This window comes from Sander vitreus, chromosome 6 (assembly GCF_031162955.1).
Source record: "Sander vitreus isolate 19-12246 chromosome 6, sanVit1, whole genome shotgun sequence".
In the NCBI taxonomy this organism is placed as follows: domain Eukaryota; kingdom Metazoa; phylum Chordata; class Actinopteri; order Perciformes; family Percidae; genus Sander; species Sander vitreus.
In genome coordinates, this window is record NC_135860.1 from 33,823,940 (window position 1) to 33,958,067 (window position 134,128).

A 134,128-nucleotide genomic window follows, 5' to 3' on the forward strand; every position below is an offset into this window, starting at 1 on the left:
TGTTGATGTGAGCACACTCTAAATTTTAATAATAAAGAAAAATTATGCTATTTATTATTTCTTCTAACTCAAATTTATTGGCCTTGGCTCATTTTCTGTGAAGAACATAAAAAATAACTTATTTTCAATGACTGCACATGGTACAACCCCTTACACATAACTATTACATATGAGTTGTTCGGGTCTACTGGACCCGAGTGTAATAATTGTAGGTGCTATGAAACTTTACTGTGTCCTCCTCCTAACTGGGCCTGCTGTGTGTGTGTGTGTGTGTGTGTGTGTGTGTGTGTGTGTGTGTGTGTGTGTGCGTCTGTATGTGGGCGTGTCTGATTGTAGGTGTCTGTATGTGGGAATGTTGTCTTTCTGCACCTGCTATTCCCAAAAAAAGTTACAAAATTGTTACATTTCAAGCACTTTCACCTGTTCTGATTAAGTTCTAAGAAATAAGCACCAATAATGATCAAAAATCTTGTTTCTATTTTTTACCTTTTTAATAATTGAATTTCCTTGTTTTCTCATAAAAAAAACGAAAATGATCATATGATCCTAAATGTGATCTCACAGGGGTAAACGGCAAATATGAACCATAAATGATGTATATATCATTGGTAATTGAGCTAAATCTGTTAAGTATTAAGGCCGTGTAACAAAAATATGAACACCACACAAGGGTTAAGGCTTCCAAACTGGATTTTGTTTCGATGTTCTTATCTCTGTTAGGAGCACAGCGATCTCACAATCACTGATCGTGTTTTTTCCCCATTTTTTCATTTCATGATTGGTCATCAAGGGCGTCTTTACAAGGCTGCTATATTCATTGATTGATTAACATGGACCTTATTACGACAAATATTGGACGACCTTGGGAGGAGCGTGAGGCTTGTGCACGACCGCATAAGGTAACGCACGTCTGTATTTATAACGAGAAGTGTGCGCCACAAGGTGTTATAAATCAGAATTTTGTTTTTGCGTACGAAAATTCTGACTTTCAGGCGCACGAAATCTTTCAGAATAGAATCTACGCACAGTTTTATAAATGAGACCCCAGGATTGAATTTAAAATTCTTCTCCTGACCTACAAAGCTCTTAATGGTCAGGCACCGTCATATCTTAATGAGCTCATAGTACATTATTGCCCCACTAGAGCACTGCGCTCCCAGAATGCAGAGTTACTTGTGGTTCCTAGTCTCTAAAAGTAGAATGGGAGGCAGAGTTACTTGTGGTTCCTAGTCTCTAAAAGTAGAATGGGAGCCAGAGCCTTTAGCTACCAGGCTCCTTCCTGTGGAACCAGCTCCCAGTTTGGGTTGAGGAGCTAGATACCGTGTCCACATTTAAGAGTAAACTTAAAACTCTCCTCTTTCATAAAGCTTATAGTTAGGGAGTGAGGAATTGCAGCGTTCGCCTAGACCCTCAGGGGAGGGTGTATAACTACAGACAAGGCACCCTTCCTTTTCTCTGTTTCTCTTCATATGTGTCCGATTCATCCATTTTTCTTGGATTGGGGTGGCACCTAAATCATGGTTGCAGCTACCGTGATCTTGCTCGACGCCCCGCTACACCCTGCTATGCCCCGCAACGCCCTACTATGCCCTGCCACACCCTACCATGCCCTGCTGTGCCCTACTATGCTCCGCAACGCCCTGCTGCGCCCTACTACGCCCCACAATGCCCTGCTATGCCCTACTATGCCCCGCATAGCCCGCTATGCCCTGAACTGCTACAAATATTATTTCTAGTCATAGTTCCACTATCTTTATTGTTACTATGTATTGTTAACTGCCACTGTTCATCACTCCAACTGCCAAAATTATTAATAATCATATTTCTCTATATCTGTATATCTGTATTAGTGTCTGTGTGGGTCAGTCCGAGGTTTCTGCCTAAGGGAAGTTTTTCCTCACCACTCGAGGTTTCTGCCTAAAAGGAAGTTTCCATTCTGGTGACCAGGCTGGAGAGTTTTGACTCCATCAAAAATATTGAGCAGCGAATTTCCGTCAGATCTTCTAGCTCAGCCGAAATGTTCTCAAGAGCTGCAAATATTTTACCAATGTCTGCCTGCATGTATATATATATATATATATATATATATATATACACACACACACACACACACAAACACACACACACAGTTGTGTTCAGAATAATAGCAGTGTGTTTAAAAAAGTGAATAATGCTCAAAATCCTTAGAATAGCTTTTACTTCCATAATATCAATGCATTGGGAACACTGCACATTCAATTCCAAATCAAAACATGACCAAAATTGATCAAGTTTGTGTTATACCTTTACAGAAAGTGAAGAAAAAGGAATATTAGGCTGTTAAAAAAAAATAGCAGTATTTGCATTTTTCTTTACAAACTCAAACATTTACTGTATGAACTGAAAAAAAGGGTTTGCTTTACTTTGAATCACTGCAGTAATATTTAGTTGCATAACCATTATTTCTGAGAACTGCTTCACATCTGTGTTGCATGGAGTCGACCAACTTCTGGCACCTGTGAACAGGTATTCCAGCTCAGGACGATTGAACTACATTCCACAGTCCCTCTGCATTACTGGGTTTTGCCTCAGAAACAGCTTTTTTGATGTCACCCCACAAGTTTTCTATGGAATTGAGGTCTGGGGATTGGGCTGGCCACTCCATAACGTCAATCTTGTTCATCTGGAACCAAGACTTTGCTCGCTTACTGGTGTGTTTTGGGTCATTGTCTTGTTGAAAGACCCATTGCAAAGGCATTTCCTCTTCAGCATAAGGCAACATGACCTCTTCAAGTATTTTGATGTATTGAAACTGATCCATGATCCCTGGTATGCGATAAATAGGCCCACCATTTTTGCACCACTATGCTTTACTGTCTTCACAGTGTACTGTGGCTTGAATTCAGTGCATGGGGGTCGTTGGACAAACTGTCTGCCGCCCCTAGACCCAATAAGAACAATTTTGCTCTCATCAGTCCACAGAATGTTATGCCATTTCTCCTTTAGCCAGTCAATGTGTTCTTTGGCAAATTTCAACCTATTCAATACATGCCTTTTTTTCAGCAATGGGACTTTGCGGGGGCTTCTAGCTGATAGCTTTGCTTCACATAACCTTCTTCTGATCGTAACAGTACTCACAGGTAACTTTAAGTCTTCTTTGATTTTCCTGGAGCTGATCATTGGTTGAGCCTTTGCCATTTTGGCTATTCTTCGATCCATTTGAATGGTAGTTGACAGTTTTTTCCCACGTCGTTCAGGCTTTGGATGCCATTTCAAGGCATTTGAAATAATTTTGGCTGAGCAGCTTATACTTTTCTGCACTTCTTTATATGTTTTCCCTTCTCCAATCAACTTTTTAATCAAAGTCCGCTGTTCCTCAGAGCAATGTCTGGAACGATCCATTTCGCTGAGTATTTCAGTGTGAAATGCACTATAACCAGCATGCACAACATTTGCTTCCTTCCTTCCTTCAATATGGGCCATAATTGACACCTGTTTCTTCACAGAATCAATCACCTCACTAATTGAACACAACACTGCTATTATTTTGAACATGCCCCTTTCAATTACAGATTCAATTACACATGAATGAGCAGCATGCATGTCATGACTGTTGGGTCTGTTGGTTTTCTATGACTCTACAACACTTACTAATAAATTATTTGCCATGTAGAAATATCACTTCTACCAAAAAATTGATTTATGAGGTTAGTGATGTTGGACTGCTATTATTTTGAACACAACTGTATATATTAGGGCTGTCAGCATTAACGCGTTAATTGCGATGTGATTAAGGGCCGAGCATAACTCGATACTTTTTTTTAATTGCATTAATCGCATTCCGCCATTTATTAATTTATTTTACACTTCACTCGGCTTTGCATCGTGCCTAACAGGCTACTATTTTGACCCTTTGCAGCACCGTTACTTATCATCAAGCTGCCACTTCCTCGTAACACATCCTGCTGCAGGCTGCAGGCATGATGGAGAAAGACAGCAGCAATAACTCTGAATGGAGCTTTTTATTTTCCAAAACTCACGGACGGCTCGTAGACAAGTCAAAAGCACGTCAAGCTTGAGCTACCACCTACGGAGCTAAGCATATAGTTCAGTTAACGTTATGCTACCTGCTAGCATGCTACCCACTCAGACAAAGCAGTATTTTGGAGAGTGCTACTGCCGACCTGTGGATGTAACCAAATCCCAAAAAATTACTACAGCTCTTGCGAAACGGGTGGCAACTAACTGCAGACCTGTCAGCATCGTAGAGGACTCGGGTCTTAAAGACGTACTACGGTTGGCATTTTCTGACCCGTCTCATTGCCGTCGAGGGGGACAGCAGCCCCACACACAGTCTGTATGACACGGAGAAAGCAGCCACAGTGGAACTGCTGCAAGGTGCTGCAAATGCTGTCTCATTAACCGGTGATCACTGGACGTCAGTGAGTAATCAAAATTATTTAGGAGTTACTAAACACTATATTGACTCTGGTAAGGATAGGGATTTTTTGTTTTTTAGTTAGGTACTTGGAGGAATTGTGCAATAATGACAGATTCACAAATTTTTCTTTTGTTTACACAGTAAATAATTACAAATCTTAAAATCAAGTTCATAAAGTAACTTTCTTTGCATTCATTTCATTCCCAATCAAGATACACTGGTAAGAATTGCTTTCGATTGTTAATATGTACTTAAAAACTGTAGAATTTTAATAATGTGATAAAATATGCGATTCACTATAGAAATTCAGCGATTAATCGCGATTAAAAAAATTAATCGTTTGACAGCCCTAGTATATATATATATATATATATATATATATACACACACACACACAATATGCATTCCTATTCCTCCACTTTGTTCTTGTTTTTGCAGTTAGATACACAACACATGTGTTGTTGTTGTCTCACTTAATGTTTAATAAAAAGAATACTATTTCATTAATTCATCCAAGTGTAATGATGAGTTGTTATTCTTTAATATATTTGATACTTTGTGTATGGCTTAGTCTTAAAATTATCATGGTTGTGCCTCATCAGAAGAAGTGGGCTGGACACTAAATGCTGAATGGACTGTTGCTACTTTGCGATTGAGAAAGCAGAGTAGCAGAGTAGCAAATGAATGTTCTGTGACACTTCGCAATTGCTGCTGTCAGTCTCATAGAAGAACATGACATTTGTTGAGGGGAGGGTCACCCAATATTTTTTAGTCTAGGAGGGGTGGGGGGGATCACACAACTTTTGTATTCATGAAACAGCTAAATTTCAAAGTGGCTTGTTTGGTGCATATTTTTCTATGTAGCTCTCGGTCCCGGCCCCTGCTACCATTGTTTAAAAAATGAGTGGAATAATTATGTTTGGCATGACCAGACATTTTATAAATATTTTAAATAACACAAAACAACTAAATGGTGGTAGGTTATACATCTGATTTCATATACTTATTTAGTAAAAAAAATATTACCTGGCTGACGATGGGAGCAGCAGGACGCAAAAAACTAAAATTACTGTTGCACTAGTCTGGACATCTTGCTGTGCCAACGTTGCAATAAAGGTTTTCTGGTAACACTGGTAATTGATGCATTATTTACCATTAGTTGATGCCTTAACTAACTGTTAATCACAGTTAACTAAGGTGTCTATTATACCATTAGTTAATGCAGTATTAAGCCTTGACTAACTGTTAAAAACAGTTAACTAAGGTGTCTATTATATCATTAGTTAATGCAGTAATAAGCCTTGACTAACTGTTAGTAACAGTTAACTAAGGCGTCTATTTACCATTTGTTAATGCCTTGACTGTTAATAACAGTTAACTAAGATGTCTATTTTACCATTAGTTAATGCAGTAACAAGCCTTGACTAACTGTTAATAACAGTTAAATAATGTGTCTATTTTACCATTAGTTAATGCAGTAACAAGCCTTGACTAACTGTTTTTATTCTACTTCGTTTAAGAATGCTTGACTCTGATTGGCTGGGAGGGGGGCATTAACCCGGTAGGTTGCCCGCTGACTGAGCACAGCGTCATCAAATAGTATATCAATACGCCGCTTGTATTTTTTTTTTCTATCACAGAAATTTCAGACATGAGGTCCATTGTAAAAATAAACCTTGTTTAAAAAAGTTTCTAAAATGTGTTGGAAATCTATCGGAGAGTCAGTCGATACATAGTTTTGCAAAGAGATACAATGTAGCAACTACGTTATTAAACTAACGTTAGTGATCAGATGCAGCCTTGTGTGGTTGCTATAGAAACTAATTAACGTTAGCTACAGTTGAGCTAACGTTATTCGCCGTAGTTCTAAACATTACAGCATTTTAAAAATGTACGAATTCATTGTCAATTTTAATATATATATTTGGAGTAGGGAAGACATTTGAGGACTGGTTAAAGAGCGACGAGGACGACGGAATGACAAAAGAAAAAGACAAGGCCCAGGGTACCTGTTTCTGAGATCTGACAGATGAGGAGCTGCGTACAATTGAAGACGGGGCCCTTGAATCAAACACGAAAAAGGCAACTGCCTTTACTATCAGCCACCAGTAGGATAGACTGACAGTGACAACTGACCATTATTTGGAATAAGGAATGTATGTTTGATTGATCGCAATTAAAGCTGACTTGATACAATGTAGCAACTACGTTAAACTAGTGATTAGATGCAGCCTTGTGTGGTTGCTATAGAAACTAATTAGCTACAGCTGAGCTATTCACGTAGTTCTAAAGGGGACTACTTTTTGAGGGAGATGAACTCAAACAGAGTATACATTTAATAAGCATGCAATAGGAATAAGAAAAAGCAAAATTAATTATTAAAGTATTTGAATTGTTTTATTATGTTGGCAAGCAAGAAGTAGAATAAACGGGATAATCACCTCAAGGCAGGGCAATAAACAGTTTGACATGCCCGGCTTGTGGAAGGTAAGCCGTCCAAAAGCCGGCCATATCAAACTGTTTATTGCCCTGCCTTGAAGTGATTATCCCTTGCATAACAGTTAAATAAGGTGTATATTTTAACATTAGGTAATGTACTAAAAAGCCTAAACTGGAAATAAACGCTAACTAAAGTGCCTAAGTAAACCCTTAGATGATGTTAATTAAGGTATTTTCTAATATTACTAGGTAGTTGATAAAGATGTTTGATAGCATGTATGTCTTAAGGTTCATAAGCCAAGCCATGTCATTATGAAAAAACTGTTTTCATTGTTTACTTATGGGTTATGGTTGTCCACATACCTTTGTCCACTATATTTGTCCATCCTCCAACATATGACTTACTTTTGGTAGAGGGTGAGATCAGTGAAAAGACTCCATAGTCTCCATACAGAGGTTTGCTTCTTCCTTTGTTTTCATGTAGACATTAACTTAAAGCCCAAGCTATATAAATTATTGTGCTTGCTATATAAGCATTACTTAACCTTAAATGGTCACTTGATTAATGTATAATAATACTGAATAAGCATTACTAAACCATAATTAAACAGTTATTAATGCTGTTTGGTAGCCTTATTGTAAAGTTGAGAACATATGCACGTTAACTATCACTTAATTTATGTATAATAATACTGAAGAAGCATTACTAAACCATAATTAAACAGTTATTAATGCTGTTTGGTAGCCTTATTGTAAAGTTGAGAACATGTGCACCTTAACTTACACTTAATACATGTATAATAATACTGACTAAGCAATCACTAAACCGTAATTAAACAGTTATTAATGCTGTTTGATAGCCTTAATGTAAAGTTGAAAACATATGCACCTTAAATATCACTTTCCTGTATGGACATTACACTGGACATTTTCCCGCTCTTGTCATCTTCACTGTCATGTCTTCTGGATAGTTTTCCTCCCTTGAAACCTAACAAACCAAGTGGGATATATAAATGTCTTTTAAATGCATGCAAAAGCCTCGGATGCAAGGATTGATCGTTCACTAGATCAACGTCAGATCTTTACACGTTGTACACTCAAATGACAACAAAACATGATAGGGCACCCTTAATGGTAATGGTATACACTCTACCAAGTGAGTGGTGAGCTACCTTGACGATCATGATTATCCATTATGTAGATCAGTGGTTCTCAAACTTTTTTCAATAATGTACCCCTTTTGAATTGTTTCTTTAAGCCAAGTACCCCCTGACCAGCGCTAATCATTTTTGGTAGAAAAAAAAGTGTATATAAACAGGAACAGTACAGCACTGTCAGCGATAGATTTACTAAACAACAGCCTTGTAATTGAAAAAAAACATTTAAATTTAAATGCTAATGAGAAATGAGACAAAAACTGTAAAAAAGCCAAAAACTGTAAAAAAGATGGTAGAAAGAAGGAAGGAAGGCAAGAATAGGGCAAAATAGTATCAAAAACTTCAAAAACAGTGACATAAGAAGAAAAAAGCGAGAAACTTGTAAAAAGTAGAAGGAAGGAAGGCAAGATTAGGTCTAAAGAAGGCAACACAAATGTCACATTTTTGGTAGGAAAAAAAAAATACTACATGAAGAGGAACAATGTTCTGGACAACAGCCTTGTTATTAAACATTTTGTTAAATATCTCACGTACCCCCTGCAGTCCTGCAAAGTACCCCTAGGGGTACACGTACCCCCATTTGAGAAACACTGATCTAGATTGTGTCCAGAATGTTAATGCATTGATGCATCTGACAGCCAACAATCACATCATTCAATTGTTTGTTTGTATAGATCACAGTATACTATGGACCATAAATAATCAATATCATCCCCGGCTGAAAGATGGTCTTCATGGTTGGATGGTTTATTCACTCTCTCTATGCAGAAATCAACCTAAATTAAAGGCCTAATAAAATATTAAATTCTCTTCTTCTGTCACATCCAATATACCATAGTAATTGCATTTCTATCTCTCAAGTTACACCGTTTCATGTAGCTAAACAGGCTTTAGCGTGGTAATTAACTGCAGGCTAATATGTTGACATGCTAGCTTTACTTGCTCATCTCCAAATCCGTAAAACTCTTAAACAGCATATTATAAAGTGACTGAAACACTGACAAACCTTGTGCCCTTATCAGCCAGATGATAAACAAGATAAGCATACACCATGCTTTCTTTGGCAGAGTATCTGTCACTGCCCGTTGTGAGTCGAGTGCAGATGTGAGTCGCGCATGCTCAGATTTAAACGGTTTACAGCACAACGTGTCATACCGGATGTTAGCTGAGTCAGACCCACTCACTCATTTTGGTCTTTTGTCACGCACTCCCGCCACATATTGTATTTTTCCCGCGGAAAAAATATTTTATAATATATTTAATATGCCGCAGCGCCCAACATTTCTCTGGTGCGCCGCTCTCACTATGGAACCGGCAGGAATCAAGAGCGTCTACCCTGGAGTTCTTAGTTGAGCCTGCCACTTATCAGCCAATCAAAAAAAAGAAAGGGGCTACACAATAGCCAATCAGAAAATAGCACTATTGTATCTGGGTAAGATTTAACGCAACAACCAATGAAAGAAAAAGCATAGAGCAGCGTACAGACACTTCCCTAAACGTTCGCTCATTCAGAGACCAGAGACCCAAATGGGGCTCTATGTCTGTCAGAAGGTCTGAGATCTACTGCATCAGCAGAGCAATCACGTATGGCACAGCAGACTATGGTGCAGGTAGATTATTTTCTGAAATATAGTGATTATTATAACTTTATTTTTCTCAAAATATCACGACTGCTCCAAATCTCAGAGAACACAGATATATTTTGAGTGTGCACAAAGTTTTGAACATGAGCAGAAGTCTTGCTCAAACTTAACAATATTACAATACAGGGGTTTATTAATAAATTAAAATGAATTAATGTATGTATGATTAATGTATCATTGAGGTGAATAATTGTCATATGCACATTTAACGCTCAGATGCCTAAGGTCATTTTTACAGTTCATTGTCCTTCTGGTTTTATTTTCTAAAAAAGCTTGTAAAACATCAACCCTGTTGTCTACAGTCAATTTATGAACATCATTTTTTTCAGGAAAAACTGGGCTATTAGAATATTTGTGCTGCAGTGAGGTCACTTGAATGTAAAAAAAAAGGTTTTATGACCTTAAAGACAAATAAATAAATAAAACGGAACATGAATCTCACAGATATGTAGGCCTATTGATATCACACACATATCAATAAAAGCTAAGCCAATCTCCTGTCTAAATCAGTTCCCATATGTATTAGGAGTCACACTGTGAAGAAATAAACATTATAACTTATACAGTTGACAAAATATATACATATTTTCAAAAAAAGTCCAGACGCTTTTGCCCTCATGACATTCACTTATGCCAATAATCAAATAATAATGTCATATTTATTGAAATCACACACACAGCAATGTTCTAAAACAGTTCTCCTATATATTTGGAGTCATGCAGTGCAAAAATAAACATAATGAACATTATAACTCATGTAAAAGGACAAACTATTTACATTTATTCAAAAAAGGCCCAAATGTGTGCCACATCTCAAAACATTCTTCTCTGTAGAACGGTAATAGACTGGAGTGACCTATCTTGCTACTCTATAGCCTTTGTTCTCGCTCGGATTCGCTGGAGTGATCTATCTTTCCACTCCATAAACTCTTTGTATGACGGACCTGCCTTCCCATTGGTTGAAAGACGTCAACACAATCTCGCAAAGCATCATGGGATATTCAAAATGGCAGCTAGCATCGAGCTAGCGGCAAAAATGACGGAAAATTGATAAATTATGGACATCAAGTGGATAAATCTTGGATATAAGCGTTTAGATTTATTGCTGAACAACTCCGAAAAGAGGCACAACTTCCAGGCTGGATAGAAAACCTTCTGTAAAGGCTACAAAGACACCAAAGACACCCCCGTGATGGCTAACTCCTTAGCTTTTAGCAGGAAAAATCGGTAAGTGGCTAAATTAAACCATTATAAAATTATCTAAATATTAATCAGAGGTGCCGTTTCGTACGGTACCGTATCGTGGACGATCCCTTAGGGCCTTTAAGGAGGTTACTTCCTCAACAAAAGATGCAAAAGAGAAGGGAAGAGTAAATGATGCTATGATATGAATAAATAGTTGAAAAAGGACATAGACAACATATCAAATGTTGAAAATGTCAAATTTTACTATTCTATGGGAAATGTAAGCACATTTTGAATTTAATGCCAGCAACACGTCTCAAAAAAAAGCTGAGATGGATTCAACGAAAGGCTGGAAAAGTTATGATAAAGACAACAAAAGAAGAGACACAGTCTCTCTCTTTATACGTTCAATTCTGTATAGTTATAATGCATAAATGTTGCATCTTATGTTTGTCTGATTCAGAAAGAGAACTCCGGCTCTACCAGATGCTGGAAGAGATCAAGGGTCAAGTCAGGCAGAATACGCTCCTCCTTCAGGCCATACTGAGAAGAGAGAATGCAGCTGAAGTTGTAACAGAGGAGTTTCAGTTTCCATTAAGGAGCATGACAGGCATAAAAGATCTGGAGGATAGGCTGTCAAATAGAGACACACAACGTTCTCTGGAAAATTCTAATGATGTTCTGTAACTTCACTTAAAATAATACTAACATATATAGAGACCTAGACCTGATTTACTGCTGCTTAACACATGATTTGTTTTCATAGACAAAATATCTTACTAGCTTGGGTGGAACATCTGCCAAAGACATTGTCCACATGAGGGAATTAATTACCAATGAGTTGGCCAACAATTTTAATTGGCAAGGGAGAGGACAGAAGAGCCCCTTTTCTACACTCTTGCTGGCAAAAGTTGTCATAGGTGATATGTTTTAAAAAACATTCAAACATTCAAAACTTAGACATAACTTTGAAATAGCAAAAGAGGCAACAACCCCTTACAGTCTCACATAATGTGTCATTGAATGAAATACAATGCAAGTCAATGGAAGAATGCCAATTAATCAACTAATCATACAGAACTCTACAAAATACACCTCAGATGATCTGTCAGCTAACCCTTTCTCTGTTTAATTTAATTTCATGCTGACAGATGCAGCCAAAAAACAAAGAGCAAAAGTGGTGAAAGCCGAGGAAAAAATAAAAACCTGGCTGAAGTATAGTGGAGACCGAAATGGAGGAAGGAAAAAAAAAGAGCAACAGAAAAAGGTACACAAGGCCTTTAGTAAGGCCAAGTAATGGTGATGTTTTTTTTAAGGCTGATCAAATACCTTTGCAAATGGTTGTAGTTTTAAGTAATTTACATTTTGATAATTTTTTTCTTTAATACAGAAAAGCAGATGCCTCCCCCTCATGCAGATTCCAGCAGCTGTGAAAGTGAATGTAAGTGTCTTCCAATGATTGTTTTCTTCTTCCTCTGTCTAACCCACCATTAAACAGAAGTGTATTTCATCTTCACTAGGCATATAGCCTTATCTTCACTGCATGAAGATGTATAAAAAATCTGCTACCCCAACATGTCCAAACTTTTTTTGAAAATGTCTTGCTGGCATCAAATTCAAAATGGACGTTAAAATGTACCATGAAATACACTGTTAGACTTGTTATTGTAGATATGCGGAGTCACTGTAACTACCCCATTACAGTACCATAAGTGTACATGTTTTTTAAAGTATGATGCCCTTACCGCAGTTCCATTGTACAGTATGATACTGTAACTTGTATGAAAAATGTGGTGTGGTTGTTTACCACAGACCTGAAGTTGTTGGGCATTTGGTTGGGGAGGGGAAGGAGGAACAGTCTTGTTTAGAAGCATTTGTGAAGGATGATGGAGGGGCCGTGCTTGCTGATCCACATCTGCTGGGAGCCTTCAATCCAAACAAGAGTATTTATGCTCTGGTGGGGTGGTCCGTACTGGAGAGAAATGTTCATGAGTTTATCTCATCTAAACTATTAACAGACTAACAACTTGCAAAAACATAGAATATGACAGTATACATTTCTTTGGAGCAGGCAGGGTATGTAGCTGCACTGTTCATTGTACTGTCTGTGTAATAATTTTTCTGATGTGTGAACAACACAAGAAAATGCTTACCTAGTTTGATGTCTTCCACTCAAATTCGGTGAGCCGTTGGAGGAAGGTGGTGACTTGGGCGATGTTTTGAAGTTGGATGTGGTTCTGAAATAATACTTACTATGAACATTATTTACCAAACTAAATGTTATTGCCACCAGCATATAACAATAAACAATACTAAGAATTACATTAATTTCTCAGTAATAATTAACATAGATATATGTTACATTTTAACATATTGCTCAGTAACAAACTAAGAATAAGCCACATTTATTACAGCACACATATCCTTGATGGAGCAAACAGTGTAATACACTTTTAATAACTCCATAATAGGCTCCACAGTAGGCGCCACAGTGCTAGTCCGTTTATTGGTGATTGCACGTTACTAGCAAATTTCCCTAACACAACCTGAATATTAACACATGGCTGCACAAATAATATTAAAAAATATGCACATCTATCAGCTATGCAATAAGAAACACAGCAACAGCAATATTATATCTATAATATATCTCTCTCCAAATAAATGTCATGTCGTAACACGGACGAAACTTCCGAATCCACATAGTAGCCGAACACTTATTGAAATATGAATAAACGTAGTTTTAACATTTACACAGATAACGAGGCAGTACAACCCATTACAGTTTAGCAAGCTACAGAATAGTTTAAACTTACGTTCTGGGCAACACACATCACTTCAACAAGTCCGAAAACGGGGAAAAAAAAGATGAAGAAAAGTCCGTTTTACAGCTGCTGCAGTCTGTGCCTGTCTCCTGTTTGAGCGCGAGTGATTGGCAGGAGATCAAAGCGATGACTCTCGTCACTGATTGGTCAATCATCTCAGGAGAGCGAGCAAGTGTTACTATGGCCTTTTTTTTTACACTGGTTGTTATTATACATATGAGATAATGAAAATTAATATTTTTAAGTGCATGCATGGGGTTATAAAACACAATAACAAGATTAAAAAAAAAAGCCATGCATTAGTATGCAGGGAACCAGTTTGATGTAGGTAACTGTTATATTGTTAGAATAACACAGATGTATTACAAATTAATCACATAATAGATAGATAGCTAACAACAACATTATGTTGTCAAGAAAAACTTAAAGCCATATAAAAGAGTCCTTTAATCACTTGTTTAACGATCGGTCAAATTTAAAGTTAAGCGGCTAGGGAAATAAATACATTTTACTTTTCCCCCATAAACCATGGTAGCTATACACTCAACTCCTAACACCATATTCTTTGAGTTACACCATCTTTAGCTTAGGTCTCAAACTAAATAAAAAAAAACATACAGTAAATCACTGTAAATCAAATGTTAATACCCATAATGCAATGCATATTACAGTAATGAACTTGAACGTCTTCATCATCAGAGCCACACGCCATCTAATTTGCTTCAAATCCGCAAGAAACTGCAGAATACGAAGAGAATCTGTTAGGTTCAGGGAAGTCGAGGACCCAAAGGCAGAGAGCAGGCAGGCAGGCAGGAGAAAGTTTGAGGAGGAACATTTATTAGTCCATAAAACAAAGTACAAATAAACAAAGGGAGTCCTGAAAGCGGAAGGCAAAAACTAATCAGAGTGAAGAAAACAAAAACTGGGAATCCAAAAAACAAAAACTGGGAATCCAAAAAACAAAGCAGAAAACAAACTATAAACTTGAGAACAAAGAAAATCCAGGGAGCAAAAAAATCAGACACGAACTGACACTGAGAGACACGACAGGCGCGAGGAAACACAAAAACACACACAATGATCTGACACCAGACAGGGGGAAGACAAAGACTACACTGTGTATTTCACAGCGTAACGAGGAAACACAAGACAGGTGACACAAGGGCTGGGAAACAGGTGAAACACAAAAGGCAGGAAAACACAAGACAAAGTAAGACAAGACAGGAAACCAAAACTATCAAAATAAAACAGGAACTAAGCAAAATACAGAACAGAAACAGACTACCAAAATAAGATAAAACACACCAAACCCATAACAGAATCTGCCCAATTTCTCAGTTTTCAGCGGGGTTTTTTGGCCTTCCGCATTTTCTTTGCCGCCTTTTTAGTCACTTTTTGGTTTCCTTGTTGTTGATTTCTTTGACTTTATGTGAAGGTAAGGTTGGTAAAACCTATTTAAGTTTAAGTTTACAGATTTACTATTTATGAAATTGGCAGATGGTTAAAACAGGCTATATTTTTAAATTTGTTAGAAGATCTGCTGACAGTCTAAAAAAATGGTTGACCCAACGTTAAGTTGGCAAAAGTTTGGTAAGGTAATTTTTTAGGTTGGCAGAAGGACTGCTGGTTGTCTAATGACATGGTTGGCCCAATGTTGGCCCAATGTTGTTTTAGTGGTTTTTAAGTTGGCAGAAGGTCTGCTTGCCATCTAATGACATGGTTGGCCCAACGTTGGCCCAACGGACAAAATTACGTTGGGCCAACGTCAGCACCCAACATTGGCCCAACACAACAGCAGACGTTGGGCCAACGTTGGCCCAACTTCTGTTTGCTACCTGGGTAGTAGCTAGTAGCACGACATAATGATTAAATCTCCTTGGTTGTCTAAATACATCCATCATTTATTTAGATAAGCATATAAACGATCAGGAACAACAAAAATACAATGTTTAACGTTAGTGAATATTTTAGACAATAAAACGGCGAGTTCATGAGTTCACCACTTGTAAGAGACACGAGAGAGGAGCTCATGAACGAGCATGTTGCTACCGGTTGCTATGACAACACAACCAAACTGTTGCTGGTGCGCATGTCCATCGTGACGTCATGGGCCAGTCAACGCGGAAGACCCGAGCTCCATGTTTGCTTTATGCGCTTTTGAGCACTCTCATTGGAATGTACGTTGTTCTCGCCAAACACTGTATCCAGTTCTCTTAATACATCCATGGGAAAAACTGATCAGAAAATATAACGAAAATGTAACGGAACGTTGTAGAAATGTAGTGGAGCAGAAAGTATAGATAATTGCTGCAAAATGTAACAAAGTAAAAGTCAAAGTATGCACTATTGATTGGACTTAAGTAAAGTACAGATACGTGAAAAATGTACTTAAGTACAGTAACGAAGTATTTGTACTTCGTTACATTCCACCACTGCTTGCCATGGTCTCTCATTGTGTGCTGTCGCATGTTAGCAGTCTTGTATAAAGTAATTGAAAGCCATAATTCAGTAAAAGTACAAGTATCTTACCAGAAAATGGCTTTGGTAGAAGTAAAAGTTTCCTTTTAGAATATTACTTGAGTAAAAGTCTATCTGATATATCTGAAGTATCTGATATTTACTGTACTTAAGTATCAAAAGTCATTTTCTGATATTAAATGTACTTAAGTATTAGAAGTAAAAGTAAAAAAAACTTTGATTGTGAACTTATGGCCAAAGGTGTGTAACGTTAGCTTCATCACCACTGTCGTCGGGGTGATCATCGTCTGTTACCATGGCGGCAGAGCCTGCACCAGATGCTTCCATGACAATATCAGTCATTATGTCTCCTCCTCTTCTTCTTTAGTTTTGGCCTATGTTTTTATTTTTTATTTTTTTTGCCGCTTGGCAACAAACAGGCATTAGGTCACCAACTGGAATGGAGGGTGCATTATCTTGGCAAATTAGGAGCAATGATTTGCCAAACCTGCTTTTTTCCAGTGTTAACAAATTTGTTCTGATTTTATTTTGTAGTAATGAGTAACTAAGATGCTTAGGGGAAATGTAGTGGAGTAAAAATCTACATTTTATTTAGAAACTGTAGTGGAGTAAAAGTTTCCGGAAATATAAATAATTAAGTACAGATACGTGAAAATTCTACTTAAGTACAGTAGTGAAGTATTTATGCTTCGTTCCATTACAACACTGCATGTTAGTGTTGCTTTGTCTTTTGTTTGCTTGTAATCTTACCTGTTGGTGGGAGCTTTTAGTTGTGATTTTGTGCATGTGTGAGTAACCAATAAACTAATTTTATTGAAATGAAATTCATGTCTTCTGTTTTTTTTAAATTCAGTGATTTATTTCATTGAGGGGATGTAAGCTCACAACAAAACAAACCACTACCCCACTAACACAGAACATTTAGGGAATGTTGGGGAACGTTAGTTTCTGGTACCCTAAAGGTTAGTTCGAACGAAACCAAAAACTAACGTTTAGGGAACGTTCCCTCATGGTTATAATGTTCCCTAAACGTTAAGGGAACCAACCAAATGAAACGTTCTCCTGTAGTTGCACAGTATCTCCACACAACGTTCCCATTTGGTTGTTTTAGGATGTTCTGAGTGCGGTTTTGAAAATGTTTATTTAAACCAGCTCCATTTAAGTTTTTGAAGTAGCATATAAAAGGTTTGCTGTAACTTGATTTAGATTCACTCAAAAATGATTGGTCTTATAAAATCTAAGTAAGATAAACAACATAGCAAGAGAATATATTTATTTTTAGGCTGATAACAATTTTGTTAAAAACAATACTTTTGTGCTTGATTTTGTCTTTTTAACTGTATTAGGCGAAAATACTTAAAACAAGACTCTATCAATAGAACGATTTTTCTTTCATTTCACTTATAACTAACAAGTGGTTCAGTTCAGTGTACAAATCCAACTGTTACACCCCCACGCCAGTAGGGGGAAGACAGTGCCTCTGCTTTCAGGTGACCGATTGATGGTATGGATGTAACGTCATTAGCGTTTCCCAAAACTGCCGGGGCTATCGGCTCAAGCTAAATAATGGAGCTAGTTAGCTAGGTAGCTAGGTAGCTGGAGCCAGGCTAACCTAGCACGACATAATGATTACACCTCCTTGGTTGTCTAAATACATCTATCGTTTATTTAGATAATGGTAATGGTAAGACCTCTTAAGTACAGACTACTTTATTTACACAATTCAAATATTCTTTTTGCAATCAGTACAAATTGTATGGTCTTTTATTTCAGATGAATCCGTTCCACAAGCAAGAAAGCATTCCAGGACAGAGCGTGTGTCCGGAAGCCCTGTCCGTAAGTTAACATTTATGCATGCGTTTAAGAAACCAGAGTCATATTTCCTACCATGGAACTACTGACACTCAACCTGGTGCATATCACGTGACTGTTCTGATGTGTTTGTCTCTTCCTGCCTTTTTTTAGGTCAGCAGACATGCCTCCACCACCTGCATGTTTTTTTAGCGATGTCTAATGTAACAGCATAGGTTCATTTTTTGCAATGGCATGTGCAAGAAACCTACCATAAATGAACTGACTAATATTCATATCTACTTTCTTTTTAGATGAGTCAACACCACACAGGAAACCAGCCAGTCGCCCAGAGCTGGATGGGTCTATTGTGACGCAAGCTCGGCCTGCCACTTCATCTTGGGACCCGGTTGAAGGTACAGTGGCTTTGATTTTTCCATTTTCAATTCAATACAATTTCATGACAAGGAACTTGAGAGTAACTTAACTTTTTTGTTGTTGTAAACAGCAGAACTCATCACGCAGGAGACGGAAGACTCACTTAAGTTGTTCACATATGCAAGTATATAATAATATAATGTATTACAACTAAAACTAACACCATTCATTTTTCCATAGCCTTGATGAGAAGCTGGATGAGCTGCTCATGCTCTTAAGGAGCTCCCAGTCACCTCCCTCTGCTCCAGTTGATGACATGTTGCTGTCGGCCTGCTCGACAGTCACCGAGCTGCATGAGTTCCGACAGGAGTCTCTGTCAACAAAATGGTAATTAAGTGGCCATAGTCCTGCCCTACCCTGCCCTAAGAATAACACTATATAATTGCATAAATTCAAATTTGTATTTCTGTATGTTTTACAGCAACTTTTCCTGACAACTGTTGGAGGTTTCGACCGGAGGTACTGCCATCCGTCGCATGCTACAGCGAGTGCCAACCAATGACGTTCTAAAACCGTATAGCCTGCGGGGCAGAAAGGCAAAGAAGGCCTTCCAGGACCTGACAATCTGCAGGGTTATAAAAGGCAGGTGTTATTTTATTGTTCACATCATTATTATGCTTAGCTTGGCTGATAAGAGGGTTTTAATTTGACTTGTAACTTTGCTTCATTTTGACTTCTACTCTTGCGGCCTCCCAGAAAAACTTCCCCGTGCTGACTGCAGCAGATGTGGAGGACCCCACAGTGCCCCCCCCTCACAATATCCTAACAGCCCAGTGTCAAAGGTGGACTCCAAGGCCGGATTTACCACCGGGCCGTTTGGGCCGGTGCCCGGGGCGCCTGCAGTGATGGTAGCGAGGAGGAGTTTAGCACAACATCCAGCCTTGCTATTTCAGATCATAGACTGTATATTAACAGTCTATGTTTCAGATGAACAATTAGAACAACATCACCACCGAGCATCAGCAGCGCGACATGACAGAGAACCACAGCCCGACTGGAGTGACAGACACCTGTTTAAATGCCCCCCCATATATATATATATATCTACTACTTTTTCCACTTATTAAAACCGCTGATTATTATAGATGCCCTGATCGGCGCCAAAGCCTTCCGAATCTGCATCCACCGACCCACCTAAATATTTTTTCTGATTTAGCTAGAGCCCAGCACCTCTGCTCTGTCCCCGTATGATATGTTACTTTTTAAATCATGTAACGTTGCTGTATTAATGATAAGCCTAGACCGCATATCTCGTCATACAAATGAACAGTCCAGTTCATTTGTATGACGAGATACGCGGTCTAGGCTTATCAATGCATAATATGTGGGAGTCATTCTCTAGCTGAGGGTAGGCTACTTTCACTTCACATAATATTTTAAAAGTAGCCTATATCTTTTGTCTTTTTCCATCAGTTTACTGCAGAGAATCGGTGAAGCATAGCTTTGTTGTTTTTAATATTTTTAGAACCTTCCGTTGATTAAATCACTTAGGCCTATTCACAAGATGTTATTATGTTTTTTTATTTGAATGTTATCACAGAATGTTGGTCTTACCAGTGAAGAATTAGTTTGCTGTGTCAGACAGAACACTAAGGGCATGTATCATTGCAATATGGTCATTCATATCAGACAATCAGACAGCGAGCAGGCATCTCTGCAACGCCAAAATCACCTAACTGCACATATTTAATACGGGTTTTGTCACCACCATATATAATATTTTTTGCAGATAATGTAATATAAATAAAGTAGGTGATACTTATTTCTCGAAAATGTAAAGTGTGCAAATAAACAAACATAAAAATCATAAGATAATACTGATACTGATACAGATACAGATTTTAAGGTGGAAGAAGGCAGTTCTGGTGATTTTAATGACATGCCTTTCGAAGAAGAGGTTGCTGTCAAAAATAACTCCTGATGTTGCGGATGTGTGAGGAGGGAGACAGAGTGAAGCTATAGATGGTGAAGCATCCTGATGGTGTGGATGTGTGAGGAGGGAGACAGAGTGGAGCTATAGATGGTGAAGCAAAAGTTGTGCGTGGTTATGAAGAGGAAGGACCGATGATGATTGTGTCTAATTTGTCACAGTTAAGTTTGAGAAAGTTGGTTTGCATCCATGATTTAATTTCACTAAGGCCAATGGTCAAAGTGGAGTGGAGTGAGTTGCCGTGGTGATGGATTTGGTGGAGATGTAGAGCTGAACAACATCGGTGACGGTGTTACATTGTCAGGTGTCATTATATTTCAGGAAATTATGACATAGAATAAAATAGTTGCCACAAGTACAGCTTTCCCTTTAAGTCCTGACAACTCATTTTAATGATGTACCACTCTGCCCCCTTTCTCACTGTCCTCGCCATCTCCTAGTACCCAGCTCACTGTCGTCGCCGTCTCCTAGTACTCAGCTCCCTGTCCTCTCCGTCTCCTAGTACCCAGCTCCCTGTCCTCGCCGTCTCCTAGTACCCAGCTCACTGTCCTCTCCGTCTCCTAGTACCCAGCTCACTGTCCTTGCCGTCTCCTAATACCCAGCTCACTGTCCTCGCCGTCTCCTAGTACCCAGCTCACTGTCCTTGCTGTCTCCTAGTACCCTAATGCTGTTCTGACGAAACTCAGTGCCATCTTCCTCAGTGCTTGAACTTTGAGAACAAAATGTCACGCTGAGAATGATTTGTATAGGCCTATATAAGTTATACTCTTTATAGTTATACATCTGATTACAATATTACAAACACAGCTCTGTTACACTTTAGGCTAGTGGATCGTTGCTCGTCTGTTTCTCCGTGAAGCGGAGAGACAGTGAGAGAGAGTAAAATAGGTGCTCAACAATCAGCTGTTTTTCCAAAGTCAGCTCTTTAGATAAAATTGTGGTCACCACTAAGTTTTTTCTTGTCTTTGTTTTTGGTGTAATTTACGTGTGTCGGGTTCGCTCTGTGGAAGGGATGAGTAGACTGGATGTTTTCTGTTGAGATTAGCATTGATGTTGTGCTATTGTGGGAAGCTAGTTTGATTTTGACAGCCTGTACAGACATGACTATAGTTATTCTTAGTTATGTTATTAGGCTGTATTTTCATAGATTTTAATCTGCTTTATTGCAATACATTCTGTTGATTTTGTTCTGTGATAGTTTCCATTTTGTCTTTTGTTTTATAGATATTTATAGATTTCCTTTGCTGTCACAGTTAACATCACAAGAAAGGGAGTTGGAGAAAGTGGTTTTGTTTTAAACTAAAGAAAAACCCACAGCTTCCTTTTACTGTTTCTAAAACTTAAGATGCTGTGTGAGTTTGGGCCATGAGTTCTGGGAGGAGGGGGGGGGCCTCCAAGATTTTGTGCCCAGGGGCCTCTGCATTCTAAATCCGTGCCTGGTGGACTCACTCAAGTTTCTGGGCTCCATCATTTCCCAGGACCTGAAGTGGGAGTCCAACATCAACGCCATCCTTAAAAAGGCTCAGCAGAGCATGTACTTCCTACGGAAACTGCGGAATCATGGCCTACCATAAGAGCTATTGGCCATCTTCTACACTGCTGCTATCCTCCTGCCTCCTCCCCTCTGGCAGGTGCTACAGATCCCTGCACAGAAAAACAACCAGACAAGAACAGCTTCTTTCCCACTGCCATCACTCTCCTGAACTGCTGATAAGTGAGTCATCCCCACTTTGGCCATTCACCTACACATTACATACTTTATCATTCCAATATGCATCTTGCACACTACATTTGCACTCTACATCCCACTCTATTGTTTTTTTTTCTTATTTGTATAGTTTCTGATTGTTATAATTTTTTTAGGCCTTTTATATTTTTTGTATTTTGTTAATTTTATATTAAAGTTTTAAATCCCATCAAGTTTGCCTGTTGCCTGTTCATTCATTCCTGCCAATATATAATAATTAATCCCTGCTCATGCACAGACAGTTTAAACTAATAATAAAATTGATACCACAGTCGTTAGTTATTTAAAGGTTATGGGAATGTAAAAAATAACATTAGGGGAACGTTCTCTAAAGGTTACAACTGTAGGGGAACGTTTTCTAAAGGTTACAACGGTAGGGGAACGTTCTCTAAAGGTTACAACAGTAGGGGAACGTTAGGGGAACGTTCCCGAAAGGTTGCAACGTTAGGGGAACGTTAGGGGAATGTTCTCTAAAGGTTGCAACGGTAGGGGAACGTTCTCTAAAGGTTACAACGGTAGTGGAACGTTAGGGGAACGTTCCCGAAAGGTTGCAACGTTAGGGGAACGTTAGGGGAATGTTCTCTAAAGGTTGCAACGCTAGACGAACGTTCTGGAAACGTTATGAGAACGGTCGATGTAACCAAAGACTAACGTTCCCTAAACACCAAGAAAACTTCCCATGGGAACCTTGTTACCTGGGTAGTAAATTGGTAATTAAGCTAATCTTCATCCAAACGAGGCCATTCAAATCCTTTGTAGGCACCTTCTTGGAAGTGATGTCGGATGGCTGAAACCAGGCAGGACGGTATCGGCTTCCGTATGTGCCTCCCCAGAATACCATATGCCCAACGTACAACCTGCCTATAAGCTGTATACCTGTATTGCCAAGGGATAGGGATATAGCAGAAAAGTTATATGTTTTATTAGATTAAAAAGTGATGAATGAAATAACTCAATTGTAAACATACTCGTGTGTGCTGGCTTCAAGAGGACCGTGATCCTGCCTGAAATGAGAGTATGCTATTTGCAAAACAAACGGGTTCAGGCAACATGCTTCAAAACCAGGATGCTGCATGAGGCACATCAGATCTACCAGTCGCGGGTCAAGCTCTTCCCACTAAACTCCAAAACGCGTTCACCTCAAGGCAGCACATACTTTCAACTGCTGATTCCATTGGGTGGCATAGCCCACACAAACACCTGTCAAACACAGCCATAGAGACATCAACCTCTCTTTTTCTTTCTGACAATGAGCATCGCTAGTTGCGTTTTAGCACAGGCAATATCGCGTTCTGTCAGCAGATGCCGGCAAAGCGCCATTGTGCCTGTGCAGTGTGTGCATCTCTACAGCTCTGATTAGGACTACTAACATCATGTAAGTAAATAATGTCTTCAGTCGTTGTCCCTCCTTGCTATTCTACATGATGGTAAGATTTTGAAAAGACTTTGGCTTGTTCCCTAATGTTATCCGGGTTAAGTTAGCACCAGGCTAGCCTAGACTAGCTCTAGCTACTCACCAGGACACCTGGCCAACCCTCCACTCATTTCATCTCATCTCCAGTTTCTTCTCTAACCAGTTAGGCTGTGGTCCATTAAGAATTTAATGGTTTCCCACCTCCTCAGTCTCCCAGTCATTCTCTATAGTGTAGCCATAGACAGTAGGAATTTAGCGGAGTATGGGTTACTATGGGTTGCTATTCCCTCATATGACGTCATCACCCAGTTACCGTAAAAAACATGCTACTTTTGCAGAAACCCCAATAAATGTTATTTTAACGCATTTTAAGACAGAAATGTTTAAATATATACATATTGAGCACTTTATTTACACATTAATTGGTTATGGTGGTTAACCTGCACTTTACACTTTAAATATGACCCTGTGGCCTATGTGTCATAGCGTGGAATGATTGATGTCTGTGACAGTGTATATGTGTATACTCGCTATCACAATGCTGTGGTCATTTTTTATTTAAAGGGAATATTACGGTGTACAGGAGCATACATACTATAATCCATTTTTCTTATTTGTTTTAAAGAAAAAACATCGGGTTTCAATAAACTTGTGAAGGGAGGCAGCCATGTTGGCCTTGGACCTTGGGCAGCAGGCCAGGCTGACATATTTAAAAGGCAGCAAAACTTCCTCTGGGTTTCATGCAACCCACCCATTATACAGCCCTGGAAGTACAGTAGTTTTTTGTATGGTTGATATGCAAAATACACACATAAATATGTATGAGGAATATAAACCTCAACTATTCAAAACATCCTCTAAAAATATTTGAATAAAGGGATAGCCTAATACATGCAATCACTTATTTTTTTATTTGTTATTTCTAGCCTTAGACATTTAGACAAGTTTGTAGGTATCCATTTATTGACAAGAAAATTATTTTTGTTTGATCAGTTTCAGATTGACTTAAAGTCATAATATTACACACTCCGGTACAGTAGGTGGCGGCATTCACCTTAACGTTGGTTTGTAGACCGCCAATAATCTAAAGAAGAAGAAGAAGAAGAAGAAGAAGAAGAAGAAGAAGAAGAAGAAGAAGAAGAAGAAGAAGAAATAATCAAGCAGCAACATCCGAGAAAGCCACCAAAAGATGCTCGTCTTTCAGGTGAGATTGAGCTAATGATAATTAATATGAAGTGAAGGCAGAGAGACGTTCCCCTAACGTCTACAACTTTACAGTTTAAGGTAAGACACTGACAGAAATGTGCTAACGGGTCATGCTAACAGGTCAGTAAATGGCTGTTAGCGTAAGCTGAAATGGACTGACGTTAGCTAACGTAGCTAAATAGCGTTATTTGTCCTGCTTTTAGATGCAGTCAGGTTAGCTAACGTAGCTAAATAACGTTATTTGTCCTGCTTTGAGATGCATTACCTAACAGAAAAGCAACAGCAGACACTCAGATCTTCCTGGTCAAATCAGCCGACGCTGAAATTGTAGTGCACTCATATACTGGTAGCCTACTTTTGGTAAATGCATTTAACCCCCAATTTCCACAGGTTGCGGAACGCCTCCGGAACGGCGGCGGTGTCAATAGGTTTCCATTAAAGTCAATGTGTCTATTTCCACTGACTGCGTCCCAGCTCCGGTGGTCCAGTCCCTACTGGTTTCCACACTAACTGGTTTCCGTATGTTGTGTTTACCTAACAACAGCAGCAGTTGTTGCTGCCTCTATCGCCAGATTCGTCACATAATCACAAACACATTACTGGCGAGATCTACTGCGGCGAATATGATGGAATAAGTGGGCACTACATCAGAGCCACATACAAAAAAAGAAATTTAAGAAAATATAATGATTGCAAGATTGTGTTGAGGCGATTTCGATTTCACAAGGGCAAAAACATATATATAACAGCAGCTCTACGCTGTGAGCTACAAAGCTCATGGATCGTCTGCTTTCCAGTCATGTATTAATTAACTACGCCAGCACCTAGGTAACATGTTGTCTTAGTTGATCTGAAACAACTGGTTACCTGGGTTTAGTTTTGAAAATACCCGAACGTATTTATCACGTTTCTTTCTTCGTGGCTACGGCTATATTGACCACTGTAGCCTACATTACAGCCCCCACAAATGTTTTTTTAAATAGTGACGGTCTAACTCAGATAAAACTGTAAACATACAGTACGAGCCGAGCGAGCCACTGAGCCAGGAAAAAGTTGAATACAAGTGTTAATATTACACCCACAAGTTCTGAAGGCATGGGCGTAATGATTTACAGTAAAGCTTCATTTATAGGCCTATACTGAATAGTAAAACATACCTCTGTTTGCAAAACGTGCTTGCCATTTTGTGTTATTTGAGCTTCTGTGTCTATCGAATGATTCTATCCAAAGCGATAGTTCTAATCATAGACTGTTAATATTTACAGTCTATGGTTCTAATCAAACTCCAACACAGCATATATAACGTTATTTAAATGATTTAAGGAGCATTGAGCTCAGGCGATATGTTTCTCTCTGGGTTCAATAAGTGTGCCCCACCGCCTAAGCCCAGGGTAACAAGTTGTTTTAGCTTTCAATGTGGCTCAGTGTTAGCTTGTCCGAGTTATATCGTCACTGTTTAAGAGTATTTATAGTCATATGTGTAATGTTGTAGGGGCTGTAATGTAGTGGTAATATAGCCGTAGTCACGAGAAAAGAATCATGATAAATACGATCGTGTATTTTCTAAGAGTAATGGTTTTATACAGTCTGTGGGAGTAACCAGTTGTTTCAGATAAAACCAAAACAAACTGTTACCTGGATGCTGACGTAGTTCAGTAATGCCTACTGGAAACAAAAGTCAACAGCATTCGAGTAGCTCGGTGGTCTGCTCCAGAGCAGATACGCAGACCCCCAATTTCCACTGGATGCGGAACGGTGGCGGAGTCATTAGGTTTCCATTAAAGTCAATGTGTGTATTTCCACTGACTGCAGAACGGCTGCGTTCCGACTGCGTCCCCAGCTCCGGCGGTCCGCAGCCCTCCGGAGCAGATATGCAGAACTTCTATTTTTGCCCGACGCCAGAGAGCTCGGCAGCAATTTAGCACACGGCAGACAGTGTGGGACAGGAAGTCGAGCACAGAAACAAAATAAACATCCGGTTAATTTTCAAAATAATATACACCTTGCTCACGGCGGATCATATTTCCCTACACTACACCTTGAAAACACAGCACAGAGTTGTTTCCCTCTACTCCTCTGAATGGAAACAAACTGTTGTTGGTTTTGTGGTTCTATTCTACGTGAATTCGCGAGATCTTGTGGATCTCGTGACTACAGCTGTCAGTCATGGCCGCAGCTGTGCCGGTCCGCAGACGTTCTGCATTCAGTGGAAATCCGGAGTAAACGGCGCAGATCGACGGTCTTGGCATAGTTAGCGACAACAAAAACATGGGATGACTTCCGGTTTTCAAAATAAGGTGCTAAGAAAGTTTATATATAAAGTACACATACAAATAAGATTTTTTGGATTAATATAAAATTATTACTGTATACATTTTTAGATTTTACAAAGTAATTGTCCCACATTTCTACTGTAAAAATGACAGTAACGTTAATACAGTGTGTTGGGGGGAATACAACGTCTACTGCAGTGGGGAGTCAGAGGACCTCAGCGTTCGCTAACGTTGGCTTATTGTCTCATCTGGGGTCTGAAACAGTAAGTTCATCAAAGTCAGTGTGCCTAACGCTATTTTTCCGATAAACTGTAGCTGTCATATTTCACGGGACCCACGTGAATGCGGTTTTCATGTTGTTCAGCCTCAGAGGGGGAGAGAGCAGAGCTGTTCGCCTGAGATCAGAGCAGACTGCTCTGCAGAGCCGTGTATAATTACGACTTTATGACATTTCATAAACAGCTAATGGAGCGGCGGTGCGCATTCATTATATATTATCTTTACTAACCAAAGTGGAACTAATTGTGACACCTCCATAATGCATGGCCGTTATTTTCCGCCACCATCCTCGGGCCGGGCCGGGCCGGTCCCTTGATCAAGCATTTGTGTTTTTTTTCATCATTACTTTATTAGCCTAATTGGGTGGGGAGAAAGCTATGCCATAATCAGAAATATTATCTATATAGGCTATATTTAGGCCAAAGTAACAAATGTGTCCAAAAAGTTACACAAGTTGGACTACAGTTACAAAATGCAACACGTGTCATGCGCGGAGTCTCCTCCTCTCGCACACATCACACCGGGCCTGCTGGGCTGTATGGTGTGGCTTAAGTGCAACATGGAGCTTGAGGATGTAAAGGAGAAACAGGAGAATTAGCCTACCTTTGAGCAAGTTTGGAGGAAAGTCAGAGGTATTGAACCATTTTAAACAAGTCGTGGGCAGTGACAATATGCGTCGGCTTTGTCGAGTGCATTAGGCTAAGTGCAGCACGCTGTTTGCCTATGACAGCAAATAAAACGGGGACATGGATGATGAACAGACACATGAAGCAGGCTCGCCGTGGCAGAAAAGATGATAGTCAGCCTTCAACGTCCTCTTTTGTTACTTCTCCAAGCATGAGGGCGAAGCAAGCCCTCACAGAGAAATCGTTTTCTCCTCGATTCCGATTCTTTGAGGGGTGGAGTTGAAACGGGTCACATGCTTATTTCACAAATAAGAGGAACGTTTTATTTTGAGTCAATGGTGGTTTGCAGTTTTACCAGGCTTTTTCAATGTAAAATAAAGCCCCGCTAGTTCACCGCTTACTGTGCTCCAAGGCTGCAACACAACAAGTGCCTGGCCGGTACGGAAACTAAAACGTGCGCATGTTAAATTGGGAAGTAACGATCGGATTTGAAACCAAATCCTCTAAACGATTCCAATAAAGAAACGATTCCGATGGAATTGAAATTTTTGAAACAATTCCAAGTAGGAATCGGTTCTCGATGCTCAACCCTACAGAGAAATGCGTTAAGTTCAAACAACTCTGAATTGTAGTTGAGAACGTCAGTTATAACGGCCCACGGATTAAAGTGTCAGGTTGAAATCGGGCTCATAATTCCAGTTAATGTGTCGGGCCGGGCCGGGCCGGTCTCGGACACAACGTGCACAGGCTCGGGTTGGGCCGGGCTTGATTGTTTTTTTGGGCCAGAGCTAATCTCTAAGTCTACATCTAAACTAAGCTGCGCAGTGCAGGGAACAACTCTGATTGGCTCATGGAGGCACGTGATCAGACAGTGGTTTATGGAGCTTTGGAAGAAAAATGTATAGTTGAAATTTGATACAGAGCGTTCTATGAACGGAATGAAGCATTTTAAATATCACTCGATCACGTGAATTTGATCGTGGGAAGCCAAAATCGTGATTAAAATTGGATTAATTGTGCAGCCCTATTAGTAGCCCTTGAATAAAAACAGTGAAGTCTTGCAAACTTGATTTTATAGATTTGACTTGGTGTTGAATTACATATTAACAATAAAATAATCTCCCTTTAAACACTTTTGTTCTGAAGTAATTAAATAGTGTAAGGTAAAGCCTTTCTACAATATGATTGCTGCAGTACAAAAGAACAGCAATGGTTAGTCGTGGGATGGTATTAGTTCATCAGGAAAAGAGAACACTCACTATACTACCTTTTACTTTGCTGTTTGCATCTTGTTGTACATTAAAAACCAATAGGGCATGATTGCAAAAGGGGTGCTATCTATAGGTAGATGTGAACAGTTTGACTTGGCCTGAAAAAAGTTACGATTTTTTATTTAACCCACATTGCAATGTAACAAATACCACAGGATGAGAATTTACTTGTGGTGCGGGATGTGACGGCACAGCTTGTGATGGCTGCGTTCAGTAATAAACTAGTCACACATGACGTAACAAGATAACTTAGAAAGAAATAACTATTTACATATTAAACAAAACAGACTAGAAGATGATACAGAAGAAGTGTAGCTGTGATTTATCAACAAAATCTGGTTGGTTTGTTTATTTTGTTAAATTTATGGTTCAGCAGATAAAATGCCTGATTAACGTTTCCCAAAGCTAAAATGTTTTATTAACAACTTAACCTTAAAACCATACTATGATCCATACAGAAAGTTACATGTTATTATACATCTCAATCCTGTGCGCACCTCAGAACTCCTGTTAAATCATATTATACTAAGGCTATCCAAAGTTAATTCTTGTTCATTTTGGTTGTTATAGTTAATTTTTTGTGTTTTAATCTGTGTTTTGGGCATCCTAATAACATTAAACACTCATTAAGATCTCATCTGAACATATTTCTGTCATTAAAACAACTCAAAGGCTGAAACGATTCCTCGAATAACTTGAATAATTTGATTACAAAAAATCCTCGAAGCAAAATTCTTTGCCTCGAAACTTCGTTAAATCAATGTAATTATGGTACACAGCTCACTGTGTTTCCGCACGGAGGATTATTACTAGTGCGCAACAGGTTGACGCTTCTGTGGACACAAGACTTGACGGCCCAGATTACAAATGAAGGAAGACGAAAATAGCGAGGGTCTAAGAGACAGGCGAGAGAAAACAACAGAAAGTTTGGGATCATTTTCAGGGTTTCCCGCAGCACTTTGCAGTTTGGGCGGCCCGGCTAAGCTGGGGAACCCTTAACTAGGTCGTAAAAAAATCAGCGCGAACAGCGCTTTCAGGGCACCTCGAATGGGCGCCACACGGCCGAAATGAGAGAGAGAAAGAGAAAAAGAGACATGGGCCATCGCTGTCCGGAGGATAATTAGCCAGTTGATATTGCGCGTGTGTGTCCATGAGAACTGTAGGTCGTATAACTTATGTTTTGGGTTTATTTAAGCCTGTTATTGTATTAGTCTATAGTTCTTGCAAATTTAAAGTAAGTTAGCTGGTGATTTTGTTGTTTGAGTTCTTCACCTGCTAGCTAGGTTGCACGTGCCTGTTGATTTGATATAATGGCGATTGTTGAACGCCCTTGTTCACGTTTGTATTTTATGTGCATTATTTACATAGCCTGTAGCGATGCTAGATGACCTTTGCACATTTTGACAATGTTGGTTTGCACTTTCTTTTGCACTTTAGTGTTGTATAGTTTGTTATACATGTTTGTTGAAATAGTTTCAGTTGTTAAGGACAAATATTTTTAACCATTTGTATAGTGTTGTATAGTTTGTATGGTGTTTGTAGGATAGCTTGTAGCGATGCTAGATGTCAGCTCTGCCATAAGCAGTGACCTTTGCACATTTTGAATGTTGTTTTGCACTTTCTTATTTATTATAATATATTATTTCAATGTTATATTTAGTGTTTAATAAATAATTGTTAAATGTTGTACAGAGTCTGTAGTCTATCGCACAAAGAAAACCCACCCCAAAATTTAGATACAGATAACGCTGCCATGCTAATACACGCTAACTGCTAACGTAGGACCTATGACATATGCCAGAAACGGCAAGTTAGACTTCCTCATAATGGAAACATGCAATTAAATTTTGGCAAAACACCCCGTAGCCTGAATTGTTGGATTGGGACACAGTGTTCTCTACAGGTCGCTTTGCAATGTATGTAACGTTATGTTATTGTGGCTAACGTTACCATCGCCAGCTTCAAGGTTATGATATGTTGGACAGTAAGGTGATTCCCACTTTCTTACAAACTGGCATGCAACCATAATGTGTACAAGCTGTATAATGGGTCTGGAAGTAGTAGTACCGACAATCTTCCCCCTGCTGAAATTGTTTCCCCGCTTCTGTTCAGCAGGCGTAGCCGGCAGACAGTGACTGTGCCCTGGGTACAGACGACCGTGAGGTCGCAGTCTTTTTAGCGGCTATTGTTGTTGTTACGGTTAGTCAATAAATGGTGACAGTCAGCTGGGTACAGAGCACAGGCTTTTATAACCATTAACATAGCAGCATCTAGCAACTCCGCTGCGCTGTGGAGTAATGTCTGGCAATGCGAGACTAGCATCAAGCTAACATTGATATTGTGTGACATTGGGTTTAGCATTCTCAACTGGTACCTCCTGTGAACTTCGACGCTGGGGAGCAGGGCCCGGGGGAGACGACTCTTCAGTGGAATAATCGGTAGAATACTTGATTACTAAAATAATCGATAGCTGCAGCCCTATCTGGATTGCAGTTTAAAACTTTAACAGCACACTTACTAAAATGTTGAGTTTTATTTGGGCTTGAGTGCATAAATAACATTACAGTTAATGGGTATGGATAGAACTATAACTGGAGGCTTGGTTAGCAATTTTTAGCTCCGGTTAGCGGTTAACTCCAAATATAGATCAGCTCCAGTGGACGCACTGGAGAGGTTGAACAATCGGACTCAGTGGTGCCCAATCAACCTGGGCAAGGTGCCCAATTATAACCTATATATGGGAAACACTGCACTATTTTGATGATGAGGGAGCTGATATTCAGCTCCCACTTAAGGTCCTGGGAGATGATGGTGCCCAGGAAGCGATGGGACTCCACAGTGTTGACTAGAGCTGTCAATCTTCCTCTATATTAACATTAAAATGTAATTTGTTATTTTTTATAATATTCAAATAATATATATATATATATATATATATATATATATATATATATATATATATATACACACACACACTACTCAGGCTTTTTTAGTGATTTATAAACCTGTTTCTTGCAGATTGTCACGTTACTGAGAATACAGCTATTAGAAGGTAATATATGAAGTTGAAGCTAACTCTGACAGCTGTAGGGCAGCTAACATAAATATTACCTGTCTCCATGAAGCTCCCAGCTAAGCTACTATAACTTGCGACGCAGTTAGGAAACCAGAACGAGCTAACTAATGATAACGGAAGCATTTTGGCTTGGTGGATGTTATTTTTAAAATCATGTTAAAACTTTTTCCCATCCTTTCTCCGATTCACTCCCCCTGTACTAACATTAACTTGGTACGTAACGTTAGCTCCGTGATCCTAAGACCTCACAATGCCTTTCTCACTCCCACTAACTCTGATGTTCATCAGATGTGACATGACAAAAGCATTTCGTTTTCACATGCGGGTAGGCCAAGGCAAGAAAAGGGAGAGTAGCTAACGATGAGCCAACATATTTATAAAAAAAAAAAAATCACATTCGAATAGTAATTTCAGCATTCGATAGTAATCGATAGTCTTTTTTACTATTCGAATTATATTCGACTTTCAGAATTTGTTTCAACAGCCATAGTGTTGACTGTGGAGTTACCCAGGGTGATGGGGGCGGGTGGGGCTGCATCCTTCCTAAAATCCACTACCATCTCCACTGTCTTCAGAGCATTTAGCTCCAAGTTGTTCTGACTGCACCAGGTCACCAAGTGGTCAATCTCCCACCTGTAGGTGGACTCATCTCTGGTGGGGATAAGTGGTGTCGTCCGTGAACTTCAGGAGAGATTTTTTTAAGTTAAGTTAAGTTATAAGCCGCCAATTCTAGGTAATTAGTGGGAAACACTGAGGTGTTAGGACTGTTAGTCTGGCAAAACAAAAACATTTCAAGAAATCACTTTGGGCTCTGGAAAACTGGGATGGACATTTTTTTTCTGACAAGTTTTTAATGCATAAAATGCGTTCCCCCTTCTCTAGAGAACCCAACCTTTAACTTGCTTTTAAACTGCCACCTTTTTGCTCATCTTCTTCAGTATTCGGTGACTGAGACTGAGTCCTAAAGGCACAGTGGAATCCGGTAGCAGCAGCAGCAGGCATCTAGCTTAGATGAAGGATGAAGAGCCCGGTGCACAGATGCAGGGATGTGGAGCACGGGCGTGGGCAGGGCATGGCTGGGGCCAACTGCCTACAGGCCGAGCAGCGCATCCCCATCTCCAAAGACGTCATCACTTCCTCCTCTGCCTCCGCTATGTGGTTCATCAGGGACATCTGTGGCATTGTGTGCGCCGTCATCACTTGGCTGCTGTTGTTGTATGCAGAGTTTGTAGTGCTGTTTGTGATGCTGCTGCCCTCCAAGAATCTGATGTACAGCATTGTAAACGGGACCCTGTTCAACATTCTGGCCTTCCTTGCCCTTGCCTCACACCTCAGGGCTATGTGCACTGACCCTGTAAGTGGCACTTGTTTGGTGTTATTTATACACACAAATTAAAAAGTTAAGTGACAGACTGTCATGCTTTTAACTGTCAATGGCATGCAGACAAGTTTGGGGTCTTTATCTTTATATAATTTAATAAAATTATAAAAGTACTTCATTATAATGATTAATGAGCTGCAAATTATGCTGAAGTTATCTACTGTGTGTTCATGTTACTAGGGGGCAGTGCCAAAAGGGAATGCTACTAAGGAATACATAGAAAGTCTTCAGCTGAAACCAGGGCAGGTGGTCTACAAATGTCCCAAGTGCTGCAGCATCAAGCCTGACCGAGCACACCACTGCAGGTAGGGCATGACATTCTCACTGCCCTATTAGGGCATTCACAAACCCAATTCCTGCTTACAGCTGCAGTGTTTTGATAAGGGTTGGGTATAGGGCTGCACAATTTGAAGAAAAATATGTTGCGATTTATAATACTGCATTTACGATCGCGATATAATGGTATCATGAGTCTACTTGCTTGATTATCAAGGAAAATGCACAAAATACTAACATTTTGAAATGTTTATTTCTCAACTTAAACATACAAAGTTAAATGAGCATGTGCAATACTTTTGTAAAATATTAAGTTATTTAAAAATGTATATAACAAAAAGCAGTCTTTTCAAAATAGACATTTTTGCTCTGCTCAACAGTACAAATTAAATAAATAGAACAATAATATGTATATAGAAAAATACAAATTAATATTTAAACAATACATTTTGTATGCACTTTTAAACAATGACTTTTAAAATGGGAGTAATATAACTAGTGATTAAGTTACAAAATGTACTTTGTTCAGCCTCTTCTTAAAGTCTGAATGCTTGAAACCCTCTACACTTCTGATACTCACATGACCATACGCGACACATACTACTGCCTTAACAGACTGACTGGTCATATCTTTTTTGGACGTTTTTATGACGGTATAGCGCTTAAAGGGGTGATAGAATGATTATATAGTGTATTTCACACTGTTCCTTAAGGTCTCCTAATAGGGTATGTAACATTGGTTAGGCTGAAAATTGCTTGAATGCTATTTTATGGGTCCTTAACTACCCTGTGAATATGACCCTATTTGTAAGAGCTTTTCTTCCAAATATGGTATGCTCATGAATATTTAGATGAGCTGATTGGTTTGAGCCAATGACATACACATCCATTGGAGACTAGACAGCAGGTCTAATATTTCAGACACTGCAAAGTTATACATTGTTTGTCTGCTATTTCGTTATTAAATTCACTTCTGAGACTTCTTTATGCGAGAAATCAACAATATAAAGCTCAAATATGGGCCGTTTTACGAAAATTGATGGCTAATTGCAAATTTGGTAAGACGTGTCGGACTTTAGGAGCTCCACACAGTCTGACGAGAAAACGGCAACCTCCATACCCAGTGTTACTGGACTACCGGGGCTCCGCGGAACTGGCTGGCTGCTAGCTGCCGGCATAACTATATTTACAGTTTGAATTTCGTCACGCCACTTATATAACATCTACCCCAAGGTCTTATAAAGCTAACAATGGTGTCCGATTTCAATTTAATGCATTTTTGTGAACATTAGCTAGGGATTTCGTTAACTGCTACTGTGCCTTCAATCCTATGGGTAAAGATAGCTGCAGGCCCTTGAGCTCCATCAGGGCCTCTGCGTTTTGTAGTCCAGTAACCCAGAAACGGTGACTTTGCGCGGGTATGGAGCGCCGCAGGCTTCCCTTCGTGACGGAGATCCAGCTAGCTCACAGCGAGCCGGAGTCTATGAAGTAGGACACTCCGAGCGGCGAGGCAGCACCGGCCGCTGTCACGTAGCCTGCTGAGCTCCTGCTGAACTGCGACGCAGTCGGACAAAATTTGCAATTAGCCATCAATTTTCGTAAAACGGCCCATATTTGACCTCTACATAGTTGATTTCTCGCATAAAAAGTCTCAGAAGTGAATTTAGTAATTAAATAGCGGACCTCTGGAGATCTGCATGACCTAGCTAGATTCAGAAGACTAAGCTGACCTCAGGTCAGTGGTGTAGCCTATGCAAATGTTGGGGCATAACAAAGACTAGGAGTTGAGATGCTTACGTCAACTTTTAGCTCTGTTGAGATTCGCCCGTTTTCAGCAGCAGTTTCAAAATGTGAGATTTGCATAGTAAAGGGGTATCAATGGGATTTTGAGCTTCTATGTATGTCCTATTTACCCACCGAACTGTCGTTATTCAACTATGACAAGGTAAAATTGATTTTGCATTCTATCACCCCTTTAATACATCCATGGGGTAGAGTAATTCAGAGGGCAGATTCAATGTAGATTTAGTCGACATTCCACTTCCGGGATTGCTCCGTTGCCGTTTACACTTTTTTTGGCCGGATGTCCGTTACCATACTCTTTCTTTGTGTTGGAATTTTAGACTCCGGTCGATTTATGAGGTCTACGGTTAACTGCTCCTCAGATTTCTGCAGGGTAAATCGAGACAGCTAGCTAGACTATCTGTCCAATCTGAGTTTTCTGTTGCACAACTAAAACTGAATTTACAAGTTCCCTCTCGAGGCTATTTTGCATCGGCACGGTGGCTCTGTCCGGCGCTTAGTGATGATTGTGATTGGTTTAAAGACATGACAATAAACCAGAGCACGTTTTTCTCCCATCCCAGAATGCTGTATGGAGTAGCCAGACCCTCCTCCGCAGCGCTGTGGAGGAAGGTCTGGCAAAGCATGACTAACGTAGATTATTATTTTTTTTTTAACCTTTTATTTATCCAGGTAAGTCGATTGAGAACACTTTTTTTTTTTTTTTTAAACAATACTTTAAGTTTTTCACATATAGAAAACATACAAACAACAATGACCACAGCAATACAAATAATGTATAAGTTTACTATACAACAAAACAATCAAAAAACAAATTAAATAATTGTACAAATAAAACAAAAGTAAATAAAAACAAATAACTGAAAAAGCAGCAGCAGATGATTCTTCAAGTTAGTGCAACATTCTCATCCTCCAAAAATTCCAAAAAAGGTTTCCACACTTCAACAAACGTTTCCCTCTTTCCAGTGCAAGGTATGTTGCAATCTCCTTCAGCCACAACTTTACAGAGGGCAACTGTATATTTTTCCAGAAAAGAGCGATCAGTCTTCTAGCTTGAAGGAGCCCAAAATCAATCAACACTGATTGTTTAGAATTGACGACCAAATTTTCATGGTATATACCCAAGAGACAAAGTTTTGCTTGCAGGGGAACAGTCTTAGCCACCATATGGGAAATGGCCCCCATCACACTCTGCCAAAATAGTTGTACTTTTGAGCATTCCCAAACACAGTGGAACAGTGTTCCTTTTTCCTCTAAACACTTACAACAAATATCTGGAATATTAGGATAGATTTTATTCAGCTTTACTAGGTTGATATAAGTTCGCATTAGCCATTTATATTGGAGCAATTTCAATCTTGTATTAATTGTATTTTGCTGTGCCTTTTAAGCATTCCACTTCCCAGTCTTCTTCAGGTATATTCTCTCCAATATCGACTTTCCATGCTTCTAATCTGTCTTTGGAGGATTCCTTTTCATAAAATACCAAAGTCCCATAAAACAAAGACACTAGACCCCTTTTAGCCAGATTTGTAATGATAGGTTTTCAAGATGTGTCAAAGATGGTTCAGACATTAGATCTTTATTTATTGGTGATATAAAATGTCCATCCATCCATCTTATCCGCTTATTCGGGGTCGGGTCGCGGGGGTAGCAGCTCCAGCAGGGGACCCCAAACTTCCCTTTCCCGGGCCACATTAACCAGCTCCGACTGGGGGATCCCGAGGCGTTCCCAGGCCAGGTTAGAGATATAATCCCTCCACCTAGTCCTGGGTCTCCCCCGAGGCCTCCTCCTAGCTGGACGTGCCTGGGACACCTCCCTAGGGAGGCGCCCAGGGGGCATCCTTACCAGATGCCCGAACCACCTCAACTGGCTCCTTTCGACGCAAAGGAGCAGCGGCTCTACTCCGAGCTCCTCACGGATAACTGAGCTTCTCACCCTATCTCTAAGGGAGACGCCAGCTACCCTCCTGAGGAAACCCATTTCGGCCGCTTGTACCCTGGATCTTGTTCTTTCGGTCATGACCCAGCCTTCATGACCATAGGTGAGGGTAGGAACAAAAACTGACCAGTAGATTGAGAGCTTTGCCTTCTGGCTCAGCTCTCTTTTCGTCACAACGCTGCGATAAATTGAATGTAATACCGCACCTGCTGTGCCGATTCTCCGACCAATCTCCCGTTCCATTGTCCCCTCACTCGCGAACAAGACCCCAAGGTACTTGAACTCCTTCACTTGGGGTAAGGACTCATTCCCTACGTGGAGAAGGCACTCCATCGGTTTCCTGCTAAGAACCATGGCCTCCGATTTAGAGGTGCTGATCCTCATCCCAGCCGCTTCACACTCGGCTGCGAACCGATCCAGTGAGTGCTGAAGGTCACAGGCCGATGATGCCATCAGGACCACATCATCTGCAAAAAGCAGCGATGAGATCCCCAGCCCACCAAACTGCAACCCCTCTCCACCCCGACTACGCCTCGATATCCTGTCCATAAATACTACAAACAGGATTGGTGACAAAGCGCAGCCCTGGCAGAGGCCAACTCTCACTTGAAACAAGTCCGACTTACTGCCGAGAACCCGGACACAGCTCTCGCTTTGGTAGTACAGAGATTCGATGGCCCTGAGAAGGGACCCCCTCACCCCGTACTCCCGCAGCACCTCCCACAGTATCTCCCGGGGCACCCGGTCATACGCCTTCTCCAGATCCACAAAACACATGTAGACTGGTTGGGCATACCCCCATGCTCCCTCCAGGATCCTTGCGAGAGTAAAGATCTGGTTCGTTGTTCCACGACCAGGACGGAATCCGCATTGTTCCTCTTCAACCTGAGATTTGACTGTCGGCCGAACCCTGTGATACCCCTGTAATTGGCACACACCCTCTGGTCCCCCTTTTTAAAAAGGGGAACCACCACCCTGGTCTGCCACTCCTTAGGCACCGTCCCAGACTTCCACGCAATGTTGAAGAGGCGTGTCAACCAAGACAACCCCTCCACACCCAGAGCTTTAAGCATTTCTGGACGGATCTCATCAATTCCTGGGGCTTTGCCACTGTGGAGTTGTTTAACTACCTCAGCAACCTCCACCAGGGAAACTGATGCCAATCCCTCCTCATCCTCCAGCTCTGCCTCTACCATAGAGGGCGTATTAGTCGGATTTAGGAGTTCCTCAAAGTGCTCCTTCCACTGCCCTATTACCTCCTCAGTTGAGGTCAACAGCGTCCCATCCTTACTGTACACAGCTTGGATGGTTCCCCGCTTCCCCCTCCTGAGGTGGCGAACGGTTTTCCAGAAGTACCTTGGTGCCGACCGAAAGTCCTTCTCCATGTCTTCTCCGAACTTCTCCCACACACGCTGCTTTGCCTCTTTCACGGCAGAGGCTGCAGCACTTCGGGCCCTTCGGTACCTTGCAACTGCCTCCGGAGTCGTCTGGGATAACCTATCCCGGAAAGACTCCTTCTTCAGTCGGACGGCTTCCCTGACCACCGGTGTCCACCACGGTGTTCGTGGGTTACCGCCCCTTGAGGCACCTAAGACCCTAAGACCACAGCTCCTCACCGCAGCTTCAGCAATGGAAACTTTGAACATTGTCCACTCGGGTTCAATGCCCCCAGCCTCCACAGGGATGCACGAAAAGTTCCGCCGGAGACAGGGGCCTCCTCCAGACGTTCCCAATTTACCCGCACTACCCGTTTGGACTTACCAGGTCTGTCCAGAGTCTTCCCCCACCCCCTGACCCAACTCACCACCAGATGGTGATCGGTTGACAGCTCCGCCCCTCTCTTCACCCGAGTGTCCAAAACATACGGCCTCAGATCAGATGAAACGATTATAAAATCGATCATTGACCTTTGGCCTAGGGTGCTCTGGTACCAAGTACACTTATGAGCATCCCTATGTTCGAACATGGTGTTCGTTATAGACAATCCATGACTAGCACAGAAGTCCAACAACAAACAACCACTCTGGTTTAGATCAGGGAGGCTGTTCCTCCCAATCACGCCTCTCCATGTGTCTCCATCATTACTCACGTGCGCGTTGAAGTCCCCCAGCAGAACTATGGAGTCCTCGACTGGAGCCCCATGCAGGACTCCACTCAAGGTCTCCAAGAAGGCCGAATACTCCGAACTCTTGTTTGGTGCATATGCACAAACAACAGTCAGTTTTCCCCCCCACAACCCGCAGGTGTAGGGAGGCGACCCTCTCGTCCACCGGGTTAAACTCCAACGTAGCGGCGCTCAGCCGGGGGCTTGTGAGTATCCCCGCACCCGCCCGGCGCCTCACACCCTGGGCAACTCCGGAGAAGAAAAGAGTCCAACCCCTATCCAGGAGTATGGTTCCAGAACCAAGATTGTGCGTAGAGGTAAGCCCCACCAGATCTAACCGGTAGCGCTCCACCTCCCGCACACGTTCCGGCTCCTTCCCCCACAGAGAGGTGACATTCCACGTCCCCAGAGCCAGCCTCTGCTGCCCAGGTCTGGTCCGTCGAGGCCCCTGACCTTCACTGCCACCCATGTGGCAGCGCACCCGACCCCAGCGGTTCCTCCCACAGGTGGTGGGCCCATGGGATGGAGAGATGTCCGCCACGTAGCTTTTTCGGGCTGTGCCCGGCCGGGCTCCGTGGCAAGCCCGGCCACCAGACGCTCGCTGACGAGCCCTCCATCTGGGCCTGGCTCCAGACGGGGGCCCCGGGCTTCCTCCGGGCAGGGTCACTTCATCCCTTCCTCGATGTTTCATAGGATTTTTGAACCATTCTTTGTCTGGCCCCTCACCTGAGACCACTTTGCCTTGGGAGACCCTACCAGGAGCACAAAGCTCCAGACAACACAGCCCTCAGGTTCATAGGGACACACAAACCTCTCCACCACGATAAGGTGATGGTTCCCGGAGAAGGATATGAAATATTTCAGTTGTAAATATTTGAAAACATTTTTTTTTGATATACCATATTCCTTAAATATTTGCTCAAAGGTAAGTAGTTTGTCATCTCTGTATAGGTTCCCTACACATTGCACACCTTTGGTTGCCCAAAGCTTGAAACCACCATCACTTCTAGCTGGTATAAAATCATTGTTTCCCCATATAGGAGAAAAACAAGATAAAGCAGGGATGTCGCCAATATGCTGGTATACGGTTCATTTTTATTTAAAAATAACAGTGATGATTTAGAGAAATTTATTTTATATCCAGAGAACTCTCCAAATTGTTGAATTAATATGATTAGATTTGGAATACTGTCCTTAAGCCTGGTCAGAAAAAGGATGATGTCATCGGCATACAAAGATATCCTATGTTCTTGCTCACCTATCTGGATGCCCGTGAGGCCAACATGGGCTCTGACAGCCATAGCGAGAGGTTCAATAGCATAGTAAATAGCATTGGTGATAATGGACAGCCTTGTCGGGTTGAACGCTGTAAGTTGAACAGTTTTGAGACAACACTATTGGTCAGAATCTCTGCTATTGGGTTTATGTAGAGAACACAAATCCATCTAAGAAATCCTCTACAAATCCGAATCGTGGTAGCAATTTAAAAAGGTAGTGCCATTCTATTCTGTCAAATGCCTGTTGGGCATCTAATGACAGTACTGCTGTGTCCTTACCGCCAGCTTTTTCTTGTAATATATTAAGGACTCTTCTGATGTTATGGAAACCTTGGCGATTTCGTACAAACACAGTTGATCATTATGTATGAGTTTAGGAAGGTGTGGATCTAATCTTCTTGCTAGCATTTTACAAAGTATTTTAGTGTCACTACACATCAGACTGATTGGCCTAAACGACGAGCACTCTGTGGATGGTTTGCCTGGTTTTTGGATGAGGGTTATTAGAGCTAATGTCATAGTGGGTAGAAGAGTTCTTTCCAGGAAGCATTCTTTAAACATATTTAGAAGTGGCTCTACTAATATTAGTTTTTAAATGTTTTATAAAATTCTATGGGCAACCCATCCAGCCCAGGTGCCTTACCACTATTCATATTATGGATGGCTTCTGACAACTCTGTTGGCTGTTATATTCCTATCCAATTAATATTTTATGTCATAAGATAATAACTGAAGCTGATCAAGAAATGTTTCCTGCACATCTGGGTCTTGGTTGCATTCTGATCTATATAAGGATTCATGAAAATCTTTGAAGCATGTATTTATTTCCAGCGGGTCTATCGTTAAATTCCCTTGCGGTGTCCTAATACTATTTATTGCTTGGTCAGTTTGTTGTTTTTTGATTCTCCAGGCTAAGAGTTTACCAGCCTTCTCTCCTTGATCATGGTAGGCTTGCTTCAACCAAATTAAACTTTTGGCACTTTCATCTGTGGACATTTTATTATATTTAGCTCTTAATATAAGTATTTTTTTGTTTTAAATCATCATCTTTTACATACAGGTTATTTTCCAACATTTTGATTTGTTTTTCCAAATTTACCATTTCCAATTTATAGTGTTATGTTTTATAGCTGGTGTAACTAATCTCTCCCCTGGCGAATGCCTTAAATGCTTCCCATCTGGTACAAGCACTAGTTTCATCAGTATTTAGTGCAAAGAAGCTGTTCATTTTAGAGTCAATAGTGTCAACAAAAACTTGATCTTGCAGCCATCTCGCCTGGAATCTCCAATTAGGTGGGCTATGGACAATTTTGTCGATTTGGATTTTGAGTGATACAGCAGCATGGTCACTTATCACGATACCATTATACCAGCATTTGCTAACCTTGGGTAAGAGTTCCCTGGAAATAATGAAATAGTCTATGCGGGAATGTGATTTGTGTGTACTTGAATAACAGGAGTAATAATTTTTATCAGGATTCCGTTCTCTCCAGACATCAACTAGATTAAGATCCTCTATAAACTGTTTCAGTAGTTCTCTAGTTTGTGTTTTACCCGTGTCACAACCCGTTGAACGATCTATTGTTGGATTTAAAGCACCCCTCCTAAAATAAAAAATCTGTTCATGGTAGACATTTAAGTCAAGAAAAATATTCCTAAAGAAACTGGCAAATACTAACTAGATAGGGGTGGGCGATATATATCATCTACGATTTATATCGTCATTGTTGTGTTAACGATGTGCAAATTGACATTATCAAGTATTTAAATTACTTAGAAAAAAACACTTCCAAACACGCATTGGAACGCTACACATTCACTAATGTCAACAAAGATGGCGGCGCGCGTTGTGCACTAGCACTAGCTCTCTTGTCGGTGTATATTTATACAAGTACAGCCACACTGAACTAATCAATATAGGACTATGATACAACACAGGTGTTACGAGAGCCTTCCAGGTGGCTCATAACATCCCGGCGGACATAGCATACATGAAAATCACTTACCTTTCGATGAAATTCGCCGTTTTGAAACCAAAATAGGTGACCTATGTGAATTGTGTAGATTCGATGAGAAAATGTTTAGGAGGGGGGTAAGTACCAGAGATTCAGTGAACTGCGAACAGGTGCACGTGCCAGAAGGGAGCGCGAGTGCATGGAAATATTAGCGCGAAGGGCCTTGCATCACCAGTTTCTTTCTCTGGGAAGGTAGGGGAATGCCATTACCTGATTGGTTTACAAGCAGTTTGCACCATCAATAAATAAAAAGTCCACATGGGATTTGTTTTGATGCGCTGGATTTAACCAATCATCGAACTTCCACCTACCAATGAAACGAGTTCTAGCCATTCAGATGCAAAGTATGGCGGGTCTTTGCCGAAATGCGAGTGTGCAGTGCCGATGTGGTCTCTGTGGTAACGCGGCTAAAAAAAAAATGGAGGCAAAGTTTATCAAACTTGGTAAGATACAGCTTTAGTTGAGAAAGTAGTTAAAAACAAATGGCGCTGGGCATGAATAGAGGACAAGAGGAAAAGGGTGGAGACAGGATGCTGTTTAGCACTGACCGACCGTGATACAAACAATATGTGTGTACACGTTCATAGCGGAACATGATTTGTCATTAACGATTGCCACTGTGTAAAAGCTATCTGAAGCCCAAACTGCCTTGACAAAGCTGTCTGTTTGTAATCAGCATGGCATTATTTAAACATTAACTTAACTAATGTTGAATTAAAAATTAAATTAACTTGTCCCAGAGTTTAGACATCTAGCTATATGAAAAGCTAAACAATGCGACATTTTCAATAAATGTAAATAAAGCAGCTAATATCAACATGGACAAAATCATGAATGTACTAATTCGCTTTTTTGATGACCTGGCCAAAGTAACCCATCTAGAAAGTTTTGTTTTCACAATCAATCATTGTAGGATTATGATATTATTGCAATATGTAAATCTACATTGACTCTTAATTTAACATATGGTTGGAAGAAGTAAAAATGTATCCAAAACCTTTTAGTTTTTAAAAATTATGACTTGTATTATTGTGTAATGTCAGAAGGACTTTAACTGTTTTGCCAGTCAAATTCACTTTAATGAGTGCATATTAAAATATTACTGTGTTTTTTTTTACTTTAAGCCCTGCTCATGGAAGTTAAGTTTTTCCAGCTCTCCCCAGGTTGGCAAAAATTGCATCTCAAAATGCATCAGATTGATGCTCTAAAATATGGAATATTTAAAATTTTCTTCCAGCCAAGTAGGACTATCAAAACCTGGCCTGACACTCCCCTATCCCAGCTCCAGGACTGCTTCCAATAAGGACATGGTTGTGTGCAATATGTTACAGAACAGAGCCCTTTGTTTATTGTTATGATTTCATCTTGCTTGTGTGCTGCACAATTTACATTACAACAGAGGTGTACAACTGAATGTTTACTCAGAGTTCAATATTCCTACACTTGTTCAATTAGTATTTTGTATGTCTTTAAATAGTTTTTACTTGAATACTTACATTTTAAAGAAAATAAATAAGAACTGTTTTCATTCAACATTGTGCCCATTATTATCATCAGTGATTAAGTAACTGGGACTTTTAAAAACACGTTTAAAGGATATCGTCTAGAGGTCGACAGATAAGGGTTTTCTGAAAACTTTTTTATGAAAAAATAAAGTTTAGTGCACTTAGCAGCATTTATTAAACTTCTGAGAATACAAATCTGCAAGCTTCACAGATAGTGACAGTTATTAATCTCAACACTATTTCCTCCTAACTCCTGTTGAATCACATAAGACTAGGGCTCTCTAAAGTCAGTTCTTGTTCACCTTGTTTGTTAGATCATTGTTCATTTGTTGAAGTGTTTTATCTGTGTTTTGGGGACCCTACTGTTACATGTCCTGTTGCACTCATTAGGCTCTTATCTGAGCAGATTTCTGTCATTCAAACAACTCTTAGTTGTAATTTAAAACTCATCCAGCCAATTTAATAAAATTAAGGGTTTTATCCGTGCTCGAGTCCATAGATGCAGTTAATGGATACAGGCACGGAGAACTGAAGGCTCTGTTAGCAACGATTAGCTCCGTTAGCGGTTAGCTCCAGTTAGCTCCATTATAGGAGTGGATGAGACTGCCACGGACAGGGCTAACAAACACTCTTATAAATGACATTCAGGGAGCTTCCACAGTAGTGTGGCCACAGTGTTTTGTATGGTTTTATTAGTACAATTAATCCCAAGGCAAGAACACCAGCAGCATGCTACTACTAACGGTAGCGTCTGAGCCTGAAGTGACTGCATGAGACACACGGCAAGACTTCACAAGGGGAGGGGCTGGAGGCAGCTGGTCTGGGTGCGCTGTAAAAAATGTTGCCTATTCATGTTTTTAAAACTAGGCTGCCAACAGATGCGCCTCGGCTTGATATGCTGGGATATTGGCCGATGCCGATTTATGTTAAAAAATAATCGGTCGACCTCCAATATCGTCCAATTATCGTTATCGTCAAAATCGCCAAAAATATTGAGATTATTTTTTGTCCATATCGCCCACCCTTACTAACTAGGTTCCATGTCATTGATAGGATATTGCATTGGACGATAACGTATCTTCCACCTGAGTCTCGGACAGTTTTAACAATCTGCAATGGTATTGTCCGGTGAATAAGGATAAGCACTCCCCTTGCATAATTATTATAACATGCATATATTACTTGGCTAGGGCATCTGCTCTGTACATGCTTTTAAGTCTGCAGTTGTCAGGTGGGTTTCCTGCAAAAATATAATTTTAGATTTGAGATGTCTAATCCTACTTGTGGAGTGGGGAATAACTTGCCAGACGCGCTTTCAGTTCACGATTAGGCTACAGATTTATTTTGCACTAACACAAACAAGGTTCTGCTTCCAATACATTCCATAATTGTGTTACTGGCATACGAAATTGTGTCCAAAGTCATAAACAGCATAGAAAGGCGTAAAACAAGCGTGAAAACAGTGGTCAGCAAAAAATGAGACTTCCCCCTTTCACCCCCTCTCTTAGTCACCAAACCCGAACAGGTGAACAGATATTACTTTGCTTCCTCCGCCCCCACCAGATGCCTTGATTACCAAAAATGTCCTTTCAAAATAATAGAACTGTACCTGGCTCTTACACTACTCATATCTTGTTTTAACTTTGTAATTTTCCAAAGCCCCCTGACATTCCAACTCGTTATTTTTATGTTAGAGGAGTTAAAGTTATGATACATACTTGTTTTTACAAAAAAAGAATAGAAGGCTGCTGCAAAAAAACAAAACCAAAACCAACACCAACAACAACAACAACACCAACACATACACATACCTGGGGGGGACTTGAACAACATCCTCCCACAACAGTGTGAACCCTTGAACCCATCTAATCCCCCTCCTCCCTCCCTCCATCTCCCTCCAAAACCTGTAACACTTGTAGGACTAAACGCTGAGCCACATAACTGAGGAGCAGCTTGTAATCCTAACCCAGGCAAACCACAAATGATGTCCACAAACCATGCAGTCAAAAAGATCACATAACAATATCCCTAACTGAATGGTTATTAAATTAAACTATAGTACCCTCGTGCACTATATCTATAAATGAAAATAGTTGAATGACATCTTGTTAAAAGTTAGTCAGGTCGGATAACCATAATCAAATAAACAAAAGGTTACCCAGGCTCCTTATGTGATGTATGATCTTATGTCTACTGTATAAAGTAAGGTAAGCTGTTCCCTCTTCCCCCTCTCTGACTCCAAACATTCGTAGATTCTTCCGCCGGCTGCGATTTTTGCAAAGTCTTCAACTTTGGATTCAAGGTATGTGATCCGTCCTGAAGCTTTACTGAAGTCCACCGTGATGGTCTCCAACTTGTCTTCTGTTGACATGATGCTTGTTTCGGCTTCCTCCATCCGTGCAGTATTGGATGCTACATCTCGCTTCACCTCATTCATATTATTTTCTAGAACCTCAACGGAGTTGGCCATCTTGCAGAGCCGTCCGTCTATTCTGTCCAGTCCAACCAAATCCACTGAACTCCACACAAAGTGTCTTTAGCTCTGTTAGCATAGCGCCAGTTTGGGCTATGCTAGCCTCCTCCTCGTTCTCTGTTGTTGGCTCGTTTTTCTGCTTTTGCGAACATCTTGCACGCTTGAAAATATCACTCTCCTTGTTCAACACGGTTTTTGACATGGTTGCTGTTGAACTAGTAAATATAACTCGGGATTTATATTAAATTCTGCAAGGCTGTGTGGCTCAAGTTATGCCGCCATCTTGGTCTAAGCCCACCGGAAGACCCCCCACATTCACACAGTTACACATTCATACCATAAATTGCATTAATGAGAGCGAGAATAGCAGGCGCTGAAGAGAGACATCAGTGCCTGAGTGGTAAAGCAAGAGAAGAGAGGGGGCGCTGCTGAGCGGTGTCTGAGTTAGTTGTGTGAGAGAAAAGCGAGAGGATAAAGAAACGGCAAAGATGATGTAAAGTGAATTAACAGTGAACAATAAAAACACCAAGCTTTTTAAGACATGGTGCCTTAATACTGTTGGTAAAGTGAAGGGTGTTACAACGTGGAGACTGCTGTGCACACAGTGTCACACACACAGCATGTTATATTCTTCACTCTTTCATGTTAATAGAAATAACAATGATAACCCGGACTACGACGGAATATTAACCATATTAACCAACAGCATGTGTTTACAGTAGCATGGCTATCAACAACGAGGCCCACAAGTTACCCACAATCCATCGGGTGTATCACACTACGGATCCCACAGTAGCCCAAAATACACATCTCTTCCCCTCTTACAGTAGTAGTAGTAGTAGTAGTAGTAGTAGTAGTAGTAGTTTAAAATGCTTACTGCAGTCCAAAATTTAAGATACTGAAGAGTCGTCTCCCCCAGCCCCTCCTCCCCAGCGTCGAAGTTCACAGGAGGTACCAGTTGAGAATGCTAAACCCAATGTCAATGTAGCTTGATGCTAGTCTCACATTGCCAGACATTACTCCACAGCGCAGCAGAGTTGCCACATGCTGCTATGTTAATGGTTGTGCTCTGTACTCAGCTGACTGTCACCATTTATTGACTAACCGTAACAACAACAACAACAGCCGCTAAAAAGACTGCGACCTCGCGGTCGTCTGTACCCAGGGCACAGTCACTGTCTGCCGGCTACGCCTGCTGAACAGAAGCGGGGGAACAATTTCAGCAGGGGGGAGATTGTCGGTACTACTACTTCCAGACCCATTATACAGCTTGTACACATTATGGTTGCATGCCAGTTTGTAAGAAAGTGGGAATCATCTTACTGTCCAACATATCATAACCTTGAAGCTGGCGATGGTAATGTTAGCCACAATAACATAATGTTACATACATTGCAAAGCGACCTGTAGAGAACACTGTGTCCCAATCCAACAATTCAGGCTACGGGGTGTTTTGCCAAAATTTAATTGCATGTTTCCATTATGAGGAAGTCTAACTTGCCGTTTCTGGCATATGTCATAGGTCCTACGTTAGCAGTTAGCGTGTATTAGCATGGCAGCGTTAGCACTAGTCAGGATCACTTCACCGGCTGTATCTAAATTTTGTTTGCGAGTAACTAACTTGAGTACTTTACATAATTTAATGCAAGCTCGTGAATGTTGAAGTAATTGAAAATGACTATACCTACGTTAGCCGTGATATAAATGATTAAAGCGCCCATATTATGCTCATTTTCAGGTTCATAATTGTATTTTAAGGTTGTACCAGAATAGGTTTACATGGTTTAATTTTCAAAAAACACCATATTTGTGTTGTACTGCACAGCTCTCTCTCACTGCTGCAGATCCTCTTTTCAGCTGGTCTCTGTTTTATCTACAGAGTGAGACCTCTTTTCTTCTGTACTATCTTTGATTGCACTCACACATGCGCAGTAGCTCAGATGTAGATCATGTCAGCTAGCTAGCTCCATAGACAGTAAAAGAGAGGCTGTTTCTCCAACTTTTACAAGTTACAAGTCAGGATTAGCTGGGAGACTTCTAAATGAGGGCGCACATGTAAGTAGTTATTTTGTAGATTATGGTGAACTTGTGTGTGTTGTAGCAGTGCTTTGCTATTGAGAACGAGGTAGCATGCTAGTGTTAGCGTTAGCATTTGCATGCTAACGCTACGAGCTAACGGTTGCAGTTAGCCAGCTCGTTTCGGCTTGTGACGTCACAAGCCGTGCCGATTTTGAACAGCTCACCCGGAGACTGAAGGCAGGACACATTCAGAAACTGTATCTCACTCAAAACAGCATGGATGGATTTTTTTCAAAGTTGGTATGCGTGTGGAAGCACCAGAGACACAAAAGAACACCCCAAATCCCAGAAAAAGTGTAATATGGGCACTTTAAGCTTAACGCTTACCTGTAACAGTATACAACACTAAAGTGCAAAACAACATTGTCAAAATGTACAAAGGTGATCACAGTCACTGCTTGAACTCGAGCATTGAGAACATTGTTTGTGTACCCAGAGTTTACTAAAAAAGGTTTTAAACAACTCACCGTAGGTCTTGTTCTTTCCGGCCGTTCTTCACCTCGCCAGTCAAAACGAGTCGATATCAAAACAAGTAGCCACAGATTTAGTATATCCCTTGTGCACCGGTGTAGAGCCCCTGGTGATGCTTCGAGCAAAGTTTCATGTTGTGTCGAGCCTTCTTAGTGTTTTAAAAATGGCTATTTTGAGGCTAGCATAAAAGTGCCCCTATTACTCCCATTTGAATGAAAAACAAAAATACGGTACATCTTAAAAGTGGCGCTTCTGTCCTAAATATGGTTTTAAACGAAAGTTTGACTCGAGTACATTCACAAAAAGACCCTAGGTTGCATTTTGGCGAGCGTTACGCTTTAATTTACTTCAGATAGTTAAGAATAACTATTATTAACAATAAGGTTGTGCCACTAAAACATTAAAGGGGTGATGGAATGATTATGTAGGGTATTTCATACTGTTCCTTAAGGTCTCCTAATAGGGTATATAACATTGGTTGGGCTGAAAATGTCCCAGGTGCTATTTTTTTCACCCTTCTGCATCCCTGTGTAATGGCTCTATTTGGAACAAGAGCTTTTCTTCCAAATATGGTATGCTTATGAATATTTAGATGAGCTGTGCGCTGACTGGTTGAGGAACCACATACACATTCATTGGAGACGATATAGCAGGTCTCATATTTCTCACACACACACACACACACACACACACACACACACACACACACACACACAGCTGCCAGGCGCACACACACACACACACGAACACACTGTTACATACCCAGGCACGAACCACGGTGGCTGAAACAGCCGAGACCAAATGCAAAGTTTCGACACTTTCGTTACCCTTTGGACATAAAAAAAAAACGCCACAAAAGAATCGCAACTCACCTTGTAAGCGCGGGGAGCGGAGAGTGAACCCCTGCAAGCCTGTCCTCTGCCAGTGCCTCTGCAGCACTGCGTTAGATCCACAACTCCCTCTCGTCCGATATACTCGTTCTAAACCCTTTTCTCTGGGCCAGCAGGCTATTCCGTTGTACAGCCTGGAACACTGCATTTACAACCATGCTTCATTTTCAATATTCTTGAAAAACTTCCAAACTTTCTTCTTTCTAAAGTACAAAGCGCAGCTCGTGTGAGAGATCCTGACAGAGCTCCAGCTCAGCGGGTCTGTGAAGGGGGAGAGGCCGACAGGGAAGGCATCAAACCCGGCCGGCAGCCGCCGCCGCCTATCATGGCAGATTGTGGAGGTCCTCAAGTCCGAAACTGTCTTACGGCCCATATTTGAGTTTTACATAGTTGATTTCTCGCATTAAAGTCTCAGAAGTGAATTTAGTGATGGAAAAGCAGACGAACAATGTATAACATTTCTGAGATCTGCGTGACCTAGATTCAGAAGACTAAGCTGACCTCAAGTCAGTGGTGTAGCCTATGTAAATTTTGGGGCGTGACAAAGGTAGGAGTTGAGGAGTTGACGTCAACTTTTAGCTGTTTCGCCCGTTTTCAGAGGCAGTTTCAAATTTTGAGATTTGCAGAGGAAAGAGGTGGCAATGGGATTTTGAAGTTTTATGTATGTCCTATTTACCCACCAAACTGTCGTTATTTAGCTATGACAAGGTAAAATCGGTTTTGCATTCTATCACCCCTTTAAACAAGATATAACAAAAGCGATACAGAGAACATCTTTTTACTGTCCCTCAGATACAAGAACCACCATCTCAGATTGGTCTCAGAAACACTTTCAAAGTTCCTTCTTTTACTGTTTTTACTTCTTCCTTGCGTACCTTGTCACTGCTGACGAATGTTTTGATGACACGTCCCACAGGTCAGTCATTCCTGTGAGCTTGTTTTTCTTTGAGCAAAAAAAATCTCCAATTTTGATGTTGGGCTTGTCATCTGTCCATTTCTGTCGACTCTGAAGAGTGGCAAGATATTCCCTCCTCCATCTCTTCCAGAAAGTGTTTTCAAGACACTGAACTTATTTCTATTCTTTCGTATGGAGCTCCGCTGGGTCAAAGTTGCCAGATGGTGCCGATAGAGCACTGGTCTTCTGAGTTAAGATCATTGCCGGCGTGAAAACAGTTGACATGTCTGGGTCGGTAGACACTGGCACTAATGGTCTGGCATTTATTGCCATCACCTCAGCCATCAAGGTACTCAGTACTTCATGTTTGAGCCAAGTACGTACAGACTGAAGAAGCATGGCATCCAGGATCCGCCTGACTATCCCAATGAGTCTTTCCCATGATCCACCCATGACTGAGAAATGTGGGGGTTTAAACTGTCGTGTACAGTTTTTCTCCTGAAGGTAGCTGTTTAAAGTAGCATCACTGTGGTCGATTTTCAATTCTTTACAGGCACCAAAACAATTAGTGCCTATGTCAGAGTGAAGAAGCTTGGCAGGTCCGTTTTACTGAGAAAAATCTTCTCAATGCATTTCACAGCATCCACATTGTCTATCTCATCTCTGACTAGCTCATAAAGCTCCACAGCTAGAACCGCTGTGCACAACTGTAGTTATGGGACGGTATGTGTGGTTTGCGGGGCTAGTTTAGATTTACTAAACCTTCACTGTCAATTGACTTCAAGTAGGCAACAGCTCCAATTGGTATTATGGAGGCATCCGAAAAGATGCACAGCTCTTTTCATTGGGCAGGGGACTGTGGGAACGGAACATAGCACCTTGCTATCTGGCGATGTTGAAGATCCTTCAATGATTCTTTCCACCTACTCCATTCCTCCTTCTTCTCTGAAGGTAGTGGTCATTCTGTTCAGCTGAGAGTTCAAAGGAGAGCTTTTCCTTACATGGTTATAGGAGCCACAGATCCTAAGGGGTCATACAAACTGTTAACTGTTGTTGAGACACTTTGAATGTGAAACTGTCTGTTTCCAGGTTACACAGGACCCCAAGCTGCACTGTAAGGGGAGATCATCTGACCTGAGGTCCAAATCCTTCAGATCCTTGGCCCGCTCATCAGCTGAAAAAGCTTCCCTAACCTTGTGGCTGTTGGATGCTATCTTGTGCAATTTCAGTTTGGAGTCAGCTAGCATCTTCTGTGATCTTGTTAGGATGTTAATATCATCTTCAGGGGTTGGTGCAGATGCAAGTCCATCATCAACATAAAAATGTCTTACAACAAACTGCTTGGCATCAGCACCATGCTCTCTCTCACCTTCTGCTGCAGCGCGCCTCATGCAATAAATAGCCACAGCTGGTGAGGGGCTATTTCCAAACACATGGACTTTCATTCTGTAGTCCCTCACCTTCTTGCTGAGATCGTCTTCATACCAAAGGAACCTGAGGTACTCTCTGTGGTCTTCGTGTACAACAAAACAATAAAACATGTCCGTCAATACCCACTAGGTCCGCATTTGTTGCGGCACGGCTGCGGCCATGACTGACAGCTGTAGTCACGAGGACCCATAATATCTCGCGAATTCACGTAGAATAGAACCACAAAACCAACAATAGTTTGTTTCCATCCAGAGGAGTAGAGGGGAAACAACTTTGTGCTGTGTTTTCAAGGTGTAGTGCAGGGAAATATGATCCGCCGTGAGCACAGTGTATTTTACTTTGAAAATTAACCGGATTTTTATTTTGTTTCTGTGCTCGACTTCTTGTCCCGCACTATCTGCCGTGTGCTGAATTGCTGCGGAGCTCTCCGGCGTCTGGCAAAAATAGAAGTTCTGCGTATCTGCTCCGCAGGGCTGCGGACCGCCGGAATAGGGACGCAGACGTTCCGCAGTCAGTGGAAATACACACATTGACTTTAATGGAAACCTAATGACTCTGTCGACATTCCGGAGCCGTTACGCATCCAGTGGAAATACACACATTGACTTTAATGGAAACCTAATGACTCTGTCGACATTCCGGAGCCGTTACGCATCCAGTGGAAATTGCCGGATTCTTCCAGTCTCTGAAGAGTTGCATACAGGTTGCGCAGAAGCTCTTCATCATCTGCTCCAGTGCACAGGATATTATCTAGGTAGCACTGCACTCCCAGCAACGTGCTCTGAGGATTTGATCCATTGCTGGAACGGTGCCGGAGCGATTAATTGCTGAATTTCTATAGTTAATCACGATTAATCGCATGTTTTATCACAATTAAAATTCTAATATTTTGCATTTCAGAACTGTTTCTGAGTACATATTAACAATGGAAAGCAATTCTTACCAGTGTATCTTGATTGTGAATCAAATGAATGCAAGGAAAGTGACTTTATGAACTTGACTTTAAGATTTGTATTTGTTTATTATTTATTTATTTACTCTAAACAAAAGAAAAATGTGTGAATCTAGTCACACATTTGAATCTAGAGTCAATATAGTGTCCAGTGATCACCTTGCATCACTATGCAGCAGTTCAGTTGGGCTGCTTTCTCCGAGTCGTACAGGCTGTGTATGTGTGAAACTGCTATCCCCCTCGACGGCAATGTATAAGACGGTTCAGAACATGCCAAACTTAGTACTTCTTTAAGACCCGAGTCTTCTACAATGCTGACAGGTCTGCAGTTAGTTGCCACCCATTTTGCAAGAGCGGTAGTAATTTTTTGGGATTTGGTTTCATGAACAGGTCGGCAAATAACACTCTCCAAAATAGTGCTTTGCCTGAGCCTGCTAGTATCAACCTGAGTCACGTTAACTGTACTATGCTTAACTCGTAGGTGGTAGCTCAAGCTTGATGTGCTTCGGTGATATTTTAATTCAGCTTTACACAATATGCATATGGCTTTCGACCCATCCAGGAGTTTTGGAAAATAAAAAGCGCAATTCAGAATTTCGTTGCTGCTGTCTTTCTCCATCATGCCTGCAGCCTGCAGCAGCAGGATGTGTTATGAGGAAATATGGCAGCTTGATAATAAGTAAAGGTGCGGCAAAGGGTCAAAATAGTAGCCTATTAGGCACGACGCAAAGCCGAGTGAAGTGAAAATAAATTAATAAATGGCGGCATGCGATTAAAAAAATGTACGAGTTATGCTCAGCCCTTAATCGCATCGCGATTAATGCGTTAATGCTGGCAGCCCTAATAATAATGTGTACTTATTAATCCCGCAAGGGTAAATTACAATGTTTGATGTAATACCAAATGGCAGTCTGCAGTATCTGAAAAGTTCTTTGTGTATTAATAGTCAGCATTTTACGTGACTCTCCCACATGCATTTGTAAGTAAGCCTGATTGAGGTCGTGGGCCCACTCATTGGTTGTCACAGGCTCCAGAACCCCATTCTTGACCAGAGCGCCCAGGTTTGCCTCCACCTTGGGTCTGATGGTGTATGGCGCGGGTCTTGCTTTCATAAACACAGGTTTTCTATCAGGTCTTACATGCTTCACTGTAATTTATTTCATGCTACCTAAATCATCTCGGAAAAACTTCTCATGCTTTTCCAGTATGGCTTGCAGGCGAGTAGAACTGTGTGACAGCTTCCTCACATCTTGCCAATCAAGTCGGTTTCTTAAGCCCCACACACCCCATTATAGCAGGATCATTTCTCTTAGTAATGTAAACTGGCAGTTTGGCCATTACAGTTAACCGTCACCTCAGTCATTCCTTTCATGGCCATTCGATGTCCAGTATACCCCTTAAAAACTGTGTCTGAGGGTCTCAGTGCAGATGCTTCATGCTCTGTCACATATGCAGAGAGAGAGAGACAGATGCTCGCACTTACATGCTCTCATGTACTGGAAGTTGGCATCGTTTGGCAACGTTGAATTAACGTGAATCTGTCCTCTGTAGTACCGACGTAATTCGATTGATACCCAAAAAAGTACAAAGTTTGGTACCCAACCCTGGTTTTAATGCAGTGGAGAAGTCAGACTGTCCTCAGTTTTGACTGTGGTTAATTTGTGAAATAGAAATTGCTCTTGAGAGTAGCGCAGTGGCAGTTCAAAACGTGCCAATTCGGAACGGGCTGATTGCTTGGCCTCCGTAGCTTTTCTGTAGCTTTCTTCCAAACCATTGTACCTCCAGACAGGCCCGTCTCCAGGATTTTAGCAATACCAAGGTCCCATTTTTTTATTTCCCTGATCTAAATACACACATTCTAAGACGTTTGGCGAACAACTAACGTGTAACAATAGCTTCAAAATCATGTCAGTGTGGGCAGTAGCATAAATAACAAAGATAATTAAGTAAAATAATATGCGCCTTAATTTCATCTTTGTGTTTGCATCATTTTGTATTTGAATTATAGAAACAAACGCAGATGCGTTCCATACTTCAAAACTGACTTTAGCAGTTTAAAATGCACTTAACTGTTATTACAGTTATTATTACAGAAACGTGTACTAAGCACAGACACTCAACTGTCCTGCTGTTATTACAGACGTGAAGTAATCAAAGACTTTTGCCTCATTCATGAACTCGTGGTAGTGTGCTGATGCAGAATGTAACACTAATGTAAAGTTTTTGATCATTCCGGCCCACTTTAACCCGTGGATGATTGATTAAGAATGTAGCTTTGCAGTTACTCTGAATACTCTCAGTGATGCATGGTTCAGTCATACCCATCCGGCCCGTTATGACAGCAAATATGCAAAAATATGCATAATCAACCACCCAAACCAGACAGAGTACAGAGACGGACTTAGGAGTGTGTGTGTTTGAGAAAGAGAGAGATAGAAACAAACAATCTTACTGTCTTGACAGTTTAAGTGTGGATTTAATTAGCGGAGGTATTTTGCTGGCATCAACATTATTAATGTTATAAGTTAGTAAACTTAAATAATTGAGTTGCAGTAATGTTTTTCAAATGGGTGTAATTATCACCGGTAGCCCGCTGCGGACAATATGCTTGACTGTGTGCCGCTTGCATTTTTTCTTTCAAACTTTATCGTGCGTTTCGCTTAGTTTTTCTTTAATGTTTATTAATATTGAACGTGTGCTATCAGGGTTCAGACCTAGTCTATCTATAAGAGGAGTGTCAAAGTCTTTGTTGAAAGATAGTACACAGCCTCCATGTTTAATTACAGCCTGCTGCATGTAACTTCTTTTCTTCTTTTCTACAGTTGTTGTTGTCTTGAAGGGTTGATACATTTTATTTATTTTTCCTTAACACTTAACTTGCTGTCTCTCCCACAGTGTTTGCAAACGCTGCATACGCAAGATGGACCACCACTGCCCCTGGGTCAATAACTGTGTTGGGGAGAACAACCAAAAGTATTTTGTGCTTTTCACAGTAAGTTCACTGCAGGAATGAGTCTGCTATTAAATGGGCTGACAAAACACTTTTGTTATAAACTGAAGTAGGTTGCTAAAGACCAATTTTACCCTTGGGCAGTAAGAAGTTGCCATTAGATTGTAGCTTATTTGAAATGGGAACAATTTAAAAAAAAAAATAAGAAAAAAACAAGAAACTTTGGCAAAAAGATGTCCCACTTAGAAAAGTGCTAATTCTGTTGGAAATTAATAACATTTTCATGAATAAAAAGAATCAAGGTTATAATCAGGGGATCCTTTGCACATATATATGGTTCTTTTGTTTTTGTTTTTTTGTTGTTTTTTATTAATTTAATGATTATATGCTGGCCCATTGCCTACATAATCAGTTGTCCTCGGATAGGAGATAATCATTTCAACTTAACTAAAAAAACTGAATTGAATAATATCTTTACCACATGAAAGAGTACATTGTAATATGTATTAAAAACTACAATGAGGTTTTAACAATATTTACTATTTGTGGTTGCTCGAAATGTGACCCACATATTCGTCACCACCGTCAGATATTTATAAAAAGCAATAAAATAAGGCAACTACAAGGTCAACTACATTCCTCAGGACCCCATTTTCAAACCTTCAGCTCTGCTGCATGCTTCAGATCACTCAAGCTCCCTTAAGTTTGCTATTTTCTCTTAGACTTGTTCATATTTTTGGACACCGCTACTGTCACAACCATAACATGTCAACACCGTCTCTTTTGTATAAAAAAAATATTAGATTAGATTATGACATAAATGTATACTATTTAAGAAGAGGTCTGAAGTAGCTAGCAACAGAGGGGAAACAAGATGACTTGACTTTCATGTGAAAGGGTAGGTTTTTGTCACCACCGTCAGGTTTTCATGGATATCCTCACGGCTGTGGTTCGGTCTTGAGGCTGTAGCTGAACCACAGCCGTGAGCCCATATTTATTGTGATCAACAATTATATTCTAGCCTCCGTTGAGGACCATTTGGAGGTTTTTGTCACCACCGTCAGACTGTACGTCAGACAGAAAACCTGACTATGGTGACAAAAACCTACTCTTTCACATGATATGCATGCTCAGGATTGTTATTTTTTGGACCCAATAGTTAAATAAAGTTGTTAAGCAAGAAGCCATTGACTTGTGTGGTATACATTTTGGAATTGTATGTTGTAATGAGGCCAATGTCACCAGATTAGTGTCACCACCGTCAGTGAAATCACCACCGTCAGAGGGAGTTTTATTTGTTTTAAATGAATATGCTTACAATATGTTTCTTCAGTGCTGTTGAGTTATTAAAGTAATAGTCTCTTTTAATACGTTTACTTTAAGCTAAATAAAAAAACATTACTTCTTCTATTTAGCTTAAAGTAAACGTATATTAGATATTTTAAAGGAGTACTCACAAAAGTGAATATTCAACATTTAACAGCATATGTGTTGATGTGTGAATGCCAGATAATGATTTAAAAACTAAATGCATATTAGACCAAATAAATAAAAAAAATTGCTTTTTATTTTGTCTGACGGTGTTGACAAAAACAAAGTAATAACTGGAAAAACGTCTATTTTATGAAAAAAATACAAAATGAGGAGGTTTAACCGGTAGTTTGCTGAACAGCCAATACCTTGACTCTATACCTAACCTCTTCAGACATAACTGCAGCGTGAGTTTCTAACTTCTAATTAAAGCTGTGTGACATTCTAACTGAACTACTTTAGTTTCCTCAAAAAAACAAAAACAGTAAAAATAACAAATAAATGTCTAAATTATTTTTGTCTTATTTTTTTGTGTAAGTGTAAACCATAATCAAAGTAGTACTCGCTCAATCAAAGTGCATGTTCTTTTTATGCTTGGGTTATGCTAATTTCGAGGTCAAAGCCAGACTCCGTCATACTGGCTGCTGCTCTGTACTTGTGTACTGATATTGCGAGACAAATTTTCACCTCAATGGGAAATATCTTCACAATTTAATATTGCAAAATCTCACTTCTGGTTATGGCGTGGTGCTGAGCGATCGTGTTTCGGAGCCCCTCTGGTGAATTTGCTGTAAGTGGTCAGCTAAGCAGTCTTAATTAACTCGTACATTTGCCTCAAGTTTCATTAACACAACGACTGCTCCAATGGCACCAAAACCAACCAAGCAGACGCAAAAACTTTTGAAGTTTGACTCCACGCTGAGCCCCTCGAAACAAGCTAACGAAGAAGCTAACAGCACTAGGGAAGCAGACTCAGGGACTAATGTAAGTGATTCCAACCAAATTCTGACTGCAATTCAGGCGTTGAAGGATGACTTCACGATGAGGTTTGATGCAAGGGCTTAAGGCTAACGTGAATGCGATTATAGTCCGTGTAACGGAGGCTGAGGACAGAATTGGTGCCAACCAAGATGACGTGTCGCTGCTAGCGGACAACACGGCCATGAAAGCAACTATTAAGGAGCTAGCGTTCAAGGTTGACGACCTGGAAAACCGCAGTCGACGGTCCAACCTGCGCCTGGTAGGCATTCCCGAAGGCAAGGAAGGGGCTGACATGTCCGTGTTTCTTGAGGGATGGCTGCCGAAGGTGCTTGGGGCTGATACTTTCCCTGGACCCTTGTTAATCGAGCGAGCCCACAGGCCCGGTAAAGCTAACGAGGATAGCATGGCTAACAGAGACGGACCGCAGCAATCGGCACGGCCCAGGGTGGTGATAATGAAGCTACTGAACTACCCGGTCAAGACACAAATCATAAGAGCGGCCAGGCTGAAGGGACCCATACTGCTGGACAACCAGAGAATAATGTTTTTTCCCCCAACGTCTCCACTGACCTTCTCAAACGCAGGAAAGCCTTCAACCCAGTGAAAAAAGACTTGGCTGCCCTCTCCATCCCGACCCTGATATATGGAGTCACTATCATGCTATTGATCACCTACAAGGGGAAACGCCACACTTGTGAGGATGGTGGAGGATTTTGTGAAAGAAATCAGGAGTCAGAACTGTCTGAACTACACTGCAGGCTGGATTCTCTACTCACAGAGTGACGGCTGATTCATTATGAACGAGTCCAGCGCGGGTTGAATGCACATCATCAGGTCATCGGCGTTGCATGATGTTAGTGTACACTAATGTCTGTATCGACTTGTACCGGGGTCCGTGCATTGTCGTAGACACATGCAGCCTCTTTTCTGGAAATCCTTGCGTGTCCACTGAGGTCCGCTGCGTGTATGTACAGGTGCTGGTCATATAATTAGAATATCATGAAAAAGTTGATTTATTTCAGTAATTCCATTCAAAAAGTGAAATTTGTATATTATATTCATTCATCACACACAGTGATATATTTCAAATGTTCATTTCTTTTAATTGTGATGATTATAACTGACAAATAATGAAAATGCCAAATTCAGTATCTCCGAAAATTAGAATATTACTTAAGACCAATACAAAAAAGCATTTTTAGAAATGTTGGCCAACTGAAAAGTATGAACATGAAAAGTATGAGCATGTACAGCACTCAATACTAAGTTGGGGCTCCTTTTGCCTGAATTTGCCCAGAGTCGATCAGTCTGTGGCACTGCTCAGGTGTTATGAGAGCCCAGGTTGCTCTGATAGTGGCCTTCAGGTCTTCTGCATTGTTGGGTCTGGCGTATCGCATCTTCCTCTTCCCAATACCCCATAGATTTTCTATAGGGTTAAGGCCAGGCGAGTTTGCTAGCCAATTAAGAACAGGGATACCATGGTCCTTAAACCAGGTACTGGTAGCTTTGGCACTGTGTACAGGTGCCAAGTCCTGTTGGAAAATGAAATCTGCATCTCTATAAAGTTGGTTAGCAGCAGGAAGCATGAAGTGCTCTGAAACTTCCTGGTAGATGGCTGCGTTGACCCTGGACCTCAGAAAACACAGTGGACCAACACCAGCAGATGACATGGCACCCCAAACCATCACCGACTGTGGAAACTTTACACTGGACTTCAAGCAACGTGGATTCTGTGCCTCTCCTCTCTTCCTCCAGACTCTGGGACCTTGATTTCCAAAGGAAATGCAAAATGTACTTTCATCAGAGAACATAACTTTGGACCACTCAGCAGCAGTCCAGTCCTTTTTGTCTTTAGCCCAGGCGAGACGCTTCTGATGCTGTGTCTTGTTCAGGAGTGGCTTGACACAAGGAATGGGACAGCTGAAACCCATGTCTTGCTTACATCTGTGCGTGGTGGTTCTTGAAGCACTGACTCCAGCTGCAGTCCACTCTTTGTGAATCTCCCCCACATTTTTGAATGGGTTTAGTTTCACAATCCTCTCCAGGGTGCGGTTATCCCTATTGCTTGTACACTTCTTTTCAACCACATCTTTTCCTTCCCTTCGCCTCTCTATTAATGTGCTTGGACACAGAGCTCTGTGAACAGCCAGCCTCTTTAGCAATGACCTTTTGTGTCAAGTCAGCAGTCTTCCCCATGATTGTGTAGCCTACAGAACTAGACTGAGAGACCATTTAAAGGCCTTTGCAGGTGTTTTGAGTTAATTAGCTGATTAGAGTGTGGCACCAGGTGTCTTCAATATTGAACCTTGTCACAATATTAAAATTTTCTACTGAATACTGAATTTGGGGTTTTCATCAGTTGTCCGTTATAATCATCAAAATTAAAAGAAATAAACACTTGAAATATATCAGTCTGTGTGGAATTATACAAGCTTCACTTTTTGAATGGAATTACTGAAATAAATCAACTTTTTCATGATATTCTAATTATATGACCAGCACCTGTATGAGGCCATCTCCCCGCATCCATCTGTGAGGTTGTCAGCTTTGTGTCTGCCTGGCTCAGAGCGCCGTCTAGTAAAAAGCCACGAAGCTTAAAACGCTATCAAAAGTTAGCTTTGGCTGCTTCTCGCTTGCCATGATTACTCTGCTACCAGCCTCTGTCACGTCCTGTGTGGAGCTTGTGAGCGCGCAGCTGAGAAGGCAGTGTCGCTGTCAAATCTGTCCCTGGGAAAAGTAACGTTGGGCCGCATTGAAAAAGGAACGTTTCGTTACCTAATTTTCAGTAGTAGTGCGTTACACTACTTTTTTAGCAGAAAAACTAGTTACGTTACTTTGTAACGCGTTGCACCCAACACTGGATAAGGGTGAGGAGAAGATGGCCTGGTCAGGTGTTTTCAGCCTCTTTTAGCTCTAACTCAAGAGGGGTAATAACTCTTATATACTTATACTTATACACAAAACTGTGCCCTTTAAGCTTATATGTGTCACTGAAGACCGGCTTGGCAGATACCTTTATTATTGAATGTGAATTTCTTTCAGTCAAAATAAATTTGGTTAATGTATACGGGACAAATATAGATAATCCAACCTTCTTTAGACAGCTTTTCTTGATGTTAGCTGCTTTGCCTGGCCAAATTATCATAGGTGGAGACTTAATTGTACACTCCAACCGGAATTGGACAGATCCACCGGTGTTGACACCTCTCACCCCTTGACTAGAAAAGAACTGCTTCAATGCATAAAAGATTTTTATCTGGAGAAGTAAATATTCTATCCAGAGAACCTTTTCTTGTTACTCCGGTACTCATCAGAATCTTTCTAGAATTGATTATTATCTGGTCTCAGCACAGCTGATTCCAAAAATTTCAAAATGCTGGTATGACAGCATCCTAATCTCAGATCACGCTCCAACCTTGCTTCTTATTAAATTTTCGAATGTGGTTAAAGTCGGAGACCTAGAACATCGTATCTTATTCCGTTCCAGATTGGAAAAAACACTACCTAGCCTGCTGAAGTTGATGAGAACATTTGGTACCTTTTCAGGCTATAAAGTAAACAATAGTAAATCAGTGATAATGTTTTTGACAGAAAATGAGAGAAATAGTCTCCCGATCCCTACACCATTTACTGTGTCAAAACAGGGTTTTACTTATTTAGGTGTCAAAATCACCCCTACTATTGACAAAATGATTTCAGTTAATTATGACCCCCTTGTGGAGAACGTCACACAATTGATAAATAGATGGACCAAATTACCCATATCCTTAATCGGACGCATTAATATCCTAAAAATGTCAATTTTAAGTAAATTTGTATACCTCTTCCAGTCAATTCTACTCTCTCCAGCTCCTTCCTCCTTTAAATTGCTTAACAAAACATTCACAAACTTCATTTGGAATAACAAATGGCCTAGACTCAGACTTTCCTTGTTGTATTTACCATATGACCAAGGTGGACTGCAATTTCCGAATTTCTTATGGTACTTTTGGGCAGCACAAATTAGGGCTGGTATGTTTTACTTTCTTCTCCGGGAACCATCACCTTATCGTGGTGGAGAGGTTTGTGTGTCCCTATGAACCTGAGGGCTGTGTTGTCTGGAGCTTTGTGCTCCTGGTAGGGTCTCCCAAGGCAAAGTGGTCTCAGGTGAGGGGCCAGACAAAGAATGGTTCAAAAATCCTATGAAAAATCGAGGAAGGGATGAAGTGACCCTGCCCGAGGAGCTGCCCTGGAGCCAGGCCCAGATGGAGGGCTCGTCAGCGAGCGTCTGGTGGCCGGGTTTGCCACGGAGCCCGGTCGGGCACAGCCCGAAAAAGCTACGTGGCGGACATCCTCCATCCCATGGGTCCCACCACCTGTGGGAGGAACCGCTGGGGTCGGGTGCGCTGCCACATGGGTGGCAGTGAAGGTCAGGGGCCTCGACGGACCAGACCCGGGCAGCAGAGGCTGGCTCTGGGGACGTGGAATGTCACCTCTCTGTGGGGGAAGGAGCCGGAACTTGTGCGGGAGGTGGAGCGCTACCGGTTAGATCTGGTGGGGCTTACCTCTACGCACAGTCTTGGTTCTGGAACCATACTCCTGGATAGGGGTTGGACTCTTTCTTCTCCGGAGTTGCCCAGGGTGTGAGGCGCCGGGCGGGTGTGGGGATACTCACAAGCCCCCCGGCTGAGCGCCGCTACGTTGGAGTTTAACCCGTGGACGAGAGGGTCGCTCCCCTACGCCTGCGGGTTGTGGGGGGGGAAAACTCTGACTGTTGTTTGTGCATATGCACCAAACAAGAGTTCAGAGTATTCGGCCTTCTTGGAGACCTTGAGTGGAGTCCTGCATGGGGGCTCCAGTTGGGGACTCCATAGTTCTGCTGGGGGGACTTCAACGCGCACGTGGGTAATGATGGAGACACATGGAGAGGCGTGATTGGGAGGAACGGCCTCCCTGATCTAAACCAGAGTGGTTGTTTGTTGTTGGACTTCTGTGCTAGTCATGGATTGTCTATAACGAACACCATGTTCGAACATAGGGATGCTCATAAGTGTACTTGGTACCAGAGCACCCTAGGCCAAAGGTCAATGATCGATTTTATAATCGTTTCATCTGATCTGAGGCCATATGTTTTGGACACTCGGGTGAAGAGAGGGGCGGAGCTGTCAACCGATCACCATCTGGTGGTGAGTTGGGTCAGGGGGTGGGGGAAGACTCTGGACAGACCTGGTAAGCCCAAACGGGTAGTGCGGGTAAATTGGGAACGTCTGGAGGAGGCCCCTGTCCGACAGACTTTCAACTCACACCTCCGGCGGAGCTTTTCGTGCATCCCTGTGGAGGCTGGGGGCATTGAACCCGAGTGGACAATGTTCAAAGTTTCCATTGCTGAAGCTGCGGTGAGGAGCTGTGGTCTTAGGGTCTTAGGTGCCTCAAGGGGCGGTAACCCACGAACACCGTGGTGGACACCGGTGGTCAGGGAAGCCGTCCGATTGAAGAAGGAGTCTTTCCGGGATATGTTATCCCAGACGACTCCGGAGGCAGTTGCAAGGTACCGAAGGGCTCGAAGGGCTGCAGCCTCTGCCGTGAAAGAGGCAAAGCAGCGTGTGTGGGAGAAGTTCGGAGAAGACATGGAGAAGGACTTTCGGTCGGCACCAAGGTGCTTCTGGAAAACCGTTTCGCCACCTCAGGAGGGGGGAAGGGGGAACCATCCAAGCTGTGTACAGTAAGGATGGGACGCTGTTGACCTCAACTGAGGAGGTAATAGGGCGGTGGAAGGAGCACTTTGAGGAACTCCTAAACCGACTAATACGCCTCTATGGTAGAGGCAGAGCTGGAGGATGAGGGGGGGATTGGCATCAATTTCCCTGGTGGAGGTTGCTGAGGTAGTTAAACAACTCCACAGTGGCAAAGCCCCAGGAATTGATGAGATCCGTCCAGAAATGCTTAAAGCTCTGGGTGTGGAGGGGTTGTCTTGGTTGACACGCCCTCTTCAACATTGCGTGGAAGTCTGGGACGGTGCCTAAGGAGTGGCAGACCGGGGTGGTGGTTCCCCTTTTAAAAAGGGGGGACCAGAGGGTGTGTGCCAATTACAGGGGTATCACACTTCTCAGCCTCCCGGTAAAGTCTACTCCAAGGTGCTGGAAAGGAGGGTTCGGTCGATAGTCGAATCTCAGGTTGAAGAGGAACAATGCGGATTCCGCCCTGGTCGTGGGAACAACGGACCAGATCTTTACTCTTGCAAGGATCCTGGAGGGAGCCTGGGAGTATGCCCAACCAGTCTACATGTGTTTTGTGGATCTGGAGAAGGCGTATGACCGGGTGCCCCGGGAGATACTGTGGGAGGTGCTGCGGGAGTACGGGGTGAGGGGGTCCCTTCTCAGGGCCATCCACCTCTGTACGACCAAAGCGAGAGCTGTGTCCGGGTTCTCGGCAGTAAGTCGGACTCGCTTTCAGGTGAGAGTTGGCCTCCGCCAGGGCTGCGCTTGTCACCAATCCTGTTTGTAGTATTTATGGACAGGATATCGAGGCGTAGTCGGGGTGGAGAGGGGTTGCAGTTCGGTGGGCTGGGGATCTCATCGCTGCTTTTTGCAGATGATGTGGTCCTGATGGCATCATCGGCCCGTGACCTTCAGCACTCACTGGATCGGTTCGCAGCCGAGTGTGAAGCGGCTGGGATGAGGATCAGCACCTCTAAATCGGAGGCCATGGTTCTCAGCAGGAAACCGATGGAGTGCCTTCTCCAGGTAGGGAATGAGTCCTTACCCCCAAGTGAAGGAGTTCAAGTACCTTGGGGTCTTGTTCGCGAGTGAGGGGACAATGGAGCGGGAGATTGGTCGGAGAATCGGCACAGCAGGTGCGGTATTACATTCAATTTATCGCACCGTTAGACGAAAAGAGAGCTGAGCCAGAAGGCAAAGCTCTCGATCTACCGGTCAGTTTTTTGTTCCTACCCTCACCTATGGTCATGAAGGCTGGGTCATGACCGAAAGAACAAGATCCAGGGTACAAGCGGCCGAAATGGGTTTCCTCAGGAGGGTAGCTGGCGTCTCCCTTAGAGATAGGGTGAGAAGCTCAGTTATCCGTGAGGAGCTCGGAGTAGAGCCGCTGCTCCTTTGCGCCGAAAGGAGCCAGTTGAGGTGGTTCGGGCATCTGGTAAGGATGCCCCTGGGCGCCTCCCTAGGGAGGTGTTCCAGGCACGTCCCAGCTGGGAGGAGGCCTCGGGGGAGACCCAGGACTAGGTGGAGGGATTATATCTCTAACCTGGCCTGGGAACGCCCGGGATCCCCCCAGTCGGAGCTGATTAATGTGGCCCGGGAAAGGGAAGTTTGGGGTCCCCTGCTGAGCTGCTACCCCCGCGACCCGACCCCGGATAAGCGGATGAAGATGGATGGATGGATGTTTTACTTTGTCGATGACCACCCCCCAGCTTGGGTTGCAATGGAATCCCAGAATATCACAGTGCCATTACATTTGTACATGTATTCGGCAGATAAAAAAAAAAAAAAAAAACTTGGCATAATGCCATTGCTTACTGGGGTATGACAAAACGGCTTTCCCAATTCACGCCCATTTTTGGTAATAATGACTTCCACCCAGGCAAGGCAGACCTGGGTTTTAAACTTTGGTCCTCCAAAGGTCTTGCTAAAATATCTGATTTGTACAATGGAAAGGAATTTGTCATTTGAAGATCTTAAATCCAAATATGGCATTCCTACAAACATTTTTTAAATATCTCCAAATCAGAAATTATGTTCTATCTAAGCAGTGTAATAGCCTGGCGCTCCCCCCCCCATGTCCATTTTAGAAGACATCACATTAAAATATTTAAGAGCTAGGGGACTGGTGTCTGTGCTTTACAATCTGTTTGTTAGTGGATCTAGTGAGTCTTCAAATAATATTTTACGGGCCTGGAATATGGATTTAGATGAAAATGTATCGGCGGAAGAATGGTCAGTAGCCTGCTCTTTGGTAAAAACCCAATCTGTAAACTCACATTCTATACTGTTGCAATATAAATGGCTGAGTAGACGGTACATTACTCCTATCAAGCTGCACCACTTTAACCCAAATATTCCCGACACTGTATGTGGTGCATTGCCAGGTCATGGAAAAAACCAACTGACTGTGGCGTTTCTGAATGGTTAAACGGAGTGACTTCCGCACTTCCGGCACTGGAAAAGATAAGTTATTTCACAAAAAACAGGATTGATAGGTTTTGGAGTATTTGGCGTTAAGCATTTTTTTTATAATTTCCTTGAAAATGAAAGTACACAAAGTGATGGAGGGAGTGATGAACTGACTTGATGGTTACTGTGGCTGGTCCCCTTTTTTTAATTTTTTTATAAATGTATTTATAATTTGTTTATTCATTGTGTAAAGCCGTGCTCATGTGCACATATATAATTTTAGTATGCTAGTGCATCATATGTGTATATGGATGCAAAAAACATTTACATACTTATATACTACTTTCATCTCGATTTTGTATTAATTTAACATAACTGTTGTGATCCCTTTGTTGTGGGGGTGGGGGATGGATGCGCTATGTGCGATTGCTCTGTTTGTGTGCGCCATTTGTGCATGCTCTCTGTTCTGTTTTTTGTTGCTGTGCTTGTCTATGTTGTAAAGAAAACAAAAACCCAATAAATATGTTTGAAAAAATATATGTATATTGCAAGATCTCATGGGACAAGATCTCGTCACACCTCTAGTAAACCCTCTGTTTGCAGTTAGTGTATGTAATGAATGGTCCTTTATTGTGTCTTCTAACCTAGATGTACATTGCACTCATCTCCTTCCACGCTCTGCTCATGGTGGTCTTCCATTTCCTCTACTGCTTTGAAGATGATTGGACAAGTGAGTTTTTTTTTTTATATTAAACCTATGTAGCTCTTAATTCCCTTTTATTCATCAAAAGAAAAAAGCCTTTCTTTTAGTAGGCCTACTCAAAACTGGAGTTAACTGACAATCTTCCGTTAAAATGTTTGTGGCAGGATACCCATTATATATCATTAAAATAAAACTATGTATTATGCCTAACTTTATACAGAAACAGTTTTTTTTTTTAATCAACATTGATGTATGTGTCTATATCCACTATTTCCTTGTATATGCTTTAGAAACATGCATTTTGTCATGCTAATGGCAGACAAACCGAAAGAGAATCATTCATACATTAAAACAAACAAACAAATGAAAAAGCAAAAAATACAGCACTGTAGGAATAATATATGGGTCCTCTCCACAGCTATCAAAAATACAATATTCACAGGAATGAATAATATTTTGTGCAAACAACATTCCTGCTGGACTTTAGTGTTGCTTCCTTTTCCTGCTGTACTGTAAAGGATCTGGGTTGCATAGCAAGCTGTGAACCTTTTTATAAGTTGAATGTGATCAGCACATCAGCAGACAGCATGCAAGCCACATTTTCATTATTGTCTTGTGGTAAAGTGCACTTACTAAAACATGAAACCTCTAAAGGCCTTAACGCTCCATGAACCTGTTTTGTTTGCCATCCTGGTGTCATACTGTCCTACTAAGGTTGTGACGAGACACTCGGCTTATGAGCCGATACACGAGATTGGGTTCAACTAACTTAACACTATTTTAAAGAAAACTTCAATGAAGAAATATGACAATAGTCTTTTTTTTCAATCGAAAGTCATAAAATGAAAAACGAGGAAAAAGGTTTTGCAAAACTCAAATGACTGGCTTCTCTCCTGCATCACTAACCTCTTCAGACCAAACTGCGGCGTGAGCTTCTGCCTTCTAATTTAAGCTGTCGGTTACCTAACCACAGCTTAATTATACTTTTGTTTCCTCAAATAAAAATAACGTTTTTTTTGTCTGTTTTCTAAGTGCAAACCATAATCAAAGTAGTACTCTCTCAATATTCAAAGTGCAACAGAGACTTTCTTCAACAATGATACACTGCTCAGCCTAAGATATGGAGATGTTTTTTCTACCAACTGAGCTATCCGGGTGATCTCTCTCTAAAGTTCTAACGCTGGGTTTTACAGGTAGCTTTTTTCCAATTGCAACTCCGATATTGCTCTGCAAAAGTTAACTCTGAGTCAACTTTGGACACGAGGCAGTGGATCTTCTATGCTAATTTCGAGGTCAAAGCCAGACTCATGGATGTATTGTAAAAGACCAACTGTTTACTGATATCACGAGACAACTTTTTACCTAGACGAGAAATCTCGTCATGTTTTAATACACCTATGTCTTACTAGGATGTCCGCTTCCTGACTCGTGTTTAAAAAAAAAAAAAAAAATAAAAAAATAAAAAGACAGAGAAAGAAAGCTGCGCGAGTCAGCACCACACTGAACTGAAGACTGCAGCCATGTGTGTGTCTCGGGCGAGAGAAAGACAGCGGATAGAGTGGCGGTACCCTCTAACGTTGGGTTTTATAGGCAGCTTTTTTGGGCCCGAGCACTGACTTGTCGGTCGGTGATGGCCAGAGATGTATAGTAACGAAGTAAAACTACTTCACTACTGTACTTAAGTACTAAAAGGGAGTTCTCCTACTTCCACTTTTACTTGAGTACATATTTTCGATGAGTTTAATACTTGAGCACATACATTTTTTCATGTGCTGCATCGTTACTCGTTACAACCAATCACCGTGAATTTTGTGACTCGCAATTTTGACAAATCACCGCAACGTTTCCGCAAATTTGACCAATAACCGTTTCCCGTGACTTCAACCAATCCCAGCAGTCCCACGTGCTAGACTTTGTATCAGTATGTGACTCTGAGAGCCAATGACCAAGTGAATTCATTTCCTTGTTTATGATATGAAGACGAGACGTGTGTGACTCGAACATCTCACATTTACCAACAAAACATACAGTGAAAGACCGTGCAAAACATTTCAGACCGTCCTTCCAACCTGTAGGCCTATACATTTTAACATCAATGTAACGTTTTTTCACTCTAAAGTTGCTGAAAGCTGCTGCTGTTTCAATTCTGTCGGCTCTCTGCAGCGGGCGGGGCTGCAGCTCAGTTCTCCCTGCGACTGACGCGCGCACACACAAACACACACAGTGGATGCAGGAAAAACCAGAGATGAGACGTACATGATGACCTAAATTGAGGACAGTTATGCTGGTTATTGTAAGTGCAATGATAAGTTAAAGTCCAATAAGTATTTTATCAAACCGTATGAATGTGTGTCCCAGGCTGCAGGTTAAGAAATTAACTAACAATGTAAAGATCAACAAGCCACTGACACATGTTCAAATTTGATTCATTCAATAAATTATTATTTTTTGTATTAAATCCACCAGCCATTTTCATATTATACAACATTTTGCAGCATCCTGAGCCTTTTTGGTAAGGTTACTAGGAAATCTCAATTTTATTCTCCCCAAAACAAGTTTCCTTTTTATTTTCAAAGAAGTATACAAATAAATTGAAATAATATAAACAATATGATATTCAAACTTTTGACTGCTTTCTTTAATAACTACATAACACAATATTTGTACTTTTACTTTCCGTACTTGAGTAGTACATTTTAAAATAAACTACTTGCAATACTTAAGTACAATTTGTTTTTGAATACTTTAATACTTCCACGAGAGTCCAAACCTGGAGACATCTATCGAGTCAGGTTCTTAGCGCTACCTGCTGGCAACAGGAAATCAGCCTTATGTGACAAACATCATCTGATTTACATTAATTTACATTTCATTTTTATTGTGTGGTCTACACATGATATACAGCAACATGACGTATAGTGTGTGTGAAAAGACAGAAAGTGTGCGAGTTTTGATGTTCCCTCGCCAAACAGGAAGTGGTTAGTATCCCCCAAACCTATCATGCTTTACAAGAACCCTGGCCTGAAGACATCTACATGTTAGTATTGCGTTATAGTCATAGCGCCCCCTACTGGCAACAGGAAATTACAGGCGTTATACTTTGATGTGCTCCTTTTTTAGCGGGTTAACTAGATCCATCTCAAATGTGTGCAGGAAAGCCTTAAGACTGTGATGATGCTTCGTTTTGAATTTTGTGAGTCTGTGTTGAAGCACATGGCTGTGGTGTCATGGAGAACTTCGATGTTACGCCATGAGGGAGGAAGTTGTTGTAACTTGAATGTACATGATCCAATCTGCCCCAAATTTTCATGCAGGATGACAGTCCAGGCCCGAAGACGACCACAGGGGTCCCGGTCTTGGGTGTAGTACATTGGCTCAATAGGGCCACCTACAAACTTTCAAAGAAGAAGCCCTTGCAGTGCATTTTACCTACATGTATGAAATTTATCTTGTTCAGACTTACAAAAAAGTGCATTTTCTTAACGTTTTGGACCATTTGCAGGTGTTGTACTCTTGTTGTACCCTCTGAGGTCTAAGGATGTTTTAACATATCTTCGTAAATTTACCTTTTTAAGGTATTTAAATATAACTGATCCCCAAGTGTTTCATAACAAAATGTTCAGAACAAACGCAGCTTTCCGTATAGTGACGCCCACCTTTTTTCTAGATGTGTAAAGAGATAATTTGGCGCTAAAGCTGAAACGTTGATGTTGGCTTTTTGAAAGTGCTCAAATCTCTTGCAGGCATATCAGTGGCACCAGAATGATGCACTGAAATCCGCGTTGCTATTCCTGCAGCAGCAGGATGTGTTACGAGGAACTACGGCAAAATAGTAGCCCGTTAGGCACGACGCAAAGCCGAGTGAAGTGAAAATAAATTTATAAATCGTGGCATGCCATTAATACGATTAAAAAAATTAATGAGTTATGCTTGACCCTTAATTGCATCGCGATTAACGCGTTAATGCTGACAGCCCTACTTAAAACTCTTTTTACGGCACAAACGTAGCACAAAGGAAGTACAAACGAATAGCAGTGTTTTTAATAATTTTTAGATGACATGGGGGGCCAGCTTCACGCAGGTTTAACAAACTCCTCCTACAGTTTTAACCTGATTGACTTGCAATTCGGTCAGTAACATTTATTTGTTTTATGCTTGATTAGAGAACAGGCTTGAGAGCATGTACAAGTCAATAAGTTATAAGCTATATCCCAATTCAGGGGCTGCATCCTTCAAAGTCTAGCCCTTACCCTTGCGTCATGAAGCGCCACTCCTGTCGCCTAGCAACCTTGACAGCAGCAGCTGATCGCTGGGGCCAAACGGCGAGAGGACCACGGAGAGGTAAAATAAGATAGGCTTAAGTAGTTAAAGTGCTCATATCATGCTCATTTTCAGGTTCATAATTGTATTTAGAGGTTGTACCAGAATACACCATATATTTGTTGTACTGCACATTGCTGCAGCTCCTCTTTTCACCCAGTGTGTTGAGCTCTCTGTTTTAGCTACAGAGTGAGACATCTCACTTCTGTACCATCTTTGTTGGGAGTCACACATGCGCAGTAAGTACTGCTAGCTAGTCAGTTGCAGAGTATGAGGGAGTGCCATGTTAGCAGCTAGGCGAGCATTATAACGTGTGTTACAAAGTGACACACGTTCGTCACAGAAGTAAATGCTGGACTACAGCAGACCTGTTTGGAGCAGTTTGTGAACAGTGTTTTCTCTGGAAGATGGTAAGTCCCTTTGGGGTGGACTTTGGGCTATTTCACTTTGTAAACCTATAACGTGCACAAAAAGATATATAATACAATAAAGGAAAGGGGAAAAGCCAAAGAGCATAATATGAGCACTTTAAATCAAACCGTAATGTTAATATATTAACGTTAAAGCGGTTTCATGCTTCTTGCATTCAGCGCGGTCGGGGTGCTGCAAATGGCACGCATGATCGCTACGAACCGTATGGACTTTCATACTGATTTCGGTCAAAGCGGCTGAAAATACAGACTTCTTCTCTCCTGTAGCCAATCATTGCAACGCGGTATATGCGACCGCATCCGCATTATTCAGGGGTGTGATTCTTCCAGATAAATCCGGAAATCCGGCTTTTCCGACCTGAAAACGAAGCTCTCGTAAATCATGCAAATCCGCTTTTTCTTTTTTTTTCTTTTTTTTTTTCCCCTGCAAGGCACAGGTCGGGGGTATTGGTAAACATAATGACCGGTCGTTTTTTGTGCCTCTGATTCATATCACTCCGCAAGTGGTCCATTAATTTGTCACGATGTAACTTCATTCAAAGCAGAGCTCCACCAAAGAACCTGCAATCGTTGCGGAAGGTTATTTGAATAAGAATTTTGGACGTGTGGGGGCGAACTATCTTCTTAGCTGAAGCCGACAACGGGACAATATTTTTATTTTTGCAGTGAGGAATATTTTAGGAGCACCATTTTCGGCAGTGCAGAGAGGTAGTGGCCCACACTAACTTGGTGTTGAGCCGGGAAACATGGCTAAAAGAGCTCTACAGCGAACAGATGTGCTGGGCGAGCCGTCAGTCGGTGGAAGCTAACAGAAGCTAGTTGGCGTAAGCTGACAGCTGACCAACGCTCCCAAGTGATCGGCGGAGACAGGGAGTACGTGTATTTGAAAGAGTCCGGCAGTTGTGGCAGATGAAGGTCCAGTCGGAAGTTTGGATGGCGAGTCCACTGAAGTCCACTGTGGTCTGAAGGGCTAATCCTCGCTAGATCACTAGCTAGCGGTAACAGTTAGTCGGGAGGTTGACAGCTAACAGTCGATCGATGGTGAGTAACGTACGTTACACAGGCTGGAAGCAGCACAGAGTCCAGAGTTGATAAGTGTGGGGGTGGGGGTAGAAAGGTGTTGAGAATGACCAACACCTAATCTTAAACTTAGGGTACTTCATTTACTACGACCCAATCGGAGGTTACTTAAATTGGGACGTTCAGTCAAAATCGAGCATGTCATCTTCAAACGGGATCTCTGTTTGCAGGGTTCAGACTGTACCGGACCCTCCCGGTGATCATGATGCTCTGGGGGACCGGCTGCGCAGTGAGAAGCCGCTGCTGACGGGCGCAGAGCTCTGCCGGAACTCCGACTGCTGTCTGTCCGCGTGGCCGTCTGACGGCATCAGTATTAAATTGAGACAGTTTCATTACCGGTTAAAAAGTCTCGTTATCGCGTTAAATAGTAGTCTAATTCGGTACAGTTGGTTTTAACGCCTGATGCGAAGTGTAGGCCTATAGGAGTACACATGACAACCCTGAACAAGCAGCGTCGCTCTGCTCAGTCTTTCTGCTGCATTCACGTTGTAGTTTTCCACCTTGTAGGTTAAACTCTGCAATTAATCCGCGGTTCACATGTATAAATGAACTGTGGTGGTCCATTACACTGTAGGCTATATTCAACATCACTGATTAAGTACAGTTTCAGGCACGTCCAGCTGGGAGGAGGCCTCGGGGGAGACCCAGGACTAGGTGGAGGGATTATATCTCTAACCTGGCCTGGGAACGCCTCGGGATCCCCCAGTCGGAGCTGGTTAATGTGGCCCGGGAAAGGGAAGTTTGGGGTCCCCTGCTGGAGCTGCTACCCCCGCGACCCGACCCCGGATAAGCGGATGAAGATGGATGGATGGATGGATGATTAAGTAGCCTAAGTCAATCCTAAATTTTTCAACTTGGGAGCAAAACATGCTCCTTGGGGGGAAAAAATTACCATAAAGCCCTGTTCATGCTAATTAAACAACTGGACTTTAGGATCAAGTGTTGTCGTATCCGGCCCATGTCGGATGTGAAAGCCCCCTTACTGGACTACTGAATATAATAATATTCCATTATATTTTGAATTGTTACCTGCCACCAGGATTTTGTGATTTCCTTGCAATAAATATTGACATTTTTACCATAAATTGGTGCCTAAAAATGTATCAGAATGCAGGAATTGAAGTCTTTTACCCTCAAAACCCCAGACCCCCTCCCCCCCTGCTTTGTGTGTTCCTGCAAAGACAAATTCTGAGCAAGGAAAAACCCTGAAGTATGATCACAGACAGCCATAAAAACATTTAAATTGCAGAGTTGGAGTTAAAACGGATGAAAAGATGGAGAACCAGACAGACAGTATGTACAGTGTCAACAGAGAGAAACATGGACAATCGAACAGACAGTGACAACAAAGAACAACATACTGTAGAGAATGAGAGTAACAGCATACAAACGACAAATAAAAAATTGTTATAAACGTGTGCTCTTTAAAAAGTAGAAAGCATTGTTTTCCAGTTACATTAAATGTTTAAAAATCTGTTACATAAGGTACTGCTTACATTATTTCACCATCTGTACATAAATGTAATTAGTGAATGCACATGTCCGTGGGTGGGGCTGCATGGGCGTTGTAATGTCGGCTGGTGTGGCTACAGTGCCAGGGCTGAATTTTTGTGGGTGTGTGTGTGTGAGGTAGTAAAGAGAGAGAATGGGAGAAGGAAGTTTGTGTGAGGTGGACCTGGTCACCACAGACCTTAATGTTCTCAGCTGTTGCTACTGTCATATGCTGCACTGTCACTTCATGTGGCACATTATTGTGTCACATTATTGTGCTGTTGCAGCGCCATGGGTGTGGTGTATATTTTCCTGCTTTTTTTGTCCTTTGCCAATCACACCTATGATTATTACAAAATCTTGGTGCTCGCCGATTAGACCCTCCGCAGTTGCCCAGGCTGCGTTTGCGTCAAATCGCCGACCGCGCTAAATGCAAGACGCATGAAACAGCTTTTAGCTAACGGTTAAGTGAGGGTCAACAGTTAACAATTTTTAGTAGTTTATATGGCTGTCATTTAACTTTTACAAAATAATTACATTTTATTTAAAAGGAGAAGGCACAGAGACATGGATGGGGTGCCACAATCAACCATGGTGTTTTTGGGATGCCTCGATCCACTGTCCACCGCATCGTCCTCAGTCACTGAGGAGGTGGACCTGGTGGCGGTGTCTCGTGGGTTTGCAGGGCTGGCAAGAGACCGATCCTTCAGGAAAGCAGCTGGGGCAATCAACGGCTGCCATGTCCGCATCAAGCTACCAGGCGGCCCTGGTGGTCAGTGCTACAGGAACAGGATGTTTCATTCCATCCTGTAGGCTGTGTGTGACCATCAGAGCCGTTTTGTTTGGGCTGGCCTGGGTCAGTCCACAACTCCAGAGTGCTCTACTACAGCCTACTCTACCGGCGGTCACTCTACCCTCCTCCAGGGCACTTCCTCCTTGCCAACTGGTGGGTACCCATGCCTCCAACATCCACTCCCCCTCATCACTCCCTACAGGATGACTGTACAAGGTGTGGGAACCCAGCGCTTCAACATCCCTCACTCCTGGGCACTCTCTGTTATAGAGCGTGCTTTTGGGTTGATGAAGACCAGGTTCCCGGGCCATCTTCCTGCAAGTGCTGGAAGTGCACTACACCTTTGTACCTTACGTAAGTGTTCACTCAAAGTGTTTTGTTATATATATGGTATACATTTTCAAAAAAAATTATAAATGCGTTTTTTTATACATTTTAGGTCATAACATCATGTGCCATCCTGCACAACATCTGTCTCGGGGCTGGTGACATTGTGGCCCTGGAGGATGAGCCTAAGGAGGATGTGGCAGAGGATGAGGGGAAGAATGATCTGGAGGCAGTAAGTGGTGCTCCCTGGCGTAACCAGCTAACTGCAGAGGTGTCTGCCCTGGAGGAGGTACCCCCCAACCATGATTATTTTTAATGGGCAAGTATAAGAATTGTAAAGCTATTGTTCCTATTTAAAATATTTTGCAAAACAACAATGTTGCCTATTACAAATATGTCATGGTGAGAGATATCAGATGTCAAATAAAGCTATGAAGTAATATTTTGTCTTTTATTAATTTATTACACATCTTAGTGACATGGCAGCTGATTGACTCTGTGGACGATGCGGTGGAGAGATGCATCCCAAAAAGTATGATGTCCCACTCCTGAACAAAGACACCAAGGTCTTTAATGCGGCACCCTATCCAGGGCCAAAAGGGACTCCCTGCTCAGCCCTGGACAAAGATACCAGGGTCTTTAATGCGGCACCCTATCCAGGCCCACCAGTGCTACCAGGGACTCCCTGCTCGGCCCAAATATGTATATAGGAATTTAATTATTTAGTTTAAGATTATTTTATATATTATTATTAGGGCCCGAGCGCTGACAGCGGCGAAGGCCCTATTGAAACTGAAGGAATTATTATTTTCTGCAAATGAATCGCCTTTTTGAGGGGCTTAACATATTCAAAAACTCACCAAAATTGGCGGTCGCATCAAGTCTGGTGAAAATTTACGTATTTTAAGGGTTACGGGAATAGGCGCACAAAAATGGCTCGCTAGCGTCTCCTACAAAATTAAAACAATTGAGCCCCTGCAGTACGTTTAACATAGACTCATAAAACTTAGTACACATATGTACCATGTCAAGACGTACAAGAAACGTCATTGGCGCCATACCCTAAACCCAACAGGAAGTCCGCCATTTTGAATTGAAAGTTTGAAATTAGTGCGATTTTGGCCATTTCCACATGTCGTACTTTAACGAACTCCTCCTAGAGATTTCATCCGATCAACTTCAAATTTGGTCTGTGCCATCTTAAGATGTTAAAGATGGAAAGTTATTAAAAGAAAAACTTTTCGTCATAGGGCATGGCCATGGTGGGGCGGCCATTTTGTGCGTTTCGCCATCGAAACAGGAAGTGGGTGTAACTTGAGTGTACATTGTCCAATTGGCTCGAAACTTTTCAGGATTCATAAGACTCTAACTCTGAGGACATCTACAGGCCAATATTGGCTCAAAGTCGTAACGCCCCCTAGTGGCCACAGCAAGTAGGCCTAAAAGTCAAGGTGCTATACTACCATCTCAACACCTTAAAGATGAAAAGTTATTAAAAGAAAAACTTTTCGTTAAACGGTGTGGACGTGGCGGCCATTTTGAGTGTTTAGCGATGAACGAGAAAGTGGCTGTAACTACAGTGTATCTGTATCATATCTGCTTGAAATTTCCCACAATCAACAAGAGGCCAGGCCTGAGGACAACTACAGGCCAAAATTTACTTTTGGTCATAGCGCCCCCCACTGGCAGCAGGAAATTAGCCTTATAGGACAAACCGATTTACATGAAACTTAGAAAGTGTGGTCTACATGTGAAACTGAGCCGACTCCTATACTTTAACCACGCCCATTTACTCAGACCACGCCCCTTTCATAACATTTGAACCATTTAAGGTAGTCTTGTGTGAGGTGTCATTGAACTCAGGAGAGAGTTCCTTCTTCATTGGTGATGGTTTGGCCCGCCCCCTATGCTTAAGCCACGCCCCATTTCAGAATTGGTGACCCGTTTAAGGTAGAATCTTATGTGACGTATCAATGAACTCCGCAGAGACTTTCTTTTTTATTGGTAAAGGTTTGCCCTGACCCCTATGCTTAGGCCACGGCGCCTTTCACAGCTAATGAACTGTATGACGTAGAGTCTTGTGTGAGGTATCATTGAACTTAGCAGGGAGTTCCCTTTTCATTGGTGACGATTTGATGCACGGTCGCAAGGAGCAGCGTCCGCCAATAACTCGACACGCGCACAAGGGCCCGTCCATCGCTGCTTGCAGCTTTAATCAGTTTTGTTTTCGCACCACTAAAGCAAACAACAAGCAGCTTAGCAAAATAACATAGTAATTAGAATTAAATTAAAATGTTTAATTTTAACCGTTAATGTTACTGACATTAGATACAAGTCAAGTTTAAACACTGAGTTTTGATAATGAAGGCCTTAAACGTTTCATTTTCAGATGTGGGTGGCCGAGATACAGTAACGTTAGGGGCTGGCGTCAAGCGAGTTTATGGACCTCCTCAACTCCGAAGCAAATCTTCTATTTGCCATCAGTTTTTATGACACTGCCTATATTTGACATCTACACAGTTAATGTCTCGCATGAAACGTTTATCGGTGTTTTAAGCCCCCAATGTCTCCTTCCAGGCAGCGCTGCCTGGAAGGCACTAGTATTAAGCAATGGTTAGGGTTAGGTGCCTTGAAGAACGGTCGCAGCGCTGCCTGGAAGGAGACATTGGGGGGTTTAAAACACCATTGAGCGCCTGACACATTCTCGGAACTGAATTTAATGATGAAATATTACAAAAATTGTGGGTGAAAAATTAACTTTGTCAGCTGCCGTTCTGCTGAATGCCGAAATGAATGCTGGGAATCCTGGCTGCGAAGGATACAACAGTTGCATCCTCAGAATTCTGTAAAAGGAAGCCACATTTGTGGCCGCATTTGAAGGAGCCTTCGAAAATAAATGAAATGGGACAGCCTTCATCACGCTGGTGTGACGCAATCATTAGTCTCGAAAGCTGCAACCCCTGAATTGGGCTACAGTTATTGTGCCACCTACTGGCAACAGGAAGTAAGCCTGACGAAAATCATCCGATTTACCTGAAATTTACATGATCTGGTTTAAACATGATATACAGCAACATGACATAAAAGGTGTGTGGTATGCTGATTTTTCATGTTTCGCCATGAAACAGGAAACAGTTAGTAACTAGACTTTACATTGTCCAGTCTGCCCCAAACTGCTCAGGGTTGATAAAGGTCCTGGCCTGAAGACATGTACATATCAATATATCATAGCGCCCCCTACTGGCAACAGTAAGTTTTGATGTCCTCTACCTAACGGATTGACCAGATCCACTTCAAAAGTGTTCAGGAAAGCCTTAAGACTTTGATGATGCTTCAATTTGGAGATTGTGATTTTTTGTCAAAGGGCGTCGCTGTGGCGGCACGGCGAACTTCAACATTACATCATGAAACAGAAAGTTGTTGTAACTCGAACATACATCGTCCGATCTGCCCCAAATCGTTCAAGATGTTATACGTGATGTTAGTCCAGGCCTGAAGTTACAGTGGGGCAAAAAAGTATTTAGTCAGCCACCAATTGTGCAAGTTCTCCCACTTAAAAAGATGAGAGAGGCCTGTAATTTTCATCATAGGTACACTTCAACTATGAGAGACAAAATGAGAAAAACAAATCCAGAAAATCACATTGTAGGATTTTGAATGAATTTATTTGCAAATTATGGTGGAAAATAAGTATTTGGTCAATAACAAAAGTTCATCTCAATACTTTATATTATTATGTTATATACCCTTTGTTGGCAATGACAGAGGTCAAACGTTTTCTGTAAGTCTTCACAAGGTTTTCACACACTGTTGCTGGTATTTTGGCCCATTCCTCCATGCAGATCTCCTCTAGAGCAGTGATGTTTTGGGGCTGTCACTGGGCAACACAGACTTTCAGCTCCCTCCAAAGATTTTCTATGGGGTTGAGATCTGGAGACTGGCTACGCCGCACCAGGACCTTGAAATGCTTCTTACGAAGCCACTCCTTCGTTGCCCGGGCGGTGTGTTTGGGATCATTGTCATGCTGAAAGACCCAGCCATGTTTCATCTTCAATGCCCTTGCTGATGGATGGAGGTTTTCACTCAAAATCTCACGATACATGGCCCCATTCATTCTTTCCTTTACACGGATCCGTCATCCTGGTCCCTTTGAAGAAAAACAGCCCCAAAGCATGATGTTTCCACCCCTATGCTTCACAGTAGGTATGGTGTTCTTTGGATGCAACTCAGCATTCTTTCCCCTCCAAACACGACGAGTTGAGTTTTTACCAAAAAGTTCTATTTTGGTTTCATCTGACCATATGACATTCTCCCAGTCCTCTTCTGGATCATCCAAATGCTCTCTAGCGTTTAGTGTGTTACTGATGGTAGCCTTTGTTACTTTGGTCCCAGCTCTCTGCAGGTCATTCACTAGGTCCCCCTGTGTGGTTCTGGGATTTTTGCTCACCGTTCTTGTGATCATTTTGACCCCACGGGGTGAGATCGTGCGTGGAGCCCTGGATCAAGGGAGATTATTAGTGGTCTTGTATGTCTTCCATTTTCTTATAATTTCTCCCACAGTTGATTTCTTCACACCAAGCTGCTTACCTATTGCAGATTCAGTCTTCCCAGCCTGGTGCAGGTCTACAATTTTGTTTCTGGTGTCCTTTGACAGCTCTTTGGTCTTGGCCTTTGGAGTTTGGAGTGTGACTGTTTGAGGTTGTGGACAGGTGTCTTTTATACTGATAACACGTTCAAACAGGTGCCATTAATACAGGTAACGAGTGGAGGACAGAGGATCCTCTCAAAGAAGAAGTTACAGGTCTGTGAGAGCCAGAAATTTTGCTTGTTTGTAGGTGACCAAATACTTATTTTCCACCATAATTTGCAAATAAATTCATTCAAAATCCTACAATGTGATTTTCTGGATTTAGTTTTTTCTCATTTTGTCTCTCATAGTTGAAGTGTACCTATGATGAAAATTACAGGCCTCTCTCATCTTTTTAAGTGGGAGAACTTGCACAATTGGTGGCTGACTAAATGCTTTTTTGCCCCACTGTATCTACATGGGTCGATATGATAAATTGACTCAATAGCGCCCCGTACAAAACTTCAAAGAAGTATGCTAGAAGTAGCTAGGTATCAAATGCCACAAAACAGGTAGTTGTTTGTAAGTAGAGTGTACGTTGTCCAATCTGCCCCAAATTGTTTATGCTTAATTAGAGACCAGGCCTGAGAGCATGAACAAGTCAATGAGTTATAGTCAAGCGCCACCTACATGCAACAGGAAATAATCCTGACGAAAATCATCAGATTTACCTGAAATTTACATGTAGTTTAAATGTGATATACAGCAACATGACGTATAAATAGTGGACAAAGAAAGTGGTGCAGAATTTTAAATGTCATTTCCAACGCTATGCACTATATCGAGGGAATTCATTTAAATCTTGTGTGCAGTGTCCGACGGTCACAGAAATACATGGCTGTGTCGACTGGGAGCAGCTTTAATTAGGGCCCGAGCACGAAAGTGCAAGGAACCTATTGTTTTTGGTCAGATTATTATTTTTACTAATTCCTCGTCGCATTTTTGAGGGGGTTAGCATGCACGAAAACTCACACAAATTTGCACACGTCTCAACTGGTGAAAATTGCAAAGTTCTGTAGTGATTGGGCTCGGGCGTTGCCAGGGGGCTCCATAGCGCCCCCTAACGTGCACCTTAAATTGGACAAAAGTAATAAGTTAATATACCAACTTTTGAGGGAACATAGGTCTCATCTTCAAGTCCATGGTGCTATTTTTAGAAAAAAATTATAAAATTCTATAATTTCCGAAATATTGGTTTTCGTGTAACAAAACCAATATTTTACTAACACTTGTTTGAGGACTTTAAGATGCACGAAAACTCAAGATTTTGCAGCCATGTGCACAATAGTAAACTTTCATCTGAATTCACATTTAGGCTTGGGAGTAGTATGGTTGCTCTATAGCGCCCCCTAATTGGTTTTAGCACTTGGGCACATTTTTGACGACCTCAGTATATATGAAAACTCACAAAAATTGGCGCCCACATAAACACCTGGGAGCTTTACGAGACTGTACAGCGATTTGGCCCAAACCTGTAAGTGGGCTCCATAGCGCCCGCTAATGCCTGGAAGGCCTTAACTTGGACATAGTTGCTCCGATCTTCACCAGATTTAATACCCATGTTGCTCTTATCACTGCGGATATATTTCCCATTTACCTTCATTGGCATTTTTAATTATGCTTTACATTCTTTCGAACTCGTCCTAGGCCGTGATTTAAGTCTTCTTGAATCTTTGCAGGTAGTATCTGTTGACCCCAAGTTATCCAGAGAATTTTGATAGTTGAAAAAATGCGCAAGTTACAGCAAGTTGCGTTATCTTGGCAACAATTATTCCAATTGCCCCGAAACTTGACAAGGTTGTTCGTCCTGGCCGGTTTAGCATCTGTGCCAAACCTGGCGGCAATCGGCCATTAGATGGTGCTGTTTTAATTTTTTTTTATTAATCAGCAAAATATTGATATATGGGAAACCTACTCTGTCTAACTACTCCTGGGACGTAAGTCCGATCGGCACGACAACTGGCATATAGACTCGAAGGACCCTCGTGACAAAAAGTTATCAAAAGAATTTTAATAGCTAAAACAATGCGTAAGTTACAGAGGACCAACTACTTGTAGGTGGGTGTCGAAACAGGAACGGTTGTATCTTGCACACGGCTATTCCGATGGACACAAAACTTAAGACAGTTGTTCCTCATATGCCAATGAGGCTGTGTGCCAAATATGGTGTCAATCGGCCTTTAGATGGCGCTTTTTTCATTTCTTTTATTAATTAGCAAATTCGCTTTGAGCAAAACCTACTTTTTTTAACTCCTCCTAGAGCGTGAGTCCCATCTACACAAAAATGTACACGTAGACTCTGTGGACCCTCATGACAAAAAGATATCAAAAGAATTTTGATAGCTAACACAATGCGCAAGTTACAGAGGACCAACTTTCTGTAGGGGGCTGTCGAAATAGGAAGTTGCGTATCTTACCAAGATTTATTCCGATTGACACCAAACATGACACAGTTGTACAGCATAGGGGCTTGAGCAGCCATGCCAAATTTAGAGTGATTCGGCCATTAGGTGAAGCTGTTAGAATTTTGGTTATTAATTAGTCACATCGTGATATATGGGAAACCTACTTTGTCTAACTCCTCCTGGGCCGTGAGGCCAATCTGCACGAAAACTTGGATATAGACTCGGTGGACACTCGTGACTAAAAGTTATCAAAAGAATTTTGAAAGCTAAAACAATGCGCAAGTTATAGAGGAACAACTTCCTGTAGGTGGCTGTTAAAACATGAACGGTTGTATCTTGGCAAAAGTTATTCCGATTTACATATAACTTGTGTGGTCTACATGTGATGTTGCGTCTGCAAGTACCCCCGACTGCAAGAAGGCGAGGGCCCATTCGTCGCTGCTTGCAGCTTTAATTTCCATTGTAATTTTCTTGTGTGAGTAAGTGTCTTTAGTGTGACCACTACATTAAAAAAACAATGGAAATTTTACATTTGAGTTACAGTCCCCCCACCCCACTCAATCCAAGGTTTTTCTGCAGCCAACATCTGGCTGTTTAACATGAAGTATACTACTGCTTGAGTGCAGTAAATCAATGGGAAACAGCAGCAGCACCGCATCAGACATGTTTCTGGTGTGAAAATCCACGCAGCCGCCACCAGTGTTGGGGAGTAACGGAATACATGTACCAGCGTTACGTATTCAGAATACAAATTATGAGTAACTGTATTCCGTTACAGTTACAATTTAAATAGTTGGTATTTAGAAAACAGTTACATTGTTGAAATCAATGGATTACATGACAATACTTCTCTGTTTCACGGGTTTATTCACTCTCGCAACTCCATGCATTTCCCAGAAGCCCCAATATGAAAACAAAAAAATTTGCTATTTGCGTGATCACTGATGGAGGTAAAGATGGAGCCAGGGCAGGAATGCGTTTCTATCTTGGAAATTCAAACAGCATTTCACATTAAAGAAAGAGAAGAGAGAACAAAATATAACCGTGCACTGCAGTGCAACTTCTGCTTGCCAGCAACCAACTTCCTTTCAGCGTCCAAATTACTCCACCTCCAACCTGAAGAAGCATCTTAAAGTAAGTTATTTTTAGCCAAGGGTAGTCGTCTGCTGTAGTTTTACTGGTCACCTTGCTATTTTATAGTTGACGTGAGACTTTACATTCTCCTACATGCTGATTTACTAGCCCCAGAGCCGTTGAAAGACTAGCCCCGTTTGACATGTTAGCTAACGTTAGCTAAAATTAGCTCATGGTAGCTTAGACTGCGGTTAGATTTTTGTAGTATGCAGTTCAGGACTACAAATACAAAAATCTATCTGCTTGTTTAGGTACACATTCAGCCAGTTGGAACAGAAGAACACACAAGAATAGGCCTGTTTAGTAAGCTGTATGTGATGGCCGCATTCCTACTTATAAAATGCAATTCAATGTGGAAGTAATCCAAGTATTCAGAATACGTTACTCAGATGGAGTAACTTAACGGAATACGTTACAAATTAGATTTTTGGGCATGTATTCCGTACTCTGTAACGGAATACGTTTTGAAAGTATCCTTCCCAACACTGGCCGCCACGCAACTGACACGCAATAGAAATGCCATGCTCACGCGACGCAGCCAGTGTGAAACGGCCCTAAAACTGCTGCCAGGTCACCTTCAACTGCAAACAAGGTCAGTTATGACTCTATTCTGAAATGTCTGACTTTTTATCTTTGAGAACTTACGTAGAGCCGGGAAAAGCTGTGATTTCACCACAATGTAAAGTATATGGGACAAGTGGGAACTCGCAAGCAGGGCCAGCAGGACAAACACTAGTGCGCATAGTCAATGGTCACTTCTAACGGAAGTAAACCTGGAAGCTTGGAAACGTTTTCTTTTTTACGATTATGTTTTGGGCATTTTAGGCCTTTATTTTACAGGACAGCTGAAGACATGAAAGGGGAGAGAGGGGGGGAATGACATGCATCAAAGGGCAGAGGTCGGAGTCGAACCCGGGCCTGCGACGTCGAAGAGTAAACCTCTACCAACTGGGCTAACGCGCCCAGCTTAGAAACTTTTTTGGTGGCTGTGCCAACTGAGCAACTCCTACGAATAAACGGTGCACCGCCATTAACGTTGCATCCAGGTTTTATAATACATCCATGCCTATTACCCACTACCCTTCCCCCTTTACTGATTAACACCCTCAGCAGTTGACAAGTGGACACACCTGTTGACATAACTGTTTAAATGCTTAACATCCTAATTGTAATGTTGCAGATGGGTTAACAGTAAAGTGCAGTTGGTTATTTTATTGTAGTGTATTACAGTTCCTCATATGGTCCTCTTTTTTTGGCCTTCACTTCTCTTCCTCCATGTCTCTTCATCTCCCAGAGTGCAGTTCCTTCTCTCCTCCAGCAACAGTCATCCTGCTCATACTCCTGTGCTTTGAGGGTCTCCTCTTCCTCATCTTTACCTCTGTGATGTTCGGCACCCAAGTCCACTCCATCTGTACAGATGAAACCGTAAGTGATCCATTTAGAGACCCACAATCCTTCCTCCTAACTATCTCCTTCTGCTTTTCTCTGTGCTGCCACCCTTTGCATTTAACATTGACTTTTTTGAACATCTACTTCTAATTTGAACTGTAAATGGCTAAGTGACATCTGTCATTATGCAGCCTGATGTAGAATAAATGCAGCTACACACCGGGCTGATAATTGGCCGTTGGACAGTCTGGCGAGGTCAGTGACTTGAGTCTTTTCGGTGTGTTCCGTGCCGTCGTCCGTTGGAGGAGCTGTCGGCCTTCATTTTGGCCGACTTGACCTGCTCAGTCGGAGACGGGGCAGTCGGGACTCACCTGGAAATGGCAAGCGGGATGACCATGACTAAGCCTCTCAAAATCTGACGAAAATCTTTTAAACTGACCTTTGTCGATCTGAAATGAAGACAGATTCAGCAACTGCATGGCCTATTTCTCGCTTAAAATGTTTTCAGAAACACGTTTCGGTGAACTATTTTAGTACAATACGAGATCGTATTTGGGTTGTGGGTGGGGAAACTCTGACTGTTGTTTGTGCATATGCACCAAACAAGAGTTCGGAGTATTCGGCCTTCTTGGAGACCTTGAGTGGAGTCCTGCATGGGGCTCCAGTGGGGGACTCCATAGTCCACGCGCACGTGGGCAATTATGGAGACACATGGAGAGGCGTGATTGGGAGGAACGGCCTCCCTGATCTAAACCAGAGTGGTTGTTTGTTGTTGGACTTCTGTGCTAGTCATGGATTGTCTATAACGAACACCATGTTCGAACATAAGGATGCTCATAAGTGTACTTGGTACCAGAGCACCCTAGGCCAAAGGTCAATGATCGATTTTATAATCGTTTCATCTGATCTGAGGCCATTTGTTTTGGACATTCGGGTGAAGAGAGGGGTGGAGCTGTCAACCGATCACCATCTGGTGGTGAGTTGGGTCAGGAGGTGGGGGAAGACTCTGGACAGACCTGGTAAGCCCAAACGGGTAGTAAATTGGGAACGTCTGGATGAGTCCCCTGTCCGACAGACTTTCAACTCACACCTCCGGCGGAGCTTTTCGTGCATCCCTGTGGAGGCTGGGGGCATTGAACCCGAGTGGACAATGTTCAAAGTTTCCATTGCTGAAGCTGCGGCGAGGAGCTGTGATCTTAGGGTCTTAGGTGCCTCAAGGGGCGGTAACCCGCGAACACCGTGGTGGACAACGGTGGTCAGGGAAGCCGTCCGACTGAAGAAAGAGTCTTTCCAGGATATGTTATCCCAGAGGACTCTGGAGGCAGTTGCAAGGTACCGAAGGGCTGCATCCTCTGCCGTGAAAGAGGCAAAGCAGTGGGTGTGGGAGAAGTTTGGAGAAGACATGGAGAAGGACTTTTGGTCAGCACCAAGGTGCTTCTGGAAAACTGTTCGCCACCTCAGGAGGGGGAAGCGGGGAACCATCCAAGCTGTGTACAGTAAGGATGGGACGCTGTTGACCTCAACTGAGGAGGTAATAGGGCGGTGGAAGGAGCACTTTGAGGAACTCCTAAATCCGACCAATACGCCGTCTCTGGTAGAGGCAGAGCTGGAGGATGATGGGGGATTGTTGTCAATTTCCCTGGTGGAAGTTGCTGAGGTAGTTAAAGAACTCCACAGTGGCAAAGCCCCAGGGATTGATGAGATCCGTCCAGAAATGCTTAAAGCTCTGGGTGTGGAGGGGTTGTCTTTGACACGCCTCTTCAACATTGCGTGAAAGTCTGGGATGGTGCCTAAGGAGTGGCAGACCGGGGTGGTGGTTCCCCTCTTCAAAAAGGGGGACCAGAGGGTGTGTTCCAATTACAGGGGTATCACACTTCTCAGCCTCCCCGGTAAAGTCTACTCCAAGGTGCTGGAAAGGAGGGTTCGGTCGATTAGTCGAACCTCAGGTTGAAGAGGAACAATGCGGATTCTGTCCTGGTCCAGATCTTTACTCTTGCAAGAAGGCAAAGCTCTGAATCTACCGGTCAGTTTTCGTTCCTACCCTCACCTATGGTCATGAAGACCGAAAGAACAAAATCCAGGGTACAAGCGGCCAAAATGGGTTTCCTCAGGAGGGTAGCTGGCGTCTCCCTCAGAGATAAGGTGAGAAGCTCAGTCATCCGTGAGGAGCTCGGAGTAGAGCCGCTACTCCTTCGTGTCGAAAGGAGCCAGTTGAGGTGGTTCGGGCATCTGGTAAGGATGCCCCCTGGGCACCTCCCTAGGGAGGTGTTTCAGGCACGTCCAGCTGGGAGGAGGCCTCGGGGAAGACCCAGGACTAGGTGGAGGGATTATATCTCCAACCTGGCCTGAAAACGCCTCGGGATCTGGTTAATGTGGCTCGGTAAAGGGAAGTTTGGGGTCCCCTGCTGGAGCTGCTACCCCCCCGACCCGATACCGGATAAGCGGACAAAGATGGATGGATGGATGGACAAGATCGTATTCCGAATGAGTCGCCATTAATGGCCGGTTGAAAAATCCGGAAGCAGCAGCCAGACCCACGTGACGCGTTCGTCCAATCAGCAGCCGGTTTTCATTTTTTGGGCGACAATACAGATTAGCGCCGCCTGCTGTTATGGAGACATATTACGTCTCGTCGCTTTGGTGTGTTCCGAGGCACTTTTTTGACCAACTCGGGGAGACTGCCTTTTCTGCCAACGGTCGGCCGTCTGGCTGGTCTTTAACGGGCTTTAGGTGTAGCAAATTCCCTGCAAGTCATAACTTCGACTTAAAACCCTTTTTGGCAGTTACTTTTCAGACAAACAACTTCAATATTATAATGTATTAAATTTGTGGTGTCTGTGACCACAAATCTGTCTGATATCAAGGATCCATTGTGTAAGGATCCATTGCGCAAAACAGCCACTAATCATTGTAAGCCTCATATTTTCTGCACTAGGATTCATATCTTGACAGGCGTAGTAACAGTAAATAATACCCCTTTCATACAGAGACTGAGGTGCAAACTGTAACATATTTAATGTGCGTAGAAGTTGGGACTAGGAATGGGAAAAAACATATTAAATTTTTTTCAGGCAGAATCATGATACACAAATCTATCAAGATTCTTTTTCATGTTAGTTTTTAAGGTTTTTAATTAGCAAGTTACTGATTAATACAAAAAAAAAACCATTTCCCATTTAAAACAATACAAGGTAACGGAACACCACACCAAATCCATTCTCAAATTTAACACTTTAAAGTTTCTTCAAATACTTTTCTCATCAGTTACTTTTCTAAATATGTATCATTACTTTTTGAATAGTCTGGATTGACTAATAGTTTAGGCATGGCAGAAGTTCCACCGGATGTCCCTTACCTTCCACTTTCTTTGTGTTTACATTCTATACTCTGGTCAATTTGATGAACAGCAACTGGAACTTCCGAGCTACCAAGCAAGGTTATGCGCTGAAAATGGCAAGTTTTGAAGAAGATTTGGATTGTGCAACAAGGCAGGCCTGCTTGGTTCTTTCGGGAAATAATTAAAACTAGAACTGCAAGCAGTTATGACGGGGCCCAAGCCACCCAAGGCAGTCGCCCCCGACGCCCCGGGGAGCGCGGAACCCGAAGCCGGGAGGCAGGGAGGCAAACGTCAGTAAATATCGAGAGGTGTGAGCGGCGAGGTCTGCGGTACATTGCGGTTGCAAACGTAGCGGTCAACAGTTCACCTCCACGCATATACAGACTACCTTTAACAATGATATATGGATAGGATTGGCGATGAAAAGTTCAACACACACGTTACCGCGATCAGCTTCGTGGGAAATTAAGAATCAATGCCACCGACATAACCAATCACACTAACATACAACATAACATAACATACAACTTATATTGCAGCCAATCTAGACACCAGTCCTATAATGCCAATGAGGAAATCAGGGAATTGTTTTAGACAATGTTTCCAGACTCTGATATCTGACTTTGTTTTTGATGTCATGGTAGAGGTCTTACATTTCATTCATAATGGTCTTAAAAAATCTTACTGTAAATTTGACTTGGTAAAACCTGTAGAAACCCTGGTACAGCACTCATTCACCGTTACTCCTATTTCCTTTTTCCAAAACAGTGGTGAGCAAATGCCAAGAGTTGAGTTCTCATTAAAATAAAATTAAGCCATGTTAAGTGCATGCCAAATTAATTGGAATTAATCAGAATCACTATTATTGAAAATGTTACCTTGATTACGAGTAATGAACAATTATTACTTTTTTTTTTTTCCTGCCTTCATAGTTCACTGACAAGGTTTGTACTGTAAATAACGGATGTTATGCTATTATAACCCTAGTTCTATAATTGCAGGCAAAGCCCTCTACTGGACTATAAGTGTAATACTCCTAATAGTGGCAGCGCCACACCAGTTACAGAACATGCATCTCAGTCAGTCCAAATTACGCACAATAGTAGTTTAAAGCCACTGATGTGATGCCATTTATTTTCGAAGTGTCAGTAGGCTCAGTGAAACTGAGTCTAGCGCGAGGGAGACCCGACTCAGAGGAGGAGAGGTTAGTGAGGCCAGCGTCTCCACAGCAGGTGACAGTGCGCACGGATCCATTGCGCCACGCATGGATGAAATAATGAAATAGTAAATAGGACTACAGTAACAGAAATATGTGCAGAATTAAGACAGTCAAGACGGCCCAGTGTTTGGTGGACCGGGTACACCTTGTTCGCTTAATAGCCTACAAATCATCCACGGGATCAATTACGCATCACATGAGTTTGCCCCCCCGACACAGCGTTTGTTCCTGGGGAGATGGATCTGTGCGTCCCGCCTCCTGTGCACCATGGATGTCTGAGCCTCAGCAACTACAGAATCACAGACACTTGCATTTTTCGTGCCGATCTTTCTGTTGCCAGTAAGATATTTAATCTATGGGAAATACAGAGGATGACTGAAAATATTTTGTAAGTGGATTTATCATTTATTTCCCATCCTCATGTTTAACAGAGATTAAGTAGCCTGCAAATTAAACAGTAGATAATGTGAAAGATGTGAAACATTAGCCGCATAATATGATCAAACTTTTATGGAGTGTCAGCAGATATAATCATGTTTTTTCATAGACAACGTCACAGACGTATGCCAGTAACTGTAGTGGAAACTTTATTTTGTAATGCTTAGTGATTTTCTGCACTTTTCAGTTAGAATTCACCACGTTACAAAGCCAGAAGAAACTTTGTGTTCGGCCCGCACATTCTCACGTCAAGTTAATTTTTTATACATCACAAAGTGTCTATGAAAACCAGCGTACGCAAGCTTTTCATGCGTACACAACGTTTATACATGAGGCCCCAGATCTCTGCAGGGTAAATCCAGACAGCTAGCTAGACTATCTGTCCAATCTGTTCCAATCAAACTAAAACAACCTTTTTTTTTAAGATACATTTTTTATTGGTTTTATATTTTTAAACATACAGAACAGACAAACACAATTGAACAAGAACAACAACCCTCTCCCACCCCCCACCCTCTGCGGTCTCGAGGAAAACAAAAACAAACAAAAAAACAAAAACAGAAATCACACCTTGACTAGTCGCTCTCCTAATTCTTGTGATGCTGAGGTCATTAGGACTGATACTTGTGCTGCTGCGTTTTCCATAGGTCTATAGTCAATGATTTGGCTTTGTTAATCCTTGCTGTAGAGAGCTCAAGCATAACTATGTCTAGAAAATGCCAACCACTGTTTTATACAAAGCGAGTGGGGGGGGGGGGAGCCAGCCAGCCAGCGAGCGCTGAGCTATCATTTTCTTGGTCGTGGTTGATCCGGCGAGCCAAATTTTCTTCTGTCTCCCAAGTAGGTGTAATTTAGAGTCATCATTAAGTAACAAAACAATCGGGTCAGTAGGAATTCAACATCATATCACATCAGATATTATTGATGTTTTATTCCAAAACTCATGCACCTGTTCACACTCCCAGACCATGTGCAGGAATTTGTTCAGGTTGGCAGAACGTGCAATAGGGAGTAGGAATGACTTTAGAGACGTATCTCTTCTGATGAGTCCAATATGTCCTAGGGCATATGTTGAAGTGGATCTGCTGGTGATTTGGGTTCTTGGAACAGTGGGAAATGTTGTCCCAAACTGTCTCCCAATTATTTACGTTGCACTCCGTGCTCAGCTCTCGCTCCCATTACTATTGGGGGTTCTCCTACGGATACTTGCATCAGTTTATCTTAAATCCTGGACACTAATCCTCTCTAAGGAGAATCAACAAGCCATTTAATGATTGGGTTCATCTCAAGACTGTTCCCCCATGGTACTCCATAACATTTTAGGGCTGATCTTAAGTGAAGATAAAGGAAGAATGACGTCCGAGGGACCTCAAAGCTAGCTCTCAGGTCTTCAAAACATAACATACCTTCATCATTGAATGGCTGGTCTAGAGTATAAATACCTCTGTCACTCCACTGGTTATAGACAAAAGGTTTGTTACCAGACATTAAGTGTATGTTGTTCCAAATTGGGGTGTTCAAATGCCACTTATTGGTGTAGCATAGTTTCTCCTCCACCTGTTTAAAGTTGGTCAATGTGTTGGTGATAATAGGGCCATAGGCATACACTTTTTTGGACACACCTGTAAAGGCAAGGTCTTGCAGTCTTAAGACTTCCAGTGATGTTTTGCTCTATTTCTCCCCATGGGACTGTAGATGAGGGGTCCATCCACACTCTGAGGACCCGTAGCTGAAAGGCTCTGTGGTACACTTTAAAGTTGGGGAGGGCCAGGCCTCCCGTGTTTGTGGTACGTTGCAGGGTAGAGTATTTTAGCTTAGTTTGTTTATTATTCCAAATATACTGCCAAATTACGATATCAAGTTTCTTCCAGAAATTTATTGGTGGGGGTAAGGGGATCATTGTACTTAAGAAATTCACACGAGGAACTATGTTCATTTTAACAAGAGCAATCCTGGACCGTAGCGATGCTGGCAGCGCAGACCAGTTGGCCAGATCCCTTTGAACACTACTTAGTATAGTTGTCCTGGACAACTCGCTGTAGCGATGCATGAATGGTGATGCCCAAATATGTAATTTTTCTTTGGGTTGGTATTGTATCACTAATAGCTGATGTCACCTGTCTGTTGTTCAACAGAAGAAGATTAGTTTTATTAGGGCCCGAGCACGAAAGTGCAAGGCACCGCTGAAAGTGTGAAGGAACCTATTGTTTTTGGTCAGATTATTATTTTTCCCAATTCTTCGTTGCATTTTTGAGGGGGTTAGCATGCACGAAAACTCACAAAAATTTGCACACGTCACAACTGGTGAAAATTGCAAAGTTCTGTAGTGATTGGGCTCGGGCGTTGCCAGGGGGCTCCATAGCGCCCCCTAACGTGCGCCTTAAATTGGACAAAAGTAATACGTTAATATACCAACTTTTTAACTTTTAACAAATTTTTTTTGTCAAATAGGCTAATTATAACTGCTTTCACATCCATATTGTGCTACATTCCTCCTTTGTTGAAGGATACTATGAAGAAGTATGCCATTTCCGCTGTTGTGCGACCGCTTTCCAAAAGCCTTTTCCAGTGATAAAACTGGTGCCGTCGTTGGAAGATTTTTGGCTTCTTCTATTACATGGAGTAATCTGCGTATATTGTCTGCAGCTTGATGCTTTGGTATAAACCCTGATTGGTTGGGGTGGACTAGCTTCTCAAGGAAGTGTTCTAGGCGTAGTGCCAAGACTTTGGAATAAAGCTTAATATCAGTCCCAATGAGGCTGATGGGCCTGTAGTTCGAAATTGTATGACCGAAATTAGTGCAGTGTTGGTTTGTTGATGAAAGGTGCCCCTCTCTATGGCCGAGGTTAAAGTTTGTAAAATGATAGGTCCTAGTGTGTCAAAGTACTGTAGTACAGTGGTTCCCAACCTTTTTTTCCTTGGCGCCCCCCTACTTATGTCTAAGAAAAACTGAGCTCCCCGAAACCAAAGTTGAGGTAACTCTCAAGATAGAGCCTTACTTTCTTTTTTTGATACAGAGGAGATATCAGCACTTTTACGTTTCTCCGCTATGTTTCATTCATCTTCATCTTCACCAGATTTAATACCCATATTTAGGGCTGCACGATTATGGCCAAAATGATAATCACAATTATTTTGATCAATATATTGATCACGATTAATTATCACGATTATTTGTTGATTTGAACCGAAACAAATTTTTTTGTCAAATAGGCTAATTATAACTGCTTTCACATCCATATTGTGCTACATTCCTCCTTTGTTGAAGGATACTATGAAGAAGTATGCCATTTCCGCTGTTGTGCGACCGCTTTCCAAACATGCGCGTTTGCCGTGAAAAGATACAGGCAACGCAATTTTGTGTTCACGTTAACGGCGCATGTTAAAATCTGGTGCCAATAGGGCACCAGTGCCCGGTATCTACCGGACGAAATAGCAACACGGATTACGGTCCCACTTAAATGTCTGCGTTGCACTCTGATGCTCCAAAACAGACGTTACAGGCAACAGAAACATTGCTGCATGTCACGCTAGTAAACACTAATAACACGTTACACGGCAGCTAACGTTAGCCTACCGTTAGCTAAAGTAGTAACTGAATTAAATACGGCTAAAATGCTGACAGCTAAATGCTGTAGTGTGACTGTATTTCACTGTAGGATTCCAACAGCGGGACGTAAAACAGTCTGCCGCTAAAGCTATGAGCTAAAAGACTCAAACTAGCACTGGTCACTGCTGTTGTCTGAAAAACAACACAGACGGGACAAAATGTTGCGTTGACTGGTAAACTTGTAAACCTCGTGACGACTTATGACCGACTGCTATCTGTTGTGGAATTTTCCTCACGTTACTCTGTCCTCTGTGACTGTCAACATCTAAACTAAACTGTGCGGTGCAGGCAACAACTCTGATTGGCTCATGGAGGCACATGATCAGAGAGTGGTTTACGGAGCTTTGGAAAAAAGAAACTTTGATACAGAGCATTCTATGAACGGAATGAAGCATTTTAAATATCGCTCGATCACGTGAATTTGATCATGGGAAGCCAAAATCGTGATTAAAATTCGATTAATTGTGCAGCCCTACCCATATTGCTCTAATCATTGCGGACATATTTCCCATTTACCTTCATTAGCTTCGCCCAACCGGAAGGCGACCAGTTTTAATTATGCATTTTTCAGGTGTTTTACATTCTTTCGAACTCGTCCTAGGCCGTGATTTTAATCTTCATGAATCTTTACAGGTAGTATCTGTTGATCCTCATGACGAAAAGTTATCCAGAGAATTTTAATAGTTGAAAAAATGCGCAAGTTACAGCAACTTCCTGTCTAAACAGGAAGTTGCGTTATCTTGGCAACAATTAATCTGATTGCCCCGAAACTTGACACGGTTGTTCGTCATGGCCGGTTTAGCATCTGTGCCAAACTTGGCGTCAATCGGCCATTAGATGGCGCTGTTTTAATTTTTTTAATTGGCAAATTCGCTTTAAGCGAAACCTACTTTTTATTTAAACTCCTCCTAGAACGTGAGTCCCATCTGCACAAAAATGTACACGTAGACTCGATGGACCCTCATGACAAAAAGTTATCAAAAGAATTTTGATAGCTAACACAATGCGCAAGTTACCGAGGACCAACTTCCTGTAGGGGGCTGTCGAAACAGGAAGTTTCGTATCTTACCAAGATTTATTCCGATTGACACCAAACATGACACAGTTGTTCCGCATAGGGGCTTAAGCATCCATGCCAAATTTAGAGTGAATCGGCCATTAGATGGCGCTATTAGAATTTTTTTTTTTTTTATCAGATTATCATTATTAGTTATCAAAAGAATTTTGATAGCTAAAACAATGCGCAAGTTATGGAGGAACAACTTCCTGTAGGTGGCTGTTAAAACATGAACGGTTGTATCTTGGCAAAAGTTATTCCGATTTACATGAAACTTAGAATGTGTGGTCTACATGTGATGTTGCGTCTGCCAGTACCCCCGACTGCAAGGAGGCGAGGGCCCGTTCATCGCTGCTTCAGCTTTAATTCCAATTGATTTTATAGCCAGAGATTGAGCCAAATTCATTAAAGATCTTAAGAATGTTTGGAACAGAGTCCTCAAGGTCAGATATGTACAGCAAAATATCATCTGCAAATAACGATATTGAGTTGTTATTGGATTTAATCTGGACATTACATATTTTATTTTGCCTTATGGCCTGGGCTAACTGTTCAAGAGAGATCGCAAATAGCATGGGAGATAGCGGGCATCCCTGTCTCGAGCCCCGCGCGATGGGGAATGGCTGTGAATGTAGGCCATTTGTTGAGACTGGCCGTGGGATTCGCATATAAAGTACGTACCATGTCAATGAATTTGGCTCCCAAACCAAGCCTCTCCATTACTTGCCACAAGTAGTTCCACTCTAGGTGGTCAAAAGCCTTTTCCAGTGATAAAACTGGTGCCGTCGTTGGAAGATTTTTGGCTTCTTCTATTACATGGAGTAATCTGCGTATATTGTCTGCAGCTTGATGCTTTGGTATAAACCCTGATTGGTTGGGGTGGACTAGCTTCTCAAGGAAGTGTTCTAGGCGTAGTGCCAAGACTTTGGAATAAAGCTTAATATCAGTCCCAATGAGGCTGATGGGCCTGTAGTTCCGAAATTGTATGACCGAAATTAGTGCAGTGTTGGTTTGTTGATGAAAGGTGCCCCTCTCTATGGCCGAGGTTAAAGTTTGTAAAATGATAGGTCCTAGTGTGTCAAAGTACTGTAGTACAGTGGTTCCCAACCTTTTTTCCTTGGCGCCCCCCCTACTTATGTCTAAGAAAAACTGAGCTCCCCCTCCGAAACCAAAGTTGAGGTAACTCTCAAGATAGAGCCTTACTTTCTTTTTTGATACAGAGGAGATATCAGCACTTTTACGTTTCTCCGCTATGTTTCATTCATAAAATAGTGATGACGTGGCGGCAGGAAAAATGAGGATGATAGCAGCTAGCAGCTGACCTGATGACAGCAAGGGCCACAGGTTAAGAGGTCCCGGAGGTTTGGCCTACTAAGTAGCCTGCCTACAATTTTAAGCAAGAACAAAAATATATAGTTTTTAAACGTTCTCATGGAATTCCATTCAACCCCGGTGTTTTCCCTTTCTTAGCTGTTTTTAACGCTGATCTGAGTTCCTCTAACGTAATAGGTTGACCCAGTTCTTCTGCCTCCTCTGGGTCGAGATGAGGCTGGTTTAGCTCTTTCAGGAACTTTTGGCACTGTGTTGGATCCGGATTGCAGGATGATTCATACAACTTTGAATAAAAGGATTGGAAAGTGGCAATGATATCTTTAGGATTCAGGTCCAAAATATAAACTCTGCCAGTTTGGCTCTAAACTCTGTATCAAAATCTGTGTTTTGGAGAAGGGAATTATTAAATTGCTCTTTTTGATTGATCTTTCTCTCTTTTGTAGACGATTTACATCTCTTTTACGTAAGTCTGACTCTTGTATAAGTGCCACGTCTATGTTTTTCCTTCTTAAATGTCCAGGAATTTAGCTCGTTTAGCCCCCTGAAAAGATTGAAGGCTCAGCCATCTTCAAAATTTAAACGCATACGTGTCTCGAGTAACCTACCGGATTTTGCTGACAAATCTGTAGCAAAGGGTGAACTGTTAGCTCTGAGCAAGGTGTGACAAAAACATAAAAAGTAAAATAAATCCCCTAACCCTCTGAGACCGCAGACCCCCTTCCCTATTTGTAAGATGCGTGACCACATCAAACTCAGTTTGCACAAAACTCCAGCTCAAAACTACACCTCCTGTCTTAAGTCACAGGTTAATTGAAACAGGTCTAGTGAATTCTTATGTTAAACATGAACAATATTATAAACACCTTAAACTATTTTGGACTAAGCTCTGTGAAAAACAGACCAATCTAGTTGGAGCAATAAGCAGACTATGAGCTGAACAGACCATATCCCTCATGTTCTTTCAGTCTAGCTTAAATGTTAACAGACTGTAAACTGACCAGCTAGCGTCTTTTGATAGAAAAAAACCCGACCCGAATCAGTGCAGGTAACACGGAGAAGCTGCAGCTACGTACTACAAGCGAGTAAAGTAAGTCCAAGCTGAGCTAAAACGGCAGGGGTCGGGGCAAGTTTTAGAGTGCCTTTATGCATCTTAACAGACACAAAATGCAATTAATATGTCTGTGCCACATGAACAGGGCCCTTACGTGTCAACAAGATGCGTTTTCAACTCAGACATTGTTTAAATTCACCTACCCTGGTCCCTGTCTCGATCCTGTCGGTAGCTAGCTTGCCCTGCTAGCTGATAGCCGTTAGCTGCCGTCCGGTGAGTGTATTCAGACAGGCTTCTGTGATAATCATCCCAATAACAATCCATGGAACGGTGGTGGTGTGGCTATGTCCTCCAGAGGACAGGTCACGTCTTGAAGTGTATTCCCCCCCTAAAAAAAGTGGTAGTAGCTGTTAGCTGCCCTCCGGTGAGTGTGTACAGCCATATAGCCGTTAGCTGCTAGCTGCCGTCCGGTGAGTGTATTCAGCCAGGCTTCTGTGATAATCATCCCAATAAAAATCCACGGAGCGCCCGGGGGTCTGGTGGATGTCCTGCATAGGACAGATCATGCCTTCGCAGCGAAAGGTTTAGATTATTTCCCCCTCAAAATAGGTAATTGAGCACTGTAGTGGTTATGACCATATCTGTGACTATGTAACTACATGGAAACGGGATAAACGATGTCTGTGGCTTGCACAGTAATAGCGTTACTGAAGCTTAGCTGTAGCATCACGCTGTCTCCTGGGAATTCAGTTGTAGCAGGAAAAGGTAAACAGTATTGTGCAGATTGGAGCGTAGTGTGTGAAGAGCGGAGTTGTTTATAAGGGAAGAAGCTTGGAGTAACGTAACTATGGAGAATATAGCAGATATACAACACACGGAAGAGACTTTTGAGTTTGATGGTCGTCCTTATTTATTTGAACCCGAGTATACAGACGAAAAACTAGCCTCACAAGAGTTGGAAAGAACGAGACAGAGGGGAAACAGGCAGATGAACTTGATGCTCCAAACGCAAGCTAAAGCTAGCCTTCAGTAACTGGAGGACATAGCCACACCACCGCCGCTATTGGGATGATTATCACAAAAGCCTGGCTGAATACACTCACCAGCTAGCAGCTAACGGCTAATGGCTATCTGGCTGTACACACTCACCAGAGGGCAGCTAGCAGCTAACAGCTACTACCGCACTACTGTTTATTTTAGGGGGGAATACACTTCAAGACGTGACATGACCTGTCCTCTGGAGGACATATCCACACCACCACCGCTCCGTGGATTGTTATTGGGATGATTATTACAGAAGCCTGTCTGAATACACTCACTGGACGGCAGCTAGCAGCTAACGGCTATCAGCTAGCAAGGCAAGCTAGCTACCGACAGGATCGATACAAGGACCAGGGTAGGTGAATTTAAACAATGTCTGAGTTGAAAACAACAAAATCTTGTTGACACGTAAGGGCCCTGTTCATGTGGCACAGACATATTAATTGCATTTTGTGTCTGTTAATTGGCACAAAGGCACTCTAAAACTTGCCCCGACCACTGCCATTTTAGCTCAGGGGACGCTTGTAGTACGTAGCTGCAGCTTCTCCGTCTTACCTGCACTGATTCGAGTCGGGGTTTTTTCTATCGAAAGTACTCGCGTAGCTATAGCGATCAAGATTAACGTAAAAATTGGCCGGAATTCTCCTTTAAGTGTTCTCAAAAATATAGATTGTAGACTGAGTAGCCAGCATTCATCATTCCTTACAGTCTGGTTAGATGTCCCTTCAGCGGTTGGTTTCAAAACTTGCACACAGCGTCCTCCAGTCAAACTTGGTACAGTGGCCCAAATACCGTTAGTCCACAGGTGCTGAGTCCTCCAGTCGCGGCCCCGGTATCGAACGAAAAGTCCCACCGCCGCCCTCCGGTTCCTTGCGGCGTGGGACGGTTCGTGCATATAGCGCATTCTCCTCCTCGTCTTCTAATTCCAGCCAGAAAACACCTGGCCCTGCAGCTGCAGCCCACAGGTCACTCCCAGAGCAGCGCAGCAGATGAACGAGTCCGAGTTGTGTTCAGCGTGCAGCTCGTGTTGTATCTCTTCAGGCATCCGAAGCCGCTGGATCTTGAGTGTGACGCAGTCAGATTGGTTCAGCTCACATACCATGATTTCCTGCATCTCAGGTTCTACCTCGATGTGTTGCTGCGAGGCATCAATTTCGGCCAGCACTTCACTGCGCTGTAGTTCACTGATTTAAGCACTTAGCTGCTTCTCCAAGACCCAGTCGATTAATTCCTCCATATTAGAAAACGTGTTCACATTAGCTACCACTCCATTAGCCGCCGACATGCTAGCAAATTTCTCCGAACGAGTAGACAGCCCAGGCGACAACGAGACCCGTTCTTTCGTGCCTGCAGGCGTTTCACCGAGTCACCGTGACAACAGACAAAACGATTTGGCGTCGAAGAAAAAGTAATAGACCTGGTTATTTAATGAAATACGGAGGCGAGTGTCGGAGCTCAGTCTCTTGCAACCATAGCGGATGCTAGTCACTTGCTTCCCCAATGCAAAGCAAATTTGACTTCAAGATGTTGGAGAGGATGCAGTGAACATCTGGCAAACCACAGTCATACATTTTGGTCACGTAAAGGTATAAGTGGCTTCTGGGAAAATGATATTAAAGAACTTAACATTTTTGACATTTCTATAAATAAAAACCCACTAATCTTATTACTGGGACAAAAAATAGCAGAAAAGATCGAGAAGAAAGACTCTCACTTGTTCCACCGCTCCCTGTTCAGATCCTCCAATCAGGGCCGGGGGGGTGTCTAACTTGCGTGTCAATCACTGCTCACGCACACGCATTCATTCTCCCTTGTAGGAGACCGTTTTGGGTTTTAGCAGAAAAGGGGAAGGGACTGAGAAGTTGTAGATGTTCAAATTATTTGGCTAAGTCCTGGATCTTCCCAGTCCTACCTACAGCACCTTTAACTTAAAATGGAAGGATCTTGTAAATTAAATATATGGAATGGGGGAAAAAAAATACTAATGAATAAGAAATCAAGTTTACATCTTGAAAATGGATGAGGCATATTGCTTAATGATCTTCCTGTTAGTTGTGATAACTAAGAGAATAATAGGATATGAGTTGTATGTATCTTCTTGAAGAAATACATAAATGCAATAACGTATGCAAGAACGGGTATGTGAATATATGTCTATGCATGTGTGCGCACAGACTCGTGTGTATGTATTGATGTGTGTGATTATATGTGATTGTGTGTATATCTACCCCATCGTTGTTAATGTATCCTCTGACTTCACCAGCCAACTATATTTTACACACTGATATTTAGGTAATCAGCTATTCTTTGTCTTATTTTTTATTCCCCTCCCTTTCTTTCATTCTTGTCATTTTAAATTTCTTTGTGTAACTCCAGCAATACTGTTACCAATTTATATAATTTTCATAAAATACTAATAAAAAAATAATTTTGTATGCTGGTGTCACCGCACACCAGTGTCAATAGGTAGTCATCTCAAAAGTCAGTATTGAAGGCCATAGATTAAACCCTTAGGCGTTAAAGGTGTATTCCTTTATCTTGGCTAAGCTTGGAACAATCTGCTCATGAAATCAATGGCTTTTTTCTACAGCCACATAGGTAGTGGTTAGTGTGTAAAACCACTAAGTGATGCACTTCAAAGACACAAATGTATTTTCATAGAAAGGTAAATTTGTCCATGTATCAGTAGAAGAAGGAATCCGTACCCCCTAGAGTAGTTTGGTGCCATCCTAAAATCATTTAGCCTGTTGGTGTGCCTGTGTATTATAGCTCATCAAACCAAACTCCCTCTCCTGCTTTGAACTTCTTTTTGTCTGCAACTCTAGGTCAGATATATGGGAGACATTTGATCATTTAATCAAGGAGAGAGGGTTTTGACATGTAGGGAACTAAACAACACAGAGGGAAAGACAGTAGGATACAAGCAGCTACATTATGCTTGTAGAGAATGCATTGAAATACTGGTTTTGTGACCTGGATGATTTTTAGAAAGGGTTACAATTTTCTTTTGTCTTTTTTTATTTATTTAGTGGCTGAAAAAAAGTTATTTGGGATTTGGTTTATGATTGCTGACAAGGTCACAAAAGCACACCAACTGAAGTTTGGTTGTCTCTCATTTTCAGGGCATAGAGCAGTTGAAAAAGGAAGAGAGAAGATGGGCTAAAAAAACTAAGTGGATGAACATGAGGGCGGTATTTGGACACCCTTTCTCCTTATTGTGGTTTAGTCCCTTCTCCACCCCTGACCATGGAAAGGCTGAGACCTACCAGTATGTGGTGTGAGAGCTCAGCGCATTGAACGAGGCGGCCAGGTCAAAACCAAAGTGTGAAAACCTTACCAGCCCCATAGAGCTGACCTATGGCAGTCTGTTGCTCCCAATGATTTACATTTTACCTCTCACACTAGCCATCGACAGCTTTTCATCTGCTTTTTGTTCTGCCATCTGTGCGCTTTGTTTTATTTTTTGTTGCCTTAAGTAAGTTGAGTTGCAGAGAAAAAGAAAGTACTTCCAGTTTGTGAATCCTATTTTAAAACACTGTGATACATCTGTTTTTTTCTGAGCGGTTTCTATTTATGTTGTTGTCTGTTGCTGTTGTATCAGAAGCCTTCTCTTTTTTTTTGCACTGTTGCTTTCCCCTAAAGGGTTAGTTCAGTTAAATTCCAAAACAAACACTCCCTTATCCCTGGCCATGCTGATAGTTTTAGTTTTGGGTGTTGAAAACACAATACAATGGAAGATAATGGAATTTAATATATGGCTTCTATTAATTTTATTCTTTTTATATTTAATTTAATTAAAATGAATATTAAAAAAAGTTGATGTGTTTAACTTGCTTGTTTTGTTCAACCAACAGAAGTTTTACATTAAAAATATAAGCTATTCGATTTACTACCATAAAAGACAACACAAACTAATTTCACATTTGAAGAGCTGCGTTGTCTTTTTTGGTTAAGATAATTAACAATTATCAAATATGTTTTGGAATAATTTTGTTTTGAGTGACTTAATAGACAAATTGTTTAAACTAGAATTGTTGCAGAATTGATATCTTGGTTACTAAGAGTGATTCACAGACATTCCAACAGTTTTCACATGGACTGTTCTTTGGTAGATAGTAAATTATTTATTTTAAGTGAAATATGTGTAGTAACAAGGTATTATTATTATACAAGGGTGAGAGCAGAAAATTCAAATTCAGGATAAATAAAACCAAAACTATCTGCATGGCTACAAACTACTAGTCAGTGGAAACTTATGTATTTTTGTAATTTGGATTAATTTACCCTTTAAATCATCCTCTTGTTAGATAGTAATCAGTAGTGTGTTCTGGATATGGACAAAAATAAACCTTTCAAATAGGTTCCCACAAGAATGAATGGTTAGGTTACAGTAGGTTAAGAGTAACAGTCTCCACAATCACATTCCTTGTGGGAGCCATTCTGCAAACATCCATTCTTAGGCTGACCTTTTTAAATGGTGCCAAATAAAGCACTGTCAAGGAACAGTTTGCTATCATTGTGGATGTTTGTGAAAATATTTTAGATACATCCAGTTGGGCAAAAAAAGTTATTGTTCTGTAGAAGTAAAGTTGTGGCTTCTTTGACTCATTCTTAAAATTGATTGAAAGAGATGCACTTGCATTTTTCCTGATACCTTAACTCGGGGCAACTGCCAATATCGATTCCCAAGTGGTCTGTTTTTCACTTTCCTTGGGATCATTTTTATTGTGTATCCCTATTCGCTAAATGCATTATAATTTTATTATAATACCCATTTATTGTAATACTGTGATAGTGAAGTGTCCACAGCTTACCTGTGAGACAAGTAGACACTATCTTACCACACAAGAACATGTGTTTAAAGTTCCTTTAAAGTCTAGTATTTGAGCTTCACATGACTGAGTGAAGGATCTCTTTGAGAAAACTGCATACAAGGCCAAATAATTCCAATCGATAATTAAATATCTACATTTTACCCAAGTGTGGGACATCCACCTGATTCCTCTCTGATACATGCTTGACTTGCACATAGACTTTGTTAGAGGACAGAGATATTTTTTTTTTCTTTACCAAAAGCCAGGAAGTTTCTGTTCGTCCCACCAAACAGAATCAATTCAGAATGAAAAAGCCAGCTTGCTTTGGTTTTGGCAGGTTTTCCTAAATCATTCTTCCAATGCTCAAGGAGGAGATGAAATAATTCAAGTAATCAGTACATATGTCAGCTTCATGTCTTTTAAGCAGTAAATCATGGTTGTTAGATTTGTCGGTAGAGTTAAGGCTGTCAACAACCATATTTTAACATATGCTCATTTGCCCTTTTTTGAGGAAAGGATTGGCCTTTTTTGTGTGTGTGTGTGTGTCAGCGAGCTTGTTCCAAATTGCGTGATTATTTAGAAAAGTGAAAATGAAATTCCTCAAAAAAGGACACTGGCTCTGCATTAAAATTTTAAAATATGAAAAGCTATGTGGAGAAAGGGAAGCATAGTTTAAAAATGTATTGCTCTGCATACATCTTATTATGCAGCAGCGGGCTATTAGCTTGACTGTATTTCTGCACTACTGCATTTAACAAAGTATTAACTTTCATCATTCATATTTACACTATGAAGTACTAAATATGCTAATTTGCACTTTGTATTTATTATTTCAGATTTCTCCTGTGTGAATAGCTCTGTTCTAAAATGCATTTTAGTCTTTTCTGTATACATATGTACTGTATCCTTTGTTTTCGAATGCATGGTACAGTTGAAGGTTAGTGTATTTATGTTTGTAACGCTGGTATGATGATGCCAAGTCTCTCTAGTAAGAGTGATGGAGATGATTTGTTCTATACAGAAGTTTTAATTCTTTCTAAATATTCTGAAAATATTTCAGCACATGCACAGAGAATAAATACGTCTCTGTTGCAATGCAAAATGGTATGCTTCTTTTCTAATGTTTTTATTTATCTTGTATTGTGAAGGGCCTACTTCACCAAAATGTTTCAACCTCAATTTTTATGTTAAAGAATAGAGAAAATATTCTGCTTTCCCTGCATACAGTCCGCTCACACCCTGCATTATTAAATTTCTACTCTGTCCTTGTCTTTCATTCTATTCCAACTTTACTGTCTGTAATGTGCCTCTTTCCCATGCAATGTTTTCTCTACACATGCATTTCCTTTTGTTGATAACTCATTCTGCCAAAAGCCTTCTGAAGCAGACAACTCTGTGTAATCTTGAGGAGAGGTAAGCTAAGTAACAGAGGTCACATTAGCTGTCCCATCAAGCTTAAAGGCCCTGACACACCAAGGAGGCCATCGGTCCAAGTTGGGCCAACGGTGACAGACCATCGCCCTAGTTTTTTTAGACGTTGGCCAATCGTCGTCAGCCATCAGCTGAATAGCCAATCCATCTGATTGACTGTTCAGCTTAAATCGGTAGTGAGGAAAACAAACAACTGTGAGAGCACACACAGAAGGCTCTTTATCATCTCATCTGATCTATCCAATACACATAAGAGCTGTCAAAACTGGCCAAAAAGGACATTTGAATGTTCCTTCTAAAAAACACATAGGCTTGAATAATTGGAATATCTAATTTTGCACATTATGTCCATAAGATAGCAACCGAATGTACAACGAAATACATAACTACTTGTGTAGGTGTATTTATTTCAACATAAACATGTCTTTTAAAAGATCGGGATATGACAACACATAATGTTACTTTCACGACCTCTTGTCACATCTTAGGAAAGCACATTGCTATCGCCAGGGTAACAACTTTGTTTGGCTCATTTTCTGTGTAGCATGATGGCATGTTAGGTGGGTAGAAGTGGAAAGCGAACGTTAGCTAACGAACATTAGCCAGCACACCTACGCCTACAGCTGTTTATGAAAAGTCATAAAGTCGTTATTACATGACTCTGCAGAGCTGTCTGCTCTACTGAAGTCAAGCCAACGGTCATCCGCTCTCTCTCCCCTTTGAGGGTGAGCAACTGTTCTCTTAATACATCTATGGTGACAGGACGTCATCAAATCATGGCAACCAAATAAACAACAGCGCAAGTTTCCTCAGGCAAAGTGACAAACGGCGACAAAAGCCGCAACATTAAAACCGCACTTACGCGGGTCCTGTGAAATATGACAGCTACAGTATCTTGAAAATTAGCGTTATGGACACTGAATATGATTAATTGACGGTTTATCAGCACCCATATGAGACAAGAAGCTAACGTTGGCAAACGCTGCGGTCCCTCTGACTCCCCGCTGCAGGAGACGTTGTATTCCTGACACGCTTTATAACGTAAGCGACTATTTAAAACGTTTTCCAGGTTTATGGTGGTTTAACGTTACCGCTCAAAACCAATTTGAAAAAACTTAATGTTCTTTCAGCATTTTGTATTGTTTCTAAACTGTGTAAAATGAGCGGTGACCCACCTATTTCAGGTAACCGCAAATATAGACGACACCCTAGAGTACCGTCCATTTGCTGGATTGTTCCGAGGTAACAGTCGGTAACTATCGTTAGCGAATAAGCCCACTGACGAGGGTATTGCTTATATTTTAGGCACAATGTTTAGTAATGACCGTAGCAGTGGTCATAGTGAGTGAAAATGTGATGTGAGGTGCAGCTTGCAAAAAGTGTTGTATCTGGAATTGTTCATTAGCTATGTGTGATATCGGTAAAGCCGGACTCAAAGTAGTAACATTAGGCTAAAACAGATTTTATTCTGATCTAAAGACTGTATGAGAGAGGACAGAGAGGGGGCACTAACATTATATCCTGCACTGGGTTGCACCAGCTATGCGTAAGTTCAAATGTGGACTAGTCTGAACGTAAATTGTAACTTAGGTCGGAGTTTACACGCTACTAACATTTTGAGGGTTGCACCAGCTGAAATAGTTCTAATGTAGGCAAGTTACAACTTAACTCTTACACCAAGCACTTGGTAGGTGTAAAGTCCTCCGTAAGATCGGTTGGCATGGCTCATCATTTTGAAAGGTGGAATAACTTGGAGGATGAGGAGGATTAACCGGCTGATGATTTTGATAAATACTCACACTTTTGTTTTCTATGAGCGGAGCTACAGAGGATGACTGCTGGCAGCAGACTTGGGTTAGATAACCATGATTAATGTGTTAGTAGTTGTTAATTATAACAACTACTAACATTAATCATAACAATGTAGGCTATCATCATGTGTTTGTTTTTATAGCGTCACAATTTAATCTGCCCATAACGTTACGGGCTACCCCATGTTGTAGTTGACGTTTCACCACTCATTGTCACTGTTGTTATTTTGCATTAACGTTAGCTGTAGGTTAAGGTTGTCTAGTTATTACCTAATCATAACGCTTTGTCCTGATTTATGTACCTTTCTGTGGATGTTTACGTTGGTAACGGTGATTAACGTTACCAACATTAGTTATTTTTAGCCGTTAGCTTCTTCGCTATTGTTGAGCTAATGTTAGCTAAGTGTTCAAAGACAATTGGCAAGATAAATACCCAGATAATAATAATAATAATAATAAAACACTGCATCAAGAATTCTGCTTTTCACTAATTGGCCAAAGAAAAACATAATTGTTTTTGCGACAAAATTAGTATCAAACTAACTAGTTTCAACGTTTTTGTTTAGTGTGGACTTTACACACAAACTTAAGATAGAACTTACAGCTGATGCAACAGGGCTGCAGGTGTTGTATTTAGGCTACGTAAATAAAATTCTATGAAAAACAAAGTCTCGTGCACAACAGTTTGATAAAACAGTGGCCAAAACATATCTTACATTATACAGATATACTATGTGAAGAGGAGGGTGTCCTGAACAAACCCGCCATTTTTAAATAGTTTAGCCAGTGTGTTTATTTTTGCTTCCTCCAGCTTCTGGCTGTGGCAACAACAACACAAATGCGGTGCGTTACTATATTTGAAGCTGTTTTTTTCATCAGACCAACTAGATCTCTGAGTCTGAGCCGAGAGGCAAATACTTTTTTTTACTGTTCTTCCTTGGTTAGTGGGCAGTGCACGACACAAGCGCATACATGCGGACGATTGGCTGAGGTTGAGTAAAATGTCATGGTAAGCCAATCAGAGGTAGAGTTGGGCGGGTATTCGAAAGCACGCATAGTCGGACACACAAGAACGCAAGCGAGTCAGTCAACGAGAGACTGTAGGTAGACAACGGTAGACTGAGGTATGGCGCTATGAAATCAAGGAGAGGGTTAACTTTTCCTGCTACAGATTTTCCACTGTGGTCAGAAAGAACAGGGGAGACACTTTGTTTCTCTTACTATGTGACTCTAGAGTCGGTACTCGCTTGAAAGCTAATCGCCATCACTCTCTCACTTCTCCCTCGCTCTATCACCTACTCCCCACACACACACAAATGCCGGCTCAACGCACACACCAGCTCACAAGTATAAACATCAGGCCAATTATTAGTTATTTGCACTACAAAGAGTGTAAATATTTGTTATTTTTGGTATAGTGCTTAACGAGCATAATTTAATTTAGCCCCATTGTGGCCTGTTGAGGTGTTGTGTTATTTGTATCGATCCACTATATAAACATATCTACCTACATCAGAAAGAATCAGAATCAGAAAGGGTTTTATTGCCAAGTACGTTTTTTAACACATACAAGGAATTTGTTTTGGCGTTGTTGGTGCACGTCACACATTCTCTAGAATATTAAACAATATAAGTATAGGTATAAACAGTATATGTACACAGTATGTATTAAGTTAAAAATAAAGAGCAAAGAGCATTACAGCAGAGAGAGAACAGTGGCATGAAGAGCCAGGAGTGGAGTGTGGAGAGAGTCAGGGTGGTTTCGGGGCCTTGTTAATAAGGCTAATGGCGGAGGGGAAAAAGCTGCTCATGGAATTTGATCGGAGGCTAGTCTCACTTTGTCCCACAGAAACATTAAAATTGTTTAGATTTGTGTACATTGTTTCTGTTAATAATGTATTGTATTAAGTGTCCATTTCATTATAATATTCAGATCAGATCATAATAATTATCATAAATAATTGAGCATGCACATGTATTTTAAGTTCCATTAAAGAGGGGTAGGTGGAGGTGGGGTCACATTTGAGCATTTAAAAATTGACTTGAAAGTAAAGCAATAGTTACTTTCTGAAGTAACTAGTTTCATAATTTGTAACTGAATAACTAATTTAGTTACTTTTTGGAAGAAGTAACTTGTAACTGTAACTAATTACTTTTTAAAAGTAACTTGCCCAACACTGCCTTTTAGAATGACAAATAGATTACTGCTGCTTGCTGGTATGGAGAGTTATTTCCTTGCACGCATGCGAGAACGTACGTGGTACTTGGCCATCTGCTGTAGTTTCTGTCGGCCTTTGTCGCCACTAGTTCTTGGCCGTCGGCTTGGTGTGTTGGGGCCTTAACACATCACAAGCATGCTGAATTCAATTTGAAGGGGTAAAGTGCACCTCATTTTTTTCTGATTTTTTTTTTTTGCTGTTTCACATTTAACCAAACATTATGAATGAATCTAGTGAGCTTTGTGTGTAACAGGATGAATGCACCATTTGACTTGTTTGCTTCTTCCGCAGGGGTTTATTCTTTATTTTTAAAGTGCATGTAAGTCATGTTGTAAAGTATTGATTTTGGGTGTGTTTCTTAGAAAACAAAATAATCATAACTAATATGTTTATGTATATCAAAAGAGTAACCACTCCTGTCTATACTAACCATGAAAAGATCCTTTCACAACTACACTGCAAAAGATGGAGGACAAAATCCACACTCTTTGCACTGCAAAAATACAATCCAAAGTTTAGCCTAGGCCGTGCCAGAAATGGGCTGGAACTCCCCGGTACAGAGTACCACCACCTCCTGCGGTGAGTAGGTACGCACCACTAAACAACTGCGTCTCTCACATAGCAGCTGGGAAAAGTTCTTGTTAACATTGATAATTGTATTAGATAAACATATTGTACATATTTTGCTAAGTGCGCTCTGCTTCTCGTCATCGGGGCGCATGCAAGCTGCTGACTGCTTGAGTGACACAGAAGTGCACGTTCCAAACCGATTTCAGTTCATCTTTCACACCCCTGCACCACAATAAGGAGCTACTCTTTTTAATGTCTGTGTCTTAATCTGTTGCATGTTTTTCATACAAAAAAGAGCACACAACCTTATCACAGATGAATATTTCATTTTGTTGGTGAGCAAAAAGGTTGATGTCAAGCCCTAAATGTGTGCAATGAAATGCATAAGTGATATATTACCAAGACATGCGTATAAAGATAAATAAATCTAAGACAAATGGTCATGTTGTGCAACTGCTGAATTAGAGTACCAGCATCTTTTTTGGTCCAATTCAGGCACTGAGCCTAGGCTAAAATTAGGCTTCAGCCATCTGAGTAAAACAGAAGATTCCCACTTGATTTGTCAAGGTCACATGTTCAAAACAATCAAGTAAACTTTAGAATTCATGTGTACATGTGGGAGACAGGAGACCGGGACAAGCTCACATCAATTAGTTTGAGTCAAGTAGTTAGACATTTGCCAGTGAAGAATGTTTTCTTCTTCTCATGGAGCCGACATGAAAACTATTTTAGCCAGCCACTGTGCTGCTATTGACAGACGGCAGAGACGTTTACAGAACACGGAGTCGGTATGGATTGGATAATCGGATCAAATAAGGAGGCAAGGTAGTGATTGGTGGGCGTTTTTACAGGATTAAGCCGCCTACACATGAGCCACGGTAAAACCACTCTGCATTGGCTGTTCCATTGTTTTCCTATGGGGAGAACTCGGAATTGCCGCTGAGCGCTGCGCTCAAAATTCAAATTATTTCAACTTTGACCTTGTTACGGCTGACCTTTCAAGACACAATAAATTCCAGAATGTATACCTGCGCTTTGCCTCTCTGCTCTTTGCCCTACTTTGCGGTTTTACCACAAATCATGTGTAGGCGGCTTTACAGCAGTACAGATGACATAAATAGATTTGGACAAAACACCGGCACTAAACCTATGCGATTGCCAGGGCTAACTCATTCATGCTGAAGCCTCATATCAGACATGTTAGCTAATCTGAGAATTATACTAACCACAAGTGGCATGACTCTTGAGATGGCAATGTTTGTGTCTGTCAGTCTATCACAGAGTGAAATATCTCAAACAGCTGTTGGATTGATAGCTATGCAATTTTTAACAAACATTCACGGTATCCAGAGAATACATTTAAGTAATACTTACTTTAATGATCCCTTCGATCACTTTGTGGTTCTCATTGGCTGGTGAACGTGTGTCCGTCTGCATTAGATAGTGCCACCTACCATAAATAGTGTGTGGATGACACAGCGTTATTTATATGAGGGAGTTCCAGCGCTTCCCCTTAGGCTGGACCCCGTGGGTCATTGTGTGCGGAGGGTGTTGGTAACACAGTGTGTTATGGCGCTGCATCACTGGAGGGTCCCGTCTTTCGTAAACAAAGCATGGGGTCCATCCTTTACAGGAAAGTGGTCACTACAGATGCAAGTCTGTCGGGCTGGAGCGGGGATACACAAGGGCCAGTTTGTTAGAGGCCACTGGAGCAGGGTTCTCCAGCGGTCTCACATAAACTTTCTGGAGCTTTCTGCGGTGTTTCTGTCCCTGAAACATTTCCTTCCGTCGCTTGCGGGTCATCGCGTCTTAGTGAGGACGCACAATACGACAGTGGTGTATATCAACCACCAAGGTTTGCGCTCCCAGCAGTTGCACATGTTACGCAAACTGATCCTCTAGAGCAGCAAATGCTCAGAGCAAAGCTCCCGTCGGTGTAGACACACTAGCACACGCCCGGCCATGCAAGCTGGTTTATGCATTCTCTCCCCTGAACTTGATCTCCACCCTGGCCCGCTTTGCAATGGCTCCGGAGATTTATCAGCTAATGCATGCCCAGCCTTGGCAACTCCCGCTCTGCAGGGACCTGCTGGTCCAGGAAAGGGTGATGGTGTTTCAGCCACAGCCTGGAGCTGTGGGCTTAGCCCATGAATGCCTTGATTTTAACGTTCTTACAGGACCTGAGCGATAAACGAAAAGCCTTTTTCACAGTTATGGTGTTTTTGGCAGCCATTGCTGTCATGTGGGATTTGAAGGAAAAAAGGGCGAGCCAGCATTCCCTGGTGTGCCGTTTTATTAAGGGAGCGCGCAGCTTCTCCCGGTTCTAGACCACTGGTGCCCCCGTGGGATTTGTCTGTAGTTTTTTAGGGACTAAGGGTCCCCCCTTTGAACCACTCAAGGAAGCTGACTTTAAACATCTGTCCTTAAAGACGGTGTTGTTGTTAGCTCTGGCCTCGGCTAAACGTGTTAGCGATATTCATGCGCTCTCGGTGTACCCTTTGTGTGCTCAGTTTGCCCCAGGGATGCCCAGATGACATTGAAGCCCAACAAGGCCTTTGTGCCTAAAGTGATTGGTTCATGTTCTCCTATGAACCTGGCGACTTTCACAGCCATGACCTGACAGCTTTCACAGCCTTGCCCAGTGGGCAGCGGGGGTTGGCATTATGTCTGGTTCGTGCTGTGCACACTTACATTGATATGACAGGGTGTTTCAGACGGAGCGATCAGCTGTTTGTTCCCTGGACTAATCCTCACAAGGGGGAACCTGTCACAAAGCAAAGCCTCTCCCACTGGATCATGGAGGAGGCTATTGCCTTGGCTTATACAGGTTGGGGGCTACAGCCTCCCGCAGGTCTGCATGCGCACTCGACTCGTGGCTTGGCCCTTTAAGGGGTGGTTCTGTTTGGGACATTTGTGCTGCAGTGAGCTGGTCCTCGCCTCTACCACATCCCATAGTGAGACATCGAAACAAATATTATGAAGAAGAACTTAAGGTTATATTCATAACCCTAGTTCTTTGAGTTATATAAGTGATATGTCTCACCAGACAACCCTTCTTGCTTGGGTGGGTGAGAAGAGGTTGCTTATCTTGAATGACGCTGTGCCACCCACACACACTATTTATGGTACTACCTGGTGCGGACGGATACGCGTTCACTAGCCAATCAGAATTGGCATAATGAGATAAGTGCTTCTGAGGCATCTCACTCATATTACTCAAAGTACCGGGGTTATGAATATAACCTTATGTTTTGTGTGAAATAACTGTAATTGGATTGCCATGACATTTCAGGATGAGTTGCAACTTTTATAATCCCTTCACTTTTCATCAGCACCATCAGGTCAACAAATTTAATTTGCCCATACTACAGTTTTTTTCAATTGCTAAATGACAATGGCCACAACTGAAGCCACATGTGCAAAACTTTAACTATGGTCTGCACTACCAACAGTCACCTGAGCATAACAGTTCACATCACCTGCTAAACTCATTCCAAGCAACACAACTCTTCACACACATCTCAAAACAGACTCAGTGCAGCCAAACACTATGAACAATCCTCACTGAGATAACACACACTGTTACTCAGAACACAGAGTAAAAACGCATCAAACACCAATACAGAAATTACAAACTTTCTCATCTTTACAGTTTGAACAATCTGAGTGACTTCACACCACTCAATAGTTTCTTTAAAGAAAATATATAGATTTTACAATATACCAATTTTTATGTAAGGTAAACAAAAAGGAATGGAAATCAGCAGTTTGCTTCAATACAGTATTTTGTCTCTAGTAATTTATGGAATTACTCGAAAAAACTAAACATAACAGTAATAAATAGTGTGACTAATCCTGCCTCTCGCAGCATCATGCAGCAAGTTTTCTTCATCACATTGGATGTCTGCCTCATCTTTAAATAAAATTGAATGTGGTGTTTCCATTGCTCTCACCTCCATTACTTTCTGAAAAACAGGAAGTCCACAGTTTTACTATAGTAAAGGTAGTGTTTCACTTTTTTTTTTATAGCTGTGTATGTAACCTCAAAAATCTTACCTGGACATGTTGGTACCTTTGCTCTTTTACTTGTTTCTCTCAAATGGTACAGTGTAATAATTGTTTCATTCTTATTTGTTGTTTGTGTACAAAAAAATAAACGGTAAAACGGTATTTATATAGCTAATACATTATTAGCTATATAAATACCGTATATGTTCATTAACTAGTCTAAAACAAGACACCTGCTTAGGCTTTCAACTAAAATTGCAATCAGCAGTGTTTGATAGGCACCAGAAATCTATTCTGTTTTGAATGTGTGGATAACAGTTTTGACAGCAGTGTTATAGCATTTGAACAAAGTGCTGTGTGTTGTGCACGTTGTGGTTAAAGTCATGGGATAAGTGTGTAGAGTTTTGAAAACGGTGTTGAAGCAATGAAAACTGCCACATGAACTGTTGCTGTGCAGACTGTAGATAGAGTTTTGCACATGTGGCTTCAGTTGTGCCCACTGTCGTTTAGCAATCAAAAAAAACTGTAATACATTAGCTTATGACTAAATACCTGCAAAACTAATGACATTCCCATCAGCCTCAGCTGTACTTTATGGCCAATATGGACAGGACAACTGATTATAGGGACCGATAACTCCTTTAACATTGCTGTATGCAAGGCATTTTTTAGCCTGGACATTTTTAGTCTGATTTGTGTCAGAGAAACAGGGCAAGGGTGCTACATTAAAACATGTTTTTTTTTGCAGTTTTAGTCGCACAGGACTAGTATTACCTGGGGACTTCTAGTAATTTGTAATAATTGCAGAGGTCATCTATGATCTTAATCCCCTGCGAATATGCCATATCTGTAGTTTGTCAAGTAAAAGTTCCACCGCAAATTACTTACCATATTCGGCAAACAGATTGTGTGAAATTAGTTCCGTGCAAATCGGTATCTCTGTGATTTGCGGTGGTATTGGCTGCGTTGGCAATTATAAATGAAAGTTTTGACAGAGCCTTGACATCATATGCAAGGAGTAATGTCAGTGAAATACAGACTTTTCTTTTTTTTCTACAAAACACAGTCGTGGGGGTCGGGAGATTTCTAAATCAAATGAGGACCCCTGTTAATAATAGTCCCGTGCAAATAAGGCTTTAGTCATCAACTTTGTGCGATAGTTGTGATTGATAGTGCATGTAGAAAAAGACATCCAGGTCAGCTCTGTTCACCTCAGACCCTCATTGTTGTGTCTTCTCCAGGGAATCGAGCGTCTGAAGGGAGAGACAGGAAAGTGGGGGAAGTTGCCATGTTGGGAGGCCATGCAGATGGCGTTCGGCGGCCCGTTCTCTTTATCCTGGTGCAGCCCCTTTGCAGGGCTAAGCTGCAAGAGCCTTTCAGAGCACGTCCCCGTCCCACAGGGGGAGATCATCGAAGAGGACGTCATAGAGATACCACTCAACTAGCACTGCCTGCATTCAGGAAAGCCCTTTTTCTCAGTCTGGTAGTGCTTCTCTACAAGCAAAATTTCGAATTTGTGGACTTTATCAGGGATTTCAAATAGTGAGACTCCACCTGGAATTTTAATTTATATTTTTTATCTCAAATACTTTATATGTGAAAATATCACGGGTAACTCGCCCACTTTCTTTCCCAGTGTTAATGCAGCTATGTTGCAGGGTGCATGAGGCAGTATACATACATTTTGTGAATATCTTTACCTAACTAGCAACTTGGTTCTTTAAAATAAATAAAGTACAATAAGTAAGTAATGTACATAAATGTTCTGCCATTGCACACACAAAAAGGAAACTAATGCCTAGTTGAAATTACTTTTTACTTTTTTACTTAACTCATGCTGCTTAACCTGCAGTATTTTGCTCAAAGCATTGTGTAATAACTGTGTGCACAGCAGGAGCTCTGAGTCTTTCCAGCTCCTTCACTTCTCCAAAGTGTTTCTGACTTGAGGTGAGAAGACGATTGATTATAAAACATTTCATTAAGCTGTCTCAGGAGAACACCACTTATAGTAGGACTAATGTGTCACTGAAGCATGAGCAGTTTACTTTCAACCATTTTGCTGTCTCTGATGCCTTTTTTAGGATTTTAATTCACTTTGTGCCTTAAAGGACAATTCCGGCGCAAAACGAACCTAGATGTTAACAGATGTGTACCTCTGTCGCTCTCTGGAACATGTTTTCATGCTAATCGAATGTGTTTGAGAGAAGCTTGAAAGAAGCTAGCGCGGACCGCTGATTAGCTTACAACGCTAGTATTCGGGGCACAGGGAATTAAAAACAAATCGCTATTTATACCACTAAAAAGGCTCAAAATATCACCATACTTCAACGGTAGCATAATGAGGGTCCCTAAATGTTAACCGAAGCATTGAGAACTTTGTAAATGTACAGACAGTTTATTGAAAAGATACATTATAAAGACACTCGCGTTCATGTTTACATGCCACCGCCGTCTTGAAAACCAGTCATGACTTGATGCAAACTAAAATCAAAAGCAATTTGCTCAATATATCTGAAATAATCGTACTCTGCATAATTTGTCTAGTGGATAACTTGCAAGATGGCACCGCAGAATGGTGACACAGTGTGTTGGTGTGCTCTGTTTTTTGTGTTTTAACTTTGTTTCTTGCGATGGTACCCGTATCTCATTCACCAGTGAAGAGCTTGTGAACTTCAGGGGAACAACACCATCAGACTTATTTCCCACTTTTCTTCTCCCTTCACTGGAAATTTTGGACATTCTGGTCAAAGGTGCGCTCACCTTTGCTCACGCAGCGAGGCGCTGGAGGAGAGGGAAATAGGCCGGTGCGCTTGTGCGTCTCCGCCAGCGAGGATTATGCACACCATTCCCGGGAATATTCCTCTCTAACGTGCGCTCACTGCCCAACAAACTGGAGGAATTACAACTGCTGTTGGTGAGAAACCGGGACTTTTCTTCATCTGTTTTGTGCTTCACGGAGACGTGGCTCTGTGGATTAATACCGGACTCTGCGCTGCAGCTGGCAGGCTTCCAGATTTTCAGAGCGGACAGAGACAAGGATCTCTCCGGCAAAACTAAAGGTGGAGGAATCTGTTTCTACATCAACAGCGGCTGGTGCAACGACGTGACAGTGATCCAGCAGCATTGTTCTCCTGACCTGGAATATTTCATCATAAACTGTAAGCCTTTTTATTCACCCCGTGAGTTGCACTCATTCATTCTGGTCGGTGTTTAGATCTCACCGCAGGCCAACGTGCAGGATGCACAGCGCATGCTCGCCGACCAGATACTGTGTGTGGAGCGGACCAACCCGGACTCCCTAGTTATTGTCCTTGGAGACTTTAATAAAGGGAACCTCACTCATGAACTCCCTAAATATAGACAGCATATTAAATGCCTGACCAGGGAGGAGAACATTCTGGATCACTGTTACACCACAGTCAGGGATGCTTATCACGCAGTCCCCCGTGCTGCACTGGGTTTCTCTGACCACGTCATGGTTCACCTGATCCCCGCGTACAGGCAGAAACTAAAGCTCTGCAAACCTGTAGTGAGGACATCAAGGAAGTGGACCAGTGAGGCTGTGGAGAATCTCCAGTCGTGTTTGGATTCTACTAACTGGGATGTGTTCAGGACTGCTACCAACAGTCTGGATGAGTACACAGAAGCTGTGATGTCATACATCAGCTTCTGTGAGGACTGCTGTGTTCCATCAAGCACCAGGGTGTCAATCCCCCACGACACCTCCCTACAGCTACTGTGCTTTACCTCCACCTCCCCCACCTCAGCAGGGTCCTGGGCCTCCCCACCAATGCCCTCCATAAAGGTCCCCCCCTCCGCCCCCCCACCCACCTCAGTGACGACTCTCTCCATCCATGAGAGGGACGTCAACAGACTCTTTAGGAGTCAGAACCCCAGGAAAGCTGCTGGACCGGATGCTGTCTCCCCATCCAGCTTGAAGCACTGCGCTGATCAGCTGGTCTCCAGTGTTCACAGACATTTTTAACACCTCACTGGAGACATGCCACGTGCCAGCCTGTTTCAAGACCTCAACCATAATCCCTGTCCCCAAGAAGCCAAGGACCACAGGACTTAATGACTTCAGACCCGTCGCCCTGACCTCTGTGGTTATGAAGTCCTTTGAGAGCCTTGTGCTTTCACACCTCAAAGCCATCACTAACCCCTCCCGCAGTTTGCCTACAGAGCTAATAGGTCTGTAGACGATGCAGTCAACCTGGCCCTCCACTACATCCTCCGGCACCTGGACTCCGCAGGAACCTACGCCAGGATCCTGTTTGTGGACTTCAGCTCTGCCTTTAACACCATCATCCCGGCTCTGCTCCAGGAGAAACTCTCCCAGCTAGGCGTGCCTGACTCCACCTGCAGGTGGATCACTGACTTTCTGTCTGACAGGAAGCAGCATGTGAAGCTGGGGAAACACGTCTCTGACTCACAGACCATCAGCACCGGATCACCTCAGGGCTGTGTTCTTTCCCCCCTGCTCTTCTCCCTGTACACCAACAGCTGCACCTCCAGTCACCAGTCTGTCAAGCTTCTGAATTTTGCAGACGACACCTCCCTCATCGGTCTCATCTCTGATGGTGACGAGTCTGCCTACAGGTGGGAGGCTGACCACCTGGTGACCTGGTGCAAGCAAAACAATCTAGAGCTCAACGCTCTAAAGACAGTGGAGATGGTTGTGGACTTCAGGAAGAACCCAGCCCCACCTGCCCCCATCACCCTCTGTGGCTCCACAATTGACACTGTGGAGTCTTTCCGCTTCCTGGGAACTACCATCTCCCAGGACCTCAAGTGGGAGCTGAACATCAGCTCCCTCGTGAAGAAAGCACAACAGAGGATGTACTTCCTGCGGCAGCTGAAGAAATTCAACCTGCCAAAGACCATGATGGTGCACTTCTACACAGCCATCATTGAGTCCATCCTCACATTCTCCATCACCATCTGGTATGCTGCTAGCACTGCCAAGGACATGGGCAGACTGCAGCGTGTCATTCGGTCAGCAGAGAAGGTGATTGGCTGCCATGTGCCGCCGCTCCAGGACCTATACGCCACCAGGACTCTGAAGCGTGCTGGAAAGATTGTGGCCGACCCCTCCCACCCCGGACACAAACTCTTTGAGACACTCCCCTCTGGCAGGAGGCTGAGGTCCATCAGGACCAAAACCTCACGTCACATGAACAGCTTTTTCCCCTCCGCCACTAGCCTTATTAACAAGGCCCGGAAACCACCCTGACATTCCACCTTCATGCCACTGTTCTCTCTCTGCTGTAATGCTCTTTGCTCTTTATTTTTTATTTATATCTTTATTTATTCTTTATTTTTAACTTAATACATACTGTGTAAATATACTTATATTGTTTGTACCTATACTTATATTGTTTAATGTTCAATCTAAAGAATGTGTGACGTGCAGCAACAACACCAAAACAAATTCCTTGTATGTGTTAAAAAACGTACTTGGCGATAAAACCCTTTCTGATTCTGATTCTGAACTGTCCATCTGGTCCCTCCGGTCTGGGTCGCCGTCTCCAATTTATTTTCGGGACATGGAAAAAATTTTCAAGTACAGCCCTGTTTATCAGAGAGGGGAAATCTTCAGACTGTACAAAACACTGCATCTCTTGGGTGTCGCGACGCAACAGGTCCCACTCTGACACAGACACTCCTGTTCGGAGTCACAATGTCCGCAGGTACACCACCAGTACTACCGGTCGCTCTCTCTCTCTCGTAGCCCTTTCACGGAGCTCCCGCAGCGCTTCGTTCAATAAACTGTCTTACAATGTTCTCAATGCTTCGGTTAACATTAAGGGACCCTCATTATGCTACCGTTGAAGTTTGGTGATATTTTGAGCCTTTTTAGTGGTATGAATAGCGATTTGTTTTTACTTTCCTTGTGCCCAGAATACTAGCGTTGAAAGCTAATCAGCGGTCCGCGCTAGCATCTTTCAAGCTACAAACACATTCAATTAGCATGAAAACATGTCCCAGAGAGCAACAGAGTGACATCTGTTAATAACCCTAGGTTCGTTTTGCACCAGAATTGTCCTTTAACTGTCTTGACAAGCAAATGTTGGTGTGGGGAGAAACACTTTGTATGATATATTGTTCAACTACTCATCTGTCCAATTCTGGTGTCTGTGTCTGGATTTGCCATTTTCATCTCTATTCCACACATACAGTGGGGAGAACAAGTATTTAATACACTGCCGATTTTGCAGGTTTTCCTACTTACAAAGCATGTAGAAGTCTGTTATCATAGGTACTCTTCAACTGTGAGTGACGGAATCTAAAACAAAAATCCAGAAAATCACATTGTATGATTTTTAAGTAATTAATTTGCATTTTATTGCATGACATAAGTATTTGATACATCAGAAAAGCAGAACTTAATATTTGGTACAGAAACCTTTGTTTGCAATTACAGAGATCATACGTTTCCTGTAGTTCTTGACCAGGTTTGCACACACGGCAGCAGGGATTTTGGCCCACTCCTCCATACAGACCTTCTCCAGATCCTTCAGGTTTCGGGGCTGTCGCTGGGCAATACGGACTTTCAGCTCCCTCCAAAGATTTTCTATTGGGTTCAGGTCTGGAGACTGGCTAAGTCACTCCAGGACCTTGAGATGCTTCTTACGGAGCCACTCCTTAGTTGCCCTGGCTCTGTGTTTCGGGTCGTTGTCATGCTGGAAGACCCAGCCACGACCCATCTTCAATGCTCTTACTGAGGGAAGGAGGTTGTTGGCCAAGATGTTGCGATACATGGCCCCATCCATCCTCCCCTCAATACGGTGCAGTCGTCCTGTCCCCTTTGCAGAAAACCATCCCCAAAGAACGATGTTTCCACCTCCATGCTTCACAGTTGGGATGGTGTTCTTGGGGTTGTACTCACCCTTCTTCTTCCTCTAAACACAGCGAGTGGAGTTTAGACCAAAAAGCTATACTTTTGTCTCATCAGACCACATGACCTTCTCCCATTCCTCCTCTGGATCATCCAGATGGTCATTGGCAAACTTCAGACGGGCCTGGAGATGCGCTGGCTTGAGCAGGGGGACCTTGCGTGCGCTGCAGGATTTTAATCCATGACGGCGTAGTGTGTTACTAATGGTTTTCTTTGAGACTGTGGTCCCAGCTCTCTTCAGGTCATTGACCAGGTCCTGCCGTGTAGTTCTGGGCTGATCCCTCACCTTCCTCATGATCATTGATGCCCCATGAGGTGAGATCTTGCATGGAGCCCCAGACCGAGGGACTGTCATCTTGAACTTCTTCCATTTTCTAATAATTGCGCCAACAGTTGTTGCCTTCTCACCAAGCTGCTTGCCTATTTTCTTGTAGCCCATCCCAGCCTTGTGCAGGTCTACAATTTTATCCCTGATGTCCTTACACAGCTCTCTGGTCTTGGCCATTGTGGAGAGGTTGGAGTCTGTTTGATTGATTGTGTGGACAGATGTATTTTATACAGGTAACAAGTTCAAACAGGTGCAGTTAATACAGGTAATGAGTGGAGAACAGGAGAGCTTCTTAAAGAAAAACTAACAGGTCTGTGAGAGCCTGAATTCTTACTGGTTGGTAGGTGATCAAATACTTATGTCACGCAATAAAATGCAAATTAATTATTTAAAAATCATACAATGTGATTTTCTGGGTTTTTGTTTTAGATTCCGTCTCTCACAGTTGAAGTGTACCTATGATAAAAATGACAGACCTCTACATGCTTTGTAAGTAGGAAAACCTGCAAAATCGGCAGTGTATCAAATACTTGTTCTCCCCACTGTATGTAATAAATGGTTATTGTTTAATTGAGTGAACTTCTGGATAAGGGCTTTTAACTCTTAAATGGGTGCCTGATATCATGGGACCCCTCATGTTTACAAACTTTTATCATTGTGTAGGTTTCATTTTTAAATCCTGAAATAAATGGAAATATTTCATATATCTGTACACTACGAACAGTATTATTTGTAAGATTGTTTCTGTTAATCGAAACGGCATGGAATGAGTGACTATTTTTCACAAAGTTATCTGCACAGTTTTACGTGACATGCAAAAATATTTACCAGAAAATTGAAAACTTGACTGTTGGCTGTTCTATTTCATCCTTACTGACCGCCAGAGGCCGTGCTTAACACTGAATATATTTCGTATTGCGCTTGCGCAGGTTGAGTATATCAACAAAGTCTCCTGGGACCTCGGCCAAGGTATTAAGTTCCGGTTTCATCCCCAAGCTCATTCCTTTTTCATCTTCTCGCCCTGCTTCTCGCTATGCAGGTCGTCTGCCATCTGTGGTAGCATTAGCTTTAGTTGAAAACTGTGAGAAGGGTCCAGCTGCGGCTTGCGGCCGCTCATGCCCCCCCGGCCGCTCACGCCACTTCCGACTTACAGCTTAATCTTGCCAGTGAGTACCAGGTAAGCTACTGATAATAGTTATTTAGCCCGCTATGTCTTGTTTAAAATTATTAGGCTACTATCTACAGCTATTGATTTCAGGTTGATGATAGCTTACAGGGTGTGTTAAAAGTATGCTAATGTTAGCTTAAGTTAGCTGTGTGTCAGCAAATCATGAGCGTAAATCTGACAGTGGGGGGGGGGGGACAATAAACATAAAATTTCTGAAGAGAGGATTTTTTTTTCACATTTATACTAATAAGTGACCCAATTTAAAGATATATTGAGCTTTCCAGCGGTGAAATATCCCTTTAAATAAAAGTGGACACACTAGCTGCCAGCAACAGCAGCCATTGTACAACTCCAAGTGATGCAGGATCATGGTGAGTGCATGCACACAAGCTTGCAGGCACTTAGACAAACTTTTTTTGCCAGACAATACCCAATCTCTCAGAACATCATGCTGTGAGAAGAAAATGTGAGGCAAACCAGCAACGATCTCAGCACCTTCAAAACCCTCCCAGGTAACTCTTACAGGTGCTGGTCATATAATTAGAATATCATGAAAAAGTTGATTTATTTCAGTAATTCCATTCAAACAGTGAAACTTGTATAATGTATACTTTCATTCCACACAGACTGATCAGACTTAATTTTGATGATTAGAACTGACAACTAATGAAAATCCCAAATTCAGTATTTCAGAAAATTAGAATATTACTTAAGACCAATAAAAAAAAAGATTTTTAGAAATGTTGGCCAACTGGAAAGTATGAACATGAAAAGTATGAGCATGTACAGCACTCAGTACTTAGTTGGGGCTCCTTTTGCCTGAATTACTGCAGCAATGCGGTGTGGCATGGAGTCGATCAGTCTGTGGCACTGTTCAGGTGTTAGGAGAGCCCAGGTTGCTCTGATAGTGGCCTTCAGCTCTTCTGCATTGTTGGGTCTGGTGTCTCGCATCTTCCTCTTCACAATACCCCATAGATTTTCTATAGGGTTAAGGTCAGAACAGGGATACCATGGTCCTTAAACCAGGTACTGGTAGCTTTGGCACTGCGTGCAGGTGCCAAGTCCTGTTGGAAAATGAAATCTGCATCTCCATAAAGTTGGTCAGCAGCAGGAAGCATGAAGTGCTCTAAAACTTCCTGGTAGACAGCTGCGTTGACCCTGGACCTCAGAAAACACAGTGGACCAACACCAGCAGATGACACGGCACCCCAAACCATCACTGACTGTGGAAACTTTACACTGGACTTCAAGCAATGTGGATTCTGTGCCTCTCCTCTCTTCCTCCAGACTCTGGGACCTTGATTTCCAAAGGAAATGCAAAATGTACTTTCATCAGAGAACATAACTTTGGACCACTCAGCAGCAGTCCAGTCCTTTTTGTCTTTAGCCCAGGCGAGACGCTTCTGACGCTGTGTCTTGTTCAGGAGTGGCTTGACACAAGGAATGCGACAGCTGAAACCCATGTCTTGCTTACGTCTGTGCATGGTGGTTCTTGAAGCACTGACTCCAGCTGCAGTCCACTCTTTGTGAATCTCCCCCACATTTTTGAATGGGTTTTGTTTCACAATCCTCTCCAGGGTGCGGTTATCCCTATTGCTTGTACACTTTTTTTCTACCACATCGTTTCCTTTCCTTCGCCTCTCTATGGACATGGACACAGAGCTCTGTGAACAGCCAGTCTCTTTAGCAATGACCTTTTGTGTCTTGCCCTCCTTGTCCTAGGTGTCAATGGTCATCTTTTGGACAGCTGTCAAGTCAGCAGTCTTCCCCATGATTGTGTAGCCTACAGAACTAGACTGAGGGACCATTTAAAGGCCTTTGCAGGTGTTTTGAGTTAATTAGCTGATTAGAGTGTGGCACCAGGTGTCTTCAATATTGAACCTTTTCACAATATTCTAATTTCTGAGATACTGAATTTGGGGTTTTCATTAGCTGTCAGTTCTAATCATCAAAAGTAAAATAAATAAACACTTGAAATACATCAGTCTTTGTGGAATGAATGTATACATTATACAAGTTTCACTTTTTGAATGGAATTACTTAAATAAATCAACTTTTTCATGATATTCTAATTATATGACCAGCACCTGTATGTGAGCAGAAGCACAAAGCACTGAGTGACTTTAAGAGAGACAGGAATTCCTGAGAGAAGAGCAGGTTCATCTTCTCAGACTAGAGGTCAACCCAAAGAGAGATGGTCAAAAAGATTGTTCATTGATCCCCAGGATACCAAAAACTCTAAAATACTTAAATAAGGTTGTTCGGAACACAACAATTACTCTAACAAAACAAGGAGGGTTTGATGGAGAACAGATGAATAAGATGAAAAAAAACTACAAGAAGGCAAATCCCTACCCAGCCCCCTTCACGTTTATCTAACTCCGGATTTCCACTGGATGCGGAATGTCTGCGGAGCCATTCCGCAGCCGTTAAGCATCCAGTGGAAATTGCTGGTCAGTGTTAAGCACTTTAACCGGCAATTTCCACTGGATGCGGAACGTCTGCGTACCGGCTCCGCTGCAGAACAGCTGCGTGCACCGCCGTCTGTCAATACCCACCAGGTCCGGATTTGTTGTGGCACGGCTGCGGCCATGACTGACAGCTGTAGTCATGAGGATCCACAATATCTCGCGAATTCACGTAGAATAGAACCACAAAACCAACAAAAGTTTGTTTCCATCCAGAGGAGTAGAGGGGAAACAACTCTGTGCTGTGTTTTCAAGGTGTAGTGCAGGGAAATATGATCCGCCGTGAGCATGATGTATTTTATTTTGAAAATTAACCGGATTTTTATTTTGTTTGCCGTGTGCTGAATTGCTGCGGAGCTCTCCGGTGTCCGGCAAAAATAGAAGCTCTGCGTATCTGCTCCGGAGGGCTGCGGACTGCCGGAGCTGGGACGGAGTAGGGACGCACAGATACACACATTGACTTTAATGGAAACCTAATGACTCCGTTGACGTTCCGGAGCCGTTCCGCAGCCATTACGCATCCAGCGGAAATTGCCGATTACTGCAGCAATGTTCTAGTTTCAAACCAGCGGGGGTCTTTCTGTGTTCAGCAGCATGTGTTTGCATGTGGTTGTGTTTACTTACAGTATAGTAAAGATCTCTCCCATGTCCATGTAGGTTTCCTTCCTTCCTTCCAACAATACAGGCATGTTGAACAGGTGAAACATTGAATCTAAACAGTCTGTAGCTGTGAAGCCTGTCCAGCATCACTTATCTCCTCCTAAATAGTGTTATAGCTCATTAGTATGTAAGTCAAAACGTTATCACAATATAATTATATTATGTTGTTTATTACTGTGATTTCACAAGTGCCTTCCTCTGATTCGGTCCTTCCCCATCATTTATTTATTATCCTAGTTGTGCACAACATATCTTGTGCAAAACAAGAATAGACAGGTACAGGTACGGATTTACCTACAGTATGTACCTTTGGAGCCTAATAATTACAGTAAACTAACCAATTATTATCATCTCCAGGAGCCTGGTTGACTGAAACGTTTTTACAGCAGAATGAGAATAAACCCAAAGTTATATTATTTAGTCCAAAACATAAAAACCTGCTTTATTTTGTCTTGTCAAGTAGTTTTAATCAGGCAGTCCTGCATTATTTCCTGACTCTTAACAATTTTCTCTGTTTGACCGGCAGAAAGTTAACAGGCTCTGTCTATTGACTCTATTGATTGATTGATATTCTTTCTAACTTCACCTTAAAAAAACACTCTTGTTGGTTGTTCTTTTTAAGCCTTACTGTAAAGTAATCTGCTGTTTGTGACATACATACTCTATGTTTTGATTTTGTTTTTGAATAAAATGTTATTAGCAACAAATTATCTCATTCAATTAAATTTTATTTATAGTATAAAATAATAGTTATCTCAAGATAGAGAGTAGATCTAGACCACATTCTATAATTTACAAAGACCCAACAATTCCAGTTATTCCCCCAAGAGCAAGCATTTATTGCGACAGTGGCGTGGAAAAACTCCCTAACCAAGGCATTGTCCCCTGTTTCTTTCCCATTGCCAAATAATCCTGTTATTTCCTTCCTTCTGTCACCAATATCTTCTTCTTCCTCCACTTCTGACCCCATATCTTTAAAACAAAGTCAAATGCATAAATTTCCCAGCATCTATGCAGTGGTGAGAGGGATTGAAATTATACTACGGCTATAGATTTTTTTTAAATACATATTTGAAGTTTTGTTGTTATTATAAATTAGCAAATTAAAAAAAACTAATCCCATACAATATGAACTGATGATTGCTGCTCTGAATTGAAACCGTCATAATCATTCCATTCAAGGATTAGACTACTAATCATTTGCACAAATTAACAGTTGTACTCTTTGCCTTAAAAGTAAGCAGAAGATGTTACCCAGGAAATTTACCATGAAGATCAATTTTGTTGGCTAGAATATGATGCGTAAATATCTCTCACTCTGTTCCTCCCTCTCTCTCATGGGCTAAAATATAAATATCCTAAGTCATATTAACTTCCACTGCTCGCTTTTAATGCAAAGTGTACAACTGTTCGTTTTTGCAAATGATAAGTGACTCATTGAATGGTTTCAGTTAAAGCAGTAGTTCATAAATGTATATTTTTAGACTATCATTCAGTCTGTCCGCTAGCCTATTACCTGCCACGCGTTTTCTCGCGTTTCTTTTATTTTTTTATAGAGGACGAGTTTCCTTCTATATTATTACCTCTATATTATATGCCTTGCTTCTTTGTATATATAGACATAGAAAATAAAGACACTGAAGAAATTGGACTCTACAATCTAGAAACTATAAAGATAATTAAGTGATAAATCCCATGCACACTGTAAACATGAATGGAACAGAGTAGTTATTTCCCCCCCAGCAAAATATAAGGTCAAAAACCATTGAGGTGTCCTCTCCCTGTTGTTACATGAATGTACAGTAGCCTACATCACTAGATAGTTACTGGTCCAGTAAACAGACTATAATTTGGGAGGATTGTACAATTAGGATATGTTCTTTAAATTGTACAGTCCTCCCAAATTATAGTCCCAGTTTACACAAATTGTCTGCTAAGAATGCCAAATACAATGCACATGGAAGCTGAACAAACATGATCCTTATTGTTAAAGAATTTAAAAAAAATTAATCAACTAAAATAATTCAAGGTGCATTGGTCAACTATAGAAATGTACAGCATTGTATGTATTGCCCTTAGTAACAGACTTCATTTTAAACAGATTTGAAATTTTATCAGCCTTTTCTACTTATCTCAACAACTGCCATAATATATTCATCAAACTTCTAACAACAATATGAACAGCAGTCTTCATACAGCAATATAACCGTAACAATGACACATGAATAATTAAAAAAAAATAGTGGTCACAACTTTAAATAATAACAGTACTTAAATGAACAGCAATATGCAACTGTTGTATTTTAATCCAGGCTGATAACAATAGGGTAAAACCACTGCTGGGTGATCAGAAAAGGCTCCAGGATTAAATTAAGCCTGGCTGTTAGCCTGGTCAGGCGCAGGCTAGCTGCACAGAATAAATCTCCATGGTGATTTATGTGCCTCCGCTTTTGTGAAACCGAGTCAAGGCTAAATTCATCCAGGATAACGGGGAAATCCCGGCTTAATCCCTTATCTTGGTTTTGTGAAACAGGCCCCCAAACTATAGAAAACGGGCTTTTATTTTGAAGGCGAAGAAAACAAGGGACGTGGCGTGAGCGGACGCAAGCCGCAGCTGGACCATATTGAAAACTGTAGACTATTGATTATTACTAAACTCGCCGCTTGTATAGCCTTGCGATTACGGTCGGAGTTGCGGATTTTCGCCCTACAAAGGCTGCGGCCGAGCTGTCCCTCTTCAGGGAGGGGACGGTGTATTCGCCGTTCGGCTTCAAACGACTGGCGGACGCGCCGAACCCACTCGCAACATCTGCACTCGGTAAGACTGATTTTGTTTATGTTGACGGTGTGTCAGTGAAGGTAGTGTGCTCGCTTCCATCTCCTGTATACGCTGTGCTGAGTGACGGTGATGACCTTACCTGGTAACGTGTAACTTCAAATACTAACGTGAGCGTGTTCGCTCGGTGTTAATAATCACTGTAACTGTATTAATTACCAGTGTAACATATTGTGTCGGTGAAGGGAGTGTCCTCGCGCCCCTCTTGCTGTACATCGGCCCGCAGGTAGCAGAGTGCTTTCGCTCAGGCTAATTTATGGCGCTTTTCCATTATGTGGTACCTGCTCGACGCGCCTCGACTCTACTCGCCTTTTTTGGTTTTCCATTACGAAAAAAAGTCCCTGGTACCTGTTAACAGGTACTTTTTTTAGTACCACCTCAGTCGAGGTTCCAAGCGAGCTGAGCCGATACCAAAAGGTGACGTGAAAGCGACAGAGGGGGGTGTCCTGAACAAACCCGCCATTTTTAAATAGTTTAGCCAGCTGTGACGACCAGCGGTACTAAAATCTGCAATGGAAAACGGACACACAGTGAGGCGAGTAGAGTCGAGGCGAGTCAAGCAGGTACCATGTAATGGAAAAACGCCATTAATCTTAGGGCAGGGTAGGGCAGGACTATGGCCACTTAATTACCATTTTGTTGACCGAGACTCCTGTTGAACTCAAGCGTCGGTGACTGTCGAGCAGGGCGACAGCAACATGTCATTGACTGGAGCAGAGGGAGAGGTGACTGGGAGCTCCTTAAGAGCATGAGCAGCTCATCCATCTTCTCCTCAAATGCATCCATCCGCTGTGCCATGCGGGTAATGGTTGTCCTCATGGCTATGGAATGGTGAGTTTTCTTACCTCTCATTTCCGTCTCCATGGCTGAGCCACCTCCCTCTGTGTGATGAGTTCTGCTGTTTACAACAAGGGGGTAAGCTTCTCCTCGGACCGCAAACCTCATATGGCGCCATTTTGATGCTAATAAGCCCGTTAGCATTCCATTGACTGCCATTCATTTTGGCGCCACTTTGACAGCGAATAACTTTACATCTGAAGCGTTTAAAGACTCTATTTGTCCATTGTTTATTTCTAAAGAAACACGACAATGTATAAAAGGCTCCATTACCTTGTACTTCACATTATGGCTCAGTAGCAGACGTTTTTGTAAAAATAGGCTAACGATTGTGTCATAACCATGCGACTTACTGTCGCATAGTAGAGGAATTACCGTATAGTACAGGAGAAGCGCGCAGGCAGCTTCGTCTCACATTAGCTGTTTAAGTTTAATTACTAATGTTAACTAGCATTTTAGTTAGCAATAATTAGCCTGTGTCCATGTTATCTCCTTACATATACCTACGCTCTCCGTCTCTGCAAGATTGGGAATGATTGAGATTTCTTTTGGCACAGCTACCAGAATACTTACAACTTTCAGACAGGTTGCTCACGGCACATTCACGTCGTCTCTCTCAGTTGGAGGCTGCGCAGTAATGCTCAGCCATCACCGGAAAAGTGCTTCTAATGGCCTTCACTGGTCTCCGTCCAGAGCAACGGGATCTGTTGGTCCATTCTTATATACTGTCTACAACAACAAAAAAGTTAAGTTACTCCAGTTCCTGGTCATGAAATTGTATTTAAGTGGAAATGGAAAATTCAAAGCTACTTCTCAGCAATACAAGACGGTATTGTGAGGGTGATCTCATTTTCGTAAAAAGAGTATAGCGTATAACAAAGAAATACCTGGTGGTGGACTGGTAGCTGGAGAGGTGCCAGTTCACCTCCTGGGCACTGCCAATGTGCCCTTGAGCAAAGCCCCGAACCCCAAACTGCTCGGGGCGCCTTTCCATGGGCAGCCCCCTCACTCATCTCTCAATTAGTGCATGTATAGGTACTGAGCATGTGTGTGTGTAATTCAGACCCGTGTGTAATAACAACAGAGTGAAAACATTGGAATTTCCCCTTACGGGATTAATAAATTATACATTATAATAATAAAGTATACATTATTATTATTATTATTATTATTATTATTATAACAAAATAAAATCAATATCACATTCATTCATAATGAACACATCCACAATGTTAATTTTCACACAGAAAATAATCTCAGATCTGTATTAATAATGCGAATAATGGAAAAACACATTAAATACAAATTGTCTAGCTCTTGTTTACTTTTCTGGGTGGGGTTACTGTTCCCTTATATGCAGTTTGTGTACAATTACCATCGTGGCAGTAGTTGAAATTTTGGATCCTTTAGTTATCCAGACCCAGCCTTTGGAATTAAAATAGCCCCACATCATCACATACCCTTCACCATACCTAGAGATTGGTATGGTTTTATTTCAGTTAGCCTAATAGCTGGTTTGATTTGCATTGAGAGATGATTTTATGGAAAGTACCCCATGTCAATCTCTAGGTATGGTGAAGGGTATGTCATCACATCATGTGGGGCTATTTTAATTCCAAAGGCCAAGGGAGCTTAATCAGGATGCATAGTATCCTGGATCCATGAAATAACTGGCCTTTAAAAATAAAAATCTGCCTGCCTCTATGGGAATTTAAGATAGGGGTGTACTTAGTTATGCCCCCTGTATTTTAAGGAAGAACATTTATTTATGTATGATACATTATTCATTCACAAACAAATTGGTGTCCTTAAAGATTGGATTTTTCCAAATTTTTTTAATTAAGGCATTAAGATCAATTTCCAAAAGATGATTTTTTTTTATTCCTCTTTTTAGTCAACTTTAGCATGGGTGTCCTAATTTTTTCACATGACTGTAGATGTGTGGAGTGATTTTGGAAGAGCTAGATTCAATAACATTGATGGTATTGCATTTTTTCACAATAAAAATTCATTAAAAATAGGCTGAGCCAGATTTTCAAAAAGTGGTGGGTGTAGTATGTTCAGAGGGAGGCCCTGGATGTGTGGAGTAAATTTGGAAGCACTAGGCTCAATAACAATGAAGCTGTTGAATTTTATCTTTGTATCCACTTTCGGTTTTGCACTTTGTAGATGGTCCCTAGACGCTCGGCTGAAAGCAGAACGCTCAAAGGGATGCTTTGTATTTATCCACATAGGTAGACGGTTCTTTCGGATAAAAACCGGGTTGTAGCTTTGCCTATTGTGTAAGTAACACGTTTCATCTAAGATTTATTGAACCGCAAACCCGTGAATCTTGCGAATCTGCCAATTTCTGTCTAACTTTACCGAAGTTAACAAAGCATCGTTCAAACTTATATTTAACCATAAAAACAGCACTAAACAGCTTACTTAATATCGTATTAGCTTGAGGCACTAAATATTGAAGGGTCACAACACAATTTTCAAAGAAAACAATAAAATAGCGCTGCAGCATTTTACATGCAACCTACCTCAGTGCAGTACAAGACGGGTGAGGAGACAGAAGCTACGGCAACTTAGGAGGTACAATAGAGGCGCAGTGAGCAACAACATCTCCGCCGGAAACAATAGCAATATGATAAATATTTACCTGAAAGCCACTGAAAGAAGACGGGTTCCCAGGCAAGTTCTGTGTATCCAGAAGGACTTTGGTGTATGTACAAATAGCACAACACGGAAATCAGGACAGGACTTCAATCGGTCACCTGAAAGCAGAGTAAGTCTTCCCCCTACTGGCGTGGGGTGAACGGTTGGATTTGTACACTGAACTGAGACACTTTAGAAGTGAAATGAAAGAAGTGAATTTTCTGAGTTGTGAAAATCGTTCTATTGATAGATTCTTGTTTTAAGTATTTCACCTAATGGCCTATAGTTAAAAAACGAAATCAAGCAAGTATCAAGTATTGTTTTTAGAAAAATTTATATCAGCCTAAAAATAAATATATTCTCTTGCTATGCTGCTTATCTTACTTAGATTTTATGAGACCAATCATTTTTGAGTGAATCTAAATCAAGTGACTGCAAACATTTTATATGCTACTTCAAAAACTTAAGTGGATCTGGTTTAAATAATCATTTCAAAACCGCACTCAGAACAACCAAAAACAATCAAAAACAACTAGAGATGCACCGATTACAACTTTCTAGGCCGATTACGATTTTCTTTGAGTTAGGCCAGCCGATACCGATTTTAGCCAATTCCGATTTCATTTTTTCTAACCACTTTACAGCACACACAAATATTTATTTTCTATCTTTTCTTTAATAGAAAATGTTACATTTTGCATAGAACATAGAAACATTTTTAAATAGATAATTGATTGCTATAAAATACACCTATATAAATTACTCCTGGGGTCCGTTTCAGGAAGGAGGTTTAACAAACTCTGAGTCTAACCCTGATCTCTGAGTTGATTTACCCTGAGATGGGAAACTCTGAGTTTTCGGTTCCAGAACAGCTGATATGAGTTGGTTCAATCAACTCCGAGTATGTTCACACGCATGCACCACCACAATAAAAAGGCAGTATGAATGGAGCCATGATACTACGATTCACCATGGTAACAACCACAAACAAACGTGTTGGCGGAAATACTCATGCTCACAAACAACGAGTTTGAACATGTATTTCGTTAAAAAAGCAAGACAGCGGCTGCAACAGAGAGAGAATTGGTGTGGGAGAAAATTGCTGCTCGAGTCAATGCGTAAGCATTAACAGTGTATTAATTTCATATTTAATCACAGTTAACTGATAATATTACTGGTGAAAACTGGAATTGTATTACACCTATAATTTCATTTAGGTGCAATCCTGCGGGCGAAAAAGTAAGCTATACTAATCCCATTCTGAGGCTGCAGCACCATGATCATTAACAGAACTATAATTTATAATAATTTATTTCTTTTTAATGGCTCTCACTGGTTTGTGTCCAGGGAACAATACAAAAAACGTTTAAAAAACGTTTCAGAGCGAGTCACATTTTTCTGATGCTCTGCATACAGTGGCTTTACAATTACAGTATGATCCACATCACCAATAAGAAAACTGCCGTTTGCAAACAACGTAATGCGACAAAGAATCTGCTTGGATGTTAAAGCATGTCCACGATGGTGGATGTTAGTGATATGAGGACGGATCTACATCTGATGGACTGTGAAAAAATGTGGAAATGAAAATACATTTAGTCGGGACTCAATATCATCTCCCGACATAAACTCTCTGAAGTAATACAGCTTTTTCATCAACGGGATCGTCGACATGTTTGAGAAAAAACGTTTTATTATATGCCTAACAAGTTTTATTTATTAAGTGTTTATTCATGCAGATAACAAAGTGCATTAAAATGCACTTGATACAGACTGAATGAATGAATGAATGAATGAATGAGGAAATGAGTGAGAAGAAACCTCGAGTTTCTTGAAGAAAACCTGCTCCCGACCTCATCTCAGGGTTAACAAACTCAGAGTTTTCACTGAACCTGCTTTCTGAAACGGACCCCTGGTGTGGGAAATTAACACATATCTAAAGTGCAATGTTATGGAAGAACCATTTCCTTTTTTTCACATCCAATATCCAAATAAACAAATGTGATATATTTAGCAAACTAAACTTCTGTACGTATGAAAACAGGGAAAACGGTTAATGGCAATAAAATAATATAAAAATAAAATAAATATAGCCTTAATGCAGTATAAAGATATTTCTGAAAACACACACAGGCCTGTTTGAACGTCAGTACTATTGACTTAAAAGGACCTGCACGCTGTTTTCAGGTAGCGTTACTACGTTACCTGAAAACAGCGTGTAGTTCCTTTTTAAGTTTGCTTTATGTGTCATTGTGCATAAATGTGAACACTACCGTTGCTGTCAACAGGCTTATCTGCTAACGTTAGTTACCAATAGTTACCTCGGAACAATCCAGCAAATAGACGGTACCCTAGAGTGCCGTTACCTGAAACAGATGATTTAACGTCACGGCTCATTTTACACACAGTTTACAACAAAACTAAAGTCTTTAAAGATTACTATGTTTTTAATGTTGGTTTTAAGCGGTATGCACCCCCACTAACCTGGAAAGCGTTTTAAACAGTAACGTTAATACAGCGTGTCGGAGGAGTACAGCGTCTCTTTTTTTTTTTCTTTTTTTGTTTGTTTACAGCGTCTCCTACCAGCGGGGCATCAGAGGCAGAGGGACCACC

At 41.8% G+C, this 134,128-nt stretch overlaps 1 protein-coding gene and 1 long non-coding RNA gene across 11 annotated transcripts; both read left to right on the forward strand.

Moving 5' to 3' along the window:
• Nucleotides 1-10,548: 10,548 nt before the first annotated feature.
• Nucleotides 10,549-18,952, forward strand: LOC144519073 (uncharacterized). The gene is made up of 6 exons (XR_013502073.1): nt 10,549-10,886; nt 11,996-12,111; nt 12,235-12,285; nt 17,921-17,983; nt 18,253-18,703; nt 18,798-18,952. It is a non-coding gene; the product is annotated as an uncharacterized LOC144519073 (long non-coding RNA).
• A 5,605-nt stretch (nt 18,953-24,557) lies between these two features.
• On the forward strand, nt 24,558-115,904 carry LOC144520132 (palmitoyltransferase ZDHHC3-like). Of its 10 annotated transcripts, none has more exons than XR_013502179.1 (7): nt 24,560-24,671; nt 33,137-33,552; nt 33,760-33,884; nt 36,222-36,330; nt 67,688-67,769; nt 75,616-76,211; nt 76,297-76,624. XR_013502179.1 is itself a non-coding variant. In XM_078253820.1 (7 exons), exons 2-7 carry the CDS (start codon nt 33,217-33,219, stop codon nt 115,120-115,122), a joined length of 987 nt encoding a protein of 328 aa, XP_078109946.1. In that variant the 5' UTR covers nt 24,560-24,671; nt 33,137-33,216; the 3' UTR covers nt 115,123-115,210. The 10 variants fall into 10 exon arrangements, 7 of the variants coding, with proteins under 7 accessions (XP_078109946.1, XP_078109947.1, XP_078109950.1 ...); XR_013502180.1 differs by lacking the exon at nt 36,222-36,330 and adding an exon at nt 56,588-56,684; XM_078253820.1 differs by lacking the exons at nt 75,616-76,211; nt 76,297-76,624 and adding exons at nt 85,645-85,775; nt 114,919-115,210.
• Nucleotides 115,905-134,128: the final 18,224 nt, after the last annotated feature.

Coding starts and splice junctions, on each gene's coding strand:
- LOC144520132 (XM_078253820.1), top strand. CDS start 33,217: ATGAAGAGCCCGGTGCACAGATGCAGGGATGTGGAGCACGGGCGTGGG. Junction 33,553..33,759: donor GGGCTATGTGCACTGACCCT/GTAAGTGGCACT, acceptor TCATGTTACTAG/GGGGCAGTGCCAAAAGGGAA. Junction 85,776..114,918: donor CCATCTGTACAGATGAAACC/GTAAGTGATCCA, acceptor TGTCTTCTCCAG/GGAATCGAGCGTCTGAAGGG.